This window comes from Acipenser ruthenus, chromosome 18, assembly GCF_902713425.1.
Source record: "Acipenser ruthenus chromosome 18, fAciRut3.2 maternal haplotype, whole genome shotgun sequence".
In the NCBI taxonomy this organism is placed as follows: domain Eukaryota; kingdom Metazoa; phylum Chordata; class Actinopteri; order Acipenseriformes; family Acipenseridae; genus Acipenser; species Acipenser ruthenus.
Genome location: NC_081206.1, coordinates 17,233,595 through 17,377,773, shown reverse-complemented (window position 1 = coordinate 17,377,773; position 144,179 = coordinate 17,233,595). Strand labels below are relative to the sequence as shown.

Genomic DNA, 144,179 nt, shown 5'->3' with positions numbered 1-144,179 from the left:
TTAGTAGTATAATTTGCACTTACTGTAAACTATGCTGTATTTAAATATTAATCTTGCATTGTAACCTTGTAGTGCCCTGTAAAACCTGGATAAAGTCTTGGATAAAGGCATCTGCCAAATAAATAATTAAATAATATAAACAACCAGTGGCAAAGAATGTCAAGGCTGTGAGTGATACTGGCAATGCATGACTCCTCTTTGAGTTCATCACATAAATACAATATTGTAGCTTTATCCATTCGATATCATCGTAGCACTTGATCTCCTGTAAGGTCCATACAGGTGGCCCTTTGACGATACACTCCACCCACATCAGAACCATTTTATTTTAGCACGGGGCCTGTTTGAATTGAGTTCCCATCTCCATTAGGACACTTTGAAACACACAACCACTTTAGACGGTCATTTTTGTTTTTTGCTCGGAACACAAAAAGCAGTTGGAAAGTTAAAACACCGCCACAAAAGCCTCCCCGATGGTCAGAAAAGCTTTGATATTCAGAGTCAATATGTCAGTTTATAATTTTGGATTTTATGATGATCCCTGTCTCTATAAAGCAATCTGTTATATTCTCAAAGCTGTTTACTCCAGAAAATCCAGAAATAAAGTAACAACTCAGATTTAGGGACTGATAAGAAGTCTTTACTTATTTTAACCATTTTAAAATTGAATTGTGTTCTGTTAATAAAAAGCTTTGAGAATCTGTCTCTATGTCCCTCCCAAGTCAGTATGTAATTGCTGAAGGTGTACCATCAATTAATCTAATTGATTTCCCATAGTGCTATAAAATGTGGAAGAAAACAGCTGTGGCTTATCAGGGCAGAGGTGGATCAAATCAATCACTAACAATTATAATTGCTATCATTTTTTCAGAAAGGAACAATCCATCCAATAAAGTTACATGTAAGAATATTAGGTGTTGCAAGTACTGTTGTTTCTTGTTCGTTTTATAATTATAATTCATGTTTTCTCCTCTCGGTAATAACCATTTGGAATAAACAAAGCTTAAAATGAGTTAAAACATAAAAGCATGAAAATATATATAAAACATAACATGAAACCTTAACATTGGTTTCTCTCCTTTAAAAAAAATACTGCTTTAAAAACAATACACATCTTTAATTTATGCAGGAGTTCTGGTCTGTGAATACTGTCTCTGTAATAAGGTTAAAACACGGGGGTATGACAATACATCATCGCTGCTGGGTTCCGTGAATATAGAAGGCGGCAAGTGCATACTTGTACAAATGACAAACTGTACAGCCGCTTATTGTTCAGTGTACTGCAATCATACTGTTAATAAAGTGAATTAGAAAAAAAATGAGGTGCAAAAAGAAAAGGCATGTCTATACAATACAGAACGCTATGATTATCCTCTCGCTGTCCAACACCAGGGATTGATCAGAAGCACAGCAATTAAAAATACAACACAGGGACACCTCCAAGCTTGAACAAACTACCGCAGTGGAAATTCCATATTTACTGGGACTGAACAATTAATGCAGGGCGATTGGGGTTTGGTTAATTAGTGTCCATGAAAGGTGAGGGAAGAGGCACTGGCTAGAGGCAGGCAGGCAGGCACCATGAAAGCTTGAGGAGGCTGAACCCTCAGTCCTGACCTGAACACCCCGGCCTCTGTGCCATTCAGTCCTGGGCCTCTAACACACAGAGCCTGATGGTTGTTTCTATTACTATGCAGTACCATGTTAATATATCAGGACCGGTAAATTAGGGTTTTAGAATCGCTGTGCGTCTCCAACCTCAACCTGAATAATATCAGTGCTCAAAAACGGATGATCCTGAGAAATGTTCCTGCAAATACAACTGGGCACATTTTCAAACCATTTTACTTCAGTTGTTTCTTGCTTAAGTTTTTTTTAACATTAACAGAAAGTAGGAGTTAATTAAACACTGGAGAAAAAGCGTTGATTATGGCTCACAATGTATGCACCTGGCCAGACCCTTGAGACAGCAGTACTAGAAATCTAGATTTTCTTTTTTTATAATTGTATTGTTGGATCACGGTTGTTTTCTCTATATATGTAAAGATCCTGAAAGAGCTTCTTACAATACCTTTACAATGACGTAATCAACAGCAATTTAAATAGCAATGCAATATCCAGGTCTTTACTATTCCCTCCTGACTCTATGACATTGTAATCAGACAGTGTTTTCTTCTACAAAGCTTTGAAACTCATTAAGTGTAGTACCGTTACCCATGAATAGATATAGCACTTTGGGAATGACTGAATCAAAACCTGAGCTTTCTTTCCTCAACTAATAAAATGTTTCAATAATAGCACAGGAGAGCCAAACCTATATAGAAAAGGCAATCTGAATGTAATGTTTATATCTCCACAGAAAACAAAATAAAAGGTATTTGCTGATGTGTGTCATGATATCCATTACTGATAGAGATATCTCATTAAAATATCTAAAGAAGCAGTAGCTTCTAGTGGAAATCTCCCTAAAGTATTATCCCAGAACTGTGCAACCTCTACCAAAGAATCTGCTAGAGTGTCTGTTTGAATACCAACAAGAGAAGCACAGAGAATAGGACAAAGAACTGGAACAGTTGCTGACACACACTGTTGTGTACATGGGCTTTATCATGACGATTCATTTGATCGTCAAAAGATGAAGGACAAATGATATGGTTATATTCAAATGAATAATCAATATTTAAAATATTTTGAAGTCAATGTGTAATCTATAATTGTGGTTAAACCGATGATCTTAACATATCTGAGTGAATATCAGTACCAGGTTTCTGAAATCATCATATTGTGAAATGAATGGGGTGGCTGTACCGTTTGCTCCAGGAGAAGATCCTACAGTTCCTGCATTTTCCCAGCATTTTAGAGAGGAAAAGTGTCCGGGGTTTCCTGTCACACAGGAAAAACTGCAATGCAAATAAGTTAGCACCCATCGTTTAGAAGATAGGGGTCTCACGTTGGTCAATGGAGCCAGTTGCACAGCAACCCACTGTCATGCCCCTTGTGAGACCATGGAGCTTTCCCATTATTGTTTGTTGAACAACTGATTATAAGTCTACTATCATCTCTATTTTTGTCAGTGTATATTCCTAGAATAGAATAGTTTTCAAAGCCACTGGACTTTTCAGTAGATTCACCTGGTAAAAAAAACCATTTTTACCTTGCTAAACTTGTTTGCATGTATCTGCTTCTGCACTCAGAAGCTGGTCAGAGATGGTGTTCTAAACTGCACGGTGCTGTTATGGTAATGGAATCATTTCTCCATATATCCCTATCCACGGATATATACCAGCCAGCTATCTGACCCATGCTAAACTCATCCATAGTTACCTCGGGGATGTTTTCCTGCTTCAATGAAGTATTCAATTGAATGCCTACAGACTGCAGGTGACACTTACTTCAGCATGGATTATAAATCCTGTAACAACTCAGTCAGTTCGAGCAGATTTAGCAAGAGCCTGGTTGCTCACATTTCTGATTGCAGTCCTGATCATTTTAGTTACACTTCTTAACAGAGTTGGGGTAACTCTCTACTTAAGTAATGTGTTACTGTAATAATATTACTTTTGTCAATAATGGTAACAAGTTTGATTTTTAATAATAATAGTTACTTTCTACAAAAAATAAACAAGTTCTCCTTGTTACCTTTTCTCTGTTGCACACTTACATTAGTGGTCTTTTCTTTTTTAACCCCGACGCGTCAGACTGCTCTAATGTCGGTGCCTCAGCACCGATGACGCAATCTCTTCTGGGATGTCTCATGGCAATAATAAGCCGTGGGGCAATCAAATCAGTCTTTCTGAGCCTTGTATTTGAATAAGGCTATGCACTAGGAACAACAAAGGAGTATCCCTACATGTCAATTTCGCTGATACACTTAAGAAATGTCACACAGGAAACGCATCTATTTTAAAAGGACAAGATTGAGAGGAGGCTCATACTTGACTGTACGTACCACTTTTATTTGTTTGTTTGCTTGCGTACAGTGGTGGACACATTTATTGCATCACCCCATTATTTTTACATTTACTGCTTTATCACCATATAGTTCGTTTTTCTATAGACCTTTCTTTGTTTTTGTTTTGTTATTGTTGATTTGCTAGTCATGGTTTTATTGAATTCAAACATTTGTATGATTTTCTCTTCGTACTGCACAATGATTGAAAGTCAGGAAATATACAGTACATTATGTTCATATGCCAAAAATGAAATGTATTTATACTACAAACATTTAAAAACCTGTTTGACACAGTTAATAAATCAATTACTAGACATATAGTTAAAAAGTAAACAACAGTCACAACAACTGTTTCGCAGAACAAGACAAGGAAAGAAATATAACAAGTAATATAATGTGCTACTTTTTTTATTAAATAATAAGTAAGGTCATTATATTTCTTTTTTTCTGAAGAAATGAATAACAAGTAATAAGTAACTTTTTTCAGTAACCTGCCCAACTCTGCTTAGCAAGGTAGTTCTGATACCATAACTAAACAGTAGGGAAATGTATTTGTCATTCCGTTTTGGCATCTTAAAATCTATTTTGTGTTAGCTGGGGGCATAAAGAGTTGAGCACTTACCTTACATGTTTTCATCAGCATTATGTTGAGAGTTTGCATGGTCGACATAATATGCTTTACTATTCCTACGGTACGGGGCTGGTCGTGCACATTCATGACAACCGTTTGTAATTTGTCAACATTTAAAGCATTCAAAACCCCTCATGGAAAAATCAGCAAAAGGTAAATATAAACAGTTTTGCAGTCAAATACATTTTTTTTTTTTATTGCCCAGGTTCATCCTTAAAAACAGTGTTTTAAAACGGCCACATGAGCAAAAGTTTCATAGTAAAAATATTTGGCACAATTTTAAAGAAAGAGACATAAAAGACAAAAAGTACATGGTCCATGTCGTTTGTCTGTTTGTTTGTTTGTTTGTTTTACAATCCAAAGTCAGGAGTCCACCTTGGGGAAGATGCTGACTTTATTGTTTCTGCTCATCTTCCTCTCTGCTCTGCACTTGGGCTGCTTGGTTTGTATGAGCTCCTCTGGCGTGTTTCCTAACGGAGGCAGCAGCCTTTTCTTACTGTTCCTTGTCTCTGACAGCCACTGCGGTGGGAGCTCGAAGGGCCCGAAACCAAACTGCATGGCGTACTTGTCATTGATGTCTTCTACCTCCGAGGGGGTAGCCGGGGCCACCTGGGCGGCCGAGTCTGAGCTGTTGTGTGGGGGAGAGTACTTCTGCACCATGGTGTCCTTGATCTCCATGCTGGTGGTTGGGATCTCCTTGGGACGTAACTCTCCAGACCCCACAGACTTGGTCTCATTCTCCTCATCCTCGCTTCGCTTGAATATCTGCTGCTGCCCGATGTTGAACATCTCAAGGAGCTGGCTTCCCGAGCGTACGCTGGGCTCCTGAGTAGCATCCGCGATGCCATCCAAGCTCACGGTGTTTCTCCGGCTGTAGCGTCTGTGGAGCTGAACGATGGTCCCCACCAGGCACTTGCGAACCGACTTGTTAACTGTCAAAAACAGCAAGGGGTTGGCCAGCAAGGAGATCTTAGGCAGCCATATGGCGGTGAGCAGCAGGAACACGGATACGTCGGAGATGTCGAGGATGGTCCTGTAGATCACTAGAGTCACGTAGGGGATGCTGCACAGGATGAATGTCAGCACCATGGACAGCAGCATGGAGTGCAGTTCTGCCTCTCTTTGGGAGACGTAGGGGATGGAGATGGTGTTTTGAGGAGTCCGCAATGCGGCGATGATGACCTTTTTCTTCTGGCTGGTGCTCAGGGCTCTGCGGATTAGGATCATGAAGATGAAAACCACTGCCACAGGCAGGATTACGGTGGTGATGTTGTAGGCGAGGACGTACACCAAGTGGCCAATTGAATAGTCCAAAGTCTCGGTGCACAGTGACGTTGCGTATATGTCCGTGACGTTGCTGACTGCAAATACAGGGACGCTGGCCACCATCGCGTGCACCCAGATATATATGACCATGTCTCTGGACTTGGAATCTGATATTTTCTTTTCCAAGGGGTATAACACTGAATAGTACCTGTTAACCAAACACAACAGGGTTAGTTTAAAAAAGTCAGTATATATTTAAAGAAACTCTTGGATTACATTTTAATTATGCTAACACTATCCTTAAAAAGTACAAATACTGTAACTATGATACACTTTCACTGGTAATACTGCCAAAAAAACAAGCCATCAGTTATATTTATCACAGTTCCTTGAGTTTTTCAATTGTAGAGTTACACTGAATCGTTTTAACAAGCCCCAACACATCCATTTTATTTTATGCTGGCAAGCATCCGGGCAAGCACCCGGGGCCCCGACGCCAGAGGGGAGCCCACACACATACAAAAATAAAATTGCAAATATGAGTAAATGTCCACTGGAGGTCCATTGCCCGGGGCCCACAAAAATATTATCGGGTGTCTCTCTTGGTGTGAGATGTCTTTAAGCAAAGATGAATGAATTCAGATCATTTTGATGTGTGGTGCAGATAGGGTGTGGCCACCAGGTTTTTAACCAGAATAAATAACCCTACACTGTGATCTTCCTACTGTCTAAACACTACAGCGGACCTCCATATTTGACATGCATATAGTATCTTTGATAACTCAGATGTTTAGAAACAATTTTTGGATACTTGGAAAAGGTTTAAATGTTTAAACTCCATACCATTAACATCCTTGAACTAAATCTGAATAATCACAGATACTACCTGTACCAGCAGGAGCTTATGAAGGTAGTTGTAAATTTTAAAGCAAAATAATAAAGGGAAATTAAAAATTGGTCTCCTTTTTTGGAAGTTTTTAATATACTGATCATAGAATGTTTTATAAGAGATATTTGCAACTAATATTTTAACCATGTGAACCAAGAAACATATAGAGCACTGCATTTTTGAAAGACATATTCACTAATATATAACACAAATACACACAAATATACATCTTGGAAGCGTTAACACATTTTGTAGCATCAACTTCATGACCTTAAAGGTTTTCACAATAGATTATTATTATACTATTTGGTACACAGTTCAATAGCAACTACTGTTTTTATTTTTCTTTGCACAACCTCCCTTCCCATCAATTTGGGTCCCAAGTTAATTCAGACGAATTTATTGCATTCACTCATAACTATCCTTCTTGTCATAGCCCCACACCAATCCAATTTATATGACCCATGGGGGCATTAAGGGCTCATCCATAAATCTCATCAATTACAGCAAGCGTACACAGTGTACTCTTCTTCCAGACCCCCATCCGACCCCCCACCCCCCAAAGGCGTACAGAAAAATGTTGACATTAGAAGCAGACCCTAGATTTTGAAAAGGTATTTACTTACCATAGAGAAAGTGACAAATAACTAGTTTACTGTATCCTATATTGCGCAAAATGGCTCACAAGAGGATCATGATCTTTAACTTAACTGACTCATGGATTTCCAAAGCGGTAAAAACACTATTTTTCATTCCAATATTGCTCACTGTCTGTGTACAGAAAGCAGCCACTACTTAGCCTAGCATGTTGTTTGTTAAATTGTATATACAGAGAGAGGCAGCTCAAGACATTTTGCAATAAAACTGAGTAGTATTACATGACAGGCAAAATTTTCCAATGGGTGTACTGTATGAGATTAGACTTTTTGAAGATCTTGCGCTGATCTTTGTACAAACACATTTTAGACACATTATTATTATATGTATTACAATGAATTGCATTTTCATTTAATAGTGTGGTGCTGTCTTTCTGTACCACTTGCCATTCAAATGATCGGCCATGCTTTACACTGCTTTTGCTAAATAAATTTCAGCAGAAAGTTTTAAACACATACACAAAAAAATAACCAAGGCTTGTGCTAACGTAAGAGGATCCTTTTTCTCAACCAAAAGTAAACTATCATGCGCTGTGAAAAATTGACAACTCTGACGGCTACAGTCATTATGTAGGAAGACATGTTAATATTTCATACATACATTGCCTTTGACCCCCTCCCCCTTCCCAGCACACACTTTTAGTACAGTACTTGATCCATTAGATGTAATTATTCTGGTTAAATCGGATTTAAATAAATACATATGTAATGTACACCCAACTAACACAACGCTCTCTTGGTTTATCAAAGTCATCATAACCCCTTGATGGAATTCCATCCTTATATTTACATTGATGTTTTTTTTTTTTTTTTTATGTTGTCTTTTACAGAGACACTATCTATTCTAGATGTGAGTGCAGTTGTGGTCAAATATGATAATGCAGAAGTGTCCATATACCCTCAGATTATGAAAAACGTGTGCTTCCTAGTTTATAAGAATTGGATTTGGTTCTCTAATGTAAAACATTCCAGAGCCTCATATACCCCCATCACTAGGGGTATGCACCCTGATGTAAAACTTAAAAGAAACTCAAGTCAGCAAACATTTCAGTTACAGCCTTCATTATTGTGAGGCTTTCCCAGCAAGGAAACTATGGTCTATTTTTCTATTTCTGCAGTGTTTCTTTGAGATTATTGTCTCAGTCATAATGAGCTAACATTGTGTACCTATAACAATATCAATAACTGCTAACCATCCACCCAAGTATCTGATAAGCAGCTTGGCTGCTGGCTACGGGTACAGCAGATAACCTGAACCTACAGCCTTTAGCACTGAAATGTCTGCTATAGTCTTTGCCCTTATTCGCTGTTAGCAAAGCCTCTCTATCTGCAGAAGGGCCAGAGGGACCACTGCATCACAACACTGACTCTGCCCTCCTGGCCAAGCTCCAGCAGCCCCTCCAAGGGAGATTTAAATCAAATGCATAGAGAAACAGAGACAAAATGTCTTAGAAACACCGCAGTTTCGCAGTGACACCCGTCATAAATGCTCTCAGCCTGCACTGCAGAGCTCTTTTCATAAAAAAAAAACAGATGGCATTCCTGTCATCTTTTATTCATGATCCTACAAGTTGCTCGCTGCCTCCCTTCTTGTTTCAGGATTGCTATTTTTCAAAGACAGTGTGCAATTGTGAGGTTGACAGTGAAGAGGGAATCTGTTAATGTAAGAGATTGGATTGGAGAGAACAGCTCACATTTGGTCTTCTATCACTTACACTAATTATTAATGAAAAACGTTATTAAGGTGAAAATATAAAAAAAAACAGCTCTTTATTCTTATTTTTGCAATTCTCTACTGAATTGTTGGGAGATCTAATCTTTAGTGAAATATGCATTTTGTTAAAACATATTTTTACGCAGTGTAGACATTATATTTTCCTGTAATATGGTACACATTTTTGTTTTGTTTTCCTGCAAATAAAAAAATTGAAAGGATATTGTTCACCTCAGCACCTGTCTTTGTTAGTGTTGAGCGTTTTGTCTGCAGGCTCACCTGTCCATAGCGATTGCAGTGAAGCTGAGGATGCCCACTGAACAGAAGACCTTGTGCAGGAACTTGATGACTTTGCAGAAGGGTGGGATGTAGACCCACCAGCAGCACTGCGGGCTGGCACTCAGGACGATGTCGAAGGGCACGCACACCAGGCTGGCACAGATACCAGAGCACGCCAGGTTCTTGATGAAGCGATTGGTCACAGTTTTGAACACAGTCGTTCGGCAGGTCGACCACAACACCATGACGTTACCTGAGGAAAGCAAAAGCAGCATTTTTCAGACCTGCCTGTTCCTTCCCATTTAGTGTTACTCCACCCGCCCTGCACAGACCACATTACAGACTCTTTTCTTGGCCATTTCACCGGAAGAGTGCGCTTGCTTCCACCCTTCAGTCTTTCTTGACTGTTTTGTATCCTGTAACATGCTTTGACCCTGAAGGCACTGCTGAGGGGAGATAACCTAGGGAAGTTAAACAGTAACAGACGACAGTACTTGAAAGTAAGGCAAGCTAACTTTCTTGAACCTAACATAATTCCAGATACCTTTTTATAAAATGGTGAATTGAATTGAATTAGCTAGAACCTGTTTAAGTACTGGCACCAGACAGTAACATAAGTTAAAGTGACCTCAGGAAATCAAAATGACTGTTGCTGAATAGTTGCACTGCTTATATAACTAACCATGTGAAAACAGATTGCATCAATTGCAGATTAAGGCTTGTACCCTTTACTGCTTTGATTTACTACCATCTTTTGGCATAAAAAGTTGAGATATCTCCAAGAAACATTATTACTTGATAATAACATTACCTATATTTGTGAAACCAGTGAAAAAAGTGCTTTCCACTAATCATAACTGAGAGGGTCGGTGATGATACAGCACTAGGAAAAGGTGCCATATACATGATGCTCAGACAAGCTATTCAAGGTCATAGGTATTTAGATGTCCAATGTTCAGTTTTTTGTGTTTAGCTGGTCAGTTTCCAACTGGAGATGCTCTGTGCTGTGGCAGATAACAGTCGTGTTTATATCCAGGTTTCGGTCGAGCACACGTTGCATGTAGAAAACTGTATCAAACAACACTAACAAAGACAAATTTGGGCAATCAGTGTAAAGCAGCACAAGCTACATTTAACCCCACGGCTCTACATCCTTAATATGCACGTGTGGCAAAGTGGTTTGCAGGGCGCAGGTGTAGAGTTGATGCAGTGCTCACTAATAACAATCCAACAACAGTTCAATGGTGAAAAACAAAGCTTTATTATTTGCTTAAATAGTAATACTAGCTATACACAGTGATATGTAAAGCCAGTCAAAACCATGGAGTTCAGTCCCAAAATATTAATAATACACACTATATACAGACACGGTCATGAATCCCAACAGTGAGTGCTCCTTGTGTAAGTGGTGAATTATACAGCAACAGTGAAACAGTAGTGCAGGTGTAGTCCGGCCTTTGTGTCCCTCACGGGGCTGTTCTCGGACCTCTTCTTGTCAACATCTACATGCTTCCCTTGGGTCACCTCATCCGCCCACACAGCCTCATGTTTCACTCCTAAGCTGATGACATCCAGCTCTACTTAAAACTCGAACCTGGATGTCTGCCAATTTTATTTAGCTCAAATCTGAACTCCTTCTAGTAGGATCTAAAACTTAACTTAAGAATCTCAATATAGCTGCCCTGAACCTCGGAAACTGTCTGCTGCTGCCTTCCCCCCTGTACGAAGTCTTGGTGTACTTCTGGACAGCAACCTCTCCTTTGATGCCCACATCTCCTCTGTGGTCAAATCTTCCTACTACCACATTCGAAACATCTCCAAAGTCCGTCCCTACCTTACCCTCCCGGATGCGGTTATACTCTGTCATGCATTTGTCTCCTCTCGACTCGACTACTGCAACTCTCTATATGGTGGTCTCCCGGCACGCACCATCAACCAACTGCAGCTAGTTCAGAATGCCGCTGCCAAGATCCTTACCAGATGTAAAAAAAGTGAACACATCACCCCCTCGTTTTGCCCAGCTGCACTGGCTACCTGTAAAGTTCAGGATTACTTTCAAAATTCTCCTGCTTACCTACAATGTCCTTCATGACACAGGTCCTGAGCACCTCTTCAACCTGCTGGCCCGCTATGTCCCTGCCCGCAAGCTGAGGTCTCTGACTCTGGCCTGCTTGTTATCCCCAAGCAAAAGTGCACCACACTTGGAGAGCGCTCGTTTAGCTTCATGGCTCCGACTCTATGGAAGTCTCTCCCAGCTTTGGTGCATGATTCTCCCACCGTCGCTCGCTTTAAATCAACTCTCAAGGCCCACTTGTTCTGTCTTGTTTTCCATGCTCTTTAAGCCTGATATCTGTTATTAGTTGTTGTGTCTTTGCTACTTCTGATTTTTCACTATATCTTACGCATCCACAATGTTTTAGAATTTTCACATCCTAGCCTTGTATTTAATGTATTATGCATTGTTTTTCACTGTATTTAATGTATTATGCATTGTTTTTTTACTGTACAAGTACTTTTAATATCCTAATATTATTATAATATCAACAAACCTTAAACTGAAACATGTGTTTAAACTTCTTCTATACTGTACTTTAGGAGACAGTTTCAATTGTGGGATGTCTAGATTCAGTTTATAATTGGGAATGTGTATGATATAAATATGTATTTAAACTTTATTGCATTTCATAGTTTATGATTGATTCTGTAAATATTAGATAATGTTAAATTCAACTGGCTGCTACCTCCTTCTGTTTTTTGACAAATCTACACTCTAGCACAGGGGTGGGCAATCCTGGTCCTGGAGGGCCGGTGTCCCTCCTGGCTTTTGTTCCAACTGTGCTCTAAATTACTTAATTGTACTGATTATTACCAATTATTGGTCTAATTAAGTAATTTAGAGCACAGTTTGAACAAAAGCCAGGAGGGACACCGGCCCTCCAGGACCAGGATTGCCCACCCCTGCTCTAGCAGCTTGTTCTCCAAAATGGTTCTAAAGGGAAGCACCTGCCAACACAGAAACTCCAATCCTGCCTCTATTCAAGTCTGTAAAGTCTGCTGTCTCGAACAAATGCAGCTTTTATATTTTATTTATTTTATAAATGCTGCATTTTACAGCTGTCTACATTGTTTGTCCAAACCTTGTCCGTGTTGATAAATCTGTATCAAATAGTAATACAAAAAAAGAGAAAACAAAAAAATATATACTGTAACAGAATATATTGCAACTGTATTAAAAACATACAAACATGTAATGCTACTTTTAGAAAAACAAAACAGCTAAAGACACAGTCTTCTAGCTTGTAGGTGCTACAGCTTCCAGTATGCTACATCTGCAGTATCTATAACAACAGTACAGACACATTGATCCCGGTGGGTCTGATTCTTTGAAACAGACAATTGAGGAACTTCAGCTGAACACGGTGTGACCAAGTGTAATGACCCTACATTGTAACACAAGCATGTTAATTCAGTACTGTCCAAATAACGGCTCATTAGCCACATATGGCTTACTGAGCTTCCAAATATGTCTTTATTTAAAAGTGAATGATATTGTTTATTTGGGGGAAGGTACTAGTCTTTGTTTAGGTGTGGATACTTGTTACCTCAATGTCCATGTTGAGAATATTAGCTGTATGGTGGTTTCATGTAAAAAGTTATCAGTATACAGTACAAAAAAAAAATATTCAGATTTCCTTTTTACCTTACATTTTTGTTTTGCTTCCCTGAGCTAAAACAGAGCTTACCTCTGATATTCATGCCCACCAGGTAGAGGGAGCGTTTCAATGACAGGAAGCTTGTTTGAAAACAGCTAAAATAATTAAGGTAATAAAACAAACTGGTAAGTCAACAATGACTAGTTTCTGATTAAGTGCACAGAAGGCTGAGCATCACTTTATGGACAAATTCACAGTAAGAGACAGGAGCAAAACATCTGGGCAGCAATGGCGCTAATCCTTTTCAGCTTTAGATGACTGTCAGAAACATCAGTGACAATACGATATTAATCAGCCTCTCCATTTATTGGGAGCTCATTTATGGGCAGGGGTACCTCGAAAGGCGAGGTCAAAGGTCAAAGTATGTAGTTTAAAAATATGTATAAATGTAGTCGTGTTGTCTAGTCTAAGCTTTAATAAATAATCTATTGCATGAGTTTCCCGACTGAATTGATTGTTCCATCCCTATCATGAATATTATTTTAGTGTAAAATGAAACCAGTTTTGTGAATATTAAACTTGAATTTAATCCATTAAAACAGGCATGGTTAGCACTCCTAAACAGCTACTTTTGTGCAATAATAACAGTCATTTTAATAATCATAAAACAAATTTGCAGTGCAGTTGCCAGGCTGGGTCTCTGAACTCCTTGTGAATGTATCCTGAGCTCCCGAAGGGCGTGATTAATTTAAGAAGCTGTAGAGGCTCAGATGTTTTCTATCAGATTTCATGCTAAATCCGAGGGCTCTTATTCCACATCCTTCAGAGAATAAAGGACCCTCTCCAGATTCCAGACCCTTGTGGTTCTTAATCATCCAGAATGAACAGCAAGTGTAGTGCAGTAACAACCATTCCTCTCAAAGTCTGCAATCAGCACCATGAAAAACAATTGCCATGACCTACATCCATCGCAGGTACAGACAGACAGACAGACAAGTTCCTCCATATATCCCCAGATACTCAATAACTGCAATGTTGTGATATTCACAGGGTTGCCACCTCTGGGGTACAAATAAACGGGACATCTGAACAAAAGGGCCTTTGTTAAAACTCTCTAGAAATCCAATAGTCATCCAATAATATATCAAATTCTTATTGTGCATCTATTGCAGTAATATTATCTGCAGAGGCTGTGTAGTCCAGTAGTTAAAAAAAGGACTTGTAACCAAGAGGTCCCCGGTTCAAATCCCACCTCAACCACTGACTCATTGTGTGACCCTGAGCAAGTCACTTAACCTCCCAGTGCTCCGTCTTTCGGGTGAGATGTAATTGTAAGTGACTCTGCAGCTGATGCATAGTTCACACACCCTAGCCTCTGCAAGTCGCCTTGGATAAAGGCGTCTACTAAATAAACAAATAATAATTTATTAATTTGTGCTCAACTTATGGGACTTACGGGAAGGCATATCCAAATTCTAAGTTTCTTTACAATTGGATAAGCGGTTCTCAATCTAGAAATAAAAATCTAAGTGTGCCATAGTTTTGTACAGAGTATAGGCCTACATACACACTGTATGCCTAGTAGGGGACAACACACATAGCTAAGATTTCTGATTTTTTTTTTTTTTTTTTTTTGCTGGTACAGTGATTTTGTGGTCAGTTCTCAGGATGCCTCACCACATCCAAACAGAGAGGAAAAAAATTAAATCCCAGGTAAACACAGACTTTTGTCTATGTAAAGCCTGTAGCAAATAAACAATGAAATCCCCACATATATTCCACACCCTCCTCTGTCTCCAAGAGAGCAGCAGTGTCTCTCTGCACAGCTCTTAATGAGTGAAACTGACGTCATCGCCAGAGAACACAGTTAAGAAGGTGGCATGTCAATGTTTCATTACTGCAGCACAATTTACTCACATGCAGCATTACTGTGAAACACTGATTAGGAAACGAGAGTGGCTGATGACAGGAATACCACACAAGGTTGTAAAATGCTCATTTATTCCAATGTCATCGCTGCACAAATTTATTAAAGAGCTAGGAAGTGTTTTTTTTAACATGACATTTTTATACACAGTCAATCGCGTTTTACCGTCCTTGTATTAAGAATAAAATCAATCCCCATTATATACGTATGTAACAAATTAATGCACTTACCCGTCACACACGATTTCTGACTGTCACCAGTTTTCTGATACAAAGCCCATCTCTTCAATGTTACAATTTATTTGAATATCCGTTAGCCCACGTTTTTTTTTTCGTCTCGCATGCCAAATCAGTCTGTCTTTATTGTGCAGTTACACAGCGCTTCCTCCAGTTTCACATGACGAAAATGCAGCCAAAACAAAAACTGATGGTGGTTTTTTTTGCTAAATTACATTATCTTTTACGTTGTACGCAGTTCTATGCATGGGTAACATTTTAATTCATTTTGCTGTTGGGTTGTTAATGTGGAATTTTACATACTGCTACAATACGTACTGGATTTAAAAGTATGTACTGTATTACAGTCCACATGTCGTCTCTTTTGGAAAGTGATATTTTCAGAATATCGCTCTGAATTAAAATACTACTTCTGTTGAAAATATTGTGCTGTACCAACAAAACCAATACAATACATGTAAATGGAAGCCTACTTATTTTAAAACACAGTCCGTTCAGCTATGTATTTTTGAATTTTTTTCTTTTTTGTGTTCCCTGAAAAACGGACATGGGTTGGAACGGGCCAAATGAAATAATCAGAAATGCGTTTAACCGTCACTGAAGTCAAAATATTATAAGGTAGGATATGCGAGTGCTGACCGTATTTGTTATCCTTTCTCTTATCTTCTATACTAATGCAATAAAATGGGTTCTAGGTTCTGTTGCTCCATTATTCCTTTTTTTACTAGGGGTCACCAAATTTGAAAAATCATATTGTCACATGATTTGAAGGAGTAAGTCTTTCTAGTCTTAATCAATTATATTTAATCGAAACACAGAAACCAGGACCAGTTGGCAATTAGGTGGATACAGATTCAAGAAAGAAGGTAAGAGTCACTTCTTCACACAGAAAGTGTTAAGCTATGGAATGGGTTACCTTGCCATATTGTTGATGCTGAATCACTGTGATCCTTTAACAACTTGACTAACAAGTTTTGAGATCAATCAGCTACAAGAAACTGGACGATTATAGAAAGGCCAGATGGCCTCCTCTCGTTCGCAAATGTTCTTATTTGTCAATACTGTATTCTTCATTTCTCTATTTTTAAAGATGCAAACCAATCTCCTGAGCTATTTTAAAAAGAGGATTTAGTGGAGTCATTCTTCACAGTGGTAATGTAGCCTTGTAAGGTCAGTTTCCTTGTTGTCAAAACCTTGACAACATCTATAACCCAGAAAGATAACTAATCCGAAAGTAACGGATATGGTAGCTACACTTTGCTTCTGGGGGTGACAGATTTTCCAGCTTTGAACGAAGTATGAACTCAAACATAAAGGCGAGCGCCGCTCATTAAAGAAAATAGCATTTTACAAAATTCCTAAAATTGACTGCTGACCAACAAGCTCGCTGTTTGATGCTGGGTAAGCTTTTCATTGAAACACACATTAAGTAGAATCATGCTTCAAATGGAAAGAAAGTAAAAAAGAAAGACAGCAATGCAGTGTTTTGAGTGCTGTTACTTTGCACCATTGTATTGTTGTGTTAAAGTCACAAAGACACTGCTAATAAGTAGATTACTAGTACTGTATGTCTTTTTTTTAAATAAAAGGAGCTTTTGTGCGTGCTGTACAGAAAGCTGTTTTTGTCTCCTCCATTACATGATCATCAGTTATTGATTGTGTTGAAGGACTATGGGCAAAAGTGAAAATGACTTTAAAAGTGTGATAAAAGCAAAGTAAAAGTAATAATAAAACAACACCTCTCAGTAAACAATGAGGCTTTGGAGATTTGCTGTGTCTGTGATGATAACAAGCCCCAATCTTTTATTTTACCACCAATATTTATTCTCCAGTGAGATGTGCTTCTCTTTACGTTTTAAGCAAACTGTGTTATTCGCACAGGTGGATAAGCAAACTCTGTTACACAAAAACAGATGACACTGTCAAATCTCTTGTGAACCAATGCTTACAGACAGCACCTGTGACCACACCCCTTTTCAGTAATAAAATATATCTGCTCACAGGAAGGGTGGAGTCTGACACAGCTGGAGAGGTAAGACAAACCAAGCTAAGAACAGGTCCATCACGGTTTGTAATATGGTACGCATTATACTGTAAATGAAAGAAGCTTTCAAATATTTGTTTCAATTTTGAAAGAATATTCGAATGTGAAATACCCATGTTCATCCCAGCACTAAAAATAATATCCCAAGTTATCATTGGCATGAGTAGCTAAAGTCTTGGAAAAGCCTGGAAGAGAAAAATAGCCATTCTGCATGGTGGTCTGGTGATAGGAAGAACTTATAAGTCATCTCTTAAGGTTGTTATAAAAAATAAATTTATATTTTCAATGGGTTTTAATATGTATTATACAACTGCATGGTTTAAGGGAGCACTCTTCAAAGCACAAACTTCTGTGTTATAATGATATAAACACATTTACATTGTGGAGGACTCACGTAGAGTATAAACATGATTTTAAATGTGTTGTATTCGGCAGCCGGGATCTGAAAGGGAAAGGGACTTCGTTCTCATGTTAATCACACCACCTGTCGTGTCTTAATGCTTAACTCTATGCAAGTTAAATCAGGGTAATACTTTCTTTTAAAAAAAACATCAGGTTTTATTTTAACTATGAACTCTGGAACAGTGCGTCATGAAAGCTTTGCTGGGGTCTGAAGTGGTGAACCTTGGAACACAGTGTGATTTCAATTTAAAAGACTAAGAGAAATAGGTGGTGGAATACTAATCTATTTGTTCAATTCACTGGTAAATTGGTTATGTACTCATAAAGCCCTACACATGCTTTTAAGACACCATTAAATACTTATTGAATCTGCTGTCATAAAAGAAAGCTTACATTATCTGAAGAAAGAATAATGAACAGGAGCCATTAATGCATTTATGTAATAATATTGTAAGGTGGTGTTTGAATTGGCTGAGTTAGTGTGTGAGTAGTACCAGGTGAGTGGCTAAATTGATTAGCAGTTGATTTTGTTATTTGATTGGTTTCCACACAGTTTAGTTGGTTCTTTTGCCAAGCAGGTGTAACATTTAATCAAGCAGCTTATTTCGGCGCCAGCACGAAGTGCCATCAAACAGAAGAGCCTCAACAAAAGAGCCGGGAGTCTCTGCGCTGAGACGCTGTTCAACTAGATCCGAACCTAACGGGCCTCTAGAAGAAGCTATCTACTAGTCAGGTCTGTACCCTCCACCCTACTGCTCCTACTGTGCCTTTTGTCTTGCTTGTCCTGCTATGACTGTCTCTCACATCCCTGTTCTGTCCTCCCGTCCTCGTCCTCTGCCCTCCCTCCGCTGCTGCTCCTCCAACCCCTCTAACCTAATTTCTCTGTCTCTCCCCCCCTCCCGCACACTCTCTGGTGCACTCTGGAACTGTCACTCTTCTGCTAACAAAGCTGATTTCATCTCTGCCTTTGCCTCCCACCTCTCGCTCTATTTCCTTGCTCTCACTGAAACCTGGCTGTCCCCTGATAACACTGTTACTCCTGCTGCCCTGTCCTCTCTCTACGTCTTGTCCCATACCCCGCGTCTCACTGGACGGGGAGGTGGGACGGGTCTTCTCCTCTCTCCCTCCTTACTCTTTTCTGTCCCCTCCGATCTCACCTCACTCTCTGTCAATACCTTTGAATTTCATGCAGTCCAACTACCTCTCCCTGTCAACTCCTGCTCATTGTCCTGTACCGCCCCCCTGGGCCTCTCACTCACTTTCTGGATGAACTCGACTATCTACTCTCCTCCCTCCCCTCTCTGTCTACCCCGACTGTCCTGTTGGGTGACTTCAACATCCATCTCTCCAACCCCAGCCACTCTGCTGGATTCCTCCCTCTCCTTCACTCCTTCGACTTCTGTCTCTCTCCGTCCCCTCCTACCCACAAAACTGGCCGTCAACTGGACCTCACCTTCTCCAGGGCCTGCTGCCCCTCCACCCTCTCTGTCACCCCCCTGGACCTCTCTGATCACTATTTCATTTTTTTCTCTGTCTCTCCCCCCTCTCCCTGCTCCTCCTACCCCCACTATCACCTCTCGCCGTAACCTCCGCTCTCTCTCCCCCTCTGTCCTTACCTCCACTGCTCTCTCTCACCTCCCTCCTATCGACTCCTTTTCACAACTCTCCGTAGACTCTGCTACCTCCACCCTCTTCTCCTCACTCACCTCCTCCCTCGACTCCCTCTGTCCCCTCACCTCCCGACCTGCTCGCCCCTCCCCTCCCCATCCCTGGCTCTCCTCTGCTCTCCGCTCGGCAAGAATCACACTGCGATCTGCTGAAAAGAAATGGAAGAGAACCAAACTCCCTGCTGCCCTAGACCTTTACCGCACTCTCCTCTCCTCCTTCTCCTCTACTCTCTCCTCTGCTAAATGTGCTTATTTCCAATCTGTAATCCAAGCCTCCACTAACAACCCACGTAAACTATTCTCTACCTTCTCCTCCCTCCTAAACCCTCCCCCCCTCCTCCTCCCTCCTCTATCTCCCCTGATGACTTTGCCTCCTTCTTCTCTTCTAAAATCTCAGATATCCGCAAACTCTTTACCACCTCTCCCTCCCCGCACCCCCTCCTGCTCCAACCCCTACACCCACTACATCCCCTAATAACTCGCCCTCATTCTCCACCTTCTTGCCCCTCTCAGACTCTGACCTCTCCTCCCTGCTCCAGGGTCACAAACCCACCACGTGTGCCTTGGACCCCCTCCCCACTCACCTCTTTCAAGCTGCTGCTCCTGCTCTACTCCCCTTCATCTCCTCCCTCCTCAACACCTCTCTACTTTCTGGTATCTTTCCCTCTGCCTTCAAAAAAGCCTCTATCACTCCCCTCCTCAAAAAACCTACCCTCGACCCCACCTCCCTCCAGAGCTGTACACCGCCAGCTCTCTGCTTTCCTGTCCAACCACTCTCTGCTTGACCCTCTCCAATCTGGCTTCCGCTCTGCCCACTCCACTGAAACCGCCCTCCTGTCTGTCACCAACTCACTTAAGTGTGCCCGAGCTGCCTCTCTCTCCTCTGTCCTAATTCTCCTCGACCTCTCTGCTGCCTTTGAGACTGCTGATCACTCTATTCTACTATCATCTCTTGCTGACCTGGGGATCTCTGGCACTGCTCTGGCCTGGTTCTCCTCCTGCCTCTCCAACCGCACTTACCAGGTAACCTGGCGTTGAGCAACCTCCACACCTCACCCTCTCTTAACTGGAGTCCCCCAAGGGTCAGTCTTGGGTCCTCTCCTGTTCTCTCTCTACACCCGCTCCCTGGGCCCCCTCATCGCATCCTATGGTTTCTCATACCATTTCTATGCTGATGATGCTCAGATTTTCCTCTCCTTCCCCACCTCTGACTCCACCATCTCCTCCCGTATCTCTACCTGTCTGTCTGCTATTTCCTCCTGGATGCACTCGCATCACCTCAAACTCAACCTCTCTAAATCTGACCTCCTTTTCTTTCCCTCCTCCTCCCCCTCCTCTGATCTCTCTATCTCTGTTCCTCTGGAATCTACCACACTCTCTCCCTCTTCCTCCGCTAAGAACCTTGGAGTCACCCTGGACCCCTGCCTCTCTTATTCCCAGCACATCTCCACTCTGGCACGCACTTGCCGATTCTTCCTGAGCAACATCCGAAGAATCCGACCCTTCCTCACCAACTATTCTACCCAGCTCCTGGTCCAGGCCCTGGTACTCTCCCGCCTAGACTACTGCAACTCCCTCCTGGCTGGCCTCCCTGCGTCCGCCACCCGTCCGCTCCAGCTCATCCAGAACTCTGCTGCCCGCCTGGTGTTCTCTCTGCCTCGCTTCGCCCACGCTACTCCACTACTCCGCTCGCTCCACTGGCTCCCGATCACCGCTCGCATCCAGTTCAAGACTCTTGTACTAGCCTACAGATGTCTTGACCAGACTGCACCCAGCTACCTCCAGACCCTCATCTCTCCCTACACCCCCACTCGATCTCTCCGCTCCGCCTGCACTAGAAGACTGGCTCTACCTCCGCTACGCTCCCCTGCCTCCAGAGCCCGCTCCTTCTCCACCCTTGCTCCGCAGTGGTGGAACGACCTTCCTACAGATGTCAGGACTGCCCAGTCACTGACCACATTCCGACGCCTCCTCAAGACTCACCTCTTCAAACAGCACCCGTAGAACTCCTCTGTTTGTATCCTGGGACACTATCACCCTTCATTTAGATGTGCTTTATTTTGCTCTTATCTGCCCCCTATTTTACTGCACTTAATCCTGTACTTCAGAATACTGTAATCTACCAAGTGTTTAACCTGTAGTACTTTGTATTTAATCACATCCTGATGTAACTATCACTATTTAATCATATCCTGATGTAACTATCACTATTATCTGCTGTACTATTGAATTGTGGTTTGTCACACTTGTACTTTGCTTGAACAAAAGTTATTGTATTTCTTGCTCTTATTGTATTACTTGTATTGTAACACTTGAAATGTATTTGCTTAAGATTGTAAGTCGCCCTGGATAAGGGCGTCTGCTAAGAAATAAATAATAATAATAATGATCTTGTAACAGGGGAGATCTGGACTGACTGTCTGGCACATCCGTATTACTGCAGGTAGAGGGCAGCAGTCTCGTGGGATCCGCCTGTCGGCCATGGCGATGACACGGAGAGGTGGGGAAGAGGGTGTGTGTGCTTTCCCTCTCTCCGAGTGGCTGAGGGGTGGGCCTTGGGAGATTGCTCCACCCATAAGAACTGGCTTGGTTGTGCACTCGAGTGGCCTTGTTGGGGGAAATACAGAGGTGTCGCTGGCAGAAGAGGCCAGAGTGAAACAAGGAGCAGGAGAGCCCGGCTGAGGGGGCAGCCTTTCTCAAAAAAAACTAATTTTCACAGAGCAATATAAATAAATACGTACCCGAGGGGACGTGTGTAGAGGTATGGGGAACCCTGGCCAACCCCAGTGTATAGGCACAACTGAATGTAGGCCGGAGACCCGTGCTGACCAGCTTAGCGGCAGTGGGGGCACTGCGTAAGCAGCACTTTTGTTTGTAGTTTTATTACTGTATTTTATTTTCCCTTTTTCTTTTGCCTTCTGTTTTCATTATTATTTTTGAGCACTTGAAGGTGCACGGATTGGGATACCTGTGTTGGTAACCCCGTGGTCCTGTTTTACTGTCGGCAGTATCCAGACCACGGACAACAGCGCCCTCTGCGGGCTAATCTAAATACTAATAAATAAGTACAATAAATAAATCTGGGCACCTGTGCGGTGTTTGCAAATAAAATCTTCTGTCTCCCGTGTCAGTGAATACCCCCACCCTTCCACAGATCTATTCTAAGCAAAGACAGCAAACTCGTACAGTACGTGGCAGCATGTTTAGCGTGTTGGTCACCTGCAATAATACCCTCCACTACACAAGGGCTATTCAATGCACATAGGGTGCCTGATTTTCCAATTCTCTGGTTCAATTTTGAATTCTTAAAAACAAGTTTAATTGAACTGCATTTCTGTTAATTTGTTACCACGTGAAATCAGCGATAACCCTATTTTTAAAAATTCCATTTGGTGCGTAGAAATCATCTTTAATCCTAAACTCAGAATCCCTGAATAGATTTTGTGTAAACAGTCTGCATGACTGATTTTATTCATAAAGCATGCCAGACTTTGTAATATAAAAAAGCTGCATCTCCCTGTTTCAGTTACAAGGCAGCGGTCTGACAAAGGGCTGGTAGTAGGTGCTCGGTTTGCAGGTGCTTCTGTATCCAAACCGCACAACGTACTGTACTGATTCTTCTTCGTCGTATCTCCAGTCCAACCTTCTATATGGTCTTCTCCCAATATTCTGTACTGATGATGTTCCACAAGGGACCGTCTCAAAAGCGCCAAAGTAATATGTCTGATTTACTTCTTGGTGGCTTCTCTTATGAACTTGCAGACGAAATGAGAAATTTGGGTGTAATCTTTGACCCAAATCTTTCTTTTGAGAAACACGGTAGGAACAATATTAAAAAATGTTTTTATCACCTAAGAAATATCGGCAAACTGAGAAGTATTCTTTCCCACTCAGATACTGAGAGACTGATGCATGCTTTTGTATCTTCTAGAATTGATTATTGTAATGCCCTATTCTTTGGTACTCATAGCCATGTTATGTCGCAACTGAAAATTCTACAAAATGCTGCAGCTACAATTTTAACCGGGACTAAGAGATGAGATCACATTACCTATGTGCTAGCATCTCTGCACTGGTTTCCGGTCCCACTCAAGATAGATTTTAAGGTGTTGCTTTTAACTTTTAAAGCATTAACTGGCCTTGCACCATCATATTTAAATTATCTTTTAATGCCATATATTCCTAGACGCCCACTCAGATGACAGAATGCCAGGTTGCTTACTATCCCACAAATGAACACAAAAAAACACAGGTGGTACAGCATTCAGTCATAGGGCCCCAAAACTGTGGAATGATCTGCCTAGCTCTTTAAGGGAAGCACCAAGTGTCACTGCTTTTAAAACAAGATAAAAAACACACTTTTATAATGTAGCGTTGTTATGCTAAACTTATGTTCCTTTTATTCTCTGTCTTGTTTTACTGTTCTATGTGTTTCTTTTGTTTAATATTTCTTTTATTAATATGTGTCCATGTTTTTATTCATGTGAAACGCTTTGTGGCAATTTTTATTGTGAAAGGTGCTATATTAAAAATAAAGATTTTTATTATTATTGTTGCTGCATATTTCCATTTTGTTTTGGTATGGCCACTGATCCCTCCTGAGCAGTTTAAACACCTTCCTCAAGTCGAACCAGTGCAGACCTGACTGAAAATGGTGGCCCTGCATCCTACTGACAGTATTGTAGCAGTTTGTTGTCATTTTGTAAGGTGGTCCCTGTATCAATTTTCAATTCTGCAGTCATGTTCCCCCAACGTCCCCATTATCAGTAAGTCTAACATACAAATCTGGCACAGAATTGTGTCTATACACTACATTGAGCTCAGCTGATAGATTTCACAAACTAATGTGACGGCACTGATGAGTGGCGCCCTCTTCAGTCTGATCCCCACAAAACATCTGAGAAATACTACAAATAATACAGTTGAGACAGATACTATACTAATAATAATCCAGTTGTCACAGACACTAGCATTCAAATGGTTCATATGTTGAGAGGGTATCAATATTTTCCAGTTGGGTAGCTACAAAGACTGCTACTCTTCTGTTAAGTTTCTTTCTTCTTCCTGTTTTTTTACTAGATTGTTTGTTAATTCATCTGGTGATTTGAATGTAAAATGTAATGCTTGCTCCAGTAATAACAGTGTTTTTCAACTCAAATCTTTTTATAGGGGTTCTGAAATAAGGGTTGGGATCCAGGGGTGACATATTTGAAATTGAGTAAATACAGTAACAAGAGAGAGAACATTATTTAATCACGATCCTTCATAGCGGATAATTGAAAAATGAATAATTAATTTTAGTTCAATCCTACCGTAACCAAAAACAAAATGGTCTCAGTATTAAAAATTAAATAGAGATGAATCTCATATGAAATGTGATTCTTTCATTACCAAGAACATGAGACAAACATACTGTATGCCTCATTTCCAATGAGCTGATCCGTATTCTCCCACATTCCTCCTGAACCCCCATTGATCGTCTGCTCGAGCTGAGTTTTGTTTGGTGACTAAGTGTCTCTTCATGTCACAAGCATAACACTAGAACTAAATACTGATAATTACAACTAACCGGAAGATAAAGCCAGCATGCTGCCATTGAATGAATGAACACACTGAGTAATCCTGCAGAGTATGATCTGCAAAGATGCAAAGAAGTCAAGTTTAAATAAAACTCGAAAATAGCTAAAAATAACACTGAAAAATACAATTAATAAAAACTGAAAAATAGAAGCCCTATACATGATTTAAATTACACATCTATTTTAACAAGTTGGTAATATATTTGTTTCAACTGAGTGAAAGTAAACTTCTGATTAAGTAAACAACAGGTAACCTCTGTCTGATCTCTATGTCAATCCAATCACCTTTTTTCATCCACCAAATCTTAACAATGGATGTTAGTCCAATGATAGTACTAATCAGGATCTGTGATATCAGTCATTAATCTTACAAGAGAAACCATGTAAGCCCAATATAGAACCTACCTATAATCCCTTTTTTGGAAGTTCCTGATAATTCTTCCATAGATTGTCAGACTATTTTTCACTTTGGTGAAATCCATTTAATCTGCTATTAACCCTGTGCAATACCACCTGAAATTCTAAATGTCCTGTGCTGCATGACTTGTAGAATCCTAGTTGCAGGCTCTATTCACGACACCATGACCTTTCAACTCTGCTGTGGGGAAAGCAGAGTTGAAAGGTCGCTGCATCATGTGATTTCTTTGAAATTACAGAGTACTGAAAAGTCGGCAACTAGGATTCTACAGGCACAGCTTATGCCAAGTGGAATGTGATACAGACAAAAGTGAACTCAAAACCACTGTGAATCATTAACAGGGAAGGTTGCGGTGTAAAAATAAATAAAATGACCTTTGACACTTCTTTGCCTTTAAAAAAGCTCAGAAGATGCATAATGCAAAAAAAAAAAGAAAAAAAGGCTCTATATTAAAATCTGGCTTGCTTATCAGTCATTCTGTGTTCAAAGCCGTGACAATATCCTGTGCATAGTCACAGTTCAAAATGACGGGCTTAATTTGCGTCACCGCGATTTTTTTTCTTAATTAAGCTATATCCTAATACTGAGCACAAAGGGAATTACTGGGATTGCAGACTGTTTTGGCAGCAGTAAGCCCGAGCTGAATGAATGTGCACTTCATTTCTGCTTTACTGTTCCAAGCAGTGTTACAGAACAACACAAAAACCATGTGTCGGTCCTGTTTGTATAACACAAACAGTAGCAGTGTTTATGTTAGTCCCACAAAGCATTTAGATCACTGAACTGACCCCTGTGTCTTCCAGTTTCATATACAACACACCAGTTCTTTGTTCTCGTACAGTACGTTGCTGATATGCTTGTACTGTTATCTATGAGACCAGCCTGAGATTCGATTGACTGTTGTAGTACTAACAGCCTGCTACACTGTAGATTACCTGTGTTTATTAACATTGTGGATCAATCAGACATCGCAAGAGCCACACGTATCTAAACAAGCTTATCCAACACTGTTTGTGGAAATATCCACATGTTGCAAGCTCAGTATTCTGACATTTCTGGACATCACATTCTTCTAAATATTTTATTATTTATTGTATCTACAAAGCTTGATAAGATATTCTTCTGGTACGTGTTTTGAAAGAGAATAAATAACATAGCCTAATCTTTTTGAAATGCTGTGTGGCACTGTAAAAATACTAAAAAATTATATTCTTAATTGTTATTATTATTATTATTATTATTATTATTATTATTATTATTATTATTTAACCATATTTTCTTATAATCCCATGTTGACTGTAATATGTTAATAATTTATAACAATATGTATATTATAATACAACAAAGGAGGTGTTTTATTTGTTTACATATTTGTTTTGCTTCTCGGGGACACAAGCTTGCATATAACCCCCTGCTGCTGCAGGTATAGCAGGAGCATGCCTGTTCAGCTCACAGCAAGAAGGGGAGGGGGGGCTTCTGTGCATGGCGCTGACACGACCTTTTGAACAAACTTTGATGACTGAATTGGGACCCCCATTTGAATACTGAGGAAAAGTAAAATCCCAAACAAGAATAAAAAACCGAAGCAGGTGTTGTTTGCATACTGTCTGTAATTATCACAAGGCATGTCTCTCATCAGAACAGTCACAATAATGTTTTCTGTACTACGTGGGGGGGGGGGGTGGGGGGGTGTGTGCGCGCGCAGGCTATATTGTTCAACACAAAATACATGTATTAAATTCCCTGTGCACCTAGGTTTAGAACCACTGCTTCAGACAATTTAAACTAACTGGAAGGCCTACAAGGTATGCAACTTATTATGTATATAACCGGAGTCCATATAATGATAGAAAAAAAGCAGTCACTCATAAATCACATTTAAGTATAAAATTGAGCAAGACAGTTGGAACAGCACATAGCTTTACCAGCTGCACAAGCCAATCGTATCCACACTCGCAGGTTGCTAATGTCATATATAAATACAGTTCTATTCCATGCACGCCTTTCTATTTCAACACACGGCATTGTAATCAACTCACCCAACAGCGACCCAAAGAAGATGAGCACCTGCGCCGCGATTGTGAAGTTCCGGTACGTTTGCTCCTGACTGTAACCCTGACTTTCCAACGGGATGATCCGATTCGCACTCTTGTTGTCGTTATCCCAATAAACCAGCGGACTGGAAGTGTTTTGGAAATCCCAAATCTTTGTGGCTGTGGTGAGGATCCCGCTTTTGTTCCCAATTATGGCAGACCAGCTCCCACTGTCCTCTTCCATGTCTCTTGTTGTTTGCTATGTCTTTACAAGCATCTCTGAATCACATTACCGAGACCTCAGCGGCTTCTGTTCCGTTTACATGTTTAGCATAGTCTTTCTGGTAATAACCAAATACAGTACGATTATTAATGAATCCCCAAACCAAGGTCAAAAGTGGGAATTGTCTTTATTTACCTTTCTGCTGAAAATACTTATCGATAAAGCGGCGTGCGCTTTCATTGGGAATTTGGAATGAATGCGGTTGGACTGCACACTTGTTCTGTATTGTGCCGGTCCACTAGTCTGGTGTTTGCACCGTGCTCGGCAGTTTCTCCTCGGCCCCCTTCCATGTGAAAAATAGAAAAACAAGCACCTACTTCCTCGAGGTGCTCAATAAAATGAATGTAAGACTTTATAATTGTTAAATAAGCACCACTTAAATACACGCCTTTGCTCACAAATATTCTCTTCCAATCTCTCAGCTCGCCTCTCTGTCCCGATACAGGTGTGCGAGTAAGGGCATATTTGTCAGAGACAGCCTAATGTTGCTTAAGGGACACGGATCAGTACTGCATTTCCCCCCCACACGTTGCTTGTCTTCTTCAGTTCCCAAACTGTGCCCTGTGTAATAAAACAGAAATTGTCAACCACAGCAGCGCATTTTTGCATTGTTTGCTACTCATTAGCCTTTGCCGTATAGCCTAATAGTAGCTGTCACTGGGCTAACACAGGCAGACGCAGCACTAAACTTCTGCCTTTTTGTGTTTATTAACACATGAGATGCGATTTCACGAGTTACCGCACCTAAATTATCTCAGGGATAGTGCAGAATAGAATGCAGTGCATTTCAATTTATTTATTTATTTATTTTACCGTGGGCTTGTTTTTTTTGTTTTATATTAAACGCATGTAAATAAAAGACTATGTAGCGTGGCTCAATAGGTTATACGTGTTGTGCATTATAGCACAGTAGCATTGTTTGCATTAACAGTCACTTTATGGTGCACAATGTAAAAAAAACAAATAAATCTCTAAAGGGATACCTTCCGTATATCACACACGTTTGATTTACAATCGGTATGTAATATAGGCGTGTACCTCTTGCTGAAACCGTTTTTAGTGTCACCAAAAATAAACTGGTACCGTACGATGAAACTGGTTTCAAAGAGGGGAAATACCTTGCCTGTAGGTTTCTAATCTATATAACACTGTACAGGCGGGCCACGGCTGGCGTGTTTTGCATGATGCATTTTCTTGAGACATTATTCAAACAAAATACATGCGCTATCTAAGCCTGTATCCACTTCAGCTTTCATACATAGTAGAGGCCCTTCTCGACCCTGCCCGCCTCGCATGTCTTCCCACCACTTACCTTTTCTATCCAGGTTTCCCTTTTCAGCAACAAAACGTCTTTCTCTTCTTCAGCAGCAAGCGCTGTTTGTAGCTGTGGGATGGAGCGCCGCCCCTTCCCCCTTTTCGGGCTTGAGTGTGTGCGAGCGTAGTAAGGGGTGGGGACTCGCATTTACAGGATGCGTGTAGAAATGAGTGATCGTAACAAAATGCATTCAGTGATTTATTTCTACCTAATAAAAAAAATGGTATACTGTACCAGTATTCTATGACACTATCTATGGATATACAAACAACATATGTATCACGGGCAATACCATGTAATAATCATCTTGTGCCAAGTGGCATCTCGTTCACTAATTTCTAATTCTATATCCTGCCAATGGAACAAGGTATAGTTGTAAACAAATATTACAAAGGCTCCCATTCTCGGCACAGCATTGCTTACCACTTATACTGATTCCACAGAGAAGCAGCACATGTGCAGGACCTTAAGAATGGAAACACCACTTAGATTTAGCAAGAGGGTGCCTCCAACGGGGGTGTTATCCTCTCACGATGGTTACCTCACTGGACACTGAAGTTATCAATTTTATTATACCACAGCCAGACACAGCTCTCCCATTGTTTTCTAGGGAGATCAGCCATTCTGTTATATACTTAATAACGGAAAAGATGACACTAATTAATGACACCTGTTCTAAAACCACTGCTTACTGATGAATCGCTTAACAGAGACCCCCAAGCCCTGCTGACAAAAACTCTTTGTGGACTACATTGATTATTTCAGACAAACAGATGTAAATGAATAAATAACATTAAAACGCTGTAGCATGGCTCCCAAGTGGCGCATCCAGTAAAGGCGCTCCGCGCGGAGTGCAGAATGTGCCCTATAACCTGGAGATCGCAGGTTCCAATCCAGGCTATGTCATTGCCGACCGTGACTGGAGGTTCCTAGGGGGCGGCGCACAATTGGCTGAGTGCCGCCCCGGTAGGGAGGGCTTAGGTCAGCAGGGCAATCTATGGTTCACTGCGCACCAGCGACCCCTGTGGCTGATAGGGTGCCTGCGGGTCTGCAGTGGAGCCATTAAAATCTGTGTTGTCCTCTGGCACTATAGGTCTGGTGGCTTTGTTGTGGATCCACTGCTTATTAGGAGCTTAATTGGTCCAATTGATTCATTTAAGGTACAGTTGGAACAAAAACCAGGAGGGGCACCAGGATTGGAGACCCCTGGTCTATATACAAGGCCATAGTCAGCTGTGAGCCACCCAAGGCACAGGCCTTGGTTAAAATCATACTAATTATTATTTATTTAGGATCTCTTACATGTTGCTATGCTGCAAAATAAAATGCATTTCATCTCTCATATATGCATATATTATGCATAGATGCTCTTCAAAATATTTTACTGTCATTGCAGACTAATGCGACACCATACAGCTCATACCACCATAGCTGTGTTCAAATGGCTTCGAAACAACCAAGGTTATTAGCAGCTTTTTTACAAGGTGAGGCAAAGTAATAATGTTGATTAGAAAGATGTACATATCAGCCTAATATTATAATAAGGAATAATAAATGCCCTTGGTAGTGCGCAGTTTAGCGGACCCAGCTTATTAATATTCCAATGCTAAACCACTAGTGGAAGCCGCTTGTAAACTGCACTTTAGAGGACCCATTTTATGCAAATTTTAACAATTCTATCCAATAGTTGAGAGGACCCAGGTTGTGAATATTATTAGGTCAATTTAGGTAGGGGTTTGGGGGCTTGCCCTCGATAGACACTATACGTAAGTACCTCTGTGATTTTTTTACAATAATTATTGTCTTCTTTTAAACCTGCACAATTGCATACAGGCATTTCCCAGCAATTGCAAAGAATCCTCACTATTAAGGTCAGGGGGCCTAATTTACTCTTTGAGTTTCTAATAGTTATTTTATTAAATTAAAATCAAATGGGCAAGTGAGTAACCTCGTGTTGATTTTATAAGAGAGGTCCTTTAATAGTTCTTTTTTACAGTTGGGACTGCTGATGGTCTTAATACTGAACCCAAGGGTGGCCACAACAGGAGAAAACCAGGACTGTCAAAAAGTGGGCTTATTGCGAGGTGACCTTAGAAGTACTAAAATAAGCTTCTGAAAGTTTTTATCAATGTCATTGTGATTTTGTGTTTCTTTTAGTAAAAGTCGAGTAGCTAAATGTTGTCAGTTGTTAGAAAATCCCTCACATCCTCCCCCTCATACATCATGCCCTGAGGTATAATCACAAGCACAGACAGACGCCAACAGACAGCTCACACATACACAACAAATTCCCTTCTGCTTTCTTTATTTGCATTTTTCACATTGGGCGCCACAGTCGGAAAGTGAAATCAGCCTGGATAAACACAATCTGTCAAGCGTGGAGTCTGACCGCTGCTTTTAACCCCCAGTGTATATACTTTATTAGGGCTTTATATGTCAATGGAATGAAACTCTGAACTAGATAGATCCAATGTATTTGAAAATCTTCTTTAGCACCCTTTTCAATGGGGGCCAGTGAGATTGGTGCTAGAACTATGCAAGATCACTCAAGATGAAAGGTGTTTTTTTATGTGAATAATTTGATACCTGGTGACCGGACGTGAGATGACTTCTTGTTCAAAGTCTCACTATTATTTTCTCTTTTCTTATTTACCATTTCAGAGTCACGGTCATTTCTTCTACATTTGTGATTCAATGTAATAGTAACAACACTAAATATGACTTCGCCCTTGCTCAGTTTATCACAGTAGTCCCCAAAACAATGTTATAGTTCCAAAAGCTAAATAATCAGTCCTGTAGTTGACTGCAGCAGCTAGAAGCTTGCCCAATGACAAGTCAACTAATAGCTTCAGTGAGTTCCTTTTGATAAGGGTGATGGAGGTGGCAGACATCACACTGCTGACTTCTCTTTCAAAGATTGTTGTTCTTCCAGTCTGCCCGCAACCTGTTTGATGTTCCATTAAGCAACTTGAAAATGCAACACCTGGACTCATCAACCACTTGCCTGTTCCTGACAATGAGAGCAAGCACAATGCTGCATTGACAGGCCTCTTCTGCACTGAAGTGACTTTTAAGCACCTACTAGCACTCCTCATCGGTTGGCCACTTTATTAGGACCTGTACCTAATATCAGGTTGGGACAGCATTTGCTGTGATCTCAAGGGATCCGTTAAGTGAATTAATATTTTACACAACGTGTGCTGAGAGGCACAGAGTAATTGGCTATGGGGGAGTCCTGAAGTCTCCATCATTAAACCATTTGTATACAATTCTGGCATTGCTGATGTGTGCAAATCTAATTAGGTACAAAGATCCTAGTGAAGTCCTAACACAGTGTGTTTATAAAGGGCCACATTCAAATAGCACTCACCCCAGTGCTAAGTTTGCATAGGGTTACCAGATTTCCAGAGTGAAAAAACTGGGAAGTTTATTTTTTCTTCAATTCACTGACGCCATAGCAACTCTAAAGCCGTTAGAATAACACAATCATAATTTCGGTGTATTTATTGCAGATCGAACAACAAATTGTTTGCTTTGCATTGTCATCTAATCAAAACATGTTAAATGTTCAAAAAGCCAGATTAAAAAAATAGATCAGCTATTACCATTTAAACATGTGATATACACATAATCAGAATTATTAAACAAATAATCCATAAGATTGTTTATTGTGTTTTTTAATGGCGCTCACACAACTACTTTGCTGTTAACTTGCTGAGCACAGTTTTGTACTTTTAAAAATGTGAATACAATAGCAATGATATTTTTATACATGAGACGGCAATACTGGTATGACAAAGCTTGTTATTTTGTGCAGTCATTTCAAATCTGCTTGATATTCAATCCTGAATTCTCAAGAGATGGTGCATTTGATGCCACTCACAGATGGTCTGCAGTTTTTCCACTGTGACTCATACAGGCTTATAATTATAAGTATCAGCTGTAGTAATCACCTTGAGAATCTATTCAGGGGAGCTCTGGGCAGCGAAAGAGCTCAGTTTCCAGGATCAATAACCTCATCGCTGGTTACATGGATTGATCACAAACAATCCTGCTGCCAGCTTAGTTTATCTGGACCTCGTTTGGATAGTCTTCTAGCTGATATCATATCACTGACATTTTTACTTGACCTGCTAATTTTATACTTTAATAACCAAGCATTTACACAAGAGATGGTATCGCAACGGATTTCATTAAGAAAGACTTGTAGTCGAAATGGTTCTCATAGAAAGGTATTGTAGCAGGGCAGCAGAAAGCCCTGCACATAATAAAAGGGGGCAGGGCAAAGCCTTGCTGATTTAAAGTTATTATGTTTATTATTTAAAAAGGAAATGCAATGTTTGTTTAGTTTAGCACAGGTGAATGTATTATGATTTAAAAGTAATGGTTTAGTGTATAGGTATAATTTAAACGTATGGTGTGGTGATTATGTAAAAATGAGTGTTGTCTTTGTTATTATGTCTGGTTTGGCTGTGGTCTGGCAGGGGCGATTGTTAGCATCATGTGACAGAAAGTTTTTCCTGTTTTACTTAATGCTTAATGCGTGTAGAGAATGGTTTTGATGGTTAAGAAAAGTTTATAACTTTAGTTCAGGAGGAAGGACTGGCCCCACATTCATTACACCATCTATTAACCAATCAGAAGATTTTAAATAAACCAGCCGGCCAGGCAGTGGCCCCTCAAACCAACCAGGTTTGAGGCCAATTGACTCATCTATATCACACCTCATAATCATCAATACAAATATCATTATTTTCAAATTCTGCGCCTTGTGGGTTTGTCCATTAGTGCTGAAATATTTTACTGGATGATGTGAGTATGTAATGCTAGTGAATGTGCCATCTTCTTGGCCAGATCTTAATTGTAAAAGAGTTTTAATCTGAAGTTAAATAAAGGTGAAGTAAAATCCCCACTTTCCATTTGAACCCTAAACCCAGGCTGAGCTTTCCTCTCTTCCCAATGAGTCTGCGTCTGCATACATGCCTAAGCTGCTTCCATCTCGTTTAGGTGTAATTCCTATTCACACATTTCTTGCCGAATTCCCAATTATTTCCCTGCTATTATTACAAACACACTTTGTTCTGCCTGCTGGAGTTTGAGGTTTAACTCCAGTCCCTTTTTGCATCCTTCTTTTTGGAAAGCATTAGAGCTTCTTCACTGTGAATTAAGCTGAAAGCTATTTTTGAACAGTAGTTTAAAAAAAATTATAAGGCAGGTGTCACAGGTGTCACAGCAGGTCATTGTTTAATATTTCATTGTGTGTATCTCTTATTATATAAGATATGTCATATTGTGCAGTCTGAGCCTTATACCAAACGCACTCTGTACAACGTATGAACTTTTGGTTACACTTTACATGAAGTGTCTCTTAATGTGTATTTACATAATAGATATATAGTAAATACATGTGTACTTACACATAATTACAATGTTATTGTGCATAGTTACAATGTACACAATTGTATCAGAAAAGGGTTAGGGTTATGTTTAGATTTAAGGTTGGGGGGGGGGTAGGGTTTGATTTAGGGTTAGGGTTAGGATTGGGGTTATAGCATGCAAACAAATCTACATATTAAGTACATTGTAACTCTGCATACTAACATTGTAATGCTGTGTAAGTACACATGTATTTACTAAGTAACCCCGGATAAGATGCACTGGAATTCTTTCAAATATTTAACAGTGAACCGATGATTTCTCACTTAGACTGATCAACTGATGGTAACAACTGTTCACATTTCCATGTTATTACACAGTAGTTACCATGCGAGAGCAGGAACTATTGGTAATTACACAGTCTTTACAATGTAGTTACATGACTACTCACACTCTGGAATCTAAAGTTCTATAGAATGACCCTCTTGTGAACAGGTAAATCAGCCTGAACAAGAGGAGCAGGTGGTGTTCGTGGTTACAGTTTTATTCAACTAACACTGGGCTTAAAATGTAATTGAAAGAGGCAGAATCAGAGCATGGTCTATTACAGAACATGAAGAGATAGTTAGCAGCACCTTCCATCAAAATACATTTCTTGGGTCCCACATTTTCCTATTTTAAATAAACATGGTGAACATGTGTATTTGATTTTCTAACACTCTTTTTTCGAAGCTGACTATACATTACATGCACTAATCACAGATTTCTCAGTACTGCACTTCCTACATTCCACTACAGGTCACATGAGTCGCTGGAAAAGTGGCAGTAGAATGCTGGGACAGAAGTGCAGTATTGAAATATCTGGAAGGAGCGATATGCAAATGTAGTTAAATAGTAGCTTCAATAAAATATCGTTAAAAAATACCCGTTTACTGCAATTTGTGCATTTTCTATAAAGGCAAATTAGACCTACGAAGGGATAGTAATTCAAAATTAAGATTTACTGATTCGGAGTTTTAATCAGAATGAGTTATATTAAAGGAAACTGCACTACATATTTATTTACATCAAAACATAAAAACATGTTCAGAGAGCTGGACGTGAACCGCTAACCTCACAGTTCGAAAATGAACGTCTTACCATTCAACTAATGAGCAAGCTCTGTATAGAGAGGTAAGAATGTGTCGTTTGCTGATGTCAGTATTATTAACGCATCAGTAAGGCTATTTTTTTCACGATTATCATAGATTTCACGATTTCCATTAAATGTATCCATTGCCGTGTAATATGTGGTTCTCAGTGAAGATTCTCATTGCTGAAAGAATAGTTAAATATACTGTAACAGGGCGAGCAGCCCTGTATATTGTTTATTTATTTTTAGATCGGGGTCTCCCCCTCCGCCCCTGTGCAGATTGTTTTTTATTGTTTATTTATTTTTATTGTATTTAAATGTATGTCGGCGAGCGCCGTATGTTTTGGTATTGTTTTGTATTTTGACGGCGTAGCCATTTGTTATTATTTAGTAACGTGGATGGGAAGCCCCATCCACATGTTGTAATTAAAAACCCGTGCAGAAGGTGGCCATCTCCCGAATTAAGTGATTTAATTTGTTGCTAATCGGGAGATGGTCACCTGTTATAAAAAGCCTGCAGCTCTCTAGCTCGAGGTGGGTGTTGTAGGTGCGGAGAGAGCGAGACGGAGAAAACGAAACTAAAAGAATAACATAGGAACACTGAAGGCAATCTGCCCAGCCTGACCTGTGTTTGATTTATTTTGTGTCCGTGATTTGTTTTTGTCTAAACCTTTTATTTTCGCTCTGTGAGCAAGTGTTTGTGTTTAAATATTTAATTTATTTTTTAATTAAAACGGCGCAAGCCTTTTGAACTGCAGTACTTCCCCGGTGTCAGTATTTTTGTTCCTGCTTCTGCCTGACGTCAGACCACTCGTCATCCCTGTCACATATACATATTGATTACCACTTAAAAATAAATACAGCAAACATTTGCATTATTGACGAGTTTTTTAAAATGCCTTAAACAAAAAAGACACCAGCTGCAATATTCCTGCTAAAGATCGCTCTGTCCAGTACAAAATGGGGACATTTCAGGTGTCTGTTGTTTTTTTACATTTATTTATGTTATTATTTTGTTTGACAATTCACTGATGGTGAAAACAAAGTCTTTAAAAGGTGGACATAAGTATTCTACAATTTAGCATTTACTGCTTTTCAAGTAATCATTGAAATATGTTGGAACATTTGTTGTATAATAACTAGAGAAAATGATACATTTTGAATGTATCAGCGCTATTTTTTCTGCTTTAATTAAATGATGTTTAACGATCTTGAAATACCTATTTTTAGAACATGAAATGCTGTGAAATAAGCACTGTTCATCAGCCACTAGGATGAATCCATTACAGCATCCAATACAATACTGAAGAGAAGAAAACAGCTGGGGGAGCATCAGCAGATGATGCAGGATCTCAGACTGGATGCTCAGACTCCACGTTCATTTCCAGGCGTTCATATTGTTTCATGGATGCCAATCATCCCAACTCCAGAGCAGTGGCTTGTCATTTATTTTCTTGTCTGATTTATTACATGCTTTTGTGCTTGGCTAAAGCCAATCTGATTTTTTAAATATGGACATGGAGTTGGAAAACAATGTTGTATTCGGTGTGTGATGCCCTTAACCATTGAGAACAGTAGAACAGTTTACAACAGTTTAGTATAAGCATGGGGAAAACAAATGAGAAACTGCTAAATTACCATGGGAAAGTTCCATAAGGAAATAGCCTGATATCCTCTATCCTATACCTATAATCTATAGGGAATGTTTAAAATGTCTGCTGTGTTAGTCTTTCTTATACTTTCCCATTGTGGACAAAAGCATGTTTCTCTTTTGCCTTTTGACAAAAGCAAGCATTATGCATTATTTAATAAAGCCTCTCAAGTTTGCATTGTAGTAAATTGCAAAATAAGAGTGTGCAGTATCTGCAATACCTTTTAAAGCATCCTGTGGCAAAGTGGTAAGTAGTGTGCAGGTGTAGAGCAGGTGCAGTACAGGTGCAGTAATCCCACAATGAAAAGACAGACAACAAAGTACGGGTGAAATGAGTTCTGTTTATTTGTAATCCAATGGTCTGATGACCAAGCAGTAAATAAAGAGCTTTCAATACACAGCAATGTGTATTGCACAGTAATGATAAAGGGTTGCAGTCCTGTAAATAATAAGCACAGTACTTAACACAATTAGACACACAAAACACGGTCACAAGTCCAAAGTGAGTGCTGTAGTGCTTGTGGTGAAGTACATTTTATTACATGCAACAATGGTGAACAAGTAGTGCAGTGTTGTCCAGGTTTAGTGCTGTCCGTGGGCGACAGCTCCGGATCGTGTTAGCCATCAAGTCTAACAAACACACAAACAAACAAACAGTATGTTTTAGACAGACAGACAAAACAAACAAAACACTCACGTTAGTTTCATAATAACAGGTCCTTTCGGTCTTAGCATAATCATTACAAGGAACAGATCACATCACTACGTCCCCTTTATATACCGTCAACCATGACCCCTTGGTTAATGAGTGCAACCACTCCTCCAATCCGCAGACACACCATTTCCCTTTCGTGTCGATGATTTAGTGTAGCGTAGCTCCGTCCCCTTTCTAGATGACCGACTTCCTTCTAACCCTGGGAATGAACTGTCGTGCCATCCAGTCCAGGGTACTCTGTTCCTTTTACAATCTTCTGTTAGTGCTAGCAACATTACTATCCCTGTTTTTCAAGTCCTGAATATCTTGTCTATTTTACTTAAATACAGACATGCAGCAGAGTGGTGTTTCCTATAGGAAAAGCACTGCTGCTGGAGTGAATGTAAACCTACCCCTCTTTTGTGCCGTGCTTAATTTACTTCTTCCCCAACCGCCACCTCTTTTTTTTAGCTTCTACAAGAAGTCTATCAGGTTCAAATATATAATACATATCCAATAACTATTATGGACCCAATTCCAAAAGCTTTGACAGTGAAAATCAATAGCCTTTTTTATGTGTCAAACTTTTCTAAACTGTAGTTAAATAATCCAACAACAGTGTAGAAAAGCTTAATGAATATTAAAAAAAAGGATTTAATCCATTACAACAGAATTCAGAATTATTTATTAGTGTAGCCTCTTTTTTTCTGGAATGCCCCTTGTTTGGCACAGAAGCCCGTTGCATGTTTTAAGCCCTAAGGATTTTCAGCTTCCTCAACAAATTAAAGACAGACCTTCGTCCCTTATTTCAACAAAACAAAGAATTACACTGGAATTCAAAAACTGGTGGCTATGTAAAACTTAAATAAGCCCAATATCTTGCAAGCAGGCATTTTGAAATACGCATAATGGCTTTTTAGTGGGTATCTACAGCAACTGCTTTTACTGATTGGCTATTTTCTGAGGAGATGTTCTCGAAAACAGTGCAATACGTTAGTAACATATTACACCCCAACCATGGCTATTAACACAACCTTGCTACAGAATCAGTATCATGATAAAGTACATCACCATGTTATACATATAATGTGTGACATCTCTATGTGACATGCGTACATAGGCAAGGACAGACACACACCCTCAATATAATTTCCATAACCAGGTTGAGCCTCATTTAATGTTGACCCACACCCACCACCTTAATAAGAAAAAACAAAACAATATGTTTTCGGTACGCAAATAATATCATTCTGTCAAGGGTGTAGGTTTGGTTTGAACATTGGTGGGGACACAATTTTTTAGGGTGGCGGAGTCACGGTCGCTAGGGGGGTTCGGGGGCATGCCCCCTCGGGAAGAAATTTTTTAGGAGACAGCTGTTAAATGGTAACTTCTGGTGGCTTGAAATGAATGCTGGACATGAATCGAGGACAATCTGATTGACATGAAGTTGGCTGGTATACATTTAAAACACTATGATAGTGTCCCTCCTGGAAGCTGGTTTGACATCCCTGCTATAGAATTACTAATAACCTGAATTATAACCTATCCCAGCCTTACTGTAAGCTACCAATACCCCTGGCGCTACAAGCATGAGCACATGCACGCTTACGTGCTCTGCCTGCCACTCCTGTGTCTGTGCTGCTGCTCGTACCTGGGTGCATTGCTTCATTCACCTGATAAAATAATAAATTGATGCATGTCATATAGAGAGAAAATATATGGCTATGCTAACTTTATTTGCTGAGTATTACTATACAGCATTAGCCTACTATCATATCACAATGTGCCTCAAACAATAATATATCTCAAAACTGAGTCTAACACTTTCACTGTTATAATCACTAAGCCATTACAGACCTCACCTGAGACCCTGTTGCTCCACCTGCCTCTGTACTGCTTTTACCAGGTTGCACTGCTTCACTCGCCTGATAAAATGATAAATTGATGCATGCTGTTTAGAGAGAAAGTATGACTCTGCTAACTTCATTAGTAAATTATTTTTACATTTGCTATGAGAATCATTATCAATTGTGTTTATTACTTTAATAACATTTTCCTACTTACACTTTGACTTTTTGTAAAAAAAACTTCCTTATGTCCATCTTTCTTTTTTTGGTTGCTATTATGCTTTAGTCACCTAAAGCCAAATTGAAGTGATTAGCTAACGTTAGTTGGACGACGATATCAAAACATGCTCGCGCACACTCACACTCTCTCTCTCTCTCACACACACACTAAATCTACGCCGGTGCATTCTGTACAAAACCCAGCCCTAGAGCCAGTGTCTGTTTCTCAGGAGACAAGCAACTTTTCAACAGCTTGACTTGGAAAAATCACACTGGTATCATTCTCCACTTCTACAGCTATTTTTATTTAACTCATGGAGCGAACCGTTAAACCTCAGGGATACTCTAGCGCAGATCTGAGAATCACTGTTAATCCCTACTGACTGTATTGGAACTGGAGAGCCCTGTTCACAACGCAAGGAGTTTCCAGGTGCATATGATAAGCAGCACACATGACGTGTGTACAACTCCTACCAAACATAATTAGTGCTTACGCCACGGTAAAAGCACAAGCACCCTGGATACAGAGATGACAGTGGTAACAATGTCAAGCTGAAGTGCAGTAAGGTTTATCAGAGGGATGAGACGTAATGTGTTTTCCTGGTGGAGGGACGCTTTGAGACCATGGTGGCTGTGCTGTGACGCTCTCCGCTTAATTGCATTAGCTAACGTGTCCCTAAGATAGTGACTCCACTGGAGTGTACCTTGGGGAATGCATGAGCCCATGGAGAAAGATATCCTGTACTGATCAGACTCCCACAGTCAGAACGCGTCCGATCCAGACTCAGGGTGCGCTGCCGTGACAACGTGGAGCTTGCAAAACGAACAAAGCCAAGTTTGTCCCACAGTGAAAGGTTAGCTGTCGACATTTTGGCTGTGTTTTGTTTGTATTTCATTTTGAAACTTGACCCTTTTTTGTAGCTCATCTCTAAAGTCTTTTACAACTCTTATTCCTTGTGAAAGTAATGTCAAGCTCAAAGCCAGGTAAATGCTGGTTTAAAGAAAAATGCTAGTTTTTGCAATGGAACCCAGAATGATGGCAAACATAAAAGGTAAAGGGAAATGTGTCCCACCACCTCCACTATAACCCTGAAGCTGTGGCTTTCACCATGACACTGCTAGTAAAGTCTTATGAATACTGTGAAATTCATTGCTTTGTTGATACAGTTACTAATTACACAAACATGTGGGTTTCTGAACACTTTTCATATAATCAGACATGAATATACTTGACTTATTTGTTTTACCGGTTACAAGGAGTAATTCCCAGAAGCCACTGCAACTCCCTTGCTTTGTGTTTCTTCTCGATAACCAGATGCTGCTTTTTTCCTCTGACTCACACTCTTTCACTCCATTTGTCCTCATTCATTTAAATTAAAAAAACAACTATGTTTACCTTGTGTGTATTTTTCATAAAGGAAATGGAAATACAAAAGAGGAATTATGCCATCAGTTTTCTTTTTTTTTTTTTTTTTTATCATTTAAGTGCAGCACCCCATTCATTTTTTAGCAATCTCCCTTTGGTTTTGTTCATTACTCTTCACAGGTCAGTGCCGCTTGTTCTGGGACGTTTCTGTAAATACAGCAACAGCATGAAGAGACAATATGGCGGGATCCACTGCACTGTTGCAATAAGCCATTTCAATCACAGAAAAACCCCAAGCTGTGATGGTGCAGTGACTCCCAGTTTATTCCAGTTCAGTGCTTGATGTGAGGACAGACAGAGCCACCTGTAACCTGTCTTGAGTCAAATTGATTCAAGTTAAAGCCAAGACTCAAGAGGTGAAGCGTGAGAGACATACAGAGGGCTAATCACACACACCATGCCTTAACACAGAACTCACTAAATAATCCCAGTACATGCTACATAATATCGTCTTTTTGTAAGTCTCACATTTTCCTGTATAGAAGATGCATGTTATGGTACCCGAGTATTGTAATTTTTTTTTAAAATTTTAATAGACGAATGATCTTAGGTTTTCTCCTTAAACAATCACTCTGAGCGTTTCTTATTCCTCCCTATCTTTTCAATGAACCTTGCTATTTAACCTTAGTTCCAGCACTCCTCCCTGTCTGCTCCCTCTTACCGCCTTGGAGACTAGGCCATGCCAGGCCTCATCTCCTCGAGGGCGGCTGTCAGTGACACAGAAGGGCACCCCTGGCCAAAACCCAAACTAAATACACAAGTATAATCCCTTTTGACCCTGCATCGTCATTGCTAGAACTCAAATACTTTGTTTTCATAATCCCTTCTGACCCTGTTTCGTCATTGCTAGAACTCAAATACTTTGTTTTCATAATCCCTTCTGACCCTGCTTCGTCATTGCTAGAACTCAAATACTTTGTTTTCATAATCCCTTCTGACCCTGCATCGTCATTGCTAGAACTCAAATACTGTGTTTTCTTCATTTTTTAATTCTGTGTACCATTTCCTGTGTTTACCTTTAGAATGCTTCTTTTGTCTGTGCTGTAAATGAAGTTTGGACAAAACAAAAAAAAATGTCTTCGCTTACTCCACCTTTGACTGGCTCAGCTTCACACACATTTACAGTAATAACCCTAGCAACGCTCTCCCAATACAGCCTGAATTGATGTTCTTTGGAATTTCATTCTGGTGTAAATAAAGGGGCATAGCAACTAATGTGCAAGGACCAGCAGGCAGCAGTGGAAAAGAGAATCTGACTCAAACAGTTAAGTTGAGTTGCATAAAATAGCTGATCTTGATATTATTACTCTGAAAAAACTAGGCAGTGTGGTTTCTCAGGAAATATTGTTGTGCCATAAATTGGGCATTAATTTAGCAAAATAACAGTGAGGATCGTGCATTTAGGGATCACACCAGGGTAAGGTTAACCCATGAGTCCAACGCCGGCTCTGCAACAGGGAACTAAACAATAATCTTCACTAGATTCAAATTTCTGAATCCTCAAACAGGAGGACTTCAGCAATTACTTCAAACCAAAACCATGGGCATGTGTGCAGCTGTGAAAAGGTCTATATCCACCAGAGTCAATGCGGAAAAGAAGTGCCAGCAAACTGCAGTCTAGTCAGATTAATTTCTAAATGAAATTAAACATTAGACACTCTGCTGGGCAACAGGTATATTAATGATGATAACAAAGCCAATATTTCAGCAATGCAAGGTTGCAACTGAAGCCAGTTCTATAAGGAATTGCAGCTTTAAGTAACCCAATCATTCACAACACATTAAGAGCATGAATATGTATTTATAACTTATCCTTCAACTAATTATATCATCACTTTATTAAAAGGATTCTGCTGCATTTTATGTAGCCTAGAATACTCACTGTTACACGAACTAACAGAGGAGTACTATTTAATTGTCATTTTTTAAAATAATTCCATCTTGTCATTAAAAAAAATATCCTCTATTAGGTTAATAACATACTTGTACATGCACTGTAATTCAGAAAATCCTGCTGGATTGCAGGGCTTGATCTGAAGGACTCACGCCTCATTCTGCCTGCTCAGCCACGCTTCATTCATGCACGGGTATTTCTGTATTGCACTGAATGTGCTAAATCCCAGACTTCATATGTGTCTCACAATAAGTCCTGTCCTTCCTCGTACTGTATCACATTATTATTAACAAAATGTTTTTTTTAAATGTACAACCTAGAATAAACTTCTAACCTCCTCAAAACCAGTTGAAAAAGCGTTGTGACCTGTACACTTGAGTTATTTGATCAAAATGGGCTTTTGTGAAAAGTTTTGTAAATCAGGTATGTCAGTGATCTATGAAACAATGTGTGACATACAGACAGATAAAAAGCTTCCATATATATTGTAATAACCCCAGCTTCTGATACATAATAACTAAAGAAGGGCCTAATTTTCATCATAATGGGACAATTTAATAAAGCAGGACAATTTGAGAAATTCTCTCTATTAGTTTTATTTGACTCACAAATGTAGCTCATATATATTTTTAGTGCTCACGTTTCTGAAATACGTCATAGCTGTAGAATCGAACAGGACAGGGACACTGCAGCTTTAAACTCAATCTTCAGTAAAGTACCTGCTGCCCTCGGAAGACATACTCTCCAGTATGGAGAACAAAGGAACAGGAGGAGGTGACAGAGTGCATCACAGCCATCTCAGGATATGCATTTCATCAGCTCCCACAGCTACTTCTCTGCAGGAAAGCTGCTCCGAAATGCAGCTGATTTTAGAAAAGCATTAACTAGTAAATTGAGACAGCGAACGACCAAAGAAACAGGATGACAGGAAATAGCTCAATTTCTATGAAAACCACTCGCATATAAAGGCAATCAATACCCAATAAGCTTCACCTGACTTTCAGATTTTTAAAGGTGTAGTGTGTTAATGATAAAATAGCTTTAAGTATTTATAAAACTACTGCCACATTAGTTTTTTTGTGTTTCATTGCATATTGAGGACTGTCATTGAATGTAGACTGTTGTAAATAAGAAGCTGTTTCTGTGCTGTTCATTGGAGAATACGTGGGATTGATCAGATGTTAAAAAAAGGTTTAACTCTTCTGAACTACCCAGTTCAAACATGTTAAAGCGATACTTTATATACTTTATCTACAGTTTTGTAATAGTTAATTTCCTTTTAATATATATTTGCGATATTAGCGAGGATGGAGAGTTCGGGTTTACCCAGTGGAAGTGGGTTGTCGAGGATTTGTGGCACACTCTACAACCCGGTTTCTCAGAGACGTCGGATTCAGTGGCCAAGAGTTGCGTCGCACAGTGAAGAACTTATCTGAAGCAGCAGAGAGGAGCAGCAACTGGCTGTGGTTGAGACGGAAAGATTCTGGCTGGGGACAGGTAAGTAAGCTGGGCTGAGTTGAGTGGGGGACGGAGGGGGGTGATGCTGGGACGCCAGAATCACCGTCGAGCCCTCTTGAGGTGTCGTGGGCTAGTCGACGAAACACTGAGGATGGAAGGTGCCCACTTGAAAACCCCAGAGATGTACCCTACTTAGCTCAATCCAGACGGTTGTCATGCTGATGCGCTGGGGAGGCCGCACTTTGGTTGATCCCCGGAGCCAGCATCGCAGCCGTTGTGTGTGCTGATGCGCCAGGGAGGCAAAATAAGCTGATCCCTGGAGCCAGCATTACACTTCAGCCATTAACACCAGACAGAAGGATATCTACATCATCATATGGAAGGAAACGTAAATGGATGGAGACGCATATGGATCACATTAGTTTACTGTAAAGCTACGTCTTAGTTGGTACTTATCTTGGCGAGAGCCGGGTTCAAATCAGCATGAAGTTTTAACATCTACTCTCGTGTAATGGAAATCATGTATTACATTTTTAAATACCATGCATACCATCTTATAATACAAATATATTCTCAAATATACAACATTTATTTTATAAGTCACTGTATTACAGCTGGAGAGGCTCTACCAGACAGATAAGGAAAAATGGAAATACTTCCTTAAAATGTTGGGCCCATTTATAAATGAATTACAAAAATAGAAATATGATATATATTAATGTTGGCTTACTACAGTGACTTTTTTAATATTTAATTTCTTAGGCTGGGACCAAATCAAAACTTTGACAACCCATTAATCGCGCTTAACAAAACTGTATTTAATAGCGTTTTCTTTTTTTTTGTAAGTATCTTATTTCTTCTACTCATAAAAAGAAAACGCTATTAAATACAGTTTTGTTAAGTGCGATTAGCAGGTTGTCAAAGTTTTGATTTGGTCCGGGCCTTAGTCTGTTTAATATCCTAGTATGTGTGTTCTGTGTGATTCTCTATTGCTGTGTCTGCTTAGATTGTTATTTGCCATGCTTACTAACTATTATTTTATTTATTAGCAGACACCCTTATCCAGGGCGACTTACAATTGTTACAAGATATCACATTATTTTTACATACAATTACATTATTTTTTTACACATTATTTTTACATACAATTACCCATTTATACAATTGGGTTTTTACTCAAGCAATCTAGGTAAAGTACCTTGCTCAAGGGTACAGCAGCACTGTCCCCCACCTGGGATTGAACCCCAAATCTTCCAGTCAAGAGTCCAGAACCCTAACCACTACTCCACACTGCTGCCCAACAATTGCCAATACACCTTAAATACAGTAACATTACCCACCCTGTCATTTTTCTTGTAACCCACCAATGCAAACCTCTTTCAAGACAGTCTCAACATTTAAGAATCAAGCCAGTACCGTATACTCTGTGAGACAGGGTGGGTTTCAGTTTAATTGTCTGCTGTTCTAACTGCTGCTGTAGAATATAACTGGCCCTGCAGTAAAAAGAATACAGTTAGGTACCATAACTATTTATACTGAGTGTTTAAGTTCTGATAACAGCTTGCAGTAATACTCCACCTGCTGGAAGGAAAGTGCAGTACCTGGACGTCACCGCATTGTCTGTAAGTATTGAGGGACATCAATCTCACAGCCTGATCTCACAATAAAAACATTCAAAGTGTCAGGGGAGCTGAAAGGGAGGTTATTCTGAATGTGAACTATAGACTTTCACAGGGATTTAAATCATTACCTCATTCAGCGTCCTATACACTGCATACACATAGTATATATACTGTACACCACATGTATACTTTACAGTGTTCAATTGTTTGGCTTCTGCTGTTGGACTTGAATGAATGCAAAATAGATTGTGAAACGAGATACGATGTTAGATCCCTCAACACTTGATGTATAAATATGTATGCAAATTCTAAGTAACAGTTTTTTCTTTCTAACTAGGCTACATTTTATTTCAAAAACAAAGATTTTGCTCTCATTTCCATTTGGAATAAAAGTCCATTTAGTTCCTGATGCACACTGCTTATGCCTTGAGTTGCACTGAAATTGTCATGTGCTTTAGTGGATCTCTAGCACTCCTTGGTGGTACATTTTAGTCATAAAGTACAACAGCTTAATTCTGAAGTACATAAATCTATAAATTGCAATTAAATATAAATTGCAATTAAATATTGCTTTGGATGTACACAAAGGGGCTGATTATGCAAATAATCACGCCTGCAAAACTTAAATTGCTTAGCAGCCAGGCAATTATTTTGCCAAATAACTAGCAAATAACTATGTAAGCTTAAGAGCAATGCAAATGACTTAACAAGCACAAATAATGAGCTGCAATCATGATAACGAGGGTCACATCCATAAACGTGTATTTGCCTGTCTTGATCATGCTGGTGGTGTGGGGTTTATTCCCACCTATTGTACCTGGTGAGAGCAATCAGGAATTGCATTTACTGCACTTGTTTCCAATCCATTTTCTGTCTTCCTAAAGAGCACATCAGTCAAAGGAATGATGGTCTTTTTTGATTCTTGCTGTGAAACACCAGAAGGACCCAATCAGTGTATCGACAGCGAAGCACACAGCATGCAGAGCTCTGCACAAAGGTTCTGCTGAGGTCATGCTATCTGACTGGATAGTCCCTGCCGATCTATAGCCAGTCTGCTATTTCAGCCTTTCCCCTTGAGGACTTGAGGACCAGACACAAGTCTGCCAGATACCAGCCATGGAAAAAGTTACAATCTGCAACAAAGAACCGGGGGAGTGGGTCAAAATACATTTCATATAACACCTCTAAGCTTTTTTTTTCCCACCCGGACACTTGATGACAAAAGGCGACGGTCAAACCGTCAACTTACATCAATACAGCTTGTGTTCCGATTTTTTAAAAGAGAAAATTATTTGGTACTTAAATTGATCTTACCCAAACCCTTCCCAGAAGAAATATGTTAGAATGTGTTCCATTTGTAATGCTGGTCATCAGTCCACCTAGTGGTAGCCACGAGTATTGCAGCCCCTTTCATTTGAAATCCCAAAGTTATGTTGTCATGTCAACATGCTATTTTTTATCTGTTTATTTTAAAAGTATGTCAATAAATAAGTCAACGTGCAACGATAATTTAGCCTTAGCTACTTTAATAAAGATGCACGCAGTAGTCTAAGCATTTACTAACATTGTTATTATGCAACAGTAAATGCAAAAATTTACAAAAATGTATATTACTTTTTTTATTTTAGTTAGGGCCTACATGGTTCCACTGCCGACGCATTCTCGGCATGCATCCAGTTAATTATACGATGTTGTCTTTCTGAGGTTCTCAACTCATTCAAATTAGTTTTCCAAACGTTTTGATTTATTAATGAGAACATTATTACTGTATTAATCACTTCTACAAGTACACTGATGAATACAGTGCGTTGTATGCGCAGCACAAAAACAAATTAACACGAGGTAATTACCGCGGCCTTGAAAGGGTTACATTCTCGACTCAACAGCCAGTGTTACAGTAGCAGCAGCACCATCGCACAGCGACAAGCAGTGGCAGAAGGTCTGTGTGTTGCGAGTTTGGCTGCACACACACTGACACTCCGCTACAGTAATGAGATGCGGCGGTAGAGGAGAGCGAGCCGGGGAGACCAGCAGGAGCAGAGATAGGTGGTGCTGAAATAGAATTAGAACTACGACTTGGAAGGTCGGTGTGCGGCTATCAGTTTATCACACAGTAATGTCATTTATTTAATATGATTTGCGGGTTTCGCCTGAGTTATGTTAGCTGAGACACAGACGGATTTTTCTTTTTGTTTTGGATACACAATGCGGCAGTAATGTTGCAAGAGGAACGCAAGGCTGGAGTGATTTTATTTGCACGGGAATGCTCTTGTAGTCTACTCTGAAGGGTTTGTTATTTAAAAAAAAAACAGTTGGTGTAATGTATGTGTATATTAATCGATTTTATATACATATATATTGTTTATCTGCAGAAAAAATGCTGATTACACCTGTCATTTGTGTAATGCTATTTGCGTGTGGCTTACATTATGTAATTCCCAAAGCAACTATCATCTATTCATTTACAGTACTGTATATATACAAACTTTGTGCTCACGTCAATTATGTCTGTTCAGTTGCCTTAGCTACAGACTGCATCACTTTTAAGCATAGTACAGTATAATCCCTTCTGATTAAAACCAGCCATTTTCTGTGTTTTGAATCGTTTTTCAGCTTGTCTTTGACATGGTGGATCCGCCAGATGCTGAGGAGGAAGGCAAAAGCAAAGAGCCAGGGCCTGAATATTCAGCTGCTGCAGCTTCTGCCACTGCTGCCTCACGAGCTCCCGATCCCCAGAGCAGAAATGGACCAGACCCCGCCTCGGAACCGTCCCTCCCGGGCAGACAGAGGGAGCAGTCCCCCAAGCTGCACCTGGATCTCTTTAATTTCGACTCCCCCGAAGCCGAAGGCAGTCGCTACGTCCTGACCAGCCCTCGCTCCCTGGAGGCGTGTGCGCGCTGCGGGGTCAAGCCTATAGTGCTCCTGCAGCGCTCCGTCAATGACTTTGCCAAGGAGGCCCCCGGGCGGTCCATGCGGGAAGCAGAGGGACTGTTCGAGGCCTATGAGAGAGAGAGGCAGGGCAAACTCAGGGAGTGCCGTGAAGAACGGGAGCGGATTATCAAGGAGGAAAAGAGGCGCATTAGTAACTCGGTCAGCAGCAGCCTACCGTGCTCTCCCGCTGGCAGGCCAACAGGGGGAGGAGTGTCTAGTATTTCCACAAAGGCTGTCCCGGCTCCTGCTACTAGTGCTGCAACAACAACGGCTAATGGTGCCATTCCTGCTGTTAAGACAAATGGACATGCAGCACAACTCAAGAAAAAAGGGAAATGCCATTCCCTGGATTCTAAACCGAAGAAACGGGAACCTTGCCCCTCTACAACGACCAGCACCACCATGCGGACCTCCTCGGAGTCAGGGGCCTCCTCATTCAGCTGGGACAGTCCCCGGGACAGCCCTCGGGACAGCAGGGACAAGTGGCCGAAGGCATCAAGCCCCAGAGCGCGGACAGTGGCCACCCTGAGCTCCCTAATGGGGCGCAGCCTGAGCCTGGGGGACCTGAGCCACTCGCCGCAGACCACCAAGAGGGTAGAGCGGATCGTGAAGGAGGTGAAGCGCCGGGGGCTGAGTGAAGTGCCGGAGAGGGACCGCAAGATCGCGGCGCTCATGCTGGCCAAGCACCAGGAGGAGCACATCATGAGCCAGAGCCGCAACATGGCGCACCTGCAGTGGGACAGCGAGCGGCAGCTGGAGGAGCTGAGCAGGGAGAGGGAGGAGAGGGAGAAGCAGCGCGCTGTCCTGCAGTGCCAGCGCATGTGGCACACCCAGGTCTCCAGCCGGCAGAGGCGGCTCAGCCAGGAACAGAAGGAGACGGCTACCATCAAGCAGCGGCAGGCGGAGGAGAGCGAGGAGAAGTGGAGGGAGCTGGCTGAGAGGCAGAAGCAGTCCAGGCAGGAGAGACTGAGGCAGGCAGCCGGAGAGGAGAAGCAGAAGAAGAGCCACCAGGAGCACAACCTCAAAGCCCTGGAGGAGGAGAGAAGGGCGGTGTTGGAGCAGGAGCAGCAGCTGCTCCAGGAGAAGCTCACGATGGCTGAGCTGAGGAAGCAGGAGCGCGAGCACCAGCAGCAGAAGGAGCTCAGGGGCCTCAACAAGGCAGAGAAGCTGAGGCACGAAGCCCTGATCAGGGAGATCGTCAGGAGGGAGGCAGAAGACAGGAAGCTGGCCAAGCGCACTATGGAGGACAAGCTGAGCAGGTCCATGGAGAACTATGAGCAGATCCAGGAGCGCAGGAACCAGGAGCTGAGGGAGAAAGCCAAGAAGGAAGAATGGCACATCAAGAAGGCCCGGCAGGCTGCAGAGAGGAAGGAGAAGGAACAAAGAGAGCACCTGGAGAGCCTGGCCAGGGAGACGGAACGTAGGGCACAGCAGGCAGCTCAGGTGGCAGAGGAGAGGGCGCAGCAGAAGGCTTTGAAGGCCGTGCAGAGTCGACTGGAGAAGGAGAAGATCCAGAGGCTGAACAGGCAAAGGGTGGAGGAGGAGGAGCGGCAGAGAAGGCAGGAGCTCCTGATGTCCATCGAGAAGAAGCTGGAGAAGAGCGAGCAGATCTTTCGGGAAAAGAGGGCTGTGCTGGAGAGCGCTCGCTCCGTGGCACGCGCCTCCTTCCACGTGAGAGACCGGGTGCGAGAGGAGACCAATATGCGCACTTTTGACAAGATGGCCCTGGAGGCCCAGCTGCAAGCCAGCCTGAATGAGAAATAAACATCCAGGTCTGTCCACAACTCAGCAAGCATTGAGCACTCCAGCCAGAGATCTAGGGGGTATCTGGGAAGTTCTAGTGGGAATATACAATTAGTAGCACCCTACTTTAGGTGAAGCTCTGAAACTGAACCTTTCTGTTCTTCCAAGGCAATACATTTTCTAGTCAAGTTCCTAACCCTCCGAATAGTCAGGAGCAGCTTGCTTCCACCTATACTGGTTCAAGTCTGGCAGCCTGGTAGGCCCTATGCACAAAGTGCTTTGAAAAAACAGCATAAACTTATAAACCCTGTGAAACAATTGAGAGAAGTGAACTACAAACTAATCACAATAGTCTTAATTTAAAAAAAAATAGACCAAACATTCCTTGATTTGAGTTTTACTCTTCTCAGCGTGAACCAGTGCTGAATGGTCCTGGTATATTTTGCTGCCTCTGTAGATTGGTCTGTATATTGTATGTTTAAACATACATGCTGGAAACTTCATTAAAAGGCTTGAGAGTTCCTTTATGTCAAGCTCCAGACTACTACTTGGAATTGAAGCATAATAGGCGCTATATAGACTGTAAGTGCAAAGACCCATTTCTGTGAAAGGAATACAATATTTTGAATAGTATGTAATTAGCAATCAAATCAAAACTGTTCCTCTTTGAAAATAAGATGTTTCTCACTATTCTTTTTGTGTGTTTGTTTTACTGTTGCCATTGTTTTAATACAGCCCTTAATGTTCATTTAAACAAAAGCTGTTTGCATCTTGCTATCAGGCCTTATATTATTACTATTATTGAAACAATAGTACTTGATGGCCACAGAGGGCTCCACCAGAATGTTAATATTTTCCATGTTAGGTAGGTAGTATTTTTATGGTATCACATTAATCTCAGCAGGGAAGCAGCAACCCTACTTCCTTTTCAAACCGAGGGCACCCAGGCTGTCCATTGGGCTGGTCATCTGTGAGAAAGAGAACACACAAGAAACAATGCCAACCAATCGGCAGCCTGAGAAAGAGCCAAGGGACCAGCTTTACAGACTCTGCCAAATGCCTCATTGAAGCTGAACTCTGGCACAATGAGAGTGCCCGTCATTATGAATTTACCACAGGGAATTTTAATTAAAATGTGTCACAGTTTCACACTGGACATTGTGAGGGACCAGAGCGGAGATTAATTCATTACACAGGTATGGAGTTATATCGAAGGAGCACTTTATTTTACTACTGACAACAGAAAAGAAAGCACACTGTTTAAAGGATATTAAGTGCTGATATATCTATATAAAATAATTATTTGCAGCTTTTTTCACTTTTTTATTTTTGAAATGAATGCCGTAGTTAGTACTTGCTATTGTACAAAAGTACAAATGCTGATAAATTTGGATTAAAATGTGTTTGTATTGCCTTCAGTATAGTATATATGCTGCACTGTTTATAGTAAGTGAGAGAAAGACACTGGGTGTGGATTTAAATACCATAATGATACAAGGATTATGCAGAGATTAAAGACAGGCAACTGATCTAACGGCAAATTCAGAGGAGGAGACGATGCATTGATTTTTTTCCTCTTTTTATTTTTTGCAGTTATACTCAATTCAATTTCTCTACTGGCTCACTTCAGTAATTATTCATGACAATTTACTATTTATATAGTGACTGACCTGTATTTGTACAAACAGTTTGGAAATGATATAGTAGAAAAAAACCACAGTGCTGTCTGTATATCTCTATCTTATTTACTTTAAATAAGTGTAGGGTCATTACAAAGCGCATGTCAGAACCATTTGTGTCAGCACCACAGTGAATTCTGTGATTCCTCACGGTAGAAGCTACAGGTCAGCAGGCACTCACAGAAGCCAAAGCAATCAAACAAAAAAAAAACAGCCCTTATGGACTATGCTCACTGATGCAGGCCGTCGCTATGGTGACAAGGATGAGCGATGCAGCTAGTTTAAAGCTGGAGACAGAGTTACTGAATCTCTGTTATTATTATTATTATTATTATTATTATTATTAGTAGTAGTAGTAGTAGTAGTAGTAGTAGTAGTAGTAGTAGTAGTAGTAGTAGTAGTAGTAGTAGTAATAATAATAATAATAATAGTTATTATTATTATTTTAGAATCCATTTTTTTCCACAATGGAACTATCCTTTACAAAACAACAGATATGAATTCTTAGTAAGCATTGTGGAGCACTGCATCACTGAAGACAGGTTAAAGAGTTTCTGAATGTATTGTCAGAGTTCATTCAGCTTGTGACAGACACTATTTTTATCGAGCGCCAGTGAGGTTTCACAATTCACTTGTTTTAAGTTCAAATATTATTTTTAATGGGGACTAGTGGCACTGCAGGCTAATTCACTAGCCTTGCCTGTCTTTCAGTTCTGGGGGCCTGGGTTTGTATTGACTCAGGTCACATCAGTTCACAAAACAAGCAGCACACAATTGAGACAGGTGTCAGTCTGTGTTTGGGAGAGGCCTGGGGCTGAACGGCAGACAGGGGCTTCAGGTCAGGATTGAGGTGCTCTCTCTCTCTCTCTCTGTAATGCGCTATGCCTGTCGTTCATACCCAAAGAGTCTGTATCAGATAATCCCAAACTATGGATGAAACTGATCTCACCCAGTAACAGTGAGTCCTGATGTAACAGGGGGAGACCTGTGCTGACTCTTCTGACGTGTTCATAGTGCTGCAGGGAGAGGGCAGCAGCTCGTCAATATCCGCCTGTCCGTCATGGCAGTGACACGGAGAGGTGGGAGAGTGGGTGTGCGGACTTTCCTTCTCTCTGAGTGGCTGGGAGGCGGGTCTTGGGGGAATTGCTGACCCTATAAGTTTCATTCTGCTGTTCCCTCAGGTCTGCCCACGGAGACGTAAATGGCGTGCGGAAGCGCTGGAGGAAAATCAGCCGGGACGAAAATCCCAGCAAGACAAATAAATAATAAAAGAAAGAAATAAAAGAATTAGCGGTAGCGGGGAAAACTCTTGGGCAGCCCCGATAGACTGTATAGCAGGCTGAGGGAGCCGCTAGGGTAGGACGGAGACCCGGGCCGTGCGGGTAGCGACGGTTGGGGTGAAGCTGCCGAGCGCAGCACTTTTTATTTTGTAGTTTTGTTTACTGTGTTTTGTTTTCCCTGTTCCTTTCGCCTTTTGATTAGTGTTTTTTGTTTCAACCTCTGTACCCTGTACCGCTCTGGTATAGTTGTGGCTCTGTCGCTACCATAGCTGGTACGGCAGGCCACAGACAACAGCGCCTTCTGCGGGCTGAACCAAAATCAGTTTCTAATAAAACTGGGCACCTGTGCGGTGTTTTCAGACTCATTTCTCTGTGTCCTGTGTCAGTGAATTACCCACCACCCTTCCACACCTGACAACACCCGTTCAGAATGTACTGCAGTACTGATGCTGCAGTATCGGGGATGCAGTAACCTTGCAGCAGTACAGCAGCATACACATAGGACCAGTTAAACAAAACATCAAACTCAAATGATGTTCATTTAACAGATTTACTATTCATGTACCATAGTTTATAGTGGTTTTCCATGCTTTTTAATATGCTTTACTATACCTAAAAGCTTACCTGTGCTTCACCATGCTTTCACTATTACACTTTCTTATACTTTTGGTAAGGTAAACTTTTATAAGGAGTCTAAAGAAACACTTTGCTTTACGTTTGCTGAAGCCCATGTTGCCTTTATCGCTGCGGCAGTGTATTTTTTTAAATACTGTATTCCTCACTGCTTTTGAAAGTAAAAGTTGAGAAATGTATTGAAACAATTGGGATTATGTTTAAAAATACATTGTTGCAATACGAACAACACAGCAAAGATAAAGTACTGTAATGTGTTTCTATTGAACACTGTAGGGGGTTCTGGGATGCTTAAAACAGTTTTTATGGTTTAAGCTACACTGAACAACATGATCTTGGACTACCTCGTTTTACCGTGGGTAAATTAGTCCAACGACTCCATTTCACAGGGCTGTGGGAGGAAACAGTACCACAGTATTTTTTATTGAGTTGCATTTCATAAATATAGCACTTTATATAGCTTGGTTTTGCACAGCAGAGCCCCTGCACGCTCTGTAAACAGCGCTTGCTGCATGGTATTTGGGTTTTCTTGAATTAAATAAATACTTTTTTTTTTTTAAGCATGAATGTACTAATGAAGAAAATATCACTGCCACCATTACTATGCAGTCAAAGACTTTATTTACTTGTTAACATTTCCACATTTGAGCCCACAGGGCTTGTCTTTAGTGAAAGATGCACTGTAATCTGAGTGGATGCTAAGGTACTTAGAGGAGCAGCCAGAGAGGCAACTCATAGGAAGCAAAAACGCAATGATAGGGAAACAGTTAGGCTATAGGTGTGCTAAAACAAACCCAACCAATACGGCACTCCGCTTCTACTTTCAACCATTCTTCACATATAACACCAGACAGGAAGGGGTTTCTAATTTAAATTAATTCATTTATAAGTTCATCTTAAAAGGTGTTGTGGTGCTGACATTTATCTAAGAGCTGTTATCTGATTAGAATCAAAGCTAATCAGTAACACCATCAAGGGGAGGACAACATCTTTATTTTTGTGCACACCTCTAGCTACATTTCCAGATTTTGATATCTAGTTTGTATTCGGTTATATTCCAAGTGCACAGAGAAATGCAAGAAGGCCATGAATCAGCAAACAGTCAGCATGTGTTGAGTCTGTATCCTCTCAATGTGCAAGCTTTAGAAAGTTGGGATACAGGAATCCAACAGTTTTTTAAGGGTGGCCCAGTAAGTCATGGGACAGATGACTATGCAGAACGTTTGGGGTGAATGTGTTGCCCATTTAAACCCACTCAGAGCCCTTGCCTGCTCACTAAATATATTGGGTGTCCCTGAATACTAGATAAACATCTTCAGATACATGCAAAATATATTACTTTTATAATCGAGGGTCACCTATCCAAAGGCAAGAATTCCAGAAGCAAAAAATGACATTGAAAGTAGTAGTTTAAAAAAATGACACTAAATCCAGCTTTTAAGCAGATTTAATTGGTTTAATTGGTTCAATTTAGAACAGGAGTAGAAGGGCCAACTTTGGCCACCTCTGGTATGGTACACTAGCCCAAGGCTTCCCAAACCCGTCCTCGGGACCTCAGTGTCTTCTGGTTTTCACTCCAACTGAGCTCTCAATTACTTAACTGAACCCTTAGTTGAACTAATAATTTGCTTAATTCGACCTTTTGAATTGTTTTCAGCTCTTAAACAGTTGGAGGTTTCAAGTTAACTATTAGGACCAGGTTTGGGAAGCCCTGCACTAGCCAAAGCGTTTGTCAATCAGTCTGAGTGCTTCAGTATTTTTCTCTATGGTGATCTCTTAACTGGGTTTCAGCTAAACACCTGTTTTCAATTTACAGTGTACTCTTATAGGACAGCTTGGATGTAGGCTTTACATTTCATACTGGAATGAATCAGGTCTCTAGGGGCAGTGGTGTTGTTATGGCAGGTTTTGAACGAGCAAGGAATGTATTTTCAAGATTCAGAAACTGTGAATTGAAATGTTGTGAATGTAAATAAACAAAACACTATTACAATGTGTAGAAAGGCCAAAAGGCAACAGTTCCCATAGCAACAACTTTAAAAATGATGTTTTTTTAACAGCTTTCCAATTGCATGCAGTTCTGTAATTTGGGCCCTTAAATAACTGAATCACTGGCCCCAGAATGGCTTAGTACCCCATAAGATTAAGGTTTCCAATATTATTAACTAGCAACTCAAAAACCTAGCCCATTAGAGATTCTCCATTTCACAAGATTTCCAAATCTGTGGCACTAATTAAAAATGTCAATGGAATCAAATGGAAAACACACCTTACAGTTCACAATAGAGGTACTGTGCAGAATTCATGATTATGACCCTGTGTGGTAAACTTGCTTCCCTTCAAAGGACTGTAAATCAGTTTTTCACCTTTAATTCAGAATGCAGAAAGCTATAAATCAGAAATAAAGACAGATAAAGACAGATCGTAGAAAATTATAATAAAGGGGTCCCGTGACAATGTTGCTTGTGCTAAGAGGCAAGAATATGGATTGAAAGTCTTGGTTTAGCACTCCTTGAATACACTTCTTACTGCAGTTTACACTGATGGACATGTGAATGTATCATTCTGTTAAATCCCTTTTAGTGGTATGTTGAACCTTGCCTAATCTTGTTTCTTGTTTTACATACTGTATAAACTGCAATTTCCCATGGAAATGTTTGTGTTATTTTATTGCTCATTTCCTTTTATTACCAGTACTACTGTTTCTCGGGCCCTGTATGAGGGTACGGGCCTCCCTGTCTGTAACTGTATTAAAGCAACTGCAGTATATCAATAACATGACTATACCAGGGAATGCCCTCTATCCTTCCCACTAACCAACACTATGTATTCTCTCAGTAACTGCCTGTAAATCAGTATCAGGATTGGTCCTTTCCAAGTTTTTGTATTCAAATCGATTGTTATAATAATGGCAGTTCTGATGTACTTTATATATATTTGATATGATTATTTTGCTAATAAAAATGTATTCTTTGTGTCCAAAAGTCAGTCTGTATCATGATTTTTTTTTATTGTTATTATCCCTTACAGGTAAGTTTGGGGTACCAGTCTGTTACCCTAATGAAAGCCCCAGCTGGACCTGTCCTGACACAGCAGCACAATGTCTGGTAGTGATGTGGTACTGCAATGGATTACAAGCAGTGTTTCATGCCCTAGTAATAACATACATTGGGGGCCGTTGAGGTCTCCCCTCGTAATGGCTTGGCCGCATGGTGTGCAGGGGGAGTCGTGCAGTCAGGGGAGCCCAGGGGTCTCCGAGTTTCTCCCCTGGTAAAGGCACCACTGCTTGGTGTGCAGGGTGAGTCGTAGTCAGGGGAGCGTGGGCTTGACTAATGAATGTGCAGATATCCCCACACGGACACCATTCTACCAATGAGAGCTTCATACCATTGTAGCTGCCCTTGTGTTACCAACACACTGCAATTAAAGATCAGTTTGGTAAGACATTGTGTAAAAATAAAGGACATTGTAGAATCTACATGTAGCCTTTAGCTCCAGTAACTATATTATTAAACTTGCTAATATGTATAAAAAAGCATGGTCATGCTTTCTTTTAAGGGGCGCTCTTTTAAATGTATTTATTGTTAACAACCAGAATACTAACACATTAACAAATTATGTTAATTTTTAAAAATAATGGTAATATCTGACCTGCAGATCTGCTGAGCTGTTGTGGGGATTGCTGGTGTGAGGGAATCTAATTGGACAGTCTACATAAAGTGAATGGCAATGATGTGGTTTCATTATTTTAGGTAGTGGGCAGTGTTGGGGAAGTTAATTTTAAAATGTAATCGGTTAAAAATACAAATTACTTAGAACTGTAATTATTTACAGTAACTTATGGTAAAATACCATAGTTACTTCTCAGGCACAGTTTCCATTTATTTTCCAGTGAATTTTTTTTCTTTATATTGTTTGAAGATCCAGCTATTGAATCCACTCGTTTCCTCCTGTGATTTAATTTTCTAGCAAGATGATATGAAGAGCATGTTAACGTGAAGGTTTGATTTGCACTGTTGAAGCTCTTTCTGATTTCCATGTTATGCATTAGCCAAAGTCCTTTTTGTTATGTAACTAAAAGTAACTATGTTCTTTTTTCACATAAAATGTAATCTGTTACCACATGTTGTTACCTATCTGAAAAAAGAACCATTGCAGTTACAAGTTACTGACAAATGTAATCAGATTACAGTACATGCAATGCGTTACTCCCCAGCACTGGTAGTGTGTATAGTAGAGTTGTGCTTTACTCTTACTCAGTATTGTCTTTAAGAATTATTTACTGGCAGTACCGTAAGCAGCCTTGGTGCACCAGTATGGCAGTAAAATGTCAGCTCCACAGATGAGAGAAAAATCATCTTCCAATCGGCTTCTAAAACACTCAATGCGGAAGTTAATTAACGTTGATTGGCACTCAATTGGAAACGTGAGGGAGGACAGCTTTGTGGATTTATTGAATACTTGTCGCTAACTGCTTCCTAAAGTACTAGTAACGGGTGTCTGCACACCCCTGGTGTATAGAGTGATAGAGAAAATGTAGAATAAAATCATAGGCGATCAGAACTTAAATCTGAACGCAAAACCATACAAGAAAACTAAATAAATCACCAGAAAGCAAAGCTGGAACGGTTCAAGAGATTTAACAGCTCCTGGATGAAATTCTGCAGAGAGGAAAATCAGCAGTTCTAATGAGGTCCTTCACATGCTGTGTGCTTGAAGAAGGCTGTGGGCATTCCTCAGGGAGCAGCCTGTGTGAGCTCTGATCCCCGGCTTGGATCTCACAGGGAGAAGGAGACACCACATAATTAGCACTGCACCGCACTCCAGGGACCCCTGCCCTAGATTACGAGTGAGAGCCTGCTGAGTGAGAACTCACAGACAGACAGGCAGACAGAGAGCTCACTCAATTAGTTGCAACGTGCCAGTCAGAGATTAACTGATCTTTTACAATTCATTTGTGATGGAAATATAGGCCAGTTTGGTTACGCAGCACCAAAAGAAGGTATAGTTACCATTTTTAAAATTTATTTTTAGTCTTTGAAGATCCAGCTGTTGAACCCACTCGTTCCCTCCTCCGAAGCCATTTTCTAGCAAGATGATATAAAAGAGTGCGTCCATGTGACATGTAAGGTTTTACTTACACTTTTAGTTCCATGTAACTATGTTATATTTTCTCATAATATGTCATTCATTTTCTTACCTGTCTGAAAAAGGAACCATTACAGTTACTGACAAATGTAATCAGATTACAGTTACAAGTTACTGACAAATGTATCTGATCAATTTGGAGAGGTTGAATAATAACCCAAACGAAGGTTTGAAGGTACAACAGTATATTGAGAGCCAGAGTTATACATTGTGCATATAAACAAGGAAAGCTGTACATATATATGGTTTATATACAGAATGCTGTACAAATAGGTAGCGAATAACAGGGTACAATGGCCAAAGAAAAGAAGCTGAGGGGATTGTCTACTGCAGAGTAAATATTTCACACAGAGGAACAGGTTCTCGTCAATCAACCTACTGACTTCCAAAGCAGGGAGCTCCCTCCTGGTGTCCTGCACCATTCATGCTTTAAAAGCCATCTTCTTATTAACACCAGCAATATTATTGCTTCTGTAGTTTACTTTAATGCACATATGGGTTTCTTTAACAAAATATACACACACACATTAGCTTAAAAGTTGCTCTTGCTTCCTGGTAATCACTTCCTGTTCTGTAGGTCAGATTCATTGTCTAATTGTGACCTAAAGCATAGGAAGTTGTTAGGTATCAGGAATAAGCAGATTCAATTTGAATCTATACTGCTGTCTTGCAATATATACATACAATGACTGTAGGTAGCAGGACACAAAAGATCACAAAGAAAGGGGGCCCGTGATGATGTTGCGGATGATAAGAGGCAAAAAAAAGAGATTTTAAAACATTTTGCTATGACTCCTTTAAGTCCATTAGACAGGGCTATGTTTTCATTCAACTGTTAAATATATATTTATCTGCGATAACAGAACACAGTACAGTTTAGATAAACTAATGTCACACAGGGTCCCACTGACAATCCCATTGACAGCATACTGACAGCAGTCTCAGAGCACAAGCAATTCCTAACTATTTTATATAAATCAAGGACTGCAAGAAAGATCAAAACTCTGATAATAGCTCTAACTAAAGGACACAAAGTTTACTTCGCTTGTGTAAAATCTTGGACTCTGTCTTGGATTGTATCCACTTTGAAGACTCCTTGTACACTCTATGCACCCTGTACACAGTTATCACTTCAATTGTATTCACTTCCTTGTTAATAATGTCCTTTAAAACATATTTATATATGTTTAATAAATTGATCCATAAACTAAAACATTACTCACTAAAATGAGGTCAGAAATAAAAGCAATGCAATATTTGCAATATTTGAATTTAATTCCAGTCGGTGTAAGGCTGAGGGGTTTAGTATAAGCAATGTCTGTGTTCTGATATAGCAGATTGCACAGAGGGTTAAACAGAGGTCCAGTGAACAGGCTTATGAGATGCTACATATTGAAATGATACACCAGTAGTAGACTGTTATGAACAAACACATACTGTATGAATATATTATTGTATTGCATGTAATATAATATTGCACCTTAATGGCAGATTGTCGCTCCATACATAGATTTGGAGATATGCAGAGGCACCTAAGTTATTCAGACAGTTTCCCATTTTGTAATGGATATAGTTTTCTATAGCTATCGTTTAAAAAAAACAGTCTGAATAATTTTAGGTTCCACTGAAACCAAAAAAAGAATTAGCTCACAGATCACTTGGTACTGTATTTCACAGTGTATTAAACGCCATTGGATCTAAACGTGAGTACAAATACTAGAAATGAAATTAAGGAATTATACTTTAAAGCAATTCATTTGGGAAAAGGTTAGGGTTAGTTATTTCAGTAGTGAGATGAACTCACTCCTTGATTTCGCTCTAGTGTGAGATTAAACAGGGAACCGGACCAGTGCTGATGGGCTGAACGGCCTCCTCTCGTTTGTAAACCTTCTGTAGTGAGTCCAAGCATTCTGTCACTCCCGTGCTGAAGCCTGGTGTGAAAGCACTGTTATTGTGACGTGTGAGTGAGTGTCCTGGTTGGAAGGCGGTGGCTCTTCTCAGGCCTGCTCCTCCCCCTGTGTGGAGTCCTTGCGGCTCATGATTTGGTACACACTTTCCCTGAAGAAGCGGTCTCTTGTCAGCCTCCTCGCCGTGTCCCTCAGCTCCTCCAGACTGTCCTCATCGCTCGGGGACACAATGAAGGACTGCGAGTGTCTCACTGCCAATAAACAGCACAGGGGTGACACCCAGGCCTTCTCTACAACGCAGGCTTTCATACATGACCCTTATCAATTGACTGTGGACAATGAACACATAAGCAAACCAATGACAAGCACTGGTAAGGGTGTAGTGAATTACAGGCTGTTTTTATATGGAGTTTGGTAATGATCACATTAAAGGCACCAAATCCTCTAATTTAATTACAAGCTTTCTTTACATATTGCCTCAATTATCTCAATTATCTAAAAAGTAATTAACTACACCTTAAAGGAAAGCTTTACACTCTGAACTTGCATTATTCTGAGAACAGCAGTGTTCTTAATCATTCATTTCTGTTTCTAGAAGGCTATTTGGCATGTTTAATAAAGTCACACCAGTATATTTTACCATTGGGACAGTTTCAGAGTAAGCCTAACAATCTAACAAACTCTGATTTCCAAGGGGAAAATAATTAAAGGTGCATAGCCCTGGTGGTCAAGCGCTTTGAAAATTAAATAATGTTCTTATTATTGCCCTCTAGTCCTGCTCTCTGTTCAAGGCAATATATATCTGCCCCCCACCCCCCCTCTCTCCCCGGCAGTGTATATCAGCCCCTCCCTCCCAGGTAGTGTATATAAGTCCCCTCCCCCTCTCTTCCAGACAGTACATATCAGTCCCCTCCCCCTCTCTCCAGACAGTGTATATCAGCCCCTCTCTCCAGGCAGTGCATATCAGCCCCTCTCTCCAGACAGTGTATATCAGCCCCTCTCTCCAGGCAGTGCATATCAGCCCCTCTCTCCAGGCAGTGTATATCAGCCCCTCTCTCCAGGCAGTGTATATCAGCCCCTCTCTCCAGGCAGTGTATATCAGCCCCTCTCTCCAGGCAGTGTATATCAGCCCCTCTCTCCAGGCAGTGTATATCAGCCCCTCTCTCCAGGCAGTGTATATCAGCCCCTCTCTCCAGGCAGTGTATATCAGCCCCTCTCTCCAGACAGTGTATATATCAGCCCCTCTCTCCAGGCAGTGTATATCAGCCCCTCTCTCCAGGCAGTGTATATCAGCCCCTCTCTCCAGGCAGTGTATATCAGCCCCTCTCTCCAGGCAGTGTATATCAGCCCCTCTCTCCAGACAGTGTATATCAGCCCCTCTCTCCAGGCAGTGTATATCAGACCCTCTCTCCAGGCAGTGTATATCAGCCCCTCTCTCCAGGCAGTGTATATCAGCCCCTCTCTCCAGGCAGTGTATATCAGCCCCTCTCTCCAGGCAGTGTAAATCAGCCCCTCTCTCCAGGCAGTGTATATCAGCCCCTCTCTCCCAGACAGTGTATAGGAGCCCCTCTCTCCAGGCGGTGTATATCAGCCCCTCTCTCCAGGCAGTGCATATCAGCCCCTCTCTCCAGACAGTGTATATCAGCCCCTCTCTCCAGGTAGTGTATATCAGCCCCTCTCTCCAGACAGTGCATATCAGCCCCTCTCTCCAGGCAGTGTATATCAGCCCCTCTCTCCAGGCAGTGTATATCAGCCCCTCTCTCCAGACAGTGTATATCAGCCCCTCTCTCCAGGTAGTGTATATCAGCCCCTCTCTCCAGCCCTGTACTCACTGAGTCCCCAGTTCCCGGATGCTTTGCGTTGGATCCTGCAGCTCTTTATCCGGCGGGCTGTAGCCTTGTGGATGTACACCGAGTTCTTCATGATGACTGGCAGCTTGGCATCGATCTCAGCATTTCTGATGCACTCCTCAAAGAACCCTGCCGAAACACAACACAGATACTGTTTGTTTTTAAAATCAATACCTCATTCATAATGTTTCATTGTTTATTTCTTTATACTATTCATGATATGTGTTCTTAACCATCATTTCCTTCTGTTTCTGCACTCAGAGATTTGGCATGTTTAATAAAAGCACCGGCATATTTTACTGTACCCATATCTTAATAAGAAGAACCGATACCAGAAGAAGAATTATTTTATTATTATTATTTTTTTTTTTATGCGGTTAATGTGTTAATAAATACATCAGCCGATATTATTTAAACAAGGGGTGTTTAGAGTTTTGAGATTACACTTTAAATACTTCAAATTTTGTCTAAAAGTTTAAACATTAGTAAAAATATGCGGGTGAAATATATGTTAGTAAAGGTTCTTAATTTAATATTCAGTATTTATTCATAGTCCATAGTATGCACTAGTGTTGTCCACATCTAGTCTAATTAACAATGTATTCATTTCTTTTAATTATTGGAGTGCTTCTTGTTTTAGTGAGTGTTACCAACATTCCAACTACAGGTAGTGGACAAAAAAATGGAAACACCAATGTAAAGTCACTTGATCTGCAGTTGCTCACCTGTTTTGCCTTGCACTTCATGAGTTCCATGCCGACATCACCTTAGACACTGTTGCTCGTGAAACATCAGCAAGTTGAGCTGTCTTGGTCACTGAAGCTCCTGCCACGCGCGCCCCAACAGTTACCCCTCTTTCAAAGTCACTGAGGTCTCCTCTTACAGCCATGCTAACCATAATTATAGGCAACCAGGACTGTCCAGCATTTTTATACATGACCCTAAGCATGCTGTGATGTTATTTGCTTAATTAACGCATGAGCCACACCTGTGTGGAAGCCCTTGCTTTCAATATACTTGGTGTCCCTCATTTACCCAGGTGTTTCCATTTTTTTATCCACTACCTGTATGTCAGAGTTTAAACATGTTTAATATTAAAGTTAAAGGTGAAACAGTCCCCCCCATGTCCTCCTCACTCTTGAGATGGCTGACGTCCCCCTTCATGCGCTCCTCTCTCTCCCGGGACCGCTCCAGTGAGTTCAGCCCCTGCTCCAGACTCCTCAGGGCCTCCTCCGCCAGCTTCAGCCTGCGCTCCAGCTCCACGCGAGCCTTCATCTCTGTCTGGAGGGAGGAGGGCAATGGGCAATCAACAATCATTGATCAGCAATCAACAATCAACAATCAGCAATCAACAATCAGCGATCAGCAATCAACAATCAGCAATCAACAATCAACGACCAGCGATCAGCAATCAGCAATCAACAATCAGCTATCAACGATCAGCAATCAGCAATCAGCATTCAGCATTCAGCAATCAACAATCAACAATCAACAATCAACAACCAGCAATCAGCAATCAACAATCAGCAATCAGCGATTAGCGATCAACAATCAGCAATCAACAACCAGCAATCAACAATCAACAATCAGCAATCAGTGATCAGCGATCAACAATCAGCAATCAGCAATCAACAATCAGCGATCAACAATCAGCAATCAACAATCAACAATCAACAATCAGCAATCAGCAATCAGCAATCAACAATCAACGATCAACAGTTCATTTTATCTGTGACAGCCTGGACAGGAATTCAGTCACTATCATCAGGTTCTATAAACTAAAAAGTCAGTTTAAAGTGCCTTTACTGTAAACTTCTGAAGTCAATCGATTTTTGTCTGCACTCCTAAAAAGTCTAATCACTATAAACCTGTGTATGTCTGTGTGTCTGTCTGTAAGTGATTAACTGCCTTGATTTTGCCCCAGAAATTCACCAAACTTGTATTACACACTCCTAGACTTTTGATATTGCATTTGGCTATAAACCGATAAACTCTCCATTTCATACAAATATTTGTAACCTTTCAGGTACCGTGCAAAGATTCCTCGATTAGGATGACCCTCATATTGGAGTGCACTGGTTTTGAAAACCTGCTTGGTACCCAGTATGAAACCAGTGAGGGAATGTTCCATGGTTTGGCATTGTTTACTGTGAATTTGCAGAAGACCGACAGGTGACGCCACGAAAATATTTAAATACTGAGAATCTGGTCAATGTGTTGTTGATCCCTTAGTTCTATTTCTATTCTGGATATAAATTTATAGATGATTACATTAGCATGTCCTTGGGCCATTGCCTTTCAAAACAGATCAATAGCGGCGTTTCAGCTAATGGTCTGACTGTTTTAGAAAGAGCAAGCTAGCCTTCTTTATGTGTTTAAGATCACTTTGCCATTAATGTTTCAGGCACCAGTCCAGGGTTTATAAACTAGAATACATTAACCATATTGATCCTGGAGTTATCAAAAGACAGTGCACTGATCTTCAGTGACCACACAGACAGTCAGACAGTGAACTGATCTTCAACGACCACACAGACAGTCAGACAGTGAACTGATCTTCAATGATCACACAGATAGTCAGACAGTGCACTGATCTTCAACGACCACACAGACAGTCAGACAGTGAACTGATCTTCAACGACCACACAGACAGTCAAACAGTGAACTGATCTTCAATGATCACACACAGTCAGACAGTCCACTGATCTTCAGTGACCACACAGACAGTCAGACAGTGAACTGATCTTCAACGACCACACAGTCAGACAGTGAACTGATCTTCAGTGACCACGCAGACAGTCAGACAGTGAACTGATCTTCAACGACCACACAGACAGTCAGACAGTGAACTGATCTTCAGTGACCACGCAGACAGTCAGACAGTGAACTGATCTTCAGTGACCACACAGACAGTCAGACAGTGAACTGATCTTCAACGACCACACAGAGTCAGACAGTGAACTGATCTTCAGTGACCACACAGACAGTCAGACAGTGAACTGATCTTCAACGACCACAGAGTCAGACAGTGAACTGATCTTCAGTGACCACGCAGACAGTCAGACAGTGAACTGATCTTCAACGACCACACAGACAGTCAAACAGTGAACTGATCTTCAATGATCACACACAGTCAGACAGTCCACTGATCTTCAGTGACCACACAGACAGTCAGACAGTGAACTGATCTTCAACGACCACACAGACAGTCAGACAGTGAACTGATCTTCAGTGACCATGCAGACAGTCAGACAGTGAACTGATCTTCAACGACCACACAGACAGTCAAACAGTGAACTGATCTTCAATGATCACACACAGTCAGACAGTCCACTGATCTTCAGTGACCACACAGACAGTCAGACAGTGAACTGATCTTCAACGACCACACAGACAGTCAGACAGTGAACTGATCTTCAGTGACCATGCAGACAGTCAGACAGTGAACTGATCTTCAGTGACCACACAGACAGTCAGACAGTGAACTGATCTTCAACGACCACACAGACAGTCAGACAGTGAACTGATCTTCAGTGACCACACAGACAGTGAACTGATCTTCAGTGACCAAGCAGACAGTCAGACAGTGCACTGATCTTCAGTGACCACACAGACAGTCAGATAGTGAACTGATCTTCAGTGACCACACAGACAGTCAGACAGTGAACTGATCTTCAGTGACCACACAGACAGTCAGACAGTGAACTGATCTTCAACGACCACACAGACAGTCAGACAGTGCACTGATCTTCAGTGACCACACAGACAGTCCGACAGTGAACTGATCTTTAGTGACCACACAGACAGTCAGACAGTGCACTGATCTTCAGTGACCACACAGACAGTCAGACAGTGAACTGATCTTCAGTGACCACACAGACAGTCAGACAGTGAACTGATCTTCAGTGACCACACAGACAGTCAGACAGTGAACTGATCTTCAACAACCACACAGACAGTCAGACAGTGCACTGATCTTCAGTGACCACACAGACAGTCAGACAGTGCACTGATCTTCAGTGACCACACAGACAGTCAGACAGTGAACTGATCTTCAACGACCACACAGACAGTCAGACAGTGAACTGATCTTCAGTGACCACACAGACAGTCAGACAGTGAACTGATCTTCAACGACCACATAGACAGTCAGACAGTGCACTGATCTTTAGTGACCACGCAGACAGTCAGACAGTGCACTGATCTTCAGTGACCACGCAGACAGTCAGACAGTGAACTGATCTTCAACGACCACACAGACAGTCAGACAGTGCACTGATCTTCAGTGACCACACAGACAGTGGCACTGCTGTGGTCCTGCACTAAGGGACAATGGTAGCACAAAGGCAGCTACAATGCTATGAGGCAGCAATTGGTGGAATGGTACAACTGTATGATACTGTTGTACCATCAGTATGCTAAGTATACCCCAAATGATTTTCAATGGTAAAGCGGACAGGAAGACAGTGGCACTACAATGTCACTTTGATGGTTCTTTACTAAGGGTCAGGGCAGCTACAATGGTAGGAAGCATCCTTTACTAGAACAGTACGTTTTCATTCTTTGACAAACCAACAGATTTACTAGTGCACACTGCTGGCAATGCTAGCAGATTAATGCCTGTGTGCACTGCAGTTACATTTTGATGTTGTTTAGCAGTCTGAAATCAAGAGTACATTTATTATAGTAGTTACATAATAAGTGGTCACCAATAACAATTGAAGTAGGAGGTATTTAACACACACACTATTAGTAGGGCTGCATTTTTTCATGGTAAAATTATTTCACAGCATTTCGCTGTCTAAAAATAGTATAATATAATATAATATAATAGTATTTCAAGATATTTGACGAGTAAACATAATATTTTAAAGACATTCTATTTTCATCAATAGTGAATTATCAAACAAAATAAAAACATAAATGTAAAAATAACAACAGACATGTGAAATGTCCCCTTCTTGTACTGGACAGAGCGATCTTTAGCAGAAATATTTCTGATCTATGATGCAGCTGGTGCCTTTTTCATTGAAGTCATTTTAATGAAATCATGCAGCTCTATGCAGTGTATTCAATCATTTACCGGAAGCAAACTAAACCTGCTGCCAAGCTCCTAAATGCAGTGTAACAGGGAGTGCGTCAATCAGGCAAATGCTTGCTGTATTTGTTTTTAAGTGATATATTTACACTACTCTATTCAGAAACAGGAATTTTTACGGGGAACTACACATTGTACGGCAATGGATACAATTTCACAGAAATCGTGAAATCTGTGATAACCATGAAAAAATACAGCCTTAACAATTATTTAGTGTTTGAAGTTATGGGAGAGGAGGGGGGTAGAAATAGTGGGAAGGTAAGCAGGACACTGTGGGAGGAGTTGAGGTGAGCTGAGCAGGCTGTTTACCTTGAGCTCAGCCTCAGTCTGCTGCTTCTCGGCTGTCAGCTCATGGAGGGAGACCTGCAATGCCTTGGACTGCGAGGAATAAAACTCACGCTCCACCTGCAGCGCGTGGGCTCGCTCCTCTTTGTGCTTCAGCCTGGACACAGAGAGAGGGGAGTGACGACAGGAGTGAAAGGTTTCAAAATGAAGGGAAACATGGAATTAAGGATGAGACCAGACCATGTTTCAAATCTTAACAATGTTAGCTCTTTATTAGTTCCAAATACCAAACATGACAATCTACATTGAACATTATTGTTTTGATACAATACGTGCCACTAGCATTAACAGAGATAGGGCAATTGATCAAGTTGCCTTCACAGATACAACTTTACACTATGGGATATTACCCCTTTCAATACTGAATAACACTTCAATGTGGAGGGGGTAATCAATCAATGAGGAATGGTCATGTATCCCTCAGGAACCATTACACACCTTTCACTTTGTAATGACTGGGCATAACAGCCCATGAATTGATTGGAGAGGCAAAGGCTGGACATGACTCGGTAACCTCATAGTTCAAAACTTTTTCTAGATTTTTTTTTTTCTTTTTGTTTGTCCATCTCTTCTACCTGGTCAGTTCCAGGACCCTCTCTCCCTCTCCTTCTCCCTCTTCCTCTCTCACTCACCTCTCCTCGGCCTGGACCTTTTCCTCTTGCAATTTCTGCATCTTCTCCTCGATTTGCCTCAGGTTGCCGTGGAGATTCCCGCCTGTGCAGCTCTGATTGGTCGGCTGCTGCCGGGGCTGAGGCTGCTGATCGTTCTTCTTCAGCAGGGCCAGGGTCCTCTGTTTCTCCTGGGACAGGTCCTGGCAGGGGAACACAGTTCAGGAGACAGATACTTATAGTTTAAAGTTTTGATCAGGATCTTGCTGGTTGGAATTCAAATTGTCGTTTTGAGTTAGGGGCATGGACCTTTGCGGTCCTGCAGGATAGGGAAGAAACTGATGGGTGCTGCAGTGACCCCTACTGGTTAAGCGGCTAATGACTCCAGGCAGCCTCCAGGGTTCTTAGCTAGTGAAAAGAGGTGACTGGTTAGACCAGTGGTGCGCAAACTTTTTAAATGTCGCCCCCTTTTTTTAGCATACATTTTGTTGTGCCCCACCCCACACACATATTAAAATGTTAGCTGACATGTTAAACCTGTGTTTCTAACAAATAAATCAGTGAATTTAAATATTTTCTTTGTAAGTCAACATTTAGCTAACGTTTCTAACAAATACATCTGTGAAAAAATACATGTAACTTAAATCTTTTTTTTTTTTTTTTTAAACCTGGCGATTCAACATATATTAGGAAAAAATACGGGATTTACATTAAATCCGGGACCCATACATGGAAGCTGCCATTTCGCCTCTGTTCACTGCAGTTTCACTGACACTCTCCATTTCAAACATAATTTCTCAAAAGTCCCTTCCACTCCAGGTTTAACTACTATAATGAACGACTTCAGGGTTTGGATGGAGGTTTAATTAGTTCAATTAAACAATTTAGAACAGGGTTGGAACAAAGACCAGGAGTGGAAGAGCCAACTTTGGCCTCCTCTGAGTTAGACAGTTCTTCTAATCAGTCTGCTTCAGAAGGCAGTGATGGCAGGAAGTATAACCTTTCGTCATTTAAGAAACATTCTTTAGAAATCATTTATGCTTATTTGTAAGCCATTGGTGTTTATATACAGTATGTATATCCTTTATATACCCAATTTGTTGCAGTAAATGTGTCCACAGTGGGACACCCTCAAAAGGAATTTGCCGCAGACCTCTCCTGTTTCAGAGTGTGTGTTTGACAGGCCCTCACCTCCAGAGTGCTCTGCAGTGACTCAGTCAGACAGTGCAGCTGTTTCTTCTCAGTCTCGACCGCCTTCAGTGACTGGCCACTCAGGTCCAGTTCGCTGAACAGGACAGATTCCACCGTTAGTTTTGTTATTATTGTTATTTTTGCTAATATTTGTTAATTTTTCTCTGGTTTGTTCAGGGTAATGCACTGGGATTCTACTGGGCTGGATCCATCCCCAATAAAGGTTACCGATAGTAAAAGCATAGCAAAGTGTAATAAAGCATAGTGAAAGTGTAGTAAAGCAGGGGTAAAGTAGGGGGCCTTGAGGAGGTTTCAAGGGGTCCTGCAAAAATAAACCAGAGAGTGTGTTATTTTCCCTACATGCTTATGACACGCTGAAACCTATTAGCTTCAGCATGTCATAAGCATGTGCAGAAATGAACGCATTCTCAGGTTATGTAACACGTTCTCGGGTTACATATGGTGTAATAGAGCCATGACAGATTATAAAGCAGAGGAAAAATCATTGGAAACACACATAATAAATACCAGATGTGAATACATTTTTAATTCGACCATCAGCATCAAACAACAAAGCCCACAGAATGATGATACAGCACTTCCTTCAACAAGTTCAGCCGTAAGGGCTGAAGCACATCGAGGAGGTGGTGTTGTGAGTGAAAAACATAAAACCATTATTAACCCTGCAAAATTAAGGAAATATGAAGACAGCTACTTGAATTTCGGTTTTATTTGTACTGGAAGTGGGGATATACCTCAACCGCAGTGTGTAATTTGTGCACAAGTACTGTCCAATGAATGTTTGAAACCCTCCAAATTACAGAGACATTTAATTACCAAGAATGAAATATATAAAAACAAGCAGCATTCATTTTTTGAGTGAAAGGCTAAGGAACTGCTTGGTACTAAAGCTGTAATGAAATCCACAACTACCGCGGATAAAAAGCTTGTAGTGTCATTGTACATAGTGGAGCAGAAAATTGCTAAAGCAAAAGAAATTGCATACAATTACTGAGGAGTTGATAATGCTGTGTGCCATTGAAATTGTGAAGGAAATGTTTGGAGAGCAGAAGGAACTGGCAAAAATACCAATGTCAAATGACACTGGCAAAGGAATTGCTTTTAAGTCAGAAGACATATTTTCGCAGTGCATTGATCGGCTGCGTGGCAGTGATTTTGCTGTACAACTCGATGAATCCACAGACATTTCTAAAATGTCCCATTTACTCGCCTATGTTCGGTATGTGTGGAATAAGGGAATAAAGGAAGACTTTTTGTTTTGCAAAGAGCTCAAGACAACAACAAAGTCAGACGATATTTTCAAACTGTTAGATGATTTTATGACTTCAGCCGGACTAATTGCATTGGGGTCTGCACTGCACCATTCCTTGCTCATGCATACAGAGGTGAGATGGCTATCTCAAGGCAGAATGCTTACAGTATATTTAATCTCAAGGAAGAGTTACGCACTTTCTTAGCTGGTAAGAAACCCGAACTTGCTGAAGTGCTGAAGGATGACGTGTGGCTGGCAAAGCTTGGTTACCTCGCAGACATATTCAGTGAAATGAATAAGCTGAATAAAACCTTGCAAATTGGGAGCATTCATTTTATTGCCCAACATGAAATAAAATTGACGCGTTCAAAAGGAAACTACAACTCTGGAAAGTTTGTGTCTGTGGGGGGACTACTGATATGTTTGAGCTCTTACATTCTTTCATTCAGGAACAAAACATTGACTGACATAATCAAACCGCAGCTGGCAGTGCATCTGTCTGGTCTAAACAAATGTAATACTTTCTTTCCTGAACAAACAGCTACACACCTGTGGGCTACAAACGGAAATAGCCACTACACATCTGTGGGCTACAAACCCCATTAGTGAGAATACTAAAGCTAAACTGCCACCCTTTGTCCCATCAAAGCTGTTGGAAGAGCTCATTGACATTTCATCAGACAACTCCCTCAGAACCAAGTTCAGTGAAATGCTGCTGGAGACATTGTGGTGTGAGCGCTCTGATGAATACAGCACTGCTTCTTCTGCAGCACTGGAAGTGTTGGGCCCATTCAGTACAACCTACTTATATGAAACCGGATTTTCAGCCATGACATCGATGAAAACAAAGTACCGAGCCAGGACATTGACCATGACATGCGTGTCTCTCTCTCTTTATATATATATATATATATATATATATATATATATATATATATATATACACTGTATATATACTGTGTATATATATATATATATGTATCAGAGATGGTGATGCCTCCTGATATGGACGGACATAAGACTGTACACCTCCTGATAGTAACAGGCCCTGCAGCCATGCCTTGAGTGAATGATCCTGCCGACTACGCCAAATGTAACAGGACGGGCTCCACTCGCATAGCATAACAAAAAGCATAAGAACACTGTAAAATGACCATGCAAATACAGAGTGGTAAACCTCTATAGGGGGTAAAGGGAAGGGTTACCGTTTGATCTGCTCTTGCTCCGTTCTCAGCTCCTGCACCACCTCCTCAAAACGCTGCTTCTCCTTCCCCAGCACCTGGTTCAGCCGCTCCAGCTCCTGCAAACACAGCCTGGGTCACACCCGCACACTGCTCCCAGCATAACACACAGCTATTAGAGAAGTGTCTACTCTCGTTATAGCTATTATGTGACAAGTGCTGTAGATTTTCCTTTTCTGTTCTGAGTCTGGGAAAGGGACCTTGTGTGACGTTTGTTTATCCACACTGTATTGTGTCAAGTTACCGCAGGATAACAGGATTTGGAATCCCATTGAAAGTGAATCGCAGAGATTCCACTTGTCGTTCTGTGTATAACTGTTTGTCAACACACTGTACAAAACTACGGTTTTAGAGTCCAGGGAGAACTACTGTAGAATGCAGAATGATATTTGATTGTACATTATTACACTGAAGAAGGCACACACCTTCATTGCTAAAACAGGAATGGTCTTCATCTTTTGTCTCAGTATTACCCACCTCCTTCTGTTCCCTCTGTAAACACAGCTCCTCAGTCTCCTCCATCAATTTATCTACAAACCCAAACACAAAGCACTCCCTCAGTCCAATTACACATCTACTATTCATTCTCAGTGTTTATGTGCTATGAATAATCTCTGGGGGCTCAACAGACAAGCTCTTTTACAGAAGGGATTCTGCTAGTGTAGATGTTGTTGTTTTTCTATAACCCTTGAGAGAATCCTATTCCAATTGTGTTGAAACTTCTAATATGAAGTCCTGGTGATCTACTTTTTCACAAAACCTCAAATGTGTGTCTTTCCTGACTGCTGTTGTTTGTGTCATCTTGCCAGGACCCTCTTGTAAACAAGGCTTCGGTCTCAATAGATTAAATTCCTCAATTCAGTTCTGAATTGTTTCTGTTGAGCTGAAGACTGCGAAATACATAATTAAAAAGGAACACCTCTATTTGTCATACATGAGAACAGGACAACTTTTTTTTTTAAACATATATTTATACACTACCTGTGACCTAGGAGTTCCTTGAGGTTTCAACGTGATTTCCGATGGCATATGTTAACATATGACGCTAAGATAAGGACTGAAAGGGTTAAATCTGTAGATTACACTTCACAGTCAGGCTATGTTGGCAAAGAATTACCCATGAACTGTACTGTAAAAGCGTCTGTCACTAATTCACTGTTTTCAATATTTCATGTTTTTTTTTATGTCAAATAACGAGGAAGAATTATAGTAAATAGAAAACAATATCAATAACAATATCCAGCAGGCAATCCCCTCAGCCTCATTCCTTAGTCATTGTACCACGCTATTACCTTTATATTTGTATAACATGTTCTACATAAACTGTATAACGCTGAAAGGGTTAAGAAGGGAAAGTATTCCTATGCAGGTACACGCCCCAATCGAATGCTGGGTCCCCTTACCCAGATACTCTTGCTTCTCTTTAGTGAGCTGCAGCCCCTGGGCCTCCAGACTCTCAATCATGGCCTCCCCCAGCTGGGCATTATTCCAGGTCCTGGGGGCAGGAGAAAAAAGAGAAAACACCTGGATGAGACGTGGGCTACAAGGCTACAAGCCAGCACTGACACAGGACAGCTCCACGGTGAAGCACCACCTCCTTACCAGAGAAGTCCAGATCCAGTACATTGGAATTGAACTAACCCTGGAAGCAGCAGTGCTCTTCTGCATAAGCTTTGAATCAATGAAGCCCTGTGCCCATGCCAATGCAAGTGCCGTCATCCATTTAGGGCTTTCTATTTCCCCTAGCTTTAGTTGACTGGAAATTATTCAAATGGAAAGAGGTCTGTGAATCGCACATTCACAAAGACACAGCACAGGCCCAACTCAATTGTGCTGGGAAAAAGGGTTTTATGAAGATTAATGCATTGAACAGAACAAACACACACACACCAAACTCTGGGACTCAAGCCCATGTTAAGCAGCTTACTCTGTGTAATGAAAGCTTAACCTCTAAATCTTTTTAAATCAATCCATCTATCCAGGTCTTTCACTTTCCAGGGCCTGAACACCAGCAAACCTCACTGCATTTGATATGCAAATTGGAATCCCTGACATGTTTTCTGTAATGTCTCCCTGTTTCCAGTCAAGTTTCAGTCCCGGTGTGCAGGACTACAAACCTGATAATGATAAAGGTCTGATAGTAGGTGCTTGGTTGGCAGGGGCTTCAATATCCAAGACGAAGGGACAGTCTCAGCAGTGATTCTGAGACATATCTTTCGAGGTTCGTGATCACTGACAAATCACTCATTCCTCCAGAATAATTTAAACACCTTATAACATGGTCTCATGGCAGGTGTTGCAGTATGTTTGCAGTAGAATTACCCTGCTTACAAATACTGATATAACTGACCCTGTTCCTCAGTGGCTTTCAAACTCTACTGAAATATCCCACTAACCATTATAACCTGCCCCCCAGTTTGAAAAGCTGAATGAATTGATCCTTTCATCCCTCCCCTCCCGTCCTGCAGAGCGCTCCGCAAAGCTGCAGTGTCACTGCTCTCCAGGATTGATGCTGCCACGTCATCATGATTCAGGGTCTCTTACACAACTGAGGTTATTGATGATCATTAGCAATAGCTTCTCCACACCCTGGAGAGATGTGTTTGTATAAAGATATATACTTAAATATGATTCGACTTTAGTAACACATCATGTTAAAGTGCAGGTATTTCTATATACATTTAATACATCAAAAATGTGTCAGCTAGTGCTGTGAAGAACCCAAAAAATGCAAATCAATACAAGGGGGATCGGTAATAATGATAAGAAAGCTATAAGAAAGTGATGCATATTTTAGGAGGCACCCCTGAAGTCTCTTTAATTAAAGACCCAGAGCAAAAAAACTGTACTGATAGGACTCTTACACTTTGCCCGACTCACGCAGTAGTTCCAGCCACTGTGCCTGCTCAGGCTCGGACTCAGCAGCCAGGACGATGTTACCCTGTAGACAAAGAGGTGAGGAAGACTTGAGGGAGACTACAGAGAGACAGGCGGACAGACGACAGACAGGCAGATCCCACCCCCTTGCACAGGTCTCTAATTAACAGAACGTTTCCCTTTCAAAGAAAAACTGTAACATTTACACAATTAACCTGGACACGCTGACATTTTAATTGCAGGTTGATTTGTTTTGTTAACTGAATCCACCAGTGCAAGCATGTTATAAGTTCTACTTTTTGGAAAAGTTTGCCAGGTTTCTACTAAAAGATGCATTTCTGAAGAGAGTTAGCAAATATAGAAATCTTATACAAAATCACCACTTCAAAAAATGTACCTTTAGGAGTCTTTTCAGAAGCAGTATAGTGTGCTGTATAAAACTACACTGTACTGTCTGAATAATGCTTGGTGCCACTGTACAGTATAAGCACTGATGGCTTTAATGCTCACATGGAAGTCTTCATGGGAGATGGTCATGGCAAAGGGCATGCTGGCCTGCTCTTTGGGCTCCACAAGACACCCTCCCAGGGGAATCACACCCTGAAACGAGAGAGACATCGAGGGAGGGGAGAAGGGGAGAGAAGGAGAAACTAACACTCAGATTCTGAAGCTTTTCACTCCAAAATCCCAGCACATAAGAAACTAAGTAAGACAAATGCCTCAGAGTTGTTGCTTTTGGTTTGATAACTTTATCTAGCTATGTGAACACGTGTGTTCCAGTGTTTTTAATGTGGACAACTGCTGAATGTCTGTGTGCTGGTCACAATGCTGTCTTGCTGGAACACTGCAGTTGGTCAATGCAGTCACTGCACAGGTACCCTATATCTCATGAAGTCACCACTTCTGCCTTCTGCTTTCCCATGGTTGTTGCTGAATAGTTGCACACAGCTCTCACACAATTTATACCCCCTACACTCCTATTCTTTTTAAAAAGAAAAAAATGGCTAATAAATAAACTCATTATTTTAAAATACTTTTTATCATACACGTATCATTTTATGTATTTAACACATCATTTTAAGTCCACATTTGGATATGATTTTTCTTCCTGCCTCTGTTAGTTCTTGTGATGGAGTGTTTGCGTCGTCATGGCAATGATGGTTATGATGCAGGATTGCTGAGCTAACAAATCATCAGCCAGCACATGCCAGCCGTCCTTGGAGCTGTGACCCTTTCAAAGCAGAAAGGGACTCAGGCTGGTATCACTGCACACACTCACACTAACACTCACAGTCACACACCTCCAACTGCACTCAGGCTCACTGCAGTGTGTACATAATGATAAACCACCGAAGCACTCCATTCTCAGCTCTCCAGAACTGTCATTACCCTGCACCTTAATAATGAGCATTAGTCTAAACACTCTGGTGCACAATATTGATATTATGAATGTAATATTTATGTTTGTTATAAAAGTAAATGCAAATGTTATTTATTATTTTTTTTATATACTGTACTAAAGCAACTACCAAGATTTAAAAAGCTAAGTATTCGTAACCTTACATTGATATCAAATGTGTTTGGTTTGGTTTGGTTTGGTTTGGTTCATTTCACTGGTTGGAACATTAAATAAATAAATGTATTTAATGCTTCCAAAATGTTGGTATGCATACAGAAAATGTTGAAATATCATTCTAAAAATGATTCAGGGTAGAAACATTGCGAGAGAGCTGTGATAGTATTATAATAGTATCTTATTTACAATTCCTTGACCCCCACCCCCTCCCTTGCTCCCAGTGGTTTAGCCCACCTTGGGGTGAATGTTGAAATATTTGTTTGTCTCAAAGTTCTTCTTCTCGTTCTCTGCATAGTAGAGGAGGAAGCTGTCTTTGATGATGAAAAACCTGCAGGAGACACAGACAGACAGACAACCCACAAGAATGAATAGGGCTGAATTCAAAATGAATTCCTTCAGAACTCAGAGGAAGTGAAGAAGATGCTCAGGTGGTATTCTTGTGGAATTCAGTCGGAATTCATTATGAATTTGCGGCCATTATTTGAAAGCGTTACCAGTTAACTAGTCAGTTCAAAAGAAACTGCCTCTCAATAAAGGTGCACTATGATAACCTTTTCTTATTATAACTTTCTCACAGCTCTTGGATTGTTTTTATTGTTGATTTTTTTGTTTTCCCGACTTTATTTTTAATAATCATGCTTTATTTTAAAATTAATTAAAAAATCTAAATAAATAAGTAAACAGGAAATGAATAACAATGATAGATAAAACACAACACTACATACATGAGCAAATAAAATAGATTAAAAAAAAACAATTAGATTTGTAAGTCAGGTTAAAAAGGCTATAAAAACAAATCTTTAATCTTGACTTAAAAATATTGACCGAAGCAACAACTAAATGAACTTTCTCCTCAACATGGGGGCAGAATCTCTGTTTGGTGCCAAGCCATTTAGTGCTGTGTATGTCAATATTACTGTTGACAACAAGTTTACTAACATGTTAACACATGTTGTTCATGTTATTTAATGGTTTGTTAATACTGTATGTACTAACCTATTTAAAACTAATAAATAAGATACAAAACTATAAAAAAGTGATGCAAAACACATGTAACGTCATTTGAATGATATGATGGGGCAGAACCGTTTCAGTCTTCTTTATTAGTTTACAAATAGGTTACAATAAATTAAATAACCATTAGCGAAATATGAATAGCATTTGGTAATGTGTTAGTAAACTAGTTAACAGTTAATAAACTAAAAGAACGCCTTATAAAATAAAACGTGACCCTATGAATAGAAGTACTTGTTTCCTCTCCTCACTTTCTGTGTTGCAGCCAATAGCCTCCCACCTGCACCTTCATAGTTTCCTGTGGTCAGCACAGAACTGAAAAGTAAGGCTCTGGTGGGTTCAAGTTAATTGTAACACAGGAAGGACATTATATTGAATCAAGACACCAACATGAAAACTGTATTTTTTGAAAAAAGTGAAAATAAACTGTTATGGCAGGTTTCACAAACCCTGATTAGTACTAATCTTGGACTAAGTATTTGTTACTTTAGGTAAGGAAGTTCACGACTAGTGCTAATCTGGGTCTGTGAAACCAGCTGTTAATGGTACAAAACACAGGCATGCTGTTAAGTCCTGAAACATTCAGAGTCTTTGCTAAATGCTTTGTAAATTCCTTGATGAAATTGGCTTTTAGTGTAGTGGCAGCAAAAATGGAGCTTTAAAAAAACAAACAAACTCGATTTAAACAAAAAGCCTTCAGCCTAAGTATCTCGAGCTGCTAAAATCAAAGATACATTGCACAGGCCTGTGTTAGTGTTAGGGTATTGTACCTCAAAAGATATTCTAGCCCTTAGTTATCATGTGATAACCCAATACCACATTGTAAGCTTGGACACAGAGAAAAGGTGTGTTTAGTTGCTTCTGAATGGTCAGCTTCTAAAATGTTGCTATGGTAAGACAACTTCCTCAAGGGAGCGTGGTGCATATGTTACCTTTCAGTAGGAACGTACAGTGTTTATAGATAGTGTTTAAGTTGGTTCTTTTGAGCCAAAAAAATATATGCCAACTTCCCAATGTGTCGGTATGTTTAACATACCATTGTCAAGGGAAAGTGTGTTGGAAAACAAACAGTGGAGGTACTTCTAGGCTTTTGATGCCATGGTAAGTATAGTCATGTATTTCTGTTTAAATCTATTAATGTGCTTGTGATGTGATTTACTGCATAGTTAATGATGTAATGATCTACTATTCTGTTCTATTTAAGCCTCCAGGCATCATGGTATTGAGTGCATTTATCAATTTATTTTCCTTTATTCTTCTATATTCTACATGATCTTTTTATTTCTTCTAAAACTACAAATTGTAGGTCATTCATGCTATGTTCATTTTTGTGAGGTTCATTTTTCTGTTTTGTTTCTCATGTTTGAGAGGTGATTTCATATTCTTTTATATAAAGCGGTACCTGTCTCCAAATTATTTTATCAATTTCTTCTTCATTATCTATCTACCTATCTATCTATAATAATCAAAAACATAAACAGTGAATTAGAAAAGTAAAAACTTTTTTTTTTTAATAATATCAAGAAAAATGAAAGTGTTAATCAGTGGAAATAAATTGGTTAAACTAATAACTTTTTAAATTGATAAAATCCTGTGGTATTCATTTGTAACAGAAATGCTATGCCCGTTCTGTAGTGAGACCACCTCCCTATTAAGGCAACATTTTGTGGTTCCCTTGACTGGCCTGAGTAGAAGTTTCACCGGTAATGCTAATAGAGTATCGCTGGCCCATTTGAAAGATGGGATTGTACAGTGAATCTAGTTTGAATGTGATACGGTATGTCTGCTCCTCTCTCACTTCTCTCTCAAGATAATAAGATTCACCTCCTGTGAGAGTGCTTGCTAATGTGTTTCAGTCTGCAGTATTTCCACCTGTGGAATCCATTTTCACTCGGACCTCGGAGCTGCTCTCCACAGGAAGGGAAGAAGCGAATGCACCTCTCAATTAAAATGGAGCAGGTTTGTTTTGGCCTAGCTGGCTCTCTTGTCTGCCTTTCCCCTTAATGGCACAGGAAGCAGCATTGTTTGTCTCCCATATATTATTCTAGATGAAATACAGTGAATATGTGAAATACCAGTGCTATCCCTGAACTAGGAGGGAGGCTGTGGGGCTCTAGTGGTTACAGCTGAGGGACTGGGAAGGAGGCAATGTGGTCTAGTGGTTAGAGCTGAGGGACTGGGAGGGAGGGAGGCAGTGGGGCTCTTGTGGTTAGAGCTGAGGGACTGGGAGGGAGGGAAGCAGTGGGGCTCTTGTGGTTAGAACTGAGGGACTGGGAGGGAGGGAGGCAGTGGGGTTCTTGTGGTTAGAGCTGAGAGTTGCACTTTACAAGACTAGACTGGCCAAAGAGTTCAACAGAAGACAAAAAAGTGAATAATTCTGATAGTGTTCAAAAACTATTTCAATGCTCCTGTGCAATTACTGAGAATAAAGTGGATTTTTCAGAACCTCGTTTCCAGTCACACACACACCTCTTTTTATATATATATATATATATATATATATATATATATATATATATATATATATATATATATATATATATATATATATATATATATACTACATGGATGAAGGCTATATTTGCATCCTGAGCCATTCAAAAAAAGGCATACCACAGTAGTGACGTCAAAAAGTGATAATTCCTCTAGAGGAAAATATACTTGAACTTTGACCCATTTGACTCCTTGAGAGCATCACTTTCAATTCAAACACAAAATGTCTCATTTTCAATCACTTGACAACACCCACAGTACAGAAATGTTCATTAATGATCAACAAAATGAGAATACGTTAAAAAAAAAAATTGTAAATCTGGTACATTCGTATCTCAGAGAAACTGGAAAGGAATAGGAAATTAAAACAAGGTAAAGGCAATCATCCAAATAAAGCTGAAGCACTAACGGATAACGACAGAACGTCTGTACAGCGCTGAAAAAAAACAAAAAAACAACTGTACTGCTGAACTTCGTCTTCTTAATATTAGCACTCAACATAACTCACTGAATGACATATATTATTCTGTATATATATATATATATATATATATATATATATATATATATATATATATATATATATATATATATATAAGCGCATCACCTTATAGAATTAACTCATTTTGCTTCATAAAGTCGAATGAAACACGCTGAATAATGTTACGTTAACAGATTGAATTACATACCGCTTTGTAGTTTGCTATATACTTAATACAAAAAATGACAACAATTAAAGAATGTGATGTTTCAAACTCTAACATGAAACACTGCACTAATATTATGGCTTCCTGTAGACTCTTGCAGTATAATTTAGCAGTTTCTTTGATTACATGATATTAAATAAAAGATCTATATTATGTTCATATAGTTGTTTTTTTCTTTTTAAATGATGTCTCAATCCTAAAACTCTAGATGATGCAACATGTTTTGCCATAGCTGTATGTATGTATATATATATATATATATATATATATATATATATATATATATATATATATATATATATATATATATATATAATAACAAAATATTTATAAGATCCTGTTTAAATAACAAAAACAATGACATTTAATTTACCTATCAAAAAGGTAATTTAGGCTCCTGACCTTCATAACCAGTTTTTATCCAAACACACAGACTCACAGAAAGCCCTGTCTAGCCCTGTCCTGCCCTGTACCTCTCCTGTCCCATGCTCTCTTATACTGTACCTCTTTGACCACTTGGTCGACGGGCGTCCGAAGGGCTTCTTCCACAGCACCCCATAGAGCTGCACCTTGGTGCTGATGTCCAGCGCATCTGTGTCAGTCTGCTCCATGGACAGCGATGGGGAGATGGAGGTGGATTTGGGACTGAACATAGCCGGATACTCAGAGATATACAGAGAGAGAGAGAGAGAAGTAGAGACAGCAAATCACTAACTCAGCCAAACAGACTGAATCAGCTGCCAATAACGCTGGAAGGCAGAGTCAGACTGAGAGGAGAGAGGAAGAGAGAGAGAGAGGGGGGGAGGGACAGAGAGGGATAGAGAGAGATTGAGGGAAGGGAGGGAGGGAGGGAGGGTCAGAGAGGGATAGAGAGAGATTAAGGGAAGGGAGCGAGAGGGAGGGAGGGAGACACCAACACAGATGAGAAAGGGAGCTGAGCTGTGAGTGTTTTTTTTTTTTTTAATCTATAGTTTTACTCGTTTTTAATTTTTTTGTCAACATGGTAGTGTTTCAAGGTCGCGCCAATGAGGCCTAACTGAATTAAATTCAACTGTCTGGGCAAGCCGCGAGCAATGTCAGAGAGAGAGAGAGAGAGACAGAAAGCTGTTGTATGTGAGAGGCAGGTCAATAGACTTCTCCACCCTCCACTCTCCGCTCTCTCCTGCCAGTAAATGTCCTTTTTTTAGACTTCCTGGTGCAGCTGTACAATGGAGTGTGGAATCACCCGAGGGTGAGTCGATGCTGCTGTTAACTCTCTGAACAGGCCAATCTGTGATGACAAGGGTAATCCTGGGCCGCACACAGGCTGTGTTTCAAGCTATAGCAGCTAACAGAATTGCCTAAATATCACCAGCCAGGCACTTCCATTCACTAGATAGGTCTTCTTTAAAGAAACATGTTAGAGCAACCCCCCCTTTTTTTAAACATGGTATATGCTACTACACTAGGTTAAAGGAAGTTCACAGTTTGCCTGCCCTGCCTTCCAGGAAATGTTACACTTCCTAGGTCATTTCACCTCAGCAGTGTCAAAGCTAACTTAACTGAGATGTCTTTATCCTTGTACCAGATATCATGTTGAAAAATGAAAATAAATGTTTGCTAAAACATATTTTCAAACTACACATTTGAGAGCTATATAGTGAATTGATGTGCATTAAATTTATGAAATATGTTGTTAGCTATAATCACTGTGAGGTGCTTTCAGAAGTTGTGTTTCTTTTCTAGTTGCCTGCCACAGACATCTGTAACACAGGCTAGATCAGCCAAAGAATTTTTAAATTAGTAAATGCCAGCACCATACAGTGAACACATTGGGCCTGATTTTCCACTGTGGGTGAATAGCCCGTCATACATTTTCTATGGCGGGGAAGGGAAAAACATAGACCATATTCTGGATTACCAGCAATACAAAAGGAAACATGCAGGCGGTCTCTTATTGTTAGAGAGGTCACCATGTGCTGCTATATACTGTAATAAGAGACAACTCATGAATGTATTATAAATCAACAAAACAATTGTGTTTTTCTCACTTTACAATATTGCCGTTTGCACGATGAACAGGGTGACATCTGTACACAAGATGTGCTGGAATTTTGATGAATTATTTACAGTGATGGGTTGATTTATAATCTCAGACACAGGCCTGTATTTCTGTTCTCCGCATTCTTCATCGCTGGGCTTTCAAAACATCAAACCACACTGCAGACAATGCCTGTGGGTGACCATGGTACTGCCAGCACTCTCCTTCTGGGACAGCTGCAGTCAGTGATTCAGTGAAGCCTTCTCATGATGCATTAGGACAGACAGCACTCAACCCCGCCCCCCCTGCCACACACACACACACACACACTGCCCTCTGCTGGTAGGATGTGGTACTTCAGTCAGTCATTCTGAATGGCCCTGTGGATTAACGTTTATTTTATTAAGAGTGTGCTTGTGAGTGGCTTGTCAAACTGTTCATACAAAGCAGTGCCAGTGCTGACTTGTATGGAAAACATGACAGTACGTTTTCAAGGGGGGCTTCAGGGTGTCATTTGAACAGACCACGTTTGACAAAACATCGAGACGTCCTCCCCACCCCACCCCACCCCAAATATAATAAAATAAAATAAAATCTTCTGTTAGCGCTGCCGTCATTTTCAACAACCCCGCGATAGTTGTTGAGTTGAAGTAATTAAAGTATTTATTTTTTGCTATCTGTTCTTTTTTTCAAAAGTATTTAAAACACAGTTAGCCTGCTACCTATTCCTTAATTCCAATGAAAGAACTGAGGTGTGTTTAAACTGTACAGAGGTGGGTTACAAACATCTTTCACACTTTAGCAAATACTGTGTGGTGTTCAGAACAAACCCAGTGCTTAGTACTGCATTATTATTTTATTATTATTATTATTATTATTATTATTATCATCTACCTGCTGCTGTATATTCAAAATCGCATTCAAACATTTAATACCAGGTTTATATCCACTCAGATCTCTCGATGTGTCCTGTGGTTATCATTTAATTAATAGTACATCAGTCTACACAGAATAAGGTTGTTAAAGCTGACCCATATTCTATAGCAACACAGTATATACAATGTGTAATGAAGTATAAGAAACTTAAATAAATCAGACTTTCCAGTTGTAGTCGGTCATTATACAAGGGTAACTTTTACATTTCTATGAAGAATTTGACTGTCATTCAGTTCCTACATCAGACTGCAGTCAGCTTTGCAAAACAACTCTCATTCTTGCATTGCAGCACCAAAACCGGTCTGAATAAAACAGACCAACACTGTACTTACAAGACTGGAAGCCCTTCATTATCATGAGACCAGAACCCTTGATGGAATGACAGCATTACTGTGTACACCTTAGTTTAGGTTCCTCAAATCTCTCGATCACCACTAGGCACAGCGCCCCATTGTAGCCATGATCGTGAAGGTTTTTGTTTTTTTTTCTTATACATTTTTAAACGTGTAAAATCACTTTTGAAAGTGTTCATTAAAAAATAAAAGCTTTAGCTGGTGCTTAATTATTGAACAGCATGGTTGGTTTCATTTTTAACCAGTTAAGAAACCATTGCCTTAAGTAAAATGCCTTGGTATTAATAAATCTGTTTCTTTAATGACACGTTCATTGATTCTTGCCTTCATTAGCAAGTTAGTTCACACTGGGTTTGTTTGGCAAGTACTGTGTTAACAACTTGGATTCCCTGCTATTTCACATTTGGGTGCAGGTATCATTTTTTTCTGGAATTGCACGTGACCTACTGTAACTGATATTTGTTGTGTATGCAAGGTTAATGTATAATGTACAAGGTTAATGTACAGCGGCTGTACACTGGTTCATAGAGATGATTTAGTATATAGAGAACGAGAACAGCTCGCTACACCAATCACACACCATCGTGAACATCTGCTTCAGTGTTTCAGGTTACAACGAAGATGGGCTTTCTCTCCTTGGGGTGACTTTAATACCCTAGCCCTTCTGCTCATTGCAACAGCAAAGTGGGTGAACTATTGAGAAACCATGTGGCTTAATGGCTGTGAAGGAGGACACCTCTGTTTTCATTGGTTCCGTTTCCAGCTTTGAACTTATTAATATGAAGTCCTCAAAGTCACAAACAAAATCTAGCTTTTCTGTTTAAGATCTACAAAGACATATTGATTACTCACGATAATTATTTGTACATTTTTTTGGTTCTTGATCATTGTATTTAAATACATTTGTATTAAACAGTAACTTTAAATACAGAAGTGTCTGCTGAACACAACATTCTTTGAAATATTTATGCTCATAGACCGCAGGTTTGTTATGTGTTTTTGGGAAGCCCTTTGTTATAAACCTGTAACTATGTCTGTTCTATTCTCCCACTATTATGAAGCTCTATACAAAATTTCAGATCAATCCAACAAGGCATTCAGAAGTTATAAATCTCTCATTGAAACATCGAAACAAACAAGAACTCATATGGACGTAGGCTCTATCACTCGCTGCTGAGAGGATTCACACTGAGACTGCACACTTCCTTTCACATGACCCACACCAGAAATGTGCCATAACCAACAGCTTTTGAAAACCTAGTAAGCTTCTAATTAACTATATAGTTCTATTTGCACGCTAAAACCCATCCTTCCTTTTACAAGCATGTGCACGAAAGTACACAGACTAGATACTGCTGCACCAAAGAGTAGTCAGATTAAGAAAATATAAGCAGGAAGTGATCTTAAAAAGCTTGCATCTTCTTTTATTATTGTACACCATTTGTTACATATAGCAGTGGCTGTATTTTCAGTACATAATTGGCGAAACCTATTTGTTATGTACAGTGTATGTGCTTTGAGCAACATTTAGTATCATAACCAATGTTAAAGTCGATGTAGCTCACAAAATCATTTCATACCCTGTACCTGCTGTGCACAGTTATTTGTTACACAAGTCTCAAATGTGCAGTTTTGAAAGAAACACGTTCTAGAAAACATGTACAGCGCTCCCCTGGGGGGCGCCTGCTGCATTGCACCCTTGTTCAGTATATAAAATGTACTGGTTTGTGGAGCACAACTGTCTTGAAATAATAAGTTCAGCCTCGTCCTCAGTGTGATGTACTGGCTAAAAGACTACTTATTAAAAATAGACCTGCAGCCAGAGAAATGTGTTGTTAAACATTTGTAGCAATTTTGGTAATATTTTCTTCAAAATTTAAAGAAAGAGTGAAGTTAACAGAATGATCCATTTTACAAAAAAAAGATACCAGGTATGTGTTTTTTTGCTTGGATTTTTGAACATTGGTGTGGTGTTCCATGCACAGGATGACACCTGTACACTGGATGAGATGGACTGAAATTTTGGCAAATATTTCACTGTGATTTGTTGATTTCCGATATGCGATTTATAATTCTCGCTATTTTGACTTGTTGGGGGGGGGGGGGGGGGGGCTCCAAGTGAAAAAAAATTGCTAAGGTAGGGCGTAATTCAAAAAAGGTTGAGAATCCCTGCTTTAAACAATAACAGCTTCATAGCAACCTGCAATGAGAAACAGACTGCAGCTCTGTACAGCTATGAACAATTGGAAATGTGACATGATTTTTAGAGAACGTAATAGTATCAATAAGAAAACACATTTATTATTATTAAAATGCATACTGTACTCTAAAACTGAAGCTTGAAAAAAATGTTGGTGGTTGTGCTTTGGAAAGGTCCTTGCTGAGCTCACACCAAGCTGCGACACTGCCTTCCTCAGCTCTTAACTGATCTGTTTAGAAAATATCCCCTTGATTTAACCAGTCACATACAGTTAACTTATCACAACAAAACACTAGCTTCAGTCAAAATCGGAGCGGCCTGTACAATGTCAATTTGGCTACAGTTTATAAACGTTTTTGGGCCATTCTTCATACCAAAAACAGCAAGACATACACAGAACACAAAAAAACAGTTTGCCATACTTGACTGTGTCAGCCCCAGCATACTGTATATCAAAGGATTGTCAATTAAGTTCTATAGGTTCTGGGTTTAAATAGATAGACTTGCAAAATGGTCCCTTAAGTAAAACGTTTCTAATACCACATTTGCTTCAAACAAACATTTGCCCAACTTCCCCCTTTCTCAATCCTATTATCAAACAAGGTAAAAAAAACAAAAACATAATTAAAATGTTCTGTTCCCACAACAGGACACCCACGCACCCTAAGAAAGTGCTTTTTATCCACCCTTTCGCTTCATAGAAAGATTTTTATTGTTACTGAATCTCATTCTGTTTACACTATCTACACATTGTTTTGTATACACTCCTTTTGCGTTAGGTCTTGCCTCTGCAGGAGAGGTCACTGTGACCTTCACAAAGCTCAGTCCTGTTATCATTAATACCATTAATAATTGCCCTGTTTTAATGTTGGTGTCCTATTGAGAGCACTAGTGGAATGAGACATCCCACCACCAGGGCGACGACCTCCACTCTGCTCAGTCCCTTTCCCCCACTGCCATTGGAGGCGTGGCTGTGCCCGGTCCCGCCCACCTCAGGCAGCACATGCACCGTGGCGACATACAGGAAGGTGCCGGCAGAAAACAGCATGGCCACTCCAGTGGCATTGACCTCTGAGAGCGCCTCCTTACTGCTCTGGAACACAAACAGGAAGACAAGCATGTTAGTGAAGATTTCAGTTAGTCAGTTAGAAAGAAAGAAAGAATGAAAGAATGAAAGAAAGAAAGAAAGAAAAGGAGCAGAGCCAAACCCGTGAGTATATGTAGGCTTGCGCATAACAGTATTGCGTTCAATCCAACACTGACCAGGCCCAAAGCTGTACCCCAGGCGCTGCATTATAAACTGCTGGGGTACAAGAATGAGAACACTGACAGTGTGCTGTGGACTGTGGCTCCAGATACTCTCCTCCTCACCTGGCTGAGTCCCAGGAATGTGAGCATGGAGAGTACAGGGGCCGCCAGGGCAAACACCAGCAAGTGTCTCCGGATTCGATTGCGCTCCAGTCCAGCGTGCATCAGGAACGAGACCAGCCCGAAGGCAGCCGGAGCCTGGGAGAGGGGGAGAGAGAGGGAGACGGAGAGCATGTGGGTGGAGTCTTCCTAAAACAGCCCACAATCGTACACTACAATCAAGGCTATAAACGTTTACTGTAAACAAATAAAAATTAACTTCATAAAACACTGTTGGTCCCATTGAGGATCTGAATGGATTTTTACATTTCTTCAAACCAGTGTGATCGTTACTTCAAGAAGAAATTACTCCACTCAAAACAACAGAATAATTCCAGCGCTAAAGCATGGCCGTATATCATTTAGTTATAGTAGGGTTTGGTCATTTTGACAAGGCTTAATACACAATGTAAGAATGAATACAAAAAATGACAAGTACTGCTGTAAATGCAAAGACATGGGTAAACCCCCAGCCACATCACTATGTACTTTGCTTTCTCTCCATAGTCAGTGATGCAGCAGTCCTGTGGCACTAGCCTCTGCTGTACCTTGTGCAGCATGATGGCGACGAACACGATGAGCTGAACACTGGTCTGAGAGGTGGAGGCTGCAGCTCCCAGAGCCACACCGTCCGCTGTGAAGAATCAGAGACACACAGTCAACTCACTGGCACTTCAACAACAAACAGGCAAACGAATGGACTCCAGAGAAGAGATCTGTTTCTACCTGCAGCGTGAACAACCAGCCCCAGAGTGGTGGTGATTTTAGAGTTGGCTGCTCTCCCTCCCTCTGGATCTGAAAAATGAAACACATTAGAACACTCACTTCACCATCCGAGCACTAGTTCAAAACATTTAACTAAATTACCTGAAAGACCTTTGCTTTTTATAAATAGAAACACTTTGTAATTCCATATTGATGTCCAAGTCTAATGTACTGCATATGGAAATGTTGGCTTTACAGATCTCTTCATGTCACGCTCCAACTACTAGCTCCCTCTGCTGGTTTGAAGTTGAAACTTCATGTTACTTAATTCCAGAAACTGAAATTTGCATTTTGATTGCTATCAAGTCTTTTGGAATAATATCATCTGTGTTTAAAATACACAATATACCAGAGAGAGAGAACGTGTCGAGTTTGGATTACGTTAAGTTTTGTATGTATGACATTTTATCTAAACTCAATTAAAGAAGCCAAGAGCCCCTCACCGTTTCCTGAATATCAGACTTTAGCTTAATCCATCAAAACTGACTTAATATAACAGTATAATAATTTTCCTTAGAGTGGGTTTTAAACTTTAGTATTAAACACGTTTAAACTTTAACATATTTGGAATGTTTGTAACCAATCAGAAAAGGCATTGACTTACAATGTACAGCTTAAGCCAAGTTTTGCATCACCCTATAAAAGAAACCTGCTGAATAATGTTACGTTAACATAATGAATTACATATTGCTTTGTAGTCTTCATTACACTTAACCAAAAACTAACCAAAAAATGAAAAATGAGACATATCAAAACCTAACAAAGTACTGTACTACTATTATGGCTTCCGGTAGACTTTTGCAATATCATTTTGTAGTTTCTTTGAATACATGATGTTTAATAAAATATCTAAATTATGTTCATATCAGGGGTTTTGTAATTATGTCTCAATCCTAAAATTCTAGGTGATGCAACTTTTGACCATAGCTGTACACTTACAGTAATGCTATATAAACACTAAGGCTAATGCCGATATTTGTGACAACAAAGATTTAGGCAAAATTCTTACATTCTTACAATTCTTTAAAACTCCTTGCTGTACATCCATCATAAACTATGAGAATCTCTAATTGAAGTCCTGCAGATCTAACAGAAGGTGATGATCCTGCCATGTTTAGCACACTCTTACCCTCGGTGGCGTGCACGTGTGAGCTGCCGATCTGGTCCACCAGCAGCATGAAGACGAAGCCGAGCACCAGCGAGACCCCGATGTATGCGTGCAGCTGAGCGTGGTCGTGGCCATGGCTGTGCTCGTGTCCCCCCGCCACTGCAGCCCCCAGGACATCCTTCACCACAGTCTCCCCAGTCTCCACCCCCTGCCCCTCACTCACAGATTCATGCTTCTCTACAGGGACAGACAGAGACACGGTCACATCGTGGCCAAGAGGCATGAACAGGCTGAAGCCAACATAAAAGGTGCAATCAACAATTTCCTAACCGAAAAAATACAATTTTATATTGGAAACACTATTCAAAAGCAACTCAAAATGCATAGACTTCAAACACAACTAAAGATATATTATTATTCATAGTTATATAATACAGTAGAACTCGTCATAACCAATTTAATTGGTTCCACTGGTCTATTGGATATGTACAAAAATATTGTATCGTTATACTATACTGTAGTTGCTTTATTAACGTCGGGGCAATGTCTAAAACATTCAGTACTGCAAGTATACTATACTAAGAAAATCATTGAAAATGATTGCAAAAAATGCACTGCAACACAGTATTTGGCAGTTTACAAAACAGCATGCTTCCTCAATCTCTGCCAAAGTAATCCAAACGTTGTTTTTGCACAGTGCATGTGAACCCCAGACAGAAACAGCATCAAGAAAGCACGCACTCAAACACAAACTGGCTTTGAAGGCGGTCGAAAGAAAAACAGCTTTTCAGCTTTTTAACAGTAGAGTAATTAATCCCTTGCTTTCTTTTATTTAACATGGTAAAACTGGGCAGTTACGTAAAGTGACAGCATATAAAAAGTGTTTTTTAAATCTACAACTGAATCCATTCTACCCTGTTAAGAGCTGAATTTACTGTTTTAGACCCATAATAAAATGTGCATGGATCAGTTTCAATCAATACCGTTCAGCTGGTAGCAGCATGTGTAAATGACACGCACTAGAGGTCCATAGATTAATAGCGGGTATTGTATCTTACAGGATTGGATGAGACAAGTTCTAGTGTATATGCGTTGAGAAAACTATATTAAAGGTGAGATACAAAGAAATGTTGATGCTTTATAGAAGTTTTTAGATACGCATATGAAAGCCTCCAAATAAGGAACCAGCACTATTCATTTATCAATGAATGTTTAATTGAGCCTGTCAAAAAAAGCCATGGTGATCAATAGGCCCAATTGTTGCATTTCTAAAATATTACCTAAAATCATACCGGTTGTGCATTTCTATTCACTGTATAGAAATTCAAATGTGCAGTTTCTTCCACAAGCAATAGCCATCTAGTACTACACTAGTTTAAATAAATCTCTGTTTCCATGTCTTACTTTCAGGTAGTTTTGCACTTCCGTGTCCATTTCAACACGAGTTGACCCTGAAGACACTACAAGTTACGAAGGAAGTGAAACAGTAATAGACTTGTGAAGAAAAGGCAAGCAAACTGAGCACTTTCTTTAACCGAGTATAGTATCGGATATAATGCTTTTAATTAAAATACATGTTACTACAACACGTTCCCATACTGCACATTTCAGACCTATAAAGCAAATAGAAGTGCACAACTGGTAAGCTATACACTTAAAAAGCAGCTCCTAAGATGTACCTTTTGTCAGCCTGATCTCCATCACAAACTCATTAAACAAAGAGACTCTCAAGAATGTATCTTCCAGTATTTTTTATTCAAACAGCAGAATCAAGGCTGATCACATCCAACAAGACACAGCAAGGGCTCCCTGTGAATTAGCTTAGAGCCGCACTGTTCTCTTTAATTGAAGCCATCAGTGCATGCACACCTCCACTGGAGCTCTCTGCATACGAGTACAGTAGACCATTTTATTATTGGTCTGAAACAGTACATTCAGATGTTAGCAGGGCACAATGGATTCAGTTTGAGATAAAAGCCAGGCACTAGAAAAGATGGTGCGTTTGGGAACGCAGCTTCACATAAAACAAACTGTCCATTTTAACCATGTTCAATAAAAGAAAACAAGAAACAAGGTATTAATAGAATTACTGTACCATTAAAAAGCTGACCTGTAAAACCTGTTTGTGTTTGTTTGCACACTTTTTTTTTTTTTTTTTTTTTTTTTTAAACATTTCTGTCTCGGGTTAACATGCACTTTTGATGAAAAAATAACTATCGGATTACTCTGGCATGAACTGAGAAAGTACGGGAAGACCTGGTTTTGGAATGCTGTTTTGTAAATTGCCAAATACTGTATTACAGTGTTTGGTTTTAAATCCTTTTTTGCAATCATTTACACCCCTGGAACCAGTCACATCAGGTATGGCAGGTTCTACTGCAAGGTGCTTCAAAGTCAAGGAAGCAATGCCACTCTAAGCTGTATTTAGCTACTGAACCATTCTGAAAATCTCATCTCCTTCCAACAACAAACCTCCAGTTCCATCTGCACTCAAATCTGCAACTGGAAGTTATAAAGATTTCCTACATTTCCAATATGCATCACGTTTTTGTATAATGCCCTGTAAATGTATTCACCCACCTCCCGACATATTCCTGACATTGAATGACGGACATTAATATGTTTACAACACTGGACAGAGAAACCTAAAATCTTTCAGGGTTAGAAATTCACAGTAGTCCTGCAAATGGCCCTGGTTTCTAAATTACCCTCAAATAATGATGTTATTTAAAATGATCAGGAGCCAGGAGTTTCAACAATCAGGCCTCTGTTAAATTAGCTGTAACTCCCTTATAGCTGCATGAGAAACGCTGTGAAGGGTGCAACATGATTCCGCAGGGCCTGACAGTTTAAACTGCAGGCACCTTTTCAATAACGTCCCTTAACAATGGGAGTTCTGAAACCCAGGACTGGGTGGAGGGAGAGAGTTTCTAACCCTGACCTTGTAGTATTCTTTCTATGTATTACACATGCAGTTACACTTTGTTATTTAAAATAAAAAAACTCAAAGCTTCAGTTACTTATTTATAAAGGCTGGCTGTCAAACTTCCAATGCCTAATAAAATAGCTCCACAACATTCTAAATGCAAATGGGTTATTTCCTGCAATTACAGGTTAGGAGATAAAATGTACTGTTACTGTCGAGTCTATTTTGAAGATCTTAACAGCATCAGATCTCAATAACGTTCTAAAATATGCTCTACTGCACTCAGTGGTGTTAATATAGAGTCTGTATTTCACCCAGCCTGAAACTATTAAGAACATGTCCTTAGCAGGTTTCATCACAAAAAGAGAAGCGCTTTTTTAGATTTCACAACGGTTCTTAACTCCACAAGTGTGCGATATTAGAAGCAAATTCTCTATCTAGACAGCATTCAAACCATTTGTTCCAGCTACTTGTACATGGTCCCATTCCCAATGTCTGTATTTACAGTTTGGGGTGGATGAGTGGACAGTGTGCTTACTAGAAATTCTCTTGTGGAAGTTAATGTCACTAGTTGCTCAACAAACGTACTAAAGCACAAAGGTTGTCATTCTTCCTTATCTTTCTTGTGCAATATGTTTAAACGGAAAATAATTTCCTGATTCAAACCGAACTAACAAACCAGTCGAGTATCTAGCCAGTCCATCCAAGGCTACTGCAGCCTCACTGGGCCTGGGGCCAGGGTTCAAGGCAGAAAGTTTACTTCCAAAGTTTAAGTCCAGTGGATGTCTTGCACATTACAAGATCTAAGCAGTACCACTTTAATTTCTGAGACTAACATTTTAACACTAGGGAACATCATCTCCAGTTGACAGTTATTCAGGCAAGATCTTAGTTTAGTACATCCCTTCTGGCATTCTTTCAGTAATGAAAGATGCATATTTTTATAGTGATGGGACAAATATCCAAAGGCAAAAAACAAGTTTTGTTTTGTAGTTAATTCACAAGGGTAAAGTAAGGCCTGCCTTCTGGGATATTTTTCAGCTTTATTGCAAGGTTTTAATTACAATGGCTTTGATAACATTTTGCAAGTGAATATAATTTGAATGCTTGTCTGACTCTTTAACAGATATCTGAACATGATAATACCACATTCAGCTCTGCACTAACATTTTAACACTCACCTCCCAGAATGTCCTCGTAAAGTACATGCACGCCTTCAGGTATGATAACAGCCAGAGCAGTACCACACAACAGCCCTGCTCCCAGCACAGTCACAAGCTTCAGCTTCTCCTGCACAGGGCAACAAGAGGACCACATACCCTGTGACAGCTTTACAACAAGGAGTCATCTACATACACATGGAATTCCTGTAATTTTGCGCAATGCCATTTCAAATACAGATTAACAGTTCCAAAGATAAAGCCTTTTGATTTTGCAGATTGTGTAGATAATAGTTCCCCACAAACTAAGCATGACTCTATAATTGTAATTTTTATAAAATCATGAAAGAAAAAAAGTATCAATTTTCTAAAACCTGCTGTAATGGTTTATGGAAAGGAACTGTTTCTTTAGTTTAAAGCTCTTGAAAGAAACATTAAATTACCATGTTATCTGAGTTACTCATCACCCCCAAATGGAGAAGAGGTATGTTTGCAAGCTTCAGACCCGTTCTCACACTCTCCTCTGCTCAATGAAATATATAGCATTGGGTTTGGGGTCGTACTTGGTTTACTTTCACAATGAGAAATGAATCAATTTTATGGCACCGAGAGACATAAAACTATCAATCCTGGAAAATACCGACAACGCACCGATGATGCACAAAGTTGGCATGACGTCACTAGGGGAACACATACCAGCAACAGAGGAGAAGATATACATGGCTTCAGACTGTGACGATCATTACGAATTTCTCCAACGTTTTGAGTAGTCTGTATTACAGTAAGGACAGTGAGAGTGTGGTGTGTAATTAAAGAAATTGTGGGGAGGAAGAATAAGTGGTTTGAGGACGATTCTGAACGGTTTTGAAAAATAACCACGCTAGCATCAGGAATGCGAGCGACACGCCCCCTTGTCTGCAGCCAGGTCTGCAATTCTGAATAATGTTCTTGTATACAGTTAACCCCGGCTTACCTAAAAAAGCAAAAAAAAAAAAAAAAAAAAAACTCTATCATACAGACGTATCCCCTCAACGCAACACCACACGACCAGCATGACAGTATGAAGCGTTCTTACCTTTGTATACCGGTAAGTTAGTGATCAGTAGATGTGTCAGCAGCATGAAGTGCAAAGCATGTGGTTTTCACTAACTCTACTGTGCAGAATATATATTTTTTTCTGTGTGTAAATATCGGGATGCTCTTCCTGTGCATCGGGACGCGGGACATTTGCTAGGAAATCGGGACTGTCCCGACCATTAGGGACTGTTGGCATGTATGCATCATTACCATGGAAATGTAAACTACCAGAAGTCAAAACTGTAATACTGTCCAAACGCTACCTCCAGCTATACTCTCTCAACCTGACATACTGATCAACCGACTTGTCACATATTTCAGATTAAGTGGGTTATTTGACAATCATAGTTGTTGAACCAGCTTACAATATTAGAAGTATTACGTATTTTAAAAGGTTCTTATACGACCTTAAGCGGAGTATTTTTCCTAGTTACTATTTTAACTATATTATTATAAAGCGGCTGCAAACTCATGGAACTTCAAACTAACTTTTCAATCGCCGTGTGCTTTTTGGCCTGGTCCATAGTCTATTTCTAACCGGATGTTGTTGGAAGAAGGGCAGGCATATGTAACAAAATACCTTTATTCGATACACATATTAAAACATAACACGCACATTCTCTCATTGTTTAGGGGAGTTCCTGTAAATACATTACTGGAATCCTACATGCATGTGGGAAGAATGACATTAGATTTAAGAAACAAGATCTAATATGAACCCTACAATTTGTAATGACGTGAACAAGCAAGTAGTTTAATTTTCATCGTCACCATTTCTGGTCAAGTGCGGTTACGCTGCGAGATTATTTTATAGACAGGTGAACAAATGCATATAGAAATACAAATCTTTTCGTAATGTCTTACCTCTGAAAAGTTGAAAGCCAATGGAATGGTCCCAGAAACATAGCACCCCACCAGCATAGCCAACGAAAGCAGACTGATTGAGCTAAAATCGTCCATTTTGCGTTGTTTTGATCGCTGTAAACTAGTAAGTATTGAACTATATGAAAACAGAATACTACCTGTGCATAAAAAACAAAAACATAAAAATGTATTTAAAAAAAAAGAAAGAAAAGGGTAGTCTTAAAATCGATCTAATGGAAACAAAGCGTTTTAAAATCTAAAATGCTCTATCTCTCGATAATAAATTCCAGATCTGTTAGTTTTTAAAGCAGCAACAATTATGAGACACTGTTGACATTGTATTTTGTATTTAGGCTTAAAATTGGACAGCGGTGCGTTGACTTTTATAAAACGCATCGATTTTAAGATAAGTAAAGGTCCTCGTATTTTTAATCTGATCGCTTCATATTCTTCTAGTGAATACTACTATTGATATAAATGTAAATGTTTATATATCGGTTTTCTGGTACAGGTAGACAACAGCAGCCATGGTGCAGAGTGGCAGTGTTGTTAACTGCATCCTGCTTCCAGGACCGCCTCTTCCGGATAACCCCGTTACCACGGAAACCATCTCTCAAGAAAATTGTAGATTTGTTTTTTCCATACTATGGAAGCCCATTTCTCTCTGCCACAAAAAAAAAACCAAAACATTTTACATTTCCATTATAAGGTTGACATACTACTCATTATTTTGACTTAGGATCGTTATGTCAACCTTATAATGGAAATTTAAAATGTATTTCGGTTTTTTTTTGGTGGCAGATGTCTTCCATACCTTTCATACACGCCGAGACGGTAAAAAAAAATAAAAAATAAAAAAGGATGACAATAAATGCATTGTTGTTTACTTTGGCAATAACGATAGAGTACATGAATTGTTTACTTCAGACCTTGCGAACAAAATATTTATTCTACTTCCAATGATTTAATAGCAGGTCTCTACAACCGGAGCAGATAGACCGTTTAATTTTTGTTGCGAAAACGTAAATATTGAGTTTATTTTCAGTACATTTTGAGTTTAGAACCCTATTGAGATCAGCATCTCCTTCCCCATCTCTCCAAATGTGGCGCCAAATGTAACTAGGTAAAATATAAACTGCGTGGATTGCACATAAGTATACGTATAATATTTGTGAGTTTTCAGGTGAAGGAATTGCAATAAAAGGAAATTAAGAAGCTTAATCTGTTTTCAGCAGTAGGTTAAATGTGACGACTGGCAGTGGAAGCCCTTTGCAAGACATCAGCCCCACCCCCAAATAACATACTTTGATGTCTTAAATAGCCAGGTTAGTTTTCCAGTCAGAGGTGGTGGTTTTATGTACTGTTTGTAACAAACCTTCTGTGTAAGTCATCCGAGCAGACACACTTCACTAGTTTTTTTTTTCTGCCTCAAGGTAACCTCGGTAGCAGAGCACTACCCAATTTTTCTGGACTGAGGATCTCCAGTTTAAAAAAAAAACCAAAAAAAAAAAAACCTGTCCAGTCTGTCATACAAATTGTTGGTATGTATTTGACCATGTTTCTGAATCAGTGTACAAAATACTGTCCTGTAGATGGCCTTATAACGTGTTCTCAAACCTTCCAGCTGCTGTAATAATTGCATAAATCTTACCTGATATGCACTTCAATACGCTAGATCTGACAGGTGCAGTTTTGAAAGTTGTTTGTATACCTTACTTTATAAGTCCAAGGTCATTTCACCTCAATAATATTTTAGAGTGCAAAGGATGTTGACTGGCAGAAAAGCAAAGGAAAAAAGGCACCGAAGAGCTTAAAAGAACTAGGCGGTAAAGTGTATATCAGAATACCTGAAAGTAAAGGCATGTAAACTAGATTTGTTTAACCTGGTTTAGCAGGGACCTTGTATCCAAGACCACACAAATTACTGATGTTTCACAAGCAACAAAGTGTGATGACTATGGGCCACTCCAGTGAGTATCACAGAAAGGACCCTGTTCTTCCCCCATTTATTTTACTGCAAGTGTATTGTTTCTTAGTTGCTGAGTAAGTCACTGATTACACCTGATTTTACATGGTGTGCTTGTCTTAATATGAGATTTAACATTGCAAAAGAGATTTAATGGTAAACAAGAGTTAACCATGTACTACTAAATACTATACTAATTTCTATTTGTTCAAGTACAGTGCCTATAGAAAGTCTACACCCCCTTTCAAAATGTTTGCCTTTTGTTGCCTTATAACCTGAAATTAAAATGCATTAAAATAGTTTTTTTTCATTGATCTACACATCCTAACCCACACCTTCCAATTGAAAACAATATCCTAGAAATTTGTAGAACATTTATTAAAAATAAAAATTGAAATAGCTTGGTTGGATAAGTGTCCACCCCCCTTGTAATAGCAATCCTAAATTAGCTCAGGTGTAACCTATCGCCTTCAAAATCACACACCAAGTTAAGTGGCCTCCACCGGTGTTAAATCGTAGTGATTCACATACTTTCAGGATAAATTCAGCAATTCCTGTAGGTTTCCTCTGCTGGGTAGTGCATTTCAAAGCAAAGACTAAACCATAGCACCAAGGAGCTTTTAAAAGAACTCCAGGACAAAGTTGTTGAAAGGTACAGATAAGGGGATGGGTATAAAAAAAATCAAAGGCCTTGAATATCCCTTGGAGCACAGTCAAGAAGTGGAAGGTGTATGGCCGCACCAAGACCCTGCCTAGATAAGGCCGTCCCTCCAAACGATGACCGAGCAAGGAGACTAATCAGAGAGGCTACCAAGTGGTCAATGGCAACTTTGCAAGAGCTACAGGCTTTTATGGCCAAGACTGGTCAAAGTGTGCATGTGACAACAATATCCCAAGCACTCCACAAATCTGGCCTGCATTTTACTCAAGAAAGGCCACCTTGAATCCCGTTTGAAGTATGCAACAACAACAAAAAAAAAAAAACACTCAGGAGATTCTGTAGCCATGTGGCAAAAAGTTTTGTGGTCTGACGAAACTAAAATGGAACTTTATGGCCTAAATTCAAAGCGTTATGTTTGGCACAAACCCAGCACAGCGCATCACCCAAAGAACACCATCCCTACTGTGAAGCATGGTGATGGCAGCATCATGTTATTGGGATGTTTCTCATTGGCAGGGACAGGGGCACTTGTCAGGATAGAAGGGAAAATGAATGGAGCAAAGTACAGAAAGGTCCTTGAAGGAAACCTGCTGCCCTCTGCAAGAAAGCTGAAACTGGGATGGAAGTTCACCTTTCAGCATGACAACGACCCAAACCACACAGCCAAATCTACACTGGAGTGGCTAAGGAACAAAAAGGTAAATGTCCTTGAGTGGCACAGTCACCTAAATCCAATTGAAAATTTGTGGCATTACTTGAAGATTGCTGTCCATCAACGCTACCCAAGGAACTTGACAGAGCTTGAACAGTTTTGTAATGAATGGTCAAATATTGCCAAATCTAGGTGTGCAAAGTTGGTAGAGACCTATCCCAACAATCTCACAGTTGTAATTGCTGCCAAAGGTGCTTCCACCTATTAACTCAGGGGGGTGGAAACTTATCCAATTATGATCTTTCAGTTTTGTATTTAATATATAATCTTTCTCACTAAAAACTCCCCCCCCCCCCCCCCTTAACTGTGTGGAGTATGGTGTGCAGATAAGTGGAAAAAATCCTCATTTAAATGCATGAAACTCTCAGGCACTGACAACAAAATGTGAAAAAAGTTCAAGGGGGTGTAGACTTTCTATAGGCACTGTATCTATTAAACATAGTAAAAACCCAACTTAGCTGACCAGTAAACTTAAATAAAAACACACCACACACAATCCCAAACTCCATAAACAAAAAAAATGAATTTTATAAAAAAAGAAACAAATAAACCAAAAAATTAAAGCCATGGGTCCAATGACAATGGTGCAACTCCTTTCACGACACTGCCATTTGACAATCACTACCATCTTTTGTATTTCAATTAAAATAAAGTTTGAGTAAGAAGGGTACAAGGGCTTTTCAAGACATTTTAGATTTTTGTTGTATTTGTTCGGGTGTTTTCAAGCAAATGTCCACAGCTCACATAACCTTTAAAAATACACAAGGGCAACATGTTACTACAGCGGCAGACAGGTTCAGAACCTAGACGAGGTAAGAGATCTTTGGGATTAAAACGGAAGGCCAGGACTAAATGTTCCAAAATTAACCTTGCATTGGCCCAAGTACTGTCCTAAAATTGTTGTCTTCCTGTTCAGTACCAAGTTTTTGTGTTTAACCCCATCACTGCCCAATTCTTCATGCAGCAGTCTGAAGGAGGATGAGGTTTCCCTCATCATTGCAATTATTTCAACATCCGGTTTAACTTTCTTTTCCATTTTGCAAGTTTTTGTCAAGGTACATCAATTATTTACCAGAAGCAAAACATTTACAGCCCAATACAGATAATAAATTCAGATACACCACTGGCACACGATTCTGAATGCATTATTTTTACATTTGCTTTAACAAAATAATGTCTCTCTTATCACTGCTGAAGATGGTCACGAAACATTGCAGAGCTGCGTCTTCCATTGTGGGATGTTGAAATTCTCAGAAACGCTCAAAGAAGCCCAATATTAGACGGCATGGCAAATTTTACTAAGCAATTTTATTCACACATGCAGAGGATTAATATGAAAGATAGTAATCTGGCTCTGCCCCATACATGGGTACAACTGAAAAAAAAATGTGCCTGTATTCCCTGGTTTCATGGCACACAAGTTCATGCACGATTATGGAGCATGTTCTCAGTGAAGCCTCGAGTAACCTGTGCGTTTCTGAAAATCTTACAAAGAACACTGCAGACTACTTTGGGTAAAACCAGACTACATAATGGGCATCTGCTGTAAGTAGCTAGAGTTAAATGCTACACTGAAGGGAAGAAGGGACAAAAAACTCAAATCTTAAAACAGCAGCGAAATTCATCTTAATTTGTTTTTAACTGTCCAATTTGGAAACCAAAGCAGGAGTTGCTTGTCAGCATAAGATGATCTAAATATTACATTTGGTCATTAATATGGGTTTGCACAATAGAAAGAGCAGAACATCCAAGCAAACAATCAATCACTAGGTCGTGAATGAATGTCTCCACTCAACCTTACCTACCTTGAGAGAACAGTTTTTGCAGTAGACAAATTCTGGGATCTAATTTACAGGATATCCACTGGTTCAACAGCACTACGAGAAAATTTACAGCAGGCACTGAAATGAACAGGCTTCTGGTATCCCAATACATACGTTTTGTTTATCCCCTTATGTGCATGAATCCAAACTAATACAATGTCTTGGATTCCTTAAGCAGATCTGCTCAACTATATTGTACGACAGCAACAAAACCTTTAAAAAGTCTAGTGTTTTGGAGTGCAGTCTAAGTGAGATCTTCTTTAGCCGAGCAAGTTAAGTATATTTCATTGGATGGCAAGGATTTAAAAATGTCACTTTAATTCAGCAATCATAGCCTTCTAAAAGTTAGCAGGATTAGCAAAAGGGAAGGGGGGGGGGGGGGGGGGGGGGTTCAGCCCAGAAAACCACAAAACATTAGCTTAAAAGTATTTCCAATCCCTGTGTATAAATGCTGCAGACACAGAATTGGAACACTGCATCCCTAACACTTTACAGGACACTATCTTCTAAATTCCAAATATTTCTGACTTACTCACTCCCTTAGCAGCATCCTGTCAACAGCCATTGTTTATATATAAACATGGATATCAAATTTCAATAGACATCTGACGTTGCACTGGTGAAAGACACAGAACCACTACTTTTTAGTTCAGCATTCGAACCACTAAGCAACCAGACTTGAAAAATTAAGTTTGACCATGCGCTATTACCAGTAGTTTATCTGGGTACACTAAAATTAGTGCACAAACAAACAAATAAGTCCAGTAAAATGTACACCTTTGTCAGTGGCAGAAGTGGGCAATAGAAAGAAACGAGGAAACACTTCCTTTCACATTGTCGCGTTTAACAATCCAGACGCCCCTCCATGGACAATCAAGACCAAGAGGGAGAACGAAGAGGGGAAAAAAAAAAACTTTCAGTTGTTGGTTTTAATGATGGAAGGAAGCCAAATGGGAATTAGTTCAATTGTCCCCCCTTTTCTTTTGTTGCTTTGTTTTTTTGGGTTTTTTTTTTTTAAATTTCATTTCACCAGTCCAATCTTCTTTGCTTCTGTTTCGTATATCAATAACCTCCACATTTTCACTATGAAGACTTCCGCTTCCTCGTCTAATACCTGCAGACATAGAAGACACACTCTGGTTAATAAGGGGGCTCCCATATATCTTCTTTGGAGTTACATGTTATCTGATTTGTTTAAGGAGGAAAGAAAGTCTGTAGACAGCTGAGTAACATATTACAGTTCATTCAAATGTACAGCAGTACTAAATAAGTGGTATTAATTATACATTGACAAGAAATCAAGACCTTTGTCTTTTTGTATTGCTGTATGTCTTAAGTGTTTATGGGTAATTCTAAACATTTAAATAACTGTAACTTCCAAGTAAACAATTATTAGCCCTGTGATATGAATTGTGAAGGAAACAAAGTTATTTTCTTTCTTTTAAAAAATCCAAACAGCACTCAATGAAGTTTCAAAATATGCCTTACACTTGGAACTGAACGATTTCACAATTTTTTTTACTAAAATAAATGAATGAATGAATAAATAAATGAATAAATGAATGAATGAATGAATGAATGAATGAATGAATGAATAAATAAATAAAATAAAAAGATCCATTAGCCCGATTGAAGACGCAAGTGGTCACCAGAATGGAATTCCACTGCGTGGCCCACCAAACATGTACTTTGTAGAGTGAAAATACTTTTTACATTTTGAACTGATCTTTTTGAAGTAATCTTACTGGCAAAAAATAGTATTCATAGAAAAACTGCCATTCAAGTTAATACAATTTGTCACAATTTTACAAAGACAACGCTTTTAAACAGAGCCTTATCTGAAAGAACACACAAAGCACTTCAAAACTCACCATAGCAACATCATCTAGAATGCCTTGTGGTGTGCCATGAGCCATAACCTGGAAGAGACGGGCACATTGCATGAGTATTGGTGTGCATAGCACTATACCCAAAAACACACAGATACAGTATATACAACTCAATTTGCAAAGGATCACTTTTTTTGGTATGTCTGCCTGTAGAAATTTAACTCAAATCTGTAGCACGCATGTTAATACCCATGATCTTCAAAACATGCAGGTACTTTGTGGTTGATTGTTCATGTGACAGCCATGCATTGAAACAGAGATTGCATTCAAGCAAGACCTGATTTAACATAGTAAATGATGCCAGAAGCAACATTTAAACCCAGCAGAGCTGCAGGCTCATGGAATGGCACCAGTGCATCCCAACACCAAGTTGTGCCCTGTGATCCTAAATAATATATATACCCCATCATCATCCCAGTTATTGGACAAATAATGACAATTTTTTTTCTTATTATCTTTGCACAGCTTATTGACAATACTCTCCAGACCACAGCACTGTCTGCTGGAAACAGAATCTCCACCGAAACTGAATCAGCTGGGACTGAAATGCTAACTTGGAGCACTGGCCTCTCAGTGTCAGTGTATCTCAATTACCTTTGAACATACAAAGTCCACTAGTGTTGCCTCTTCCTCTCCTATGTATTCAATGATCTTCTTATTGATCCAGGGTCTGATTCGACGCTCCATTAGTGTCTGCAGAGAGAGAAACCCACCTTAGGTTTTAAAATCTTTTTTATTACTTAGTGTGATCAGTCTTACCTTATGTCAATCGTTTGGTTTATTGCTTTTTTGGTTCACTTTAATCCAGGATACAATTTGGTACTAGGAAGCAGCAGAAACTTTGTCTATAGCAATGTAAACACTTATCTGAATATCCCAAATCCAAAGTATTAAATACAAATGTAACATTGAAAGCAAAAACAGAAAAAAAAATGATGGTTTTAAGTTCCAGTAAGTGGTAGGTCAATTTTTTGGAAGTCATTGCATCTCTAAAGGGGAAATACATTTGAAATGATATTGCTTGTGCAAACAGCAAGTAAAATGACAAAGCCTTGGTAACTGTGGTTTAAAAAGGGTCGTGTTGAGCTCACCGTGTCTACGATGGACCAGTCGAGGGGGTATAAGAAGAGCTCTGGCTTGGCGGTGGGGATCTTCTCGATCAGGCTCTTTATGTGCTTGCGCTTCTCCTCTGTGTTTACGTTGCCCTTGCCGCCCCCTTTCTCGTCCTCCTCGTAGTCCAGCGGCACCAGCTTCCTCTTGCGAGGCACCTCGTCGCTCTCCTCATTGTCGAACTTGTTGAACACACTGTCCACCACTAGCTTCTTCCGCTTCCCAACGCTGGGCTGGCTCGGGCTGTTTGACGAGCCTGCCGACACAAAACAAACACAGATCATGAAAAAAGAAAGAAACAGTTAACATAAGGTTGTCATCATAACCCTGGTACCCTGAAATAGAAATGTAACCAATACTGAGGCTTCTGCCTCTGTCGTGCAGCGAAACCTATTGTAGCCTCCGCGGCAAGCAGCTGTAGGCAGGTTCTGAACACCACCTCTGGCAGCAGGCGCAGCCGGGTGTGCCAGGCTTTGAGGCTGCTGGGGCCTAGGGCGCCAGTTTGCCGCTGGTTTACGCACTGGGTTTCTGGATTCCCACGGGCAGTGACAGCGCTGCAACATCTCGTCCATCGCGGGACCAAAGGTATGCCCTTAATACGGGCATCCAACAGCGGCCTTTGTCCCAGTCAGGCACATGTGCCTAGGAAGAGCCAAAGCTGCCTGCATGCAGCTACCAGAGCAGCCAGGTTTCTAGCTACAGCATGCCCGTTCAGTTTTGGTGATGCTTGATTCCTGGGAAGGAGCGACTTAAGCTGCTGGCTTCACGCGGGGCACAAGGCCGCTGAGGGACGTAACAAACAGGCTGTAGTGCACAATATTTTAACTATTACGCCGTAAATGTAATATCACATAAATTATGTAACACACAATAATTAGCAAAAATTATACACAGTCATAAGCAACAAATACTTATCTGATACCAGGCTCCCATCAGGTCAGTCTTGAAAGGAAAAATGGCACAGAGATCTGCCCGCGCATACTTTATTTACTTGCAACCAATAACAATATTTATAATATGATATTCAAAGTACACAGAAGGATAGACAGATGCTTACACACCTAGTTTGTGTCTGGGTCTTGTCTTGGGCAGTACTGAAATGATAATTAAATGCCTACACAACTAGTCTGAGACTGTGTCTGGTCTTGTAACAGTACACTGCTGGCTACTCACCTAGTTTGAGGCTGAGCCCTATCTTGGGCCGTAGCTCCTCTTGTGGATGTGTCTCAGGGGAGTTCTCATGGGGGATGATGATGCCGCAGGGGGACTCATCGCCAGGTGTGTTCGGGGTGGCACCGCCGCTGCCCGAGGAGACGGACGGTGCAGAGGTGATGGGCCGCAATGTGGGTTTGAGGCAGGGCTTCGGCTCCTGGAGCTCTTCCTGCTCCTCCTCTTCCTCCTCCAGCTCCTCCCCTTCCTCCACATCATCCTCTGACTCTGGCTCCAGCTCCACCTCCCTCCTCTCCTCCTTCTGGGGAGGCTTCTCCTCCTCTACCTCCTCCTCCGACTCTGGCTCCTGCTTCACTGGGGGCTGCCGGCGCCGCTCTGCCTCCTGCTCCATCTGGACACACATACACATTGAGATCAGAAAACACACACACACACACACACACACACACACACCTGCTCTGTCTGCACAGGGAACACACAGAGAAACACACACGTAGATCAGAATATACACAAACACCTACTCTTATACATGATCTGCACAGTGCACACAAACAACGCTTATCGCTTAAACACTCATTGACAACCATCATGAAACTTGTGATCCTGGATGGGTGCGACTCACCCTCTGCAGCTCTGCGTCGGGGTCTGGGTGCCCCTCTGCCAGCAGCCTCTGTCTGATCTCCTCCAGCTCTTCCTTCTCGCGCTTCCGGTCTCGCTCGTCTGCCTCCATCTCCTTCTCTCGGTCTCGCAGCCGCTTCTGGAGAGCGCTGCCCCTGCAGAGCACACAGTAGAAAAGTCAAACACATGTCCTCCTCACCCTTGTTATGCAAGACATCAAGAAACCTTTGTTGATTTTGTACTCATGTAGATTCCCATTTAACTAATGCTAGCCTGCTCTAAAGTTGCTAAAAGATTTGCCAATATTCCTATACTAAAGTAACTACACCCCTACACTAAGTAACCGTATCAGCAGCTTGGATTTTCTTCCAAATTCTTTTAGGTAGATTCAAATGCAAACCCTTCAAAAGTAATTGTAGCTAACAAAATAATTCCAAACAAACTACCCATTTTTGCACTTCCATTAACTACATAGGTCTTAAAACATGCCTTTTTTTTTTTTTTTTTTTTTTTTTAAAGAAACATGTTATTGCAAACATGTTTTTTAATTTGAAAAAACAGACATCTTGTACTACACTAGGTTAAACAAAGTTTTAAATCCTTGGTTATTTCACCCCAGCAGTGTCTTCTGGGGTCAAAGCATGTCAGTCAACAGGGGAAGCAGCCGATTAGTAATTGACAGGAAAGACACCAGTGAAGGGGTAGGGACAATTTCAGCCGAAATGGCCCAGGAAATGGAAAACAAATCTCTAACCTAGTGTAGTACCAGATTTCATGTTTTACAGTAAAAATACATGTTTGCTAACACATGTTTCCTTTAAAACTGCTCATTTAAATGAATGGATGTGCATGGTAGAGAATTCATAGAATTGCTTTGTCAGTTACAGTTTTATTAACAGGCTTACATTATCCAGGATTACCTGTAATATTTAGGATCATCCCGGTCATCATCATAGTCTTCTAAAAACTCCTTCAGTCTTTTGGCTTCTTTTGCCTGCAAGTAAATAAATAAATACAAATAGGCAATAGTAACAGGTGTGTCTAAAGCCTAATTCGCACAGGACAAAAAAAAAAAAAAAAAAAAAAACACCACATCGGCGAAATTTAGTCCTCTGTGAACCGTCCAATTTTTTTTTTAATTTAGTGTGTCCAATTATAATATTGAAAACATATCAACTGTTTAATATTGACAGCTGAAGTAGCAGCAGATTGAAAATGACAAACAATCACCTCATAAGGCTCAGTTACTCCATACTCAGCTGCCAAGCTATTAATGCTGTAAGGGTTTATAAACAGAGACAAGCTCGACTTGACACCTTTTCTTTGGTGAACTGCAGACTACACAGGAAATTACTTTTTTTTTTTTTTTTTTTTAAACCAAAATGGAGATATTTTAAATGACTACTAAACATTACTTCACAATTAGTGAAGTCTAAGCAGTACATATTTTTTTCTAAGGTAGAAAAAACATATGTGCATAAAGAAATTATTTGCACACGTGCTTCACTGGGTGATAAGAGCATTTGGAAAGCCTACAAAAACTAAAATATTTTGTCAATAAAACTGCTTCAGATTTGTGCTTCCTTGTATTTTATTTTCCCAAATTATTAGAGATATTATAGGGGGTTAGTTATATATTCTCATTTGAAACAATTCGTAATTGAACTTCGCCTACCTGTTTCCTATAGAGAGGAACAATTTTAAACTGTTGACCTGCATCGTGATAAACAAGCAAGGCACTTTACACTCCACAGGTCAGCCTCAGAGTATTCATTTGCCAGGAAGTTGAGTCTGGTCAAGTGAATTGTGGACTCTGTAGTTCAAGAAGCACTTGTATACCAGTGCTGGCACATAAATATGTGAAAAAAAAATACATCTACAGACACAATACGTTAATGTCCCAGAATGTTAGTCAGATGTGAATGCAAATTAATGCAGAAATTCACTGGGGAGAAGTTGATGCAGACTTGTCAGATGCTTACTATTCTAGTTTATGGATTTTCTAAATGTTACTAGTTAACTAGTAAACTAAAACAGAGGAATTTACTCGTTAAAAGGTAGCAGCCTTACTTAAAAGTAAAGGTTTTTTGCATACCGTTTCTCGCCTTCTCTCTTCTTCCCGTTCTGCTTCTTTTGCGTATTCCCGAGCCTTCTTCCTCTCCCGAATTTCCCAGTTTTTAAGCCGCTAAAATCATTAAATACAAGAAAAAATTGCTCTATTTCACAGTCATTTAAGTTGTTTATTCTGAATGAGAATATACCGATAATTGTTGCATCATTTTTAGTAGCTCATGTTGTCTTAATCAAATTCTACAAACTATCCAGTCTACAAACTATCCAAATCCACTTGCGAAATCTTGTTCTACAAGATATGCAAAGGTTGCGCAAATGAACCATCAAATTATTGAAAGGTAATATATACAGTAAAATTACATTAAAAATAATAAATCAGTGGACCACCAGTTTGCAATATATAGTATATTGGCTGGCTGCTGACAAACTAGATTCTAGTTCTCCATGTGCTGTTTCACAGTGGAACTCTGCCCTGTCCACACTTGGATATATAGCTTACCTCCTGGTACGCAGTTTCCTTGTCACGCAGTTTCCTTTCAAGTTTCCTGCGCTCGTAAGCCTCCTCCTCATCTTCCTCACGGTCGCGCTTCTTGTCCTTATCACGACTCTTCTCCCTGCACAGAAGCACACAATCATTAGAGGCAATACAGAGACTCTCCACCAAACCTGTGTCTACTAGGAAATGCATGACCACTCAATCCAACACAACTGTGTCTGTCAAATGTTTTAGACTCATAGCTAATCTAACTGATGTATACAGCACTTGTTTGTATTGACAGGTATTTGTGAATTTGGTAAAAGCTGTTGCAGAATATTGGACTATAAGTCATCACTAATGGATAAGCAATTTTCTAGATAAATGTGTATTATCAGCAATTCCTATTACCAGGAGTCATACTGTCAGTTTTTATTAACTTTACAGTAACACTGAAATCCAATTTCAATTACAGAACAATGAAAAATATTACATTTAAAAGTGCTGTGTGTTTTATTAAAGTGGTTGTAAGTGTCCCATTCTGTTCACTGGGATTTAAGCCACAAAAGCAAGGTGTTTTCAACATTAGGGTATTGAGCAAATCCTACAGAGGACAAAAGCGTCCACAGTTTGCTGTTCATAGGCCTGTATTATTGTATCCCGTTTTTTCAGAATGGTTGACAAAGCGTGTGGTAATGTAGAACTGTGCAGCAACATCTTGTTTTCTTGTACGGTGGTGCATTATCCTTTCAACACCTCCACTTTTGTCTGCAAGGTAAGTGCAAGTTTTTACATGAGCACTACGGCAACTCAAAATGCATCATAGCTTCTGTAGTCCCCAAACAGAACTAAAAGACAGTAGAGGCACCAATCTGGATGCAAGTTAATACATTTCCCAATATCCTTTACACTCAACTGTTCGAATTAGGGCGATTTGTTTTATTCACATTTTTTTCCCTGGGAGGGCTCCAAAATAATTTGTACCAACCGGTGAATGAATTTGTATTGTAAGAAATAATTTACAATAAGTGACTGCTAAAATTGTCCAGGACCTTGTTGAAAATTTACACTATCAGCAAATGCGTCCAATCGGAGTTAGTTTTAACGAGAATTGATTGTATATGTACAAATGTTAGTGCAAGATATTTATAGGTCGGACCATGATATATCCCTGGATTCTGAACTTTTGCATTTGCCTGATTCGGAGGTGAAGGATCTCTGATGGGATAAAAAGTATAAGGACAAATGGCAGGAGGTAGTCAAAAAGCAAAAAAAAATCTAACATGTTTACTGAAGTATTTTTTTTCCCCAATAAGACTATGTAGTTTAAGTAAATTAATCCTATTTAAAATGTTATATTATTGAATTTATTAATTTTTTACTTTAGGATGTCCTTGCCAAGTTTCATGAAAATTGGGCATGTGGTTTAAGAATGTCTGTGAGGTGTGTCTGCTCACCGCGACCGGCTGCGATCCTTGCTGCGGTCCCGGCTTCGTTCTTTCTCACGCTCTCTTTCGCGCTCTCTCTCCTTGTCCTTGGTCCTCTCCCGGTCTCTCTCCCTCTCCCTCTCCCGCTCCTCTTTTTCCTTCTCTCTCTCTCGCTCCCTCTCTCTCTCCCGGTCACGCCTCTCCCTCTCCCGCTCCCGCTCCTTCTCTCTCTCCCGCCGCTCCTTCTCGATCTCCTGCCTCTCCTTTTCTTTCTTCCCTTTCTCTTCTTCCAGTTTCTACAAGCCAATAAAGAAAAGATATCCACACCGGTTAGGTTTTTCCAAGCCTTTAAGGAACAGGAGAAAATGAGTACAACACTCAAGTTTTAAAACCACAAGACTAAACATCGTGCAAAAAAAAGCATGAATCTACACATAATACAAGTGATTTACAGCCTCCTTCCCTATCCCACTTCGCAAAGATTTGTACATTCTTACAAACAGACCAAAATCTAAGTTTGAATTGACCATCTATTGCTTCAAAACACAAATGTTCTTGACTCAAACTACTTTAGGGTTTGTTTTGCAGTATAAACTGCCTTCTATTAATAAAAAATGTACATCTGGCCCAATAGGTATGTAACTGTGTTTCTCTCCACTTCCTCCTCAAGACACTCAACTATTTAACAGGGGTGTTCTATACAAAGGTTTGACTCATTCCTTGTTTAATTTTTAACCTTTGACATGCAAATAATTGTCAAATCAAAGTAGGAGATATCTGGCCATATTTTCCTCCACTTATTTTTTGAAAGAGGTAAAACACCTGTTCATTTTACAAAACTAAAACCACACAACAAAGTTGTATATTTCAAGTTCTTAAGCACTCTCAATGTGTGTTGCCTCATTTTATAATATTAGCAGGAGTTAAAGAATAGAAAACTTAACAGTAGCAAAGTTTTGCTGTTAAATAGACTCAAGCCCCGGAGCCCCATATGTGATTCAAACCCAGGGGGACCCTGAAACAAAGACTGGAAACCCTTTAATGCGTTGAATTTCTTTAAGGCAATGTACAACATTTAAAAATAGAGTATTTCCTTTTGTTATTCGTATTATTAAAAAAATATATATATCTATATATATATCTATCCTTTGGAAGCAATGTGTTTGGTTGTGACTTACAGATAGGTGTGCTATGGTTTTCATCGGCAGCACTGCGATTACAATGTATAATAGCTAGGTCTGGGAGGAAAAGCAGGTAAAATGGTTCACAGGTAACAAAATAAAATAGAAATGAATGATACTCAATTCTAAGCATCCCGGATTCCAATATCCCCTTCAGACCTGATTTGCTTCAGTGTGCAAAAGAAATCCCATGAGTGAAAACCCATGAAAGACATGACCAGGGCTGAAGGGGATATGCATCAATCTGTTTAAGGTATACAGGAAAAAAATAACATACATAAAATCATCCCTTAAAACGTAACAGAAAACAAGCGATTCACTCTTCTATGAAAAAAATAACATTCTTTTTAATTTTCGCAAATCAAATTAAACAAATCAAATAAAGCATCTTACCCTACTGTTGAATCTTCTTGGAGCTCAGAGTGGCTTGTTCCATCCAACAAGCAATAATGACATTTCGGGTTCCCCCCGCCCCCCCCCTTAGCAAGAAGACATCAATATACCCAACCTTCTGGAAGTAGACAAATCTATATCATTCAATCACCTAGTAGACTGACTGACAAACTGGCCAGACTTTCATAAGATGTGCAAATTAGATATAAAGCTCACTTAAGGACACTCTGTTGCATCAGCAAGAAATGTTCTATCTATTGTGTATATTAGATATGCGCATTTATGATTTGTGAAAAAAACTTAACCAAAAATATAAATGTTGCTGTTGAAATAAGTTCAATACATTATGCCATGCCAATGTTGTCTATCTTTGCATGTGTAGCTGCTGTTTTTTTTTTTTTTGTAATACAGAACAGATTCTGCGTGGTGTCAACAGAGACGTTTTATACACACAATGCCACACCCATGGCTATTGGTGAATGTAAACACTAACTGCAGTAAAATGTACCAAATTCAAAGTTAGAGACTCGAATTTAAATGAAAAAATAGCATTCAGACATTGTGTCATTAAACTCTACATTGCTTGAATTGCGCTCCCCATTTACTAAGCATACGGAATGTAATAAAATAAACTGGGTCACGGAACAAACGTAATTAATAACGCAGTTTCGATTTCATGTTAAAATGGATAAACGTAGTCGTAGCAGTAAACTAAACTGAAACGGGTACACATTTAAACTTTACACCCCTAGATGCAGAATATGTTCCCAAAATTGTTAAACAGAAGTTTAAACCCACACCCATCAGCAGGGTTTTAAATGCTTACTAGCTTTGACATTACTGCCCCCCTTTATTGTGCAAACAATATTCACTTAAGTAGATTCTGTAGATCACATGGTCTTATTGCAGGTAGACCATTACAGTGACTTGATAGCATTGTATCTTAATTATCTGCATATTCAAAAGATCTTAAACACAAGAATTGATTTTAAATCAGTTACGTGGTTACCAAAATGGGCTTTAATGCCTTTAAATAAAAAGGGCCTGCACAGTTTACTGTATTGAACTATAGGTAACGCCTTCAAGGAAAACTCACTTCAGTTCCATAAGCATTAGATAGGAAACATAACCCATTCCAAAGGAAGAGTTAAGCATCTGTGTGGTTAGATAACAATGTGTAACAGCACACTCCCAGAGTAACTCCGTATTGTGAGCCTGTGTTGGGTATATTGATGCTGCAGACACAGCTAAGACAGGACAGCAGAGAATGCCAAACAAGGAGAGGAAGAGAGGAGTGCAGACTGACAACAAGAGCACATTCAAAAGAAATCATCTAAACACACTCTACTGGCTATTAAAGGAATTACAGGCATTAAGCAAAGCCTTATTAGGGGAAGTGAATCAAGATACACTTAACGGGACCTATTTTAATACACATGTAACTTATTTGTGGTATAAAAGCAAGCTTAATTAACCTTTATATGAAGAATAAAATACTGTTTTATTAGACTTACCTTACATTGCTTGAATGATGTTTACTTGCAAATACAGTGCTTCCTTCTTATTCCACAATTCATGTTTAGACTATGGTGACAGTAAATTGTCTTATCCTATACTTTAAAAGGTTCTTAGGCTCCGGAAAGCCAATGACCTCATTTTTGCTCTTCAATCTATAACTTTAGTAATTGTAAACACACAGCACTTAGAAATTAAACTCCAGTAAAAACACTTCAACATTGTCTTTTTTTTTTTTTTTGGAATTCTATTTATTCTGTATTTAAACATTAGTAATGCAGTGTTTTAGGATCTCTAAGTGGCATCAAACCTGGACTGAAATAGTCAACCTCAAAACAAACTAGGTTTCACAAAACTTAAAATAACGTTTAAAGTAAAAAAAAAAAACTGTGTGCATCTGTTGCTTCTGCTGTGGTACAGTTAGCAGTTATTTTATGTTTTGGTTTGTTTATTTACATATTATTCTGATACAACAGGTTGTACATTTGATATTAATTAATTAATAAATAACAATAATAATATTTATATATAATTTTACAGAACAGAGAAGCAATCCAGGTATTAGGACCCCACCTGAAACCGCACTCCAAGACCAAGACCAGATGGGGTCCTTAAACCTGTTGCACTGGAAGTTGATAAATTGCCTTTCAGTGAAATAAGGCATGAAATCAAAATAGGGACTTGTGAGAATGCTGTTGTGCCAATTAAAAATTAGTAGCTTGGTTATGGCCCCTTTAACAGGCGCCAATGCGCTTTTGTCGACATCACAGATCCTTTGGTACTTTGACTGCAGAACAAGTTTCTAAAATAAATCTTCACATTTCATTCCTGACCAAACTAAAGGGTCCATAGAATGGACTACTGCAGAAATATCTTCACTTCATAATGACAAATTATGACACAAATACCAGGGGCAGGACAGGAGCGAAGCAGAGACAGGGGGTGAGGACTGAGGTGGAAACAAAAATAAAAAAAAGCAGACAAAGAACACTGAAGTCTTACCTGGGACAATCTTCAGAGACCTTCGTGCTGTGAATGGGCACCCCCTGCTATATGGACAGTCTGCATAGTCTGAATGACTGCAGTGGTTATTTTATTTTTTTCTGGTTCACAAAAAACACAGCAAGACATGCAAAGGTTCACTAGGCTAATGGGCTTAAATCACCACCATTACAGGATGGCCTGTACAGCATTTAAAGCTACTGGGCACGCCTGAAACGAACAGTCCGGCTTTGACCCCAAGTCATGGATCTCAATAGCATTTGTCGACACACAACAGTGTCTTCACACAATCCCAGTGCTGCATAGACAAAAGCCAGTTGCCCCTTTGCACATCTTCCCGAAGGGGGCGCCCAACAGTTGTAAAATAGAAATGAAAGCTCATACTTACATCCTATCCATGTAACTTTTCCCAAAGCTCTGAGATTCATCTTGCTTTAGTCACCATATGATCTCTACCATAATGGTGGGGTTTAATGAATAGATTAGCTTTAAGGGAATTTTACATTACGTCCATGCAGTTTTTATGTTTGGTAATGATCCCTGCCCCTATGAACGACATCATAATGTTCTCGCCTGGACACTATATAAGGGACTCCCTAACTTTCTACCACCTGTCCCTACAGTGTGTCTCCTAATCTGATTCCAGCCCCTAGTACAGAGTGTTCTTATCAGGGTTTTAAAGCAGAGCCTCCTGTCAGTTCATTGTAACCACTACATTGCTATCACAACTGTCCTGAACTCCCTAGTTAGGATCCTCTTGTTTTAGAGCTACACACACAATGAGAAGTCAATAGGAATTGGGTGCTATTATGCTTTTATAAAATCCTGATGAGAACACATGCATCTAATTATTTTGTAGATTGAAACAGAGAATCACTCTGGTCCTGTTTATTTCTGTCTATAAAAATTACTTGAGGGCAGGGATCCTAATTGCCAAATTACTTACATTTTGCTTAAATATTTAGGGGTAGCATATTAAACCTGTTGAAAAAGAAGTGCTACAGTATATATATTTTTTATTTCTTCCTAGTAAAATAATTTTAAAACATCTTCAAAATGTTACAATTCACACAAGTAAAAATTCCAGATTAAAGGCTGCGCTTCCTTAGCCTCAACTATATCTACTCAAGGATTGTGTTCAACTTACTAATTATTCTACTAATGCTAGATCTTCTGCAAGTTGTATTTGTTTCTGTAAATGTAAAATAGTTTAGAATACTACCTTGTGTGTGTCTCTGAATTTACTGATCTCTCGAGAAATCAGGTCTCTTTTGTCTTCTTCCATGTCTATTGCATTTATATCTTCCTGTTAGAAAGAGAGAACATTCTAAAAACACTTGTATGATGTCCTAGCAATGGCCACATCTCACTTAAAGTAGACATCTTGGGCTCAATTTTTCACTGTGGGCAACTTGGCCATGTAATACATTTACTATGGAGGGAGAAATGTGCCTGTAATGCCTAGCAGGGAAAATATAGGGACTCAGAAGTGAGGTAAATTATCTGAAGTTATTATCATGAATCTGAAATTACAATGAAATACAGACGGAGCTATTGAAAAGGTAATTTTAAAAATACAAGTAGTCATTGTTACATGACTTTGAAATTTACATTAATTCTCCACCATCCAGCCATCTGGTGAGCTGTATTTATAGCTCTGTAAAATGTGGCAGGATGATAGCTCATATTAGAAAGCGGATTTGAAAGACCCAGTTAATGGGAGTTAAAACATTACTTAATCATGAACACCTTGATCATTTTTAGCCAATAAATCGATAAATGCGAGTAGGAACAACGTACGTCTTCCTTCTTTTCCTTTTTCTTTTTCCTGTGGTGTGTGTCTGCCTCCTGGGAGGGGGCATTGAGCTCACTCGAGTACTCGCGGATCAGCCCCTCGATGGCGCCCTTCACAAGCTGGTCGCGCCGCTTCGTCTCATCGTCCAGCTCCTCCTCCACCTCATCCACACTCGAGTCAGGCTTCGTGCTCTGTACGGAGGGGGAGACAGGGGCACACAACTTCACACACATACCTGATTCACCTGCTTCTCAATCAAATTTAAAAGATGAATAACCAAAGTAAACACTACATAAGCCTTTGTTTCCTTGCATTACTTAATGCCATTCGCACCATGAAACTAGTCTGTAAATCTCAAACTGATCTCACTCCCATATCAAACTGTGAATGCAGCCAGGTCTGTCTGCAGTCTACAATCCAATCTGCAACCGATCACCTGTATGTCTCGTGTTTTTGCATAATTGCCATTTATAAAGTAATCCACCAACCTCCAAGGTTTCCCTGATAGTACATTATATTCACAGTCGTCATGTTCAGCCTACAATTTTTATTTATTTATTTATTTATTTCTGTTGGAGATTTAAAAGCAACCTTTGGTGTCCTCAGCATTGGACGCTCATTCTGTAACTATCACCATCAGTGCAAGTTGGAATGATCAAGTTTCGTCTTACTAGGGCTGCAAGTCCCATTTGAATTCAATATGCAGCTAATGGAAACTAACCAGTGATTTCATATCCATTCCAGGTCAAACCAAGTGGCAGGTAGGGAATGTAGCTTAACTAAGCACCCCTGTAAGTATGGTTATCACTTGGGACAACAAGTTGTGTACCTCTGATCACATCGAATCCATAGGGACAGTAAATCGTAAATGTAACAGGACCTTTCACCAATTCATTTATTGGCAGAAGGCATGCATTTGGGAAATGTGCCAGCTGGCTATCTACCTATACTGAGCAGAGGCATAAAGTACTACATACCCCATTTGCACTCCTTTTCTTAGCTTTCCACTCATCCAGCTGTGCTTTGGTCTTGGCATCCACTTTCACCAGCAGCTTCTTGTCCCCAATCTGCAGCTCGTGCAGCAACCGTAGTGAGCGGAGTGTGGATTCGGGCTCCTTGTACTCGCAGAAACCAAACGCTGTGTAGGGATGAATTCACACATGTAACAGGCGCCAGCACAAAGACAGACGAGTATTACAACTCGCTTTCCCAGGGTTCAGGGAATATTAAAAGGCTCATCCAAAACTTGAAACACTCCATCATAAGGTGTTCAGGAGCACTTCAAGAAACATAGAACATTTGAAATATAGCCCTTTAAGACAAAAATCTGGACTGGCGCATTTAAATATAGCCCAGGGATAACTCAATGACAAAGAAACACAAAACCATAACAAGCAGTGGAAAAACAAGGAAGGAAAGATTAATTTCCATTATAGGTGCAGCTCAATTTTAATTCAACAGTATGAAGACAGTAATATTTAGGAAGTGTAAAGGAATGATTAAAGGCTTTAAAATCCCCCCTCCCTTCCTTGTTTTGGAATTTCATACTTTTAACTGAAACACCATAGAGCAATAAAATCATGCTTCTGATAGGTCATCTCTTCCTGTTCTACAGGTCACATGGTAAAAGTAGACCTACAGCACAGGAAGTGATTAGGTACCTATAAGCAACAGCAACTTATATAGTGTTGCATTAAAAATATCTGCAAAAAAAGAAGGGGGGGGGGGGGGGGGGGGGCAGTGATTATGTTGCCAGAGATAAGAGGAAATAAAATGGATTTCAAAACCTTGGTCAGCACTCCTTTACTCATTCCAAAAGACAGAAATAAAGAAGGTGTAAATATTTTAGAAGTGTTGTACCTGTTCTGTTTTTACCTTGGAGTTTTCCAGAAGCTCCTTGAACTCTTTTCCAGCTTAGTACCAAGCCACATTTCTATGCAAGAAAATAGTTTAAAATCAATTTTACTTCTCTGTGGACAAAAATGAATTACTGAAACACAAAAGTTCTAGCCAATAGGTCATGAAACCAGGTTTATGGAAATATCATGTTGGTGAGCAAGTTTACATGCATTTTAAATTCCGATTAGTATTGTGCACAGCGAGTACAAAATTCATAATAAAACTGCATATTATCAGTCATACTGTGTCACACTGTGTATGCAGAATACTAAAAATCTTTTACAGTATGCACCACACTTGTGGAATTCTCTCAGAAGACAAACATGAACAGTAAATTTAAATGGATTAAGTGGGATTTCTTGAGGAATGGCATATTTATCACTTAAATATAATATGCAGAAATATAGTAATATCTACCCACTGAAAAGCCTATTTCTCTATTCCATCACCATTTATTTTTGCCCTTTACTAAAACCCTTTTTCATATGGAAATTACAATTCAATTGAGAGCAATTCTATAAATCTGAAACACCTAATCCTGTAAATCTACATACAACTCTCAATGTGCTTGCTTCACTGCAGGCTTGTGGTGTCTATAGAGGATATACTCACAGCTAACAGTTGCCGAATGAGCATGTCTGAAGCTTTTTCTGAGATGTTTCCCACGAAGACTGTCGTGGTTGGACCACCGCTCTCATCGTTCTCCTTGTTTCTCATGCCAGGGAAGTCTTTGCGAGGTCCCATTGGCTTTCCTACCATGGGCATAGTGGGGACCAGGACCTATACACAAGAGAAGCAACTTCAGTTACATACAAAATCAGAAAGATTTGATTTTGCATCAAGACCTGTTTTTTTTATAGGTCAATCTGTTAATAAATGTAAACATTTCAGCAATCAAAAATGAGCAAGTCTTCATTTATTTGTGTGCATGTCCATCAAGACTGATATTTTGTGATTTACTCCTTGACTTGTTTTCAACAGCTTTCTATATTCACTAGAGCCACCAAAATGCACACTATTAATCAAGTTTTAATTACGTGATTCTTTAACATTTGCAACAATTATGATGGAACAAACAATTTAAGAGATATCATGTTTTCCTAGCTGATCAATTAAGACACTTGTAATTCAGTAAAACTTACAGTAGGAGCAGATGTCATAATGCCCATGTGAACTGGAATCATAGGTGTCCCTATGGGAGGAGGAAAAAAAAAAAAAAAAAGTCAGTTTGTAGTGCCCCAAAAATGTGGTAATCCAAACAATAGGGACAGTGAATAACTGGAAAATGGTCCTCCATAGGGACGAGCTACCAAAATAACTAGCATCATTTTAAAGCATGTTTCAATGGCATTCCAGAAAAAAGTAACCCCTTCAGCTGGACTGGCCTTACTGTAAAAAACAACAAGACTTGTTTCTGGTCTGCACCATCTTTATCCCTGGATTGTAGGCGTTCAACAGGCTTTGCCTGCAAGGTGTCCATCCAGTATTATTTCCATAAACCATCCACCTCAAATTGGTTTGATACCTAACCAACTTTAGGAAGCGGTTTGTGATGACAGTAACAAACAGGCCAGCAATCAATGTAGATCATACTACTAGAGCAGAGGTGGCCAAACTGAGACTCTCAGGCAGTTCAAGTGGGGCTCCCGATGAAATGCTGGGTGACGCACACTTTCCGGCTCAAAGGAACTAAATAAACACGTTTATTATTTTTGTTCTCCTGTATTCATTCGTGTTTATTATTCTTCATTCTCTCTCCTGTTTCTTTGAGCCTGCATGTTCACTGCAAAGACATTTAGTCACTTGATGACCTTCAATCATCCTGAGTGAAAGCTGGTTGTTCAGTACAGCAAGTTTCATAATTTTGAATTAAGTGCTTGTTCGTTTCGTGGAGACAATGGCATTTAGGCATTTAGGAAGTCTGCTTTCACGGAAATCAGCGGTAAACCTCTGTGTCCCCTCTGTAACAATCACTTACACATTACAAGGCGAGCAACCTGAAACGTCATTAGAAAACAAACCACAACAAACTTTAATCTGAATATCTTCCTGGATCAGACTTGAGGAGAAACGGGTTGGACTCTTTAAAGGCACGCCTCACAAGTCAGCAGATGCTCCTTTCAGCATTCAGTAAAGAAGTGGATGTAATTAAAGCGAGTTTTGTTGTGGCATGGAATATCGCTCGTTCGTGTCCTTATTCAGATGGAGAATTTATTAAAAACACCATTGTAGAAGTTGTGGCTAGTTTCAATAGATAAGAAACTTCAACAACTAGTAAGCCAGATTCTGTCTTCGATGCACACTACTTCGACATGAGCTGAAGCAGTTCTTATGAGGAGAATAGCCAACTCGCAAGTTGTTTTGAAAATCCTACATGGATACTGAAACTAGCATACTTGTCGGATATATTTGGACAGTTAAATGCTCTGAATCAAAGCATCCAAGGCTGTGATGTAACCGTATTAAATATGCAAGACAAAGTTAGAGCATTCATTAAAAAAATTGCTCTCTGGGAAAATAAACTTAATGAAGGAGTGACAGAAATGTTTCCATTTTTACATGAAGAACTTAAATCTTCCAGCATGAGTACTAGCAGCATCCTGCCGCTCATCGTGTCTCATTTGATTCATCTGCAACACTACTTCAGTGAATACTTTCCAGAGCTTGAAAACAAACATTTGAATTGGATCTGAAATCCCTTTGATTCTGAAATCAATACAAACCTGGTCCTGAAATCCCAAGAGGAGTTGATTGAACTGTCAAACGATGGGACTCAAAGATTAAATTCTCTGCTGTTCCGTTACCACAGTTCTGGATACACATTATGGATGAGTACCCTGTTAGCGACAAAGCTCTAAGAACTATTTTACCCTTTGCTACATGTGTGAGACTGGGTTTTCCTCACTGACAGCACTGAAGACAAAGCACAGAGCACGTCTGCATCTGGAGTGAGATGCGAATATCACTGACTGGAATGAAACAGCGATTTAATGACCTGCGCAGGAATTACCAAGCGCACCCATCCCATTAGGTATGCAGAACCCAGAGTACTTTAAGTAGTATTATTTTCTTAAACGTATTTTTTATCCTTGTACCTTTTTGTTTTATCATTTAATTTGTTGTTTGCAATAAGAGTATGGTGATCTGCTCAGTATCTACAAGAAAAAACGTTGGCACTACTGCTGGTCTGCCTTTATGCTACCGTATGTCTCTTTCTCAAGCAGCGAGACATAATGTGTGGCTAAGTGTATTTTTTGTAGTGATGTTGTTACCCTTGTAATGTATATGTAGTACATTATATGGTAGTTAAAAAAAATGTATGTCACAATGGATAAAGGTGTCTGCAGCTAAATTACTTAAAAAAATGATAAAGATGTCTGCTAATGACTAACTAATAAAAAGAATACAGATTCATTGGGTGGGGGGCCTCAGCCAGGATTCTGAATGTTTTGGGGGGCCTTGAGCTGAGAAAGTCTGGGAACCCCTGCTGTATATTATTAGTAGCTTTAAATGTATTACTCTGTTAGTTTTGGTGACTTTTTTGGAAAACGATGCATCAATGGTAAAAAGGAGGCAGCGTCCCAGTCTTAGTTCCACGAATATAAATACACAAATTACTTAATCTACTTCCAACCCAATTTCATTTTTGGTTTCATGTGTTACATTTTGATGAAACTCAGGAGCAGCAGAGGAAAATATGTGAAAATTGTCTCATATTTACCCTCGATGACCTTTTGTGGAGAGTTGCAGAATGTACCCTAGAACATGAAGGCAGCAAAGATTCCTAACCTATCCAATTTTTGTAGCATGCACACAAAAAAAACATCTGCCACTTGCTGCTACTGAATTGACTTCCAATAAGTTTTTGCTCTCTCAACAGGGAGACATACATAGTGCCTATGTTAAAGCAGGAAATGCAACCTGAAAAGTTTCTAGCCAATGGGGTACAAGCCCTCTCAACGCTCACTCACCTGGAGGTACAGTCTGAGGAAAGCCTGCAAACTGGGGAGGGGGGATCCCTGGTGGAAGAGGGGGGATCCCAATTTGAGGGCGATTCATGTGAGGGGGAAATGACATTTTCTGTACAGCTCCAACCTGTCGGGAGAACAGCAGAGAGTAATTAGAAGCCACTGGGTCTGGTACACAGCTGGACAGCAAGTATGGGGTCTGGTATTGAACTTTACTGGGATCTGGAATTCAGATTTAGCTTTTACAATGTGTTTATTTTTAACGCCTGTGACTAGTTGCAAGAACATTTGTCGTCACCGACAGAATACTACAAGTATCACACTACAAGTTTACGTTCTTACTTTTGTAAAAGGTTTGCATCAATTGCAAAATAGTTTATGTTTTTAAATGTACATGTATATAGTCAATGGCTCAAAAACAATGCCATATCAGAAACAGGGTTCCCATTCAAGTCCACAGACCTTGCCTCTAGCATTATGTTTACATCTTACCTGTATCTGTCCAGACCTCAGCCTGAAAAGTAGGGAGGCTGTCTCGGGTTCCATTCTAAGTACCTCTACTTTCCGGTTTTCTCCTTAGATCGCTCCCCACTAGAGAACCCTTTGCTAACAATGAATTATTTATACTATCGTTAATATTGCTATTAATTGTACCGACTAGTTTTACAAACAGTGAAATACCTTGGAATACACACATGGGAAGAGAACACATTCTGCAAATCACTTGTGATCAGTCATATGCAAACAGTACACTGTACTAGCTGTAAAAATATTATATAAACTGAATATATCAACCCGGAAATGCTAAGATAGGCACACTCCGTTGCTTTCTTTTGCGGCTGTACTTTTATTTCGAATCCAGTTTCTGTTCGTTAAAAAATAAAATAAAACAAATGTCTTCATATCCAGGCCTGACTTGAGGCCTTGGGATGTCTTGGGCCACATTTGTTCTAAAAAAAAAATAATGCCTGCTAACGAAACACACACCTAAACACACGATATAAAACAAACGTGTTTAAATAAACGATTAGTCTTTGTTTAACGCTTGTTTAAATAAAAGGTTGAAATCCTTCTGTGCTGCTGGGGCTACAATCCGCACCACACGCTACGGAACGTCGCCGCAGCAGACACTTTTGGCAAAATACGACCATTGCAATACAAAACAGAAAACTTATAAAGTATGTGTTCACAAAAATCCCATGCCCAACGATCCCAAAGCCCCAGAAACGGATTGGTCAATTTTTTGTATTTCATGTTTTTAAACTTGCATTTCACAGTCCCTGCTTTACAAAAAGCCAGTCGCCGCAGAAAGATGGAGGCACCATTTTTTGCCCTCGCCGACCACTTTTGAAACGGGGATTTTAATTTATTATGGGATTAAACACGAAATATCCCCTCACAAACCAGTCGTCGGGAGGTATAAGGTGTTTACTTACCCGAACCAGTCGGTTTATTGATTATAATTTGCGTTTAAGCCTACAAACGAAACACTTATTTTATCCGCCGCCCTCTCTGTAAGACAATCAAATCAACAGGACCACAGAGTCTCCACGACATAGAGCGCTGTGTGGTGTTGCACTGCAATGTGGGATATCAGTATTCCGCCCAGAGGGCTCTTCACAGTCCTCCAGCTCTGTATTTTTGTGCGTGGGATTACCCTTTTCCTTGATTGAAGTCAACATCCTTTCCAACAACAGATTTGAATTATATTCACGATTATATTCCTTCGTAAACACATTGTACCGTAACACACACATTCCAATTATTTATAAAACAAATGGGACATATTAATATGAAACATAACAATATCATATATCTATCTATCTATCTAGATATATACATACACACATACACGGGCGGATCCGGGGTATTGTTTACTTTAACGGTATGTTTCGTATCAGGTATCCCCCCTTCATGACAGTCTTGCCCCAGCCCCCCACCCCTCATGAACGTCTGAATCCGCCCCTGATTATATATATATAATCTGTGTTACTGTATAAAGTAAGGCGTGAAAATATGTGTGCGTATGTTGGCAGTTGCATCCAGAATTGTTTTTACTGGCACTTGCTGATTTCGCTACATTTTTTATATAACTACCGGTTTCCTTTTCCCTAGACTTCTAAACTCAAGGCCAATTAAATATTAATGGTTTGTCTTCACTCCTAATGTTAAACTACTGGCTGCAGTCTTTTTGGGGTTTCTTACATATCATTTGAAACAAGAAATCCCAAAAGGCTGCAGATTTTCTACTGGTTCTAGTCACTCCATTGTATTAATATTGTGATTTATTCCCGGTTTTAATCATTATACAAAGCCTATTCACTCCTGGGTTCAAATCGGTCACAGGTCACACAAGTAAAGTGAGTCTGGTGGTATTGCACTAATGTCCCCCAGTGGACATTAGTGCAATCCACATCTCAAAACAAACAACACAATTGACAGTCTCTGAGGCAAGGACTCTTTTAATTCACTAGCATCAGTGTCATTGCCCCTCACATTTCATGAGCACTAGAAAATATTATATAAATGTATAGTATACAAATACTTACAAAATATTGCAATCGGTACAAAAGTTGCTGAAGTGAAAAGAGGTGGCTAAAGGTTTGAGACTGATGAGAATGTAAGCCTATAATCCTGTTATAGCCTGTGATATCTTGTGGTAGCCTGTTATAGCCTAGCCCATGATAGCTTGTTAAATCTTATTATAGCCTGTGATAGTCTTATAGCCCACGATAGCTTGTTAAATCCGGTTATAGCCTTTGCCTGTTATAGCCTGTGATAGCTTATAGCCCACAATAGCTTGTTTAATCCTGTTATAGCCTGTGATTTTTCTGCTTTCTGCAACATGCCCGGTTCAAATCCCACCTCAGCCACTGACTCACTGTGTGACCCTGAGCAAGTCACTTAACCTCCTTGTGCTCCGTCTTTCGGGTGAGACGTAATTGTAAGTGAGTCTGCAGCTGATGCATAGTTAGCACACCCTAGTCTCTGTAAATCGCCTTGGATAAAGGCGTCTGCTAAATAAACAAATAATAATAGTGTTTCTCACATCTGTTTATTTTATTAATGAAAGAAAAACAATCATATTTATTATAATGCAGTCTGACTTTGTATGTTGACTTTTCTGTAGCTTTTTAAACATCTGCCATATTTATTAATAAAAGGTAAAGAATCAATTCATTTAAGTATTTCTACCAGATATGACACAGAACAAGGAAACTTTTCCCATAAAGAATGATTGTCTGACAAACATGCTAAGGGGCTCGATGGAAACAACTTTTAAATAAACATTTAAAAAAAAACAACCTTTCACTGAATACATTTTTAAAATCACTGGGTAACAATGAACCTAGCAGTGATGTCGACCAGTGTGGGGTCATATTTAACCCAATTTACTGTGGGCTTTGAAGGGCTTTAAACTTGGTAAGGGCATTTTTTTAAGTCTCATATTCTTATTACACCCTGGTGCTAAAACTTTAAAACGCTCCTGTGGCCTCAGCAGGTGTCATGTCTAAATTCTATGCATGAGAACTAGGCCACGGGGCTTCTTAGCGACCAAAACAAGAAAGGAAAGGATTCATTTTTCAAGTGGTTTTGTTACTGAAAGTAGTGAGCTGTCGACAAGCATTACAAGTCTGAAAATGGAATATCAGCATAATCTAATATTTTAGATAAATGGAATACAATGTTTTCCAAATAAGATTTTAATTTGGATCAGCTCCATATCATGGATATCTGTGCCACATCTCCAGCATTTGTTTGAATCACTTAAGCCACAAGTATACACTTAAGTTTTAGAGGTATAATATGTTTGGTGTACGTGTTTGTGTTGTATCTATACACGTTAGTCCTGGGCACTACGCAGCTGTAGATATACATATAGTTGTAAACTGAGAAGATTTGTTAAATATCCTGATTCGCTTTATCGGATAACAACCCAAGCGACCTCGTAAAGCTTGGTGTAAACGTCTGAGTTTAAAAGTCACCAGGATGTAATGACTAAAACAGAAAATGATACAAAATGAATATACTGTAAACAACAATTCATTAGTTAATATAACTGTCATATTTTTACCCATACCATTACCAGGTTGCCAGGTTGCCACAGCGGGAAACTGTTTTAAGACCCATTATACCCCACTCTAAAACACACTTCTTTATCAATGCCATTTTCAATATGCTGGGACTATTTAGTGTTCTATTTTTTAACTGTTTAATTGTTTAATTCTGGACAACCAATTAATAATAACAATTTCTTACTCTGTTTCTGTGATCACAGAGTTTAAATATTGTATCCCTGTGCAGAAAAACTACGTTTCCCGGTATGCACCGGAAGAATGAAGCGCTCTGCTCTTTGGCCTGCGACTGAAAATAACCCGATCAGCTGATGGGTACTGACAACAACAACCAGAGAGACCGAACAGGGACGGGGTTATACTTTTAACACAATACAATGCCTCTTGATCAGTGCTGGCATTTTTAATATCAAGATTTTTGCCGTCTTGAAACGTGTTTGATATTTGTATTTCTCAGGAAAACGCGCTCCTTATTTTAAAACGTACCGCAGTTACAGTATCCCTGAGTCACTCGGTCGCTTCTTTTTCCTGTGTTGTTTTTACTAGGGGTTGTGCCGAGAGACTTGTTCTGTTGTTGTGTAAAAATAAGTCTTCGGTTTTCCTTTTTTTGTGTTCAATTGCTTTGATACGCGCCTGTTTTAATTTGTGTGCGTTTCTTTCTCAAAACGACACGAACGTCATCTGTAAAATAAATGATTTGTGAAATTATAAGAAAACTGTTCACTTTTCTTTCGTTAAGAAAATAGAATAAAAAAAAAAAACACAACAACAAAAAACACATATAAATGTCGAAAAAGACCGTTGTATTTAATAATTTCAGGGGAAATATCTGTGTGGCAGACTAGGTTCTAGTTAGATTATAAAATAAATCGAACACAACATAGCAGCCTTTATAAATGGTGCTTTCTCAAAATAAAGCGTAAGGAATGATGCAGTCCGACTGGGTATGTTGACTTATGTTATTGTTGAGGACTACTTGATAAAAGTGTTGCTGCACGCGCTTATCTTGGTTTTGATAAGTCAATTTATGTGTGGATGAAACTAAGTAAACAAACACAAAAAAGCCATAACTAAAATATAAGGTCGTTATTATTAAACAGTACTTCTTGGTTAAGAATAGGTAGTTTATATCACTGTTATTGGAATTGTCTGTGTAAATGTGGTTATGTTGTAAAAACAACAACCTTGTATTACAATTTAAATGTAGCTTTTGTTGTTGTCATGTTCAAATTGTGCTAAGCTTTTATAAAAAAAACAAAAAAAAAAACAGACTGGTTTAGTGTTCCTTTCTTGTGGATATATTAAACAGATATAAGCTATGCAAGAAGTTTTTGGCGGACTTATTTTGTTGTAAACTAGTGACTAATAATAATAACAGGAATAATATTATTTAAAAAAAAAACATCACCATTGTACCTTAAGTGATTGTCTTAAAGAGTTTTGCGTTTTAATATTTTTTGTACACTATTTTTTTTTTATTTTTTGTTAAAAAGGATTATGCATGTTTAGTAATATTAATAATAGATAAAAACAAAATAAAATACATACTTCACTTGTAGGAACCAAACAAGGGTGACATAGGATTCAGGCCCTCTGTATTCAGTATCTGAACAGGTCTGTCTTTTATTGGTAGTACTGGTACTTTTAATTTATAGTGTAAGGATTGAATATCAGTGTAGCAATGAGTGCCCAAGCTCCATCCTCAGAGAAAGGAGTGAACACTGGCCTGGTGTGCCAGGAGAACTATGCCTGTGGTGGCTCAGAGGAAGCCCTGTTCGAGTGTGATGAGTGTGGGAGCCTGCAGTGCCAGCGATGTGAACTGGAGCTGCACCGTCAGGACCGGCTCAAGAACCATGAGCGGGTCCGCATCGGGCCAGGACACGTCCCCTATTGCGACACCTGCAAGGGGGCCAGTGGCAGCCTGGGGTTCGGGCACCGGCAGAGAGCAGCCATCAGGTGCCAAGGATGCAAGACCAATCTGTGCGCCGTCTGCCAGAAGCGCACCCACAGCGGGGTGAACAAGAGGAAGCACCCCATCAGCGCCTACCCCCCCAGCAATGCCACAGAGGGGGCAGCAGCCGTGGATGAGGGGGAGGCCCAGAAGAGACGGCTCCTCGAGAGGGTCCGCTGCTTCCTCCTGGTGGACGAAAACGAGGAGATCCAGGTAGGGGGTTGGGATAAGTGAATGTTAAACCAGAGACCTTGAGGTCCAAGACTGTCCTAATTGAATCTCTGTACCACAGTCGCTATGCACTTCTTCACTTCCCTCTCCAGCAGTCTGGTTAGTGCATTAAATATTGTTAACTGATGTAGTTATCTCAAAATGTCAGGTTGCCAGATGCACTGTGGGCAACGAAGGCTACAATTGGAGCAGTAATATTACTTGTACCCCATTTTTCCAAGTAGCTCCTAAAACATTTAACTGAATCAGGTAAGGAACATCATCTCATGCCAAATTTAACTAGTGCAATAACTCAAAACTAATCTAAGCCTGAAATGGAGAAAGGTTTATACACCTACCCAGGACACAGACAAAGTTTTTCTTAGATTCTCTCCCAGAGAGGTAATTGGCATAAACTCAAATACCTGCTCTTACATGTGAAGTGGGGTACTTAACTATAGCAGGTATCCTTAAATTTACTGTGCCTCTGTACTCGCCATGTTTTCCTGTGCTTTATTCCATCGGCATCTGGAATCACTTTATTCTGTTCTTTCTTTCCTGCAGGTTGGGGATGAGGAAGAATTTGCCAAGAAGCTGGACTGCAAGCAGGACGAGCATCTCAAAGTGGTGTCAATTTTCGGCAACACGGGTGAGGGAAAGTCCCACACGCTGAACCACACCTTCTTCATGGGTAGGGAGGTGTTCCAGACCTCTCCCGCCCAGGAGTCCTGCACTGTGGGGGTGTGGGCAGCTCTGGACCCCCTGCACAGAGTGGTGGTGATGGACACGGAGGGGCTGCTGGGCACCAGTTCAAACCTGGGGCAGCGCACCCGGCTGCTGCTTAAGGTCCTAGCAGTGTCGGACTTGGTGATCTACCGCACACACGCTGACCGGCTGCACGATGACCTTTTCAAGTTCCTGGGCGATGCCTCGGACGCCTACCTGAAGTACTTCACCAAGGAGCTGAAGGCCACCACTGCCCGCTTCGGCCTGGACGTACCTCTGTCCACTCTGGGGCCGGCGGTCATCATCTTCCACGAGACTGTGCACACCACACTGCTGGGCTCAGGTAAGCAGGCAGCAGTTTTAAAAGTGCAGTTTTAAAAGTGCTGCTTTTCAGTGTCTCAATTATTTTTTTTTCAGAGCTCTCGAGCAATGAAATTGGTTGGAAATATTGTATTCTGTAGGTAAATACAATTATCACCGCATTGCAAGTGCAAGGCAAAAAGGTGGTGGGAGTTTTATAGACAGAGCCAATTAAGCCAGGGCGGTTTCAGTGTGGGGTGCAAATTTGGCCAATTTTTAAAGAAGTATTTATAAACGTTGTGACTACAGCTATTATTTGACACAGCGAATCAGAAAGGACTGGATAACTCTTTCACGTTTGCTATAATAGTCAAGCAAGGCGGGTGATAAATGTGATTGACATCTTTTAATTTGCTTACTGTCGCCCAGGCCGGGTCAGGTGTATTAAATAAACTGAAAGTCATTGCAGTAAGTAACAAAACCTGTGCAGTTAACAGGTTTTCATGATGTTTTAATGAAGAGTCAGCTAAAAAAAAAGCATTATCATGCCTGTTGAAAGGTATCCAATCTTCCAAAGTGTGTAACTGAGTTTGAAAAATAAAATGTTCTGGTGGATGACCGTTCTAAATAGCTGTATTAAATACCACACCCCTTAGCTTAGAATCAGGGTGCTGAGGGTATTTGTTTATTTCGGCGTTCAACTTAAAGTTAAGTGTATTATCTACAATTCCAAACCCCACAGCAAAACACTTCTTGTAACTAAATTGTGTATCTAAGGAAATGGTAGTCTAAGGAGTTTTTTTTTTTTTTTTTACTGGGCAGTAGGGTAATTCCACAGTCAAGCAAAGGTGATGCCGTGGTATAGATAAACTCATTTATGAATGAACATTTTGTGTTATTATTATTTATTATTTATTTATGTACAATTATATTATTTTTTTACACATTATTTTTACATACAATTACCCATTTATACAGTTTGTTTTTTTTACTGGAGCATTCTAGGTAAAGTACCTTGCTCAAGGGTATAGCAGCAGTGTCACACCCCAGGGATTGAACCCACGACCCTCCGGTCAAGAGTCCAGAGCCCTAACCACTACGCCACACTGCTGTGTTGTACATAGTTTATTGTTCCTGTTGAAATTTCTCTAATTTTCCAAAGATTTTGTGTCATTTGAGTTACTAGTTACTATTGTCTGTATTTTACTTTTCGCTGTTGTTCAGTCAGAAAGGCCAGTGCCTGAGGGCTTTTGATAGACAGCAAAGACCAATAGTGAAACAAGCCTGAACACACAGAGTGGCCCAGAATTATTGGAAAATAGTTTACTGCACTGTTTACTTTTCTTTCTACACTGCTGAAGAAGAGTTTTTGCCCGTAACAACTTTTGTGTACATCCCAAAAATTAATTCTTAATTCTCCTTTCTCTCACTCTCACTCTCTCTCTCTCTCTCACTCTCTCTCTCTCTCTCTCTCTCTCTCTCCCCCGTTCCCCTGTGGGTGCAGGTCATGGTGATCTTCTGTTTCACGATACAGATGGCTCTAATTTAGTTAACCCTCCTCAATGGGGGGTGGGGGTTATGTATTATTAGATGTTTTAGTGTAGTAGGATTTCTCCCAATACATATCCCTTCTCATTTACAATATACAACAGTTAAAGGAGGTCAAACACTAGCCAGCAGGACTAAAAAAATATGTTTTCCTGACTCCTGCAGAGTTGATTTGGGTGTTCTAAGTAAACAGCTTAAATAAACACAAACGTAGTGTATTTTTGTTTAATTTCGTTCAGTCTGAAAATGAATGAGTGACAAATATAAGTTTTGCTTTGCTCCACTGAGCTAAAACAGAAATGTGAAAGAAAGAAAAAACAAAAGAATATTTATATATATATATATATATATATATATATATATATAATTACACGCACACACATACATACATACATACATACATATATACACAATCAGATAAACAAGCAAGTAACCACAAAGTTGCAGGTAGCAGCAGTTCAAATGTTTTTGAGTTTTAAAATGTTAAATTCAGACATTGCACACAACATTCTGTGAGTTCTAGCTGTAAATCACATTTTAAATTAAGGTAGTTTAATTAGTTGCTGTTTCGTTTTTTATCCTGTTTCAGACAAGCCGTCGGACTCCCCGGAGAAGCTGCTGCAGGAGCGCTTCAGGAAACTGGGACGCTTTCCAGAGGCCTTCAGCTCTGTCCAGTACCGAGGCACGCGCACCTACAACCCCCCCACCGACTTCTCAGGACTGCTGCGGACTGTGGAGCAACAGCTGAGCAACAACACCATGCGCTCCCCCCGCCCGCCACGCGTCATCTACAAGGCCCTGCAGGTACCACGCCTCCCCAGGGTACAGTGAGACTGGAGACAGAAGCCTTGGGGGGCCTAAAAAACATTCACAAACTACATCAAACAGCAGCTTAGCTGTGTGTCCAAGGCTTGCATTAAGATTTGTACATTCCTGTTTGTTAGTGCGCATTGAAGGATTAAGTGATTTCCAGATTTTTTTTAACCCAGAGAAAGAAAGGTTATCATATTCAGTTTCAAGTTTTAGGTAAACTGTTCCACATCTTGGGGAGTTGATATGCAAAAGATAAGTCACCCATATATGTTACAATTCTCGAGACCAGAAGTTAAAACGATCTGAATAGAATTATATAATGAAGACCAGTTAGATAATGGGGTCTTTTTTATTGAAAAAATACAATACTAGAAATAAACCAGAGGTATTTTTCATTCCGTCATTTTTGTTTTTTACCTTTTGAAAATGATTTACTAATTTAGTAATCAGAACCATGGAACCAGAGATTTTGATTTACATCTGTGGCAGAGGATGAATGTCACTGACGTATTTTTTTTTGGTAATAATTTTCATAGAGGTCCTCATTTTCATAGTCCTTGGGGCAAGAGGCAGCAGGTTTCTAAACAGAAAACAATTTTACAATTTACATACAATGTCAAATAGAGGAGTGCATGTGTTGTCTTGACACCTCTTCCTGTGGTGCTGCAGGCTTTGAGTGAGCGCTTCAGTGGGGAGATCCTGGACGAGCACATGGCTCACAGCTCCTTCTTCCCTGACGAATACTTCACTTGCTCCTCCCTCTGCCTCGGCTGTGGGTAAGTCTCTGTTCATGGTGCTCACCCCTGTGGGTGAGACCGGGTAATAGCTAGAGTGTGATTACAGTAACTACCTGCATACAGGTCAAGGAAAGAACTCCACTCAAAACGTTAGAGCACTCTGGTAGCATAGGAAAGGTAACTCTACTCAACACTGCTAGTAAACTAATCTGGTGTATGTTCATATTTGTATCTGTGCCTTTAGTACAGTAGTGAAGACACTTTAGAACTATTTATCTAACCTTTCATCTCTTTCCCTAAACTCCCTATTTTAGTGGGTTTCCCTTCTTTCAGTTTAATATTTGAGTTAGCGAGTAGCAATTCTTGAATGTCTTAAGGTTTTGAAAATTTTTAAAAATAAAACCATATGTATTTTAAAATGCAGTACCAGTACTGTCCATGTAATAGACTCGGACTTGAATTACAGTTCGCTGTATGACTTATGTACAATTCAGATCTTCAGTGGGTGATGTATGTGCAGTAATATCAATGTACAACACTTTATCAATGTACAGAAGTCAGCATTTGACTCCTGATAAGAGGTTTTTTTTTCTTTCTGAGACTTGAGTTCACGGTTGTTTTGTATCAGGTCTGGCTGCAAGAACAGTATGAATCATGTCAGGGAGGGGGTGTGCCACGAAGCCAAGCAGCGCTGCCGCTACTCCCCACAGTACGACAACAGAATCTACACCTGCAAGGTGAGGGGCTGCACTCTCTCTACCAGATCTCCCTGTGCTTAACTTAGTACCAGTGTTACACAACACCCTGCAGTCTTTCCAGAAACCACATGGCGCTGCCTTTGCTGTGTCCCATGTTGTTGGTATCGCAGCTTTATATTTTCAAATAAATTGCTGTTTTTTTAAAAACATTTTCAGGCATACATCATGGGTCATAAATCAGCTGGCTATAGCTATAATACGACCAGTTATGCTGTCAGTGGGAGCCTTAGTGACATTTATTTATACACACTGTTATAATAAGAGTTTTGTGAATTCTTGTTTTTCATTTCCGTTTGCAATTCCGGATATTTTATAGACGTAATGATTGTTGTGATTATCCAACTACTTTCATTTGTGACTTCAATTTAAGTAATGTATTGCCACTCTGAGAAGCCCATTTTAACAGAATACTGTACTGATAATTGCCATTTTGATCAATTGTGTGTTGGAATTGATTAAAAGGGAACGGGAATTGGAATTGAAAAACAAGAAATGACCCCAACTTACTATTTTTTGAAAATCTCAATCCATGTTATTGGTAAAACATTTGAACAGCCATGCGATAACATAACCACAGTTGTTGGTCATTATTAGTTCCCATATCGCTGCTACTGAAAAACAAAACTAAAGAAAGATGGGTGCCACCCATCTTTCTTTAAACTCCACTTCAGTTAGGAATAGAAACCCAGCTGTTCAAAGTGTTGTTCTCTTGCTGTGTTGCAATGCAGGCTTGCTATGAGGCTGGAAAGGAGGTGATTGTGGTTCCCAAAACCTCTGCGTCCTGCGACTCACCCTGGCTCGGTCTGGCTATATATGCCTGGTCTGGGTAAGTGCTCTATTTCATTGTGATAAATGTTTTGGTTATTTACTGTGTAAGAGAGTATAAGCTTTACTACACAGTGAAGTGTGAATGGAGCTGTAGAGATGACTGCTGTGTTTGCAGGTATGTGATCGAGTGTCCGAACTGTGGGGTGATCTACCGGAGCCGGCAGTACTGGTTTGGGAACCAGGATCCTGTGGACACTGTGGTGCGCACTGAAATCGAGCACATCTGGCCTGGGGTAAGTGCTTCTGTCTTGATGACTTACAGTGTTTTCACAACATTTATAAATATCAAGAAACGAGTGGATATAAACAGGTTCTATTTCATGTATTAAATGTATCAGGTATGTTTGTTTGTTCCGTATTACTGATAATAACTGAATGAATAACTGTTTTATTTATAAATATTTATTTTGAGAAAATAATCATGAGTAGTGTCCATTATTGCTGATAAAGATCCTGAGAATAAATGTGTATTATGTCATTGCAATCACTCAGGTTGAAACCATGTCTTGTAATTTGCCCAAACATCTATATTTTTCAACAAAGCTTTTGTAAGGAAGTATTGTAAGGTCCCTCGGGTCAATAGAATAACTTGTTGTTGTACATGTATCTCTAAGCAGAATACATAATAAAAAAACACTTGCCTTAAAAAAAATAAATAAAATAAAATAATATATATCGTGTTTGGGGGGGGGAATTTATAGGAAGAGAGGCAACTACAGCCAAAAAATGCCTGGTCCGAGTGGTGCATCTGGTAAAGGCGCTCCGCGTGGAGTGCAGGATGCTCCCTATAGCCTGGACGTCGCCGGTTCGAGTCCAGGCTATTCCACTGCGGACAGTGGACAGGAGCTCCCAGGGGGTGGTGCACAATTGGTCGAACGCAGCCCGGGGATGTGGGGGATGGGGAGGGCTTAAGTCGGCCAGGGTGTTCTCGGCTCACCGTGCACCAGCGACCCCTGTAGTCTGGCCGGGCACCTGCGGGCTTGCCTGTAAGCTGCCCAGAGCTGCATTGTCCTACGACGCTGTAGCTCTGAGGTGGCTGCATGTTGGGTCTGCAGTGTGTAAAGAAGCGGTTGGCTGACGGCACACGCTTCGGAGGACATCGTGTGATCGTCTTCGCCACTTCCGAGTCAGCGCGGGGGTGGTAGTGTTGAGCTGGGCCTAAAAATAATTGGCTATTCCAAATTGGGAGAAAAAATTATCAACAATTGCCGACTACTAAATTAAAAAAAAACAAAAAAAACATCTGGTCCTGGGGGAGCCTCCCACTGAAAACCACTTGGTCATGAAAGGGTTAAGGGTCTGATTTAAGTAATTGAGAACTCAGCTGGAATGCAAACCAGAAGACACATGGGGTCCCCAGGACTGGGGTTGGGGAGCCCCGATCTACACACAGATCAAAAACACTCACCTAACTTCCTCCTCAAACAATTGATTTCTGCTCCCCTTTATACACGTGGCCACTCCCATATTAGCACTCAGTTACCTAATTGGGGAATGGCCACACCGGTGATTGTTGGCAGGGACAGAATTAACCCCATCCCTGCCAACCTTATATTACCACACGCATTATTTACACCAGCAGGGCTTCTGCCCTGCCACAGTGGTTATGTTATATTTAATTGTGTTATATTGTGTTATAAGTGTATTTAGATACCGTCCATTGTAATTGCTAATACTTAAATAAATAAATAAATAAATAAATAAATAAATAAATAAATAAATAAAGTTACACGATTAAAAGGTTACACTTAATTAAATGATTTTTGCAAAAAGCCCACCTGTTTTCTTTTCTTGTTTCTGCTAACTATTCTTTTCAACATCAGGTACTGAATATCTTTATATTGAATGTTATAGAAACATACACCTCTATCTCACTCTTCAGTGCTGAAAGCGTAACTCAATATCATCTTTTAAAATAAATACAGTAAAATGCACCTGCTAATTCACATGAAGTATGAACTACTATAATTATACAGAAATATAAAATGAAAAAATGTATGAAAACACTAGAGCTTTGAAATTCTAGTTGAAATATGCAGTAGAAGAATGCAGCGCTCTTCTTACTCTCCTGTCCTCACCTACTCGCTGCCATTTTCCATACATGAAATAGAAATGATCAGTTTAACCCCGAAGCTCAGTACTAAAGTTGGGTATCCGCTGATCCTGAACTTTGTTCCCTGTATTTTTCCATTGCAATTTATACTGACAATACAGAGATGGGGATGATCCCCAGATAGGTCCATACTAGCTGGAACTCAACTAACAAATAACTAAGGACTACATTCTCAAGTTCGTTTCAGTTGACCACTAGAGTGTTGATCCAACTACATTTTAGAACAGTCTTCTGTTGTCATTGGATAGCTGTCCTTTAAATTGCTTGCAGTCTAAAATGGTAGAACACTGTTAGGACAGTTCATTTCAAGAGGCAGAAAGGGCATTGATGATAGTGGCTGGCTGGTTAGGTGGGTGCTGTTTTCCAGCTAACGCCTGCCTCTCTTTATCTCTCTGGTTTCAGTCGGACGGCTTCCTGAAGGATAACAACAATGCGGCTCAGAGGCTGCTGGACGGAGTGAACTTCATGGCCCAGTCCGTCTCCGAGCTTAGTGTCAAGCCGGCCAAGGTGGTGACCTCCTGGCTGACCGATCAGATCGCTCCCGCCTACTGGAGACCCAACTCTGAGATCCTGGTCAGTAGTGGTCGGGTAGCTGGGGGGTGTTTAAAGCATTGGGACTTGATTCAGTTTGATCTAAAGCAGGGGTTCTCTAAACTTTGTCAAGGTTGGGACCACTATGGAGTTAAAGGATCACAGACATTTATTTGTTCTGTATGTATTTTAAATACTGTTGTTGCACCTAATGCATGTAATTTAAAATGTGGCTTTGTTTCAGCATTACATTATTAATTATAGAACAATAAGTATTTCATACTCTGCAGAATAGATGGATAAATAGCAAAAATTATTTCTGTACAGTAAACCTATTGTTAATGGCCACTAACTATTGAACTCATTCACTTTTAAAATCCTTGTTTGGAAAATAGTCTTTTGAAATTACTTTGGAATTGTAACAGTCAAACACTGCGATTATTTAAGAAACCATTGGGGTTAACTGTGAGCTAGTGCAGGGACAAGCCTTGAACGCTGCACAGCCTCTTCTTATTCCCCATCTTGCTCTGCTCCTGACTGTCAGAAATGCCACAAGTGTGACTGCCCGTTCCAGGATAATGACACCAAGCACCACTGCCGGGCCTGCGGGGAGGGCTTCTGTGACAACTGCTCCTCCAAGTCCAGGCCAGTGCCTGAGCGGGGATGGGGGCTGGGCCCTGTGCGAGTCTGTGACGTGTGCTTCGAGCAGAGAGGGGCACGCCAAGGTAAACACCAGACTTCTCCCAGCCTTTATCACAGCGCCGCCATGTTACATCAAGCTAAAAGAGTACGAACCAGGGTTTTACAATCCATTGTCTTTCTGCCAATATTACCACTGCTTGGAGATCTTTTGTATCTTTGTATGTATTTTTACCTCAGTTTGGAATATGCAGTTGTTTCAAAGACAACACAATAAAGTTAAAGTTGCTGCTTCCTGGTATGAAATCACTTCCTGTGTGAGAGCTCAGTTTCACTCCAGCTGGTCTTAGCTACAGTTGGGTCATGTGACCTTCCACACCGGACATGATTAAATACCAGTTATTAACGTATAAAAAACAAGCAAAGAACCAAAAGACCTTCATCACAAGGCCTATCGTAATGTTGCTCATGGATTTTAAAACTTTCTAACAGGGTGGCTGCCAGGTGCGAACCAGCAAGCCTGCACACCACAAGCGAGCATCTGAACCACTGTGCTGAAGAGCCAGGCCCGTCTACATTCGTGGTTACAGAAGTTTTCAGCTCATCTCACCAGCAGGGGAAATCCTTAACGGCAGTGCATCACACAACACTGTCCGTTATATTTGCTCTGGGATTGCCCATTGTAAATTTCCTATTGTCCGCATGTTCACGTGTTCACTGTTTGATATTCTGTACTGAGATATATCTCACCGAGCATCAAAAGAAACTTATCACTATTATAACACATTTATTTTCGAAATAAATAAGGTATATAAGTGATGGACATTGACGAAATGTTTTTGGTTTCTTTTTAATCACTCGATCATTGATCCTTGACCATGACATGCTTGAGTGACTATGACTGAAGCATATGCACTTAATCACCTAATTAGTGAGACAGTTGATTGGACACTGGATATGGAGTGATTCAGCTGTTGAATTGCAAGCTTGAATAAAAGCAATAAAGAAAATCACAGAAAAAAAACAATATGCCACGTCTGTCAAGACAGCAGCGCCTTTGTGCAAACGGCATGTTGGAGGCTGGACTAGGGCAGCGTACTGTGGCTTGCCGTCTTGGGTGCTCACAGCCAGCAATTTCATACCTGGCGAGATGGTATAACGAGACACACTCAATGACAGGCCACAAACTGGGAGACCAAGAGTCACAACACCTGCCCAAGATTGACAGATCATTTTGCAGCAACTTCGTGATGTCAGTTGTTAATCAGCACAATAAAAAGTCACTGCACCTGCTCTAGAGTTTTTCATTTTTTCGATCTCATCTAGTGAATTTGATCCAAATATAAGTGATAAGTTTCTTTTGATGCTCAAATATAAGCGATACGTTTCTTTTGATGCTCAGCTATAATCCCAGAGAGTGAAATCAGTATCTTGGTGGCTATTGCTACATAACATAGTAACCTGCTGTGCCTCCTAGCCCCTGCCCTGCTGATACGTATGTTGATTTGTGCTGTAGATTTACAGGAGGCTGAGTTGGAGGAGGAAGGAGGGACGCTGATCGCCAGGAAGGTTGGAGAGGCTGTACAGAACACGCTGGGGGCTGTAGTGACCGCCATGGACATCCCCTTAGGTGAGCTAGGAATGTCTGGATTTTAATCCTCAGAAAACCTTTCAAACTCACAATAATATCTTTATGAGTCTTTGAATCAAAAGCATACAAATAAGCAATTAATCTGCAGTCTGAATTTGTAGTAATAGTCTACCCCAAACTTTGCATTAGTTAAGGTTTAAAATACCAGAACAAAGCCTGCTGTTTCAGGAAATCCATTCACCCCCCTGGAGGGATGTAGGTAATTGGTCATTATTATTATTATTTTTTTTTTATTGTATTTATTTATTATTTTTTTTTTTTAAATCTGCATGCAATCACATACAGTCAAACCCACTCGTTATCACTCCTGTTAATGTCATCCTCTGCTTATTATCACCACATTGAAAGGACTTGGCCAAAATATTATGGGAGTCAATGGGGACAAGCTCCTGATAATATCAGTTTGGTTATAATATTATTCACATTATACAGTCATACAGTGCACCTGATTTTCACCCCATTTAATATCACTTCTAGGGAATAAAAACACAACATTAAAAGGTTTAAATGAAAGCAAGTTGCTTTACAGTATTGAAATGTTCAGAATATAAAGTACTCTTGCACAATGTAGTATACAGAACATTTTTACAGCTTTCTTAAGTTTTAATTATTACATTATTTTCTACAGGTACAGTAGACTTTATTGAAATTATTTGTTTATTACTGCACATTTTTCATCAATGCAATACTTTTGCACATTTGTAAGCTTATTGTCACAATTTTGTGCTCAGCCCTTTGAAGCGATACAAAAACAGTTTGACTGTATTTGCATAATTTATAAGATAGATTTATTTCCAGTTTCCCACAGTGTTCATAAGTTAATAAATGTTTTATTGTATTTCACTTCAATCCGAGGATCACAATACTTTTCTGAATAGGTACTTAAGTTCAACAACAAATGTTTTTAGGTTTCTTTTATTATTTTGAAATTTAGCCCTTTTGAGTGTTGCATAATTGTGGATGATTTCTGTATTGATGAGCTCAACTACCTTTAATAACGGGGTGACTTGCTAATGAAATGGTTTGCAGTGTGAAGGGTGGAGAGCTAACGGTTTCCCTTCCCCTCTGCAGGTCTGGTGAAGGATGCGGCCCGGCCGGTCTACTGGGTCCCTGACCACGAGATCACACAGTGCCATCACTGCTGCCAGCCGTTCAGCCCCAAGCTGTCAAAGCACCACTGTCGGGCCTGCGGACAGGGCTTCTGTGCCGAGTGCTCCCAGGAGCGTCGCGCCGTGCCCTCGCGAGGCTGGGACCACCCCGTCAGAGTCTGCCTGAACTGCAACCAGAAACCTGGGGACCTCTAGCAGGACGGCCGGGGGTCCCTCTCCCAACCCACCCCCATCCCAGGAGAGCGTGCTGGAATACACACTGTAAACCCCTTTTAGATTGCAAGCTCCAAGAAATCAGGTTAGACACCATGAATTGCAACGGTGAAGGACAAGACTGTTGCAATGCATAGTGTACAGTGCTGTTGGGAGACAGTGATTACATGGACATAGCTAACGTGATGGCATGCTATTGAAGGAGGGTTTCCGGTATGCAGGGTTGTGGTCAGGTCGCTTCACTGCAAACGAGGAGTACAGCTGAGAGGTTGAGTTACTGCACAGTGGGCCATATTCATCAAGGTCTTGACACCAAAATGCAATTTGCTTATTTTTTCGTCCAAGTAAAATAAAACTATTAGTCTTAAAAAACTTTTAAAAGACACTTTAGAAGGTTTAATTAAGGACTTCAGTTAAGTGTGCTGAAGTGGTTTGTTACTAGAAACATTAACAATGTTATTTTTCTTTACAGTACAATGCGATTTGAACAATTGTTTTTTTGAAAATGTGGGCCGATGTGCTCTGCATTGAATCAACTTCCACTCTGGCCAATAGAGTACAGCTCCCAAAAAATAAAAATCCTTGTAATGTGTCCTATAGCACTGTAACAATCATTTTCCTAAGTCTCTGTGACTGGAAGTTATGGGAATGTGCAGCACATCATGTGGAAACTCCCTGCCATGTACCAGTGCGCTCTTTCTCTCTGGAACCAATACCTTCTCTTCAACACTGCAGTGTAGTCCTCAAGACTTTATAACCACCTTGTGTATTATTAGGGTTCCTGGGTTTCAGTTTTTTTCTTTTCAGCATTTATGGTCTTTTTTTACTTGCAGCTTTTAAATCTAATGGGTGGAGAAAAACAATCTAATGGAGTGGATTTAGTGTAGTCAAAGAACAGAATTACAAAATTAAGAAAGAAAAAATCATTGCAGTAAACCAAAAGAAAACCCCGAATTGGTTACTCATCATATATTTTATTAAAGGTAGCATTTAATATGAGAAGTTCGCTGCTTCTATCATTGGCTGGTTACAATACCTAAGTGGCACTGGCCTTATTGACTGGTCATGAGTGATTAAGCTTTTTTATTTGACCTGCAGGACATTCAAATTAAGTATTAAAAAAAAAAAAAAAAAAAAAATCTAGCTGTATTCATTTTTATTTTAATGATGCATTGTTGGTTTACTGCTGGTTTCACAGAGCCCGATTAGCACTAATCTACTACTCTACCTTACCATAGTGCTAGATTAATCTAATCAGGGTCCATGAAACTTATTGATAAGCTGAAAACGGGAACCCTGCAATATAATTAGAATAGAATTATGTCTGGATGCTAAAGCGGAAGGGATATATATATATTACACATACACAAATATATGTGTGTGTGTATATAATATTTAAACACACAGTTACTCACATACACATATAAATTACATAAATTGGTCTAACAGCACTCAATCTCAGTCCCTGTTTAAAAATAAATAAATAAAGAATTCGGAGTTTGAATATTTAGGTGATAAAAAAAAAAACAGGAAAAAACGTAAAACATGCTTTCTATACCTGCTAATTTTTCCATAGTAGAGCAATTTAATATATATTTAAGACAAGAGTCAGTAGCTGCTAAAATTAGAATTATGCCACCTGAACCATACTGAACACAACTGTATGACACTAAAGCACCCAGAAACACTTTTTGATGTACATAGCATATGTTTTATTGCTGTAGCTGAGCTATTGGAATAACCAGACTCTGATCATGTAGTTAATTTAGTTAAAGGTAGAATACATTAAATAATTACCTTACTTATGTGTTCATTCATGTTATTTACTTTCCAATTCTTGATTTGATTCCATTTTTTTTTTATCACATCCTTGAAACTTGAAAAGTTTTATCTTGGCCAGATTCATAGCAATATCTTCTAAAGATCATTTGAAGATGCTTCTAGTTAGTTACCCACAAGGACGATTTGCATCATCAATGACTAAAGGCAAGAGAATAACTAATTCCATTGTTAGTGTCACCTTCAACACCTGTGTGAGCTTTCTGTTCTGAAAAAAAAACAAAAAACTGCCAGATTCAGTGCAACTCATTAACAGCAGCAATTAACTCAACTAGCACATTACAACACAATTGTCAATAGGGAAGCTTGCACAGGTGTAGACTAATAATCAAATTAGTCTTACAATGATGACACTAAAAGCCCTTGTGGGGAACCAACTAGAAGCATCTTGTAATGGTCTTTAGTAGACAACATATTGTAATAATCCTTGCAGAGCTCTGACGTTTTCAACTAAGTTTTAAGGATATGATGAAAAACCAAAGCAAACCAAGAATTGGAAACCAAATACCAAGAATGATATGTGACCGAATTATTTAATATTGAACACTCTGTTTATTCTCCCTTTAAGGAGAAGGAATTTTGAAATAAAATAATTAGCTTCTAACATCCAGGTTTAGTGCTGGCTGTTTGTAATGAACCATTCTGCATGGTAGATGTTTCTGTTCGTTATGTAAAATACACATTTTTATTTTTCTGCTGCCCTCGTCAGTGTGATGTCACTGATCAGTGTTATTTGTATCCCAGATGTGACATATTTAAAGGAATCTGATATAAAGACTTTAGGCTCCTTGTCAGAGGCAGTGGGGTACCCTCTGCTTTTCTAGTCTTGTTTTAAGTGCTTGTTTGAAGTTTCTCCCAGAATGATGGCAATTTGTGAACTCTCATCCCTAACTTCTTCAATTAAGAAGAAGGCTGGGGGTTTGTAAAGAGAGGTTCAGAATTTCCTTCTTGTTTGATAAATTTCCTCTTGTAAAGAAGTCTCTGTTGTCTCGTCATTGGATGTCTTGCATTATTTTGTCTGGTCTTCAGAATCGGTGAAAGTGTTCATTGTTTTGGATCATTCCAGCTCAAGTAGATCAGTGGAGGTTTCCTGACCCCTGTCAATTAATAATTGTTTGTTAAAGTCATTGAAACTAGCTTAAAAATGATACTGAATTTCTCTGTCTAGTATAGAGAAAGGTGGGCATTTGTATTACCTCCATACAGTCACACAATCTCAGCAAGCTCAAGTCAGCTACTCTGGTCCACTTGAGCTGGAATAATCCTGAAAATTGTGTTGGGTGTTTATGCTTTTCTTTTCCTCTCAACTGTTGTACCAAACTTTTCCTTTTGTCCTAAAATCCTCTACCATGCTGCACATTGAGTTCTGAACCAGGTAGAAAATAAATGCAAAGTTGCCATATTTTAACTCGGGCACTGGTGTTGATACCCCAGTACTGTGTGTCTAAATCTAAAATGTGATAAAAAGTGGATACACAATGTTTTGGAAGACAATTATATGAATCATCTTTCATTTTCTACCAATTTTAATATCATTTACATGTGTTCCATTGACTTGTCATGTGCACACAGTGAATACAAGTCATGGTGATCTTTCTTTTTATTTACTCTAGCTTTGTATTTCCAGCGGTGGCAGGGGATTTACAGTATCAAGTATTTACTCTATTGAAAGGGGCATACCAAACCTAACCCTAACTACGTCTTCAAATCTATCTGTGTTACTACACCTGTAACTAGTTAATGCCAGTCATGAAGCTATATTTAAATCCCTCCACCAGAGGGTGCAG

General features: G+C 40.0%; 6 protein-coding genes across 9 annotated transcripts; 2 read left to right on the top strand and 4 right to left on the bottom strand.

Moving 5' to 3' along the window:
* Positions 1 to 3,935: 3,935 nt before the first annotated feature.
* LOC117973937 (G-protein coupled receptor 176-like) lies at positions 3,936 to 29,076 on the bottom strand. The gene is made up of 4 exons (XM_034927616.2): positions 28,942 to 29,076; positions 27,353 to 28,190; positions 9,388 to 9,640; positions 3,936 to 6,057 (listed from the first exon to the last, which is right to left on the bottom strand). Exons 2-4 carry the CDS (start codon positions 27,588 to 27,590, stop codon positions 4,947 to 4,949), a joined length of 1,602 nt encoding a protein of 533 aa, XP_034783507.1. The 5' UTR covers positions 27,591 to 28,190; positions 28,942 to 29,076; the 3' UTR covers positions 3,936 to 4,946.
* Positions 29,077 to 48,151: 19,075 nt separating this feature from the next.
* On the top strand, positions 48,152 to 51,399 carry LOC117973910 (coiled-coil domain-containing protein 177-like). Of its 2 annotated transcripts, none has more exons than XM_034927503.2 (2): positions 48,152 to 48,346; positions 48,877 to 51,399. In XM_034927503.2, the coding sequence occupies exon 2, from the start codon at positions 48,889 to 48,891 to the stop codon at positions 50,956 to 50,958; it is 2,070 nt and encodes a 689-aa protein (XP_034783394.2). In that variant the 5' UTR covers positions 48,152 to 48,346; positions 48,877 to 48,888; the 3' UTR covers positions 50,959 to 51,399. The 2 variants fall into 2 exon arrangements, with proteins under 2 accessions (XP_034783394.2, XP_034783396.2); XM_034927505.2 differs by lacking the exon at positions 48,152 to 48,346 and adding an exon at positions 48,355 to 48,551.
* An 8,446-nt stretch (positions 51,400 to 59,845) lies between these two features.
* Positions 59,846 to 82,641, bottom strand: LOC117411740 (pleckstrin homology domain-containing family D member 1-like). The gene is made up of 13 exons (XM_058991348.1): positions 82,362 to 82,641; positions 77,878 to 77,971; positions 76,578 to 76,667; positions 76,055 to 76,131; positions 74,594 to 74,685; positions 73,668 to 73,720; positions 73,155 to 73,249; positions 70,677 to 70,770; positions 69,510 to 69,688; positions 68,842 to 68,974; positions 64,571 to 64,715; positions 63,417 to 63,563; positions 59,846 to 61,835 (listed from the first exon to the last, which is right to left on the bottom strand). The coding sequence occupies exons 1-13, from the start codon at positions 82,508 to 82,510 to the stop codon at positions 61,675 to 61,677; spliced, it is 1,509 nt and encodes a 502-aa protein (XP_058847331.1). The 5' UTR covers positions 82,511 to 82,641; the 3' UTR covers positions 59,846 to 61,674.
* A 3,923-nt stretch (positions 82,642 to 86,564) lies between these two features.
* LOC117432899 (zinc transporter ZIP9-like) lies at positions 86,565 to 97,289 on the bottom strand. The gene is made up of 7 exons (XM_034054919.3): positions 96,674 to 97,289; positions 94,754 to 94,862; positions 90,668 to 90,883; positions 89,500 to 89,568; positions 89,322 to 89,407; positions 88,738 to 88,872; positions 86,565 to 88,459 (listed from the first exon to the last, which is right to left on the bottom strand). Exons 1-7 carry the CDS (start codon positions 96,767 to 96,769, stop codon positions 88,229 to 88,231), a joined length of 942 nt encoding a protein of 313 aa, XP_033910810.1. The 5' UTR covers positions 96,770 to 97,289; the 3' UTR covers positions 86,565 to 88,228.
* A 3,227-nt stretch (positions 97,290 to 100,516) lies between these two features.
* LOC131698638 (RNA-binding protein 25-like) lies at positions 100,517 to 123,985 on the bottom strand. 3 transcript variants are annotated; one of them, XM_058991344.1, is made up of 19 exons: positions 123,787 to 123,985; positions 122,843 to 122,956; positions 122,354 to 122,477; positions 119,525 to 119,574; positions 118,995 to 119,162; positions 118,344 to 118,416; positions 117,461 to 117,621; positions 116,489 to 116,674; positions 115,911 to 115,994; positions 110,628 to 110,893; positions 109,195 to 109,309; positions 108,718 to 108,807; positions 107,543 to 107,616; positions 106,627 to 106,777; positions 106,008 to 106,395; positions 104,816 to 105,090; positions 104,319 to 104,417; positions 103,707 to 103,754; positions 100,517 to 102,949 (listed from the first exon to the last, which is right to left on the bottom strand). In XM_058991344.1, exons 2-19 carry the CDS (start codon positions 122,894 to 122,896, stop codon positions 102,857 to 102,859), a joined length of 2,499 nt encoding a protein of 832 aa, XP_058847327.1. In that variant the 5' UTR covers positions 122,897 to 122,956; positions 123,787 to 123,985; the 3' UTR covers positions 100,517 to 102,856. The 3 variants fall into 3 exon arrangements, with proteins under 3 accessions (XP_058847327.1, XP_058847328.1, XP_058847329.1); XM_058991345.1 differs by having other exon boundaries at positions 118,359 to 118,416; XM_058991346.1 differs by lacking the exon at positions 122,843 to 122,956.
* Positions 123,986 to 126,670: 2,685 nt separating this feature from the next.
* On the top strand, positions 126,671 to 143,818 carry LOC117423349 (zinc finger FYVE domain-containing protein 1-like). Its single transcript, XM_034038972.3, has 11 exons — positions 126,671 to 128,590; positions 129,152 to 129,656; positions 131,751 to 131,965; positions 132,644 to 132,750; positions 133,340 to 133,448; positions 134,198 to 134,295; positions 134,413 to 134,530; positions 136,813 to 136,983; positions 137,486 to 137,666; positions 139,097 to 139,210; positions 140,303 to 143,818. The coding sequence occupies exons 1-11, from the start codon at positions 128,108 to 128,110 to the stop codon at positions 140,533 to 140,535; spliced, it is 2,334 nt and encodes a 777-aa protein (XP_033894863.3). The 5' UTR covers positions 126,671 to 128,107; the 3' UTR covers positions 140,536 to 143,818.
* The last annotated feature ends 361 nt before the right edge of the window (positions 143,819 to 144,179 follow it).

What these genes read in the sequence shown, in the direction of transcription:
- LOC117973937 (XM_034927616.2), bottom strand. Translation starts at nt 27,590, where the DNA reads ATGGAAGAGGACAGTGGGAGCTGGTCTGCCATAATTGGGAACAAAAGC. An exon ending in CTTCTTTGGGTCGCTGTTGG is followed by an intron (nt 9,641 to 27,352) that starts GTGAGTTGATTA and finishes TGCTTTCCTCAG; the next exon opens with GTAACGTCATGGTGTTGTGG. An exon ending in ACTGCAATCGCTATGGACAG is followed by an intron (nt 6,058 to 9,387) that starts GTGAGCCTGCAG and finishes TTTGGTTAACAG; the next exon opens with GTACTATTCAGTGTTATACC.
- LOC117973910 (XM_034927503.2), top strand. Translation starts at nt 48,889, where the DNA reads ATGGTGGATCCGCCAGATGCTGAGGAGGAAGGCAAAAGCAAAGAGCCA.
- LOC117411740 (XM_058991348.1), bottom strand. Translation starts at nt 82,510, where the DNA reads ATGTTCAGTCCCAAATCCACCTCCATCTCCCCATCGCTGTCCATGGAG. An exon ending in CACTGCAGAGCACTCTGGAG is followed by an intron (nt 69,689 to 70,676) that starts GTGAGGGCCTGT and finishes TTCCCCTGCCAG; the next exon opens with GACCTGTCCCAGGAGAAACA. An exon ending in ATCCGGGAACTGGGGACTCA is followed by an intron (nt 61,836 to 63,416) that starts GTGAGTACAGGG and finishes GTTTATTGGCAG; the next exon opens with TGAGACACTCGCAGTCCTTC.
- LOC117432899 (XM_034054919.3), bottom strand. Translation starts at nt 96,769, where the DNA reads ATGGACGATTTTAGCTCAATCAGTCTGCTTTCGTTGGCTATGCTGGTG. An exon ending in ACACGTGCACGCCACCGAGG is followed by an intron (nt 89,569 to 90,667) that starts GTAAGAGTGTGC and finishes TTCATTTTTCAG; the next exon opens with ATCCAGAGGGAGGGAGAGCA. An exon ending in CATTCCTGGGACTCAGCCAG is followed by an intron (nt 88,460 to 88,737) that starts GTGAGGAGGAGA and finishes TTTGTGTTCCAG; the next exon opens with AGCAGTAAGGAGGCGCTCTC.
- LOC131698638 (XM_058991344.1), bottom strand. Translation starts at nt 122,896, where the DNA reads ATGGAACCCGAGACAGCCTCCCTACTTTTCAGGCTGAGGTCTGGACAG. An exon ending in TCCTCAGACTGTACCTCCAG is followed by an intron (nt 119,575 to 122,353) that starts GTGAGTGAGCGT and finishes CTCCTCCCATAG; the next exon opens with GGACACCTATGATTCCAGTT. An exon ending in AAAAGGAAAAGAAGGAAGAC is followed by an intron (nt 115,995 to 116,488) that starts GTACGTTGTTCC and finishes TCTTTCTAACAG; the next exon opens with GAAGATATAAATGCAATAGA.
- LOC117423349 (XM_034038972.3), top strand. Translation starts at nt 128,108, where the DNA reads ATGAGTGCCCAAGCTCCATCCTCAGAGAAAGGAGTGAACACTGGCCTG. An exon ending in CACCACACTGCTGGGCTCAG is followed by an intron (nt 129,657 to 131,750) that starts GTAAGCAGGCAG and finishes ATCCTGTTTCAG; the next exon opens with ACAAGCCGTCGGACTCCCCG. An exon ending in GACCCAACTCTGAGATCCTG is followed by an intron (nt 136,984 to 137,485) that starts GTCAGTAGTGGT and finishes CCTGACTGTCAG; the next exon opens with AAATGCCACAAGTGTGACTG.